General features: G+C 45.1%; 5 protein-coding genes and 2 pseudogenes across 11 annotated transcripts in view; 2 read left to right on the top strand and 5 right to left on the bottom strand.

The window, feature by feature from the left end:
- The window catches only part of NIBAN1 (niban apoptosis regulator 1), a 72172-nt gene extending 57129 nt beyond the window's left edge, over positions 1-15043 (bottom strand). The window contains exon 1 of the mRNA XM_044439199.1: positions 14928-15043. Within this exon, the coding sequence (XP_044295134.1) occupies positions 14928-14982 (55 nt within the window). The 5' untranslated portion in view covers positions 14983-15043. The remainder of the gene's footprint in view (positions 1-14927) is intronic.
- Positions 15044-22711: 7668 nt separating this feature from the next.
- On the top strand, positions 22712-42298 carry RNF2 (ring finger protein 2). 5 transcript variants are annotated; one of them, XM_044439105.1, is made up of 7 exons: positions 22712-22730; positions 31834-31922; positions 32188-32348; positions 33083-33298; positions 34934-35206; positions 35425-35596; positions 37244-42298. In XM_044439105.1, the coding sequence occupies exons 2-7, from the start codon at positions 31836-31838 to the stop codon at positions 37343-37345; spliced, it is 1011 nt and encodes a 336-aa protein (XP_044295040.1). In that variant the 5' UTR covers positions 22712-22730; positions 31834-31835; the 3' UTR covers positions 37346-42298. The 5 variants fall into 5 exon arrangements, 4 of the variants coding, with proteins under 4 accessions (XP_044295040.1, XP_044295037.1, XP_044295039.1 ...); XM_044439102.1 differs by lacking the exon at positions 22712-22730 and adding an exon at positions 22766-22959; XM_044439104.1 differs by lacking the exon at positions 22712-22730 and adding an exon at positions 23492-23898.
- On the bottom strand, positions 38865-39856 carry LOC123027853 (annotated as a pseudogene).
- LOC123027852 lies at positions 39867-41370 on the bottom strand (annotated as a pseudogene).
- An 851-nt stretch (positions 42299-43149) lies between the features above and the next one.
- On the bottom strand, positions 43150-61828 carry TRMT1L (tRNA methyltransferase 1 like). Its single transcript, XM_044439100.1, has 16 exons — positions 61575-61828; positions 57650-57799; positions 57277-57387; positions 56741-56854; positions 56385-56449; positions 54483-54609; positions 53480-53603; positions 52445-52524; positions 51782-52031; positions 49463-49675; positions 48510-48700; positions 47956-48034; positions 45293-45459; positions 44231-44290; positions 43821-43947; positions 43150-43738 (listed from the first exon to the last, which is right to left on the bottom strand). The coding sequence occupies exons 1-16, from the start codon at positions 61708-61710 to the stop codon at positions 43513-43515; spliced, it is 2220 nt and encodes a 739-aa protein (XP_044295035.1). The 5' UTR covers positions 61711-61828; the 3' UTR covers positions 43150-43512.
- Positions 61829-61948: 120 nt separating this feature from the next.
- Positions 61949-94770, top strand: SWT1 (SWT1 RNA endoribonuclease homolog). Of its 3 annotated transcripts, XM_044439282.1 has the most exons (19): positions 61949-62220; positions 65700-65772; positions 66479-66565; positions 69662-69717; positions 72043-72787; positions 73944-74003; positions 74960-75089; positions 75203-75301; positions 76247-76435; positions 79555-79648; positions 80397-80545; positions 81495-81655; positions 82880-83018; positions 83438-83583; positions 85584-85780; positions 86285-86416; positions 90080-90146; positions 91747-91811; positions 93146-94770. In XM_044439282.1, the coding sequence occupies exons 2-19, from the start codon at positions 65716-65718 to the stop codon at positions 93249-93251; spliced, it is 2679 nt and encodes an 892-aa protein (XP_044295217.1). In that variant the 5' UTR covers positions 61949-62220; positions 65700-65715; the 3' UTR covers positions 93252-94770. The 3 variants fall into 3 exon arrangements, 2 of the variants coding, with proteins under 2 accessions (XP_044295217.1, XP_044295218.1); XM_044439283.1 differs by lacking the exon at positions 66479-66565; XR_006415594.1 differs by lacking the exons at positions 90080-90146; positions 91747-91811; positions 93146-94770 and having other exon boundaries at positions 85636-85780; positions 86285-86414.
- A 704-nt stretch (positions 94771-95474) lies between these two features.
- On the bottom strand, positions 95475-115399 carry LOC123027927 (influenza virus NS1A binding protein). Its single transcript, XM_044439284.1, has 15 exons — positions 115226-115399; positions 107237-107476; positions 106069-106197; positions 105042-105211; positions 104882-104957; positions 104240-104413; positions 102847-102972; positions 101422-101529; positions 99736-99862; positions 99256-99480; positions 98988-99109; positions 98546-98672; positions 98262-98393; positions 97699-97872; positions 95475-96660 (listed from the first exon to the last, which is right to left on the bottom strand). The coding sequence occupies exons 3-15, from the start codon at positions 106177-106179 to the stop codon at positions 96407-96409; spliced, it is 1926 nt and encodes a 641-aa protein (XP_044295219.1). The 5' UTR covers positions 106180-106197; positions 107237-107476; positions 115226-115399; the 3' UTR covers positions 95475-96406.
- Positions 115400-142494: the final 27095 nt, after the last annotated feature.

Here is a 142494-nt window from a genome sequence, read left to right as displayed (position 1 = left end):
GGAGTCAAGCCTCCCTCACTCTCCAGCTGCAAAACCATACTCAAATTGCTAACCATATTTAAACTCAGATGGAAACGGTTGTTGCTGAACGTGACTTTTGTTTACTTTCAGGGACCCGGCTGTATCCAGCCACTGCTTGAACTCATTCGAAGCTGCTACACACTGTGCAGCCAGGCAACGAGCAGCAGAAACAAAAACAAAATTTATCGTTGAAAACTCCCTATTTAGGTCGGGGCACTTCTCAGTAATGCATAGGAGAGAGATTTCTCTGAACAGTATGAAGCTGTCTTGTCAGCTGCGGAATCGGTGCCCGTATTACGTTATTGGATCTCAGTGAGCATTGCTCACATCCTGAAGTGCCTCATCTACAAGTCCTGGGGGTAGTTAGCCCCCCCCCAAAAAAAACTTGGAGGAGGAGGAAGGCTGGAGGGGTCAGGAGAGACTTGCACTGGGAAGGGGACCTCTGAGGCCTGCCCCCATTTACCTATCAGTATTAAAGCTCCCAATTAGATGCACAGCTGCAATTAATGGCCCCATGCTGGGCTTTATAGAAGCATGGGGGAAATTACAATGCGTTCTGTAAAGGCTTACAGGTGACTACCCACACATCTTTTCCTTGGGTCAATCACGGGGCAGGTATACCCTAGCCTGATCCCAGCTCTTTAAGCAAAAAACAGTCCCTGAAGCTACTGACTAGATTCTGATCCTTTATGGAGAGGTGCAGCTTCTTCTGAATTTAAGATTCTTCTCCCCCAGATTCCTACTCCTGGGCTTTGGAAACATGGATCAGGTAAGTTTCCAAACATGGCAAAACTGGGCAGGGAATCAGTAAGGGTTTGTCATAGACGGGATGGTACGGCATCCCATTGCAGAGGTTCAACAGCCACATCTGGTCATGCCTCTCCCAGGAACGGGCACAAAGAATATCTCCGGATGCTTGGAAATTCAACCCCAGCATTCCTGATTGTTTGCCATGCTGGCCGAGCTGAACTCCAAAAGAGCTTCCTTCTAGCCTACACTACACTGGGCTGGTTTTATAGCTGCCTAATTGCTTCCAGTGTAATACCAGTTTATAATAAAGTTTATACTAGCCTAATTCTTCCCACAGCAAATGTTATAGTTTAGCAGTGGTGTTGAGGAAGACCCCTTATTCCACTCACAAAACTGCAATTCCCAGGGTTCTATGCGGAGGAGAACTTGCTATTCTGCAAGTTTAGCAAAACGTGCAGAGATGCTGTTGACACACCTCTTTAACAGCCTGTTCTCATGTTTGTTTACTCAGTGAGTGAGCGCTAGATGCGGGCAGAGAAGACCACTTGGACATCTTCTCCCTGGATGTCCATGGAAGAGCAACCAGACCAAAACAGCAAACAAGGCCATGCAATTAAAGTGCATGTCAGATCAGTTGATTACAAAGTAGTTTTTACTGTCTGCTTTAGGGCTGCTTTCATGAGCGTTTTCGGAAACTATTTTTGGGTCTAGATAATCTACGATGCTCACAGGAGAAAGTCGCCTCCATAAAAGCTGGTCTTACTATGAGACAAGGGAGGACGGTAGTCTTGGGTGGTGGATTTTGTGTGGTGGAGCATGAAAGAGACCAGGTTCGCACAATCATGGAGGGAAGGCAAGTATGGTAGCTTATTTTCCTTCCATGCACTTGCTGGTCACGAGCTGCCTAATTAATTTAATTACCCTCACCGGGCACAGACTTTCATGATGCCTGAACCTGGCTGGAGTGGGTGGATGAGATGATTTGTAAACCACCCAGAACACACACCCAATGAGTGAAATTGCATTAATCAGGAGTTCACAACTGGCATGCACAAAAAGAGAAAAAGAAATGTCAGTGACGTATGTGACACGGTGATTATTTTCCCTCCATGATCATGTGAACCCAGCTAGCAGCGGATTAAACCCATAGGGGAAATCCACCAGAAAACTCTTCCTCGGATGCTTCAGTGAAATATGCAGGACCTAGATGAGAAGTATGGAAGGGTTTGTTTGGACTGGATTCACTTCAAATGGGACTTGCAAAGGAAAACGTGCCAGTGGAAGGTGGCTGTGTTGAACTGTAGAAGGCTCCACCATTTTCAGTTCCTGCCACAGGCACCAAAATAACTTTTTCAGCCTCTCCTAAGTAGTGAACGGCATGTTACATTGCACATACAGGCAGCCAAGCTCCAAGCTTCTTTTGGTCTCTGGAAGAAGCAAGGCTGGTTCACCGGAGGAACACCAGTGAAGAAGTTATGTAACTCCTTTGCCGCTTTCCCACTCAGTTCTGCCCATGGCCTCCCATCTATCTTTCTTCCCATGGAGTTCCAGGCCAGGCCCATGGTTACAAGGGCGTCTGAAGCAAGAAGTGCACCTCTGGAAAGTTTGAGCAGAGAAAGGGAGGGTGCAGAAAGGATTAAATAAACCCTTCTCCACTACTGCTCCTCCACACGAAGCGACAACTCCCCAAGCTTGTTTCCCAGTTTAAAAACAAGTATGAATATCACCCACTGTGCTGACTATCTTTAGCATGAGTAACCTTACCAACTCATGCACAAAAACCTTTCACAGTTAAAAAAAAGCAAATGGAGAAACACTTGTTTCCCAGTACTCCAAAAAAAAAAAAAAGCCCTTTCTTTGTAGAAAGCCATGATGTCCAACTTTGAGATCAAGCCAAAGGAAATATATTTTATCTCCATAAATGTGCAGCCAACCCTGGGAAACCTCAGAGGGAATAGACAGAGCAAAAAACACATTTGCCTAACAAATACTTTAAGGTCAGTATGATGCACATACTAATCATGAAGCAGTTCATTATTTTATGGACATCTCAGTGCCGAAGACAATCTGGAGGAAGGGAAAACGCTGCAATTACAGGGCACCGCTGGTATGAGAATCTGCCTGTTAATCCAATTTACGTTGCTTATAAATCCCCAGTACAAGCTGGGAAAACACAGAGGCAATCAGAAACTTTCTGTGCGATGTCAGCAGAGAACTTTTCCGTACGCAACAACATTTGGTCAAGCCCTATTTGCAGGCTGAAACAACACTCAAGGCATAAATTTACTATGACTTCTACTGTTTGTAAGAAATTGATCGGACCATCCTATTACCGAGAGAGTTCCATAACCACTAGCAGACCATTGAGTTAAGTATATTATGAAAACTGTGGGCATCTTCCTCCTCTCACTGGTATCCTTTGTCCTGCCCTACTGATTCACATCCTGTGGCGTTGTGTTCCCTTAAAGCAAGGTAAGTTAAAATTGCCATAATCCCTGGCTGAGAACTGGTTCACATACTGGCAACCTGGACTAGCACAAAGAGAAAAAACTGGGAAGAGGAGCTGCGCGGGAGATAAAGACGATGCTTAAATGTACATGCTTCTTACTTAATTGTATATCCTATTTTGCCATATCAAATAAATTCAAAGCTGCTTGGATGTGTAGGGGTTTATCCATGTCTCCTGCTGTCACAACTTGTGAGTGAATGCTGGCATGTTAGAACATGTGCACAGGGAAATGTGGCGCAAAATATACAGCTCAAGAAGAACTGTGCCCTTTATCATTTGAAGAATACACATCTTCCCAGTATGGCCAGGGCCCTGGCCAATTCTGTGGGTTTTGCATAGAAACAGGTCAGAGCCTTCTTTGCAAAGCAGATTGAAATGGCTGAACTCTGCGCTCTTGCATGCTCCCACCGCTTCCTCAGAAGAGCTTCTCTTGCGCTTCCCTTGCCCAGACCTTCTAGGCATCAACTGGAATGCACACACAATCTGCTTGACCATTGCCAAGATGTGGGCAGGTGAGTCAAGAAACAAGGAAAGGAGCAAGGGCTGTGTCCAGGACACATCATCCTTCTGCCCACTGAGGTTGCTTTGATGAGAGAAAATAGAGCACAAGGGATATGCCTGCAAGGATATCACATGCTACAATCCTTTCTTCTGTACTAGTGGTACGTTGTCATGAAAATTCTGCCATGGAATTTAAGTAGAACTGCCCTTGTGCCACAGAAACTAGTTTTCCATCTCAAACAAACAAACAAACAAAAAGGAAAACTGAAACAATAAAACAGGATTAGTTCAGGGTGACATTGACAATCCCCTGCCCCAACTCCTCAGGCCAAGTCATAAAACAACCTCAGAAGATTAAAACGGCCTTTAGGAGCTACCAGTGTGCTGTAAGGGAACAAATTGCATTGTAGCTCTCTGTGAGAACCCTTGTCTGAGTGCTATGAAGGGACTGAGAATAAGATTCCTCTGGTATATTTAGCAATCCAAGGAAGATAGGAATTTGGCATGTAGGTGCACGCCTTTTGAAAACATTTGGAGGACCAGGGGCTGAGATGGCAGTCAGGTTCAGGACCCGTTCTGCTGAAAACAGAACTCTGATCAGTCAAAGTATCTCACCTCAAGACTGCTTTCCTACAGTACAGAAAGAATGGGGGATTTCTAGGCCTTTGGAGGATGTGGGACAGCAGCTCCCTTCAGCATTGCTATGCTTGCTGGGGCTGATGGGTGTTGCAGTCCAGCATCCTCCAAACACCACATGGTTCCCGCCACTGCTCTGCAGCCTCTACATGGAGGATGTCACAACACGCCTCTGAATGTCAACGCTCAGTGTGAGAGTCAAATTGTTTGTCATTCTCTTACCATGAATGCCAGGTAAATCACGTGTGGGGGTCAGTGAAAAATTCTGCGGGAGCCAGTAAAAAAATTAGGAATGTTGCAATATCCCTATGAACACTGGCTCTTCCCGCACTGGGGAATCCCAACACAGAAACAGATGTGACCATTTTGACCAGATGTGACAGGTAAGAAGAGCTTGCTCTTGAGAAATCTCCGTGTTGGATGACATATTACCCTGTTAGGCCTAATGAAGCTGCACAAGAAACCATTTTCATAGAATAGTAGTGTTGGAAGGGGCCAAGAAGGCCACTGAGTCCAACCTGCTGCTGTTGTAGGTCACCAATTTACACCATCCCACTCAGAGGGCTGTTTTAAAGGTCTGTAAGTGTGGGAGAGCCCACAACCTCTCTAGGCAACTGGTTTCACTGTCGTATTGCTCTGACAACTTTTCCTAATATCTAGCCAGAACCTCAGTTGTCTCAGCTTCACTTGATTAAGTGTCTGTGTCCTACACTCTGGTATCAACGAGATCTTGACCTTCCTCTTTGTGGCAGCCTTTGAGGTACTTATAGAGGGATACCATGCCACCCCCCCCCCCGCCCCAGTCTTCTCTCAAGGCTGAACATGCCCAGTTCTCTCAGTCTCGCCTCACAGGGCAGTGTCTCCAATTCCTGGATCATGTTCATTGCCCTCCTCTGGACCCTTTCTAGTTTTCTGCATCTTTCTTTGATCTTGCTGACCAAATTACACAACCTAGTTTTATTGCATACCTCAGTTTCTCTCTGCTTAGGGGACACTAGACACAGACTGAGGCAGCTTTAAACAAAACCCTCTAGAATGAACAACAGATGCTCTCTGCTAGCCCCCACCAATGGCTATGCTGACTGGGGATCATGTAAGTTGTAGTCCAACACATCTGGGGGGCAGATGGGCTGTTCTATCCATCTGTCCCTTACGCAACTCAGGTGCGGAAAAGGAGGTTCAGAAGATGGCTTGCTTTTGGAACCAATTCCACAAGCTTCTCTTAAAATGAGGAGCTTTCACAGCTGCTGCTTGGGCACAGGATGCTGAGGATTGAATTACCACATCTGCAGCTCACCTGGGAAGGAATCAGGAGCAGCTGGGCCTCTGGCCTTTCATTTTCCCAATATGGCCCCGGAAATATTACTCAGCAGAGCTATCGTCCAACCAATAACGATGTTCTCTAATTAAAGTTGTGCTCTGGAGCACACGTTATGCCAGGAATTGCCAAGCAGTACAAAAGGATTTAGTACACTGAACATGAAAGATAAATAGTTTTAAATTAATGAAGAACAAAGATTCAGCTTTTCTTCCATGCAAATATGGGGATTGTTTTTTTAATTTGGAAGGTCTGTCTCTTTAGCACCAGTATATGCTAGATCAATCAGATCAGCACAGCAAGAATTAATCTGTCATTCTCAAGTTCTTTGGTAAATCTTAACTAATTGGGGAAAACAATATTGATGGGGATTTGACACTTTTTATCCTCTTGGGAAAGGACCCTCTGCTCTGCATACACCGATCTAGTCCACAAAGCAGTTTTATCTGCTGGGCAGCCTATGAAGTTTAATCATGGTGAAGCAACAGTTCTGCCCGGCTTCACTTGTAAGGTGAAGAAAATTGCGTATGAGAGAGAAATGCCACACTCTGATGTTACTTCAGTTTTGTATGTAATCCCCTGGCCATATGTCTGCATATACGACTCATAACTGAGAAGGTCTTGATGCCACCAGACACGGACTATAAGGAATGTATGTTTTATTACTCCATCACTTTTAACACTCCATCAGCGTTTCAAGGGTTGTCTGGCAGCTTTTATTCTCACTGATGGAATCAGATTTTTCTCAGTTTCCCAAACAGGCATTTCTGCTGGACAAGAAGCACTTGTGAAAAAGTGCATTTCCGGAAATGTACCACCACACAAAGAAGTGTGTCCTTATGCTTTCACTTGGTTGGGGGTGGTGTATGCATTTTGAGCTGGTGGGGTGGTTTATTTGTATTTTTCTGTGGCTAAATCAGTGTACAGTTCTAGAAAGTGAAAAACAAAACCCTGGTCTATATGGCTCAATAAGAGGAAGTTCATAGCAGAATCCATGACTGAAACTCATTTGGGTGAGTTGCAAATACCTCTGGAATCTTTTCTAGCGTATTGTAGAATCTGACTACCTATGAGAGGAATCCAGGACCAGTAGCCTCAAATGCCATTTGAAGGCAGGGTGCACTCCTAGCTCTTTCCTCCTGAAGTTACTTGCCAGATGTGCCCGGAACATCTGTCCTTTTCTGCTTGACAGCTTGCACAGGTGTGCTTTTTGCCTGCTGCATTCCAGGCTCCAAAAACTGAGCTGAGCAATCCTATTCCAGAGGTGAACGTGGAAAGTCATCCTGAATTCAGAACATTACTCTGATTGTTCCAGCTACTCCTTAAAGAGGTGGAATCCCTTGCTCCAGAAGGGAAGTCTCAAGATCTGAAGCAAGTCGGGTTTTCATACATCACACTTCCCACAACCCACCTCTAATGGGGGTTGTGTGGCTTGGCAAAATACAGTTCTAGGCTGCTAAGAGGGCTGCTGAGGAAGCCACGGCGTTTTGGCCATCCCTCATCTCAGAGTGAAACCTTTCCTGCAGATCTCTCTACCTATAGGTCTGTGAAGCTACAAAATATAGTCCAAGCCCTCAAACCTACACGTACTGCAAAAATTTAGCATATTAAGCACTCTTGCAGGCTCCGCACAAACATTTCCCTGCTCCCTTGCAGGAGCACAAGACACAAAGTTCAGCCTTTTTCCTTTTGCTTCAAGGAAGCACGTCTCACACTGCAAAACTCTACCCTGTTCTTTTGAAGCCTGTCAGAACTAATTGCCAAAGTGGCTTTTCCTGACATTCAACCTTTTTGTTAATTTTGCCCTGTTCTGTCAGTAGTTCATTGTACCCAAAATACTTCTTTTACTTGTTTGGTGTCACACCCATTAAGCATTATGGGCGCACCTAATTATAGTCTAGAATTAGTTAAGGCAACTTTAATTGCTGTGTTAAATGTTTGACATGAACTAGCCCCTCCATCTGAATTAGTTCTGTATGCTCTGCTGGCTTACATACTTTATAATGATAATTCCTGGTATGACCTCCTATGCTCAGTGCCCAGAAAAAGCACCCTCTGGCCTTAAAGCTCTTTTTAAGGATATGGAGCCAGTGCTCCAGAGAAGCAGTGAGGTTCACTGGTTAGAGCACAGAACTGGGACTCAGGCGATCTGGACTCTCGTCCTCACTCAGCCGTGGAGCAAACTGAGTGACTTTTGGCTAGCCACAGACTTTCAGCCCGACCTACCTCACAGGGTTGTTGTGACAATAAAAGGGAGAGGAGAACCTAGTGAGCCTTTTGAATTCTTGCAAAAAGAAAGGTAGGGTATAAATGTATGATGATGTTGAGGAGGAGGAGGAAAGCTCCCTTATGTTGAGTTAGCCCACGGGAGCCATCTAGCCTCATATGCCATCACAGGCTGGCAGCAATGGCTGCCCGGCCTTTCAGAGATTCCTGGTCTTACCTAGAGACACAGGAGCTCCCGCTGAGGGGTTCATGCATGCAGAACTGTGTGGACCATCTACTCTTACTTGGTGGTGAAAAAAATGCCCTCTGCACGAGCTCTGGGCTATTCTCGGACATTCTCAAACTGTCTGTTCTAGAGCTGAGCCTCCTAAATTCAAACTAGATGTGAGATGCCACAAATAAAGCAATTCTTGGGTAAAGAACTGTGATCTTACAGTCCAGAGTGAGTTAAACTGCTCCCTACACATCGTTTCAATGAACCCTCTCTTAGTGCTTGATGACTGCCATACTGGCTGGGGCACATGGAAGCTGTAGTCTAAACATCAAGTGGATGCTAGGCTGCAGCCCCTGCTATAGTCACTCTGAAAGCCAGTGTGGTGCAGTGGTTAAGAACACCTGACTGGGACTCGGGTGATCTGGGCAACTTTGGGCCAGTAACAGACTCTCAGCCTGGCCTACCTCACAGGGTTGTTGTTGTGGGGATAAGATTGAGAGGAGGAGAGGAATAATGCAAACCTTCTTGTGTTCCATAAAGGAAAAAAGATGGGATATAAATATAATAAGGAAACAGTCACTCCCTTCCAAGTTGTATCAGAAGATGTGCATTCTCTTTAGGGGGCTTCCGATTATGCACGAAGGGTGTGATCCTACAACTGACTAGGGCAAGCAGGGAGTTGTAGGCCATGTTTCTGTCTAAACTCTCCTAGGATTGCTCGCTAAATCGGACTCCAAGCATATCTAAAGAGAGGTTCTAAATCTTCTGTTACAGCTCCTATCCAGCGCATGTCCAGAGGGGGAAAATGCCCAGATGCAGCAGGAAAAAAAATACAGAACCAAGCCAGGAGATGTGCTAAACCTTTAGAATTCTTTCCAGCAGCAGAATTTAGATTCTTTAAGTACAAAGCTCAAGGGTTGTGTCCCTCAAAAGAACAACTGATCCCTCTCCCTCTGCTCTTAACATTTCATATTCAGTTACAATCGATGGTTTTCTGTTTCAGATGCTTAACTTTTTAGCCATTATTCAAGCTCTGGTAATTGCACCTTTGAGTTATTGCAACATGTTTCATGTCAGGCTGCTTTTGAAGAGAGTCCAGAAACTTCAGTTAGTCTGAACCAGGGCAGCTGGATTGTAACCAGGGCAGGCAGAAACAATTGTATTTGTACTGGCTGCCAACCCAGTTTTGGATTTTCAGATTCCAAGTGCTGGTTTTAACCCTGAAAGCCTTAAGAGACTTAGGGCCAGGTTTCCTGAAAGTTCTCTTCTCCTATCTTCCGGCCAGGATCCTAATAAGTTTTCCCAGGCCCTCCCCCATGTCTTTTTGGTGGTGGTGCTTCATTTGTGGAACACCCTCCTCAAAGAGACTCACCTGATGCTTACACTACCATCTTTTCAGTGCCAGAAAAAGATCTTTTTATTCTCCCAAACATGTCAAGGGCTCTTTCTAGAGTTTTTAGATCTTTTTTTTTTTGGGGGGGGGGGGTAGTGTTTTGCATTACTGTTTTAAATGATGCTGGTTTTCTCTTGCTTTTATTAGTGATACGGTGTATCTTTGTTCTTAGGCCTATATAGTTCATTTACTGGGCAGTCGAAATGCACAGTGAACTTGAAATAAAGTGTACAATTAGGCACAGCTTTCTCCAGCAGCAACAGTGCTCGTCTTGTACAGAACAGAGTTAAATGGTTTTCCCCATCCATTTAACACAGAGTATCTCCAGTACTTCTAGCAACTTGAAAATACCCATCGTGACAGGAGGAGCGTACGGGGGAAAGGTCTGCATATTGCAATGTGCAAGAACTGCCAGGAGATCTGAAGCTCCAGGAGATCATCTTTGTGCTGTGGTCACCCAGCGAAGTTCCCTGCACAAAGCACGACAAGGAGGATCAACGCTTCTAACAGGAGGGTGGCAGACTGGAGGGGATCATCACAGCGATGATCTATTTGCAAGACGTAACGGCCCGGGGGACAGCAAGCAGAGAGGATTGCCCGCCTTCAGTCAACTACCCCTCAACCATCTATGGTCAACTTCTGGGTTGATTGACCTCCAAAACAAAAACGGCAACAGGCCAGGTCTGGAGAACACACTCAACAGCCTATGAATGAGCGGCTTCTGCGTGGCTAACCAAAAGCTGAAGCAGCAGCGCACTAGAGGCAATGTACCCAATTACTCCCACTCAAGCCTTGTTTAACCCATGGGCTGTTCCGTCATGCAAACCCGGACACAGTTTCCAAGGGCAGCTCTTCTTCTTCCCCACAGGACTTAATGGCAACCAATCACTTACAAAGAAATGAAGGGTTGAATGGAGGGAAGGGGTTTCATACGAGGTTGAACCTCCTCTTCGTCCCTGGACTGGTTGCAGTGATCTGGTAACTCTCTGCCCGTTCATCTGCATCACTTCATCCCAAGCTCTGTTTCACAGTCACATCACAAGATGCCCAATATCTTGGGAACCGGCTGTTACAACAAAGGTCTGCAGAGAACCACTGATGTCTATTTTAATGTAAGGTTGATCTTTTAAAGTTAGAATCATCTCATAGCAAAAGGGAAGAATAGAGGAAGGAAGGTATATGGGTCGCAACAGTATTACGAGTCAATGTTTACACAAGCCATTTCATCAGTATTTTGGCTCAACGTGTAGGAGACAGAAGTCTTTGCAGAAGGCTTGAGTTGTTCCCAGCATCCTTCCTTTGGAGCAAGTTCAAGGAGCAACTGACCGCAGAACTTGAAGTGAATGAATGGAGAAGAAGCAAAAGCAGGAGTCTTGGGCAAAGATTGAGCAATAAAAGCTGGGTGGAGAAACGCACGGGGACTTGAAGATAATAAGGCATTTCATATGAGATAAATAACCACAAAAACTGCATTTCCACTTGTCTATTTGTAGCAGTGGGCCAAACTATCTACTCTTCTGATGCTGCTTACATAAAAAGGGAACTGCTCTGAAGATTACAGGGTACATCTATATTTGTACAGATATTTGTATATCTGTATTTGTCTCAGAAAGCCAGGCTCTGAGAATTCATTGGAGACTCCATATGGATCATGGGGCCATTATATACAGCCCTTCGTGCCCTCTGTAACCCGTTTCAAATCCTAGCCTTATGCTGCCTACTTCCCCACCCTCTGCAAATTTCAGTAATGCAGCCTATTCATGTGATGAATGATTTCACATTTCGTTTTTCTAAGGTGGGTGTGTGCCATCTGGACCCTGTGACCTGCCCATCTTTCAAGCAGTCCCAGTACTGTGCCACCTGTCCACCCCACCCTATAAAAACAATTCAGGTGTGGGCACCTGCTGGGTATCTGCCCACACCAAAGGCTTATATAAAGAGTGCATTCAACCTCTTTGCAGCACCCCTAATTTCCTTGAACAATCCTTTGCCCTCTTCCTTGTCAAACGGTGTGATGGTTTCCCTGACCAGCCTCCTGCTTCTCCTGCATTTAACAGAAGTGCCATTGCTGGTGATAAATGTTTTTAGCCCCTCAATCTCTTCTTTTTGCCCACTTACATTATTAACTCGCTTCTGTTTTGCCAGAACATATGCTCGTTTTTCATTTCCTCATGTGAGCAAGTATTGTACTTTTAATAGAAGGCTTCTTGTCATCTGTAGCTTCCTGGGGACTCTTCGTTAGCAAGCTGACATCCTCTTGGATTTGTCTGCTCCTTTCCTAATCTGTGCTGTATATTCTAGCTACGCTTCTCCTATTGCGGTTTCCAATAGCTTCCAAACATCCTGAAGAGATTTACTCTTGACTCCCTCACTCAACTTCCTTTTAACTAATCCTTTCAATTTGGAGAAGTTCCCTCTTTGGACATCAAGGGTGACTAAAGTACATGGGCAGTGTTCCACTTCTCGCTCCTCCCTCTCCCTCTCCCTCTCCCTCTCCCTCTCCCTCTCCCTCCCTCCCTCCCTCCCTCCCTCTCTCCCTCTCTCTCTCTCTCTCTCTCTCTCTCTCTCTCTCTCTCTCTCGTTGTGTGTGTGTTTAAATCAATGTTTATGTATTTCATTAGGCTGAATCAAAACCTATCTGAGGAACTGCCTATCTCAGTATGAACTTGCTTGGTTATTAAGATTAGCAGGAGAGGATGTTTTGGTAACAGCCTTGTAGGTAACTTAGCCTGTTCTGGTATTACTTGTAGAAGCTGAGCACACAGGAAATCGCTTTCTCCTGTGTGAAGCTCTGAAGCACATTGGCTGGGTTCAGACAAAACAACCAACCATGGTTTTTCACCATTGTTGGTCTCTCTGAACCCAGTGGGATTTCACTGTAAGTTTGGTCTTTAGAAGCCACTATAGGAAACAAAGGTTTGCTCTGCGGTTTCTCAGTACCACCATGGCTTGTTATGACTTGTTGTTATCTGAACCCAGGATCAAGGTTTCCACAGACCTGGTATGCAGCTACCACAGAGTCCCCTGGAAAGAGTGGCAATCAACACATGTGAAATGCATATATATGAAAATGGACCTCTCTAAAAAAATTATGAAAACTTCAACAAGGCAGACATAAGCAGTCTGTGTATCCATTCGCAAGTCAATCTATAGATATTGAAAAGGGTTGTTAGGTTCTCAATCCATTGCATTACAGGAAGTGATCCCTTCTCCCAAAAATATGCAAATGGCAGAACTGATCTAGGGTGACCAAATGTCTTTTCCGTTTGGTCACTCTTCTCACAGCATCCCAGGCTGACTGGACAGAGATCACAGTAACCTTCCCAAAGTGCTCCCGTCCTGCCAACTGTTTTTCTCTCTTGCCTCCCCATCAGCCCTTGGTCAGGAATGTTGGAAGCTGCAAGCTGAAAACATAGGAAGGGAATCAGGCTGGGCAACGTTGACAAGGCGACCAACATTCCTACAAATGTCTATTCAGATATAAGCCCCACCGAAGGCATTGCAACTTACTCCCAGGTAAACGTATGTGGGATCGCAGCCTAAGGATGCTTCATTTTGCATACCAGGCTGACTCACCTGAAGGCCCAGCAAGAATGCCAGTAGCTCATGAGGCCTCTTCCTGAATCTCTTTGGGCTCGACTCAACATAAGGAGAGATGCGTTACTTGTCACCTCATATCCCCCCTCCTCTTAAAAGTAGTTGTTTTTATGTGATATATGCTCAAGTCAGAGCTTTCTCTACAAACAAAGATGGCAAAATGGGGGCTGTCTTACATTGTGAGAAGGCAAGATTCCCTGGAGAAGACCAACATGGCTAAGGCAAGACAGAGACAGAGGAAAGGGAAGCCCAAATGAGATGGATTGACTCCACTGGGGAAGCCACAGACTTGAGTTTGTGGGAGCCGACCAGAGCGGAAGCACACTTGTCTAGCTTCAGCCTGGTGCACCTCAAAGGGTTGTTGTGAGCAGATCTGTCAGGACTGCAAAAAACTGTGTGCATTTGCACTGTATTACAGGAATGACAGAACGGTCAGAGGACTGCTAGGGTTGCATATGCAGCCGCACTGCTTCTGAGAACTTCTGCAGAGGATGTGATTAATTAATCAACCAAGCATCGTGCTCCTAATCAACTAAGTCTGCACATGGAAAAAAGAAAGCATCCAGCCTGCCAAATCTTCCCCATCTCCTTCGCAGACTCTCAAATTTGCCCTGGTGGCTTGGGGACCATCTGCAGCAGATTTCGGGGTGGGAGAAGGAAGGGCAGGGTTGTCAGCAGCATCTACAGTTTGGGATGCAACCCATTATCTTAGGTTAAGCATCCTCCGCCCCCCCCCGCCCCCCGCAGGAGAGAATGCCTCTTCTGCTTGCCACCTACACTTAAAAATAATTAAATAAATAAATAGGCCGCCTTTTCAGTTGATCAAAATGTAATTCTGGAGGCATCTCAGAGATGAACGGACGGAAGACTGGAGGGGCACCCATATCATTTTGAAATCAATAAAATGATGGTTTCAACTCTCTTTCAATAAGCTGTGCGTTCCAGTGGGAAGGTTCGCGTGCGGTTCCGCCAGTTCTACCCAGCCGCCGCCGCCTGGCCTTGGATCGCGGCCGCCAAGGCCCCGCCGTGCGCTTCCCTTCGGCCAGGCGCACCGAGCCGAGCGGCGCTCCTCTTCCCGCTCGCCCGCTCGCCGCCTCGCTTCCGCGTGCCCGGGGCTTGGAGCACCGCCGTCTGAACGCGACTCGGCACCAGCCCCTGCCTCGGCAGCTCGCAGTCTGCGCGCACATTGCACGGGTCAGCGCAGTCGCGCGGGGAGGGCGCGGGGCCGCGCTCCGGGGAGGAGGGGGCCTCGGGCTCCAGCCCCCGTCGGCGCCCCCGACAGCCGAGGACGCTGGGCGCGCGAGTCCCGACCATCCGGCGGGGGACGAGCCGGGGAAGCCGGCTGTGCCGGACGGGGCTGCGGCCGCCGCGGGCCCGCGCGGATGGTGGTGCCGGGAGCACGCCGAGCGGCGGCGTGGCAGCGGCGCGCTCCCCGCCCAGCCCGCAGGAGCGCCGGATCGCGGCGCCGGAACACGCGCGCCACGCCAAGCCGTTCTCACGGGCCGGGCTGTTCCGAGGGGAAGCTTCCGCGGCGCTTCTTCCCTCTCCCGCCGCCCTGGGCGCACCCAGCGGCTTGCAAGCAGCGCGGCGCGCCCCCGATCCCAGAGTCCGCTACGTCTGCAGGACTGCGCGGCGCGCCACCCCGGCCCCAGCGCAAGCGCGCAAGCCAGCGGCGGGCGGGCGCGTTCCCGGCGCCGGGGAGCCGCGGCGCTCCGCGAGCGCCCCCCGCGCGCGTTGGCCCCTGGCGGCGCGGGAGCCCTACCTCGGATGTAGGTGCACTTGCTCTCGTCCAGCGAGCTGGAGCTGGAGCCTCCCATGGTGGCGCCGTGCGCGGCGAGCTGCTGCCGGAGCGGAGCGGAGCGGGAGGCTGCTGGGCTCGGCGTCTCCCGGGCCGCGCTCGCTCTGCCTCGGGCAGCGCCTCGGCCCTGGCAGCCGCCGCGCCCCCGCCCCGGCGCAGCGCCTCCTCCCGCCCGGCGCGCCGCCCTCGCAGGCGCCGCCCTGCTCCGCGCCTCCTCGCCGGGGCTCGGGGCGGCCGGGGGCCCCTCCGCGCCGCTCGCGGGTGATGCGCTGCAGCCGGGCCTTCGCCTTCGGGCGGGCTGGCCCTCTTCCGACGTGCGCGGAGAGCGCAGGCGGCGTCTGTCCGCCGTAGAGGAGGCGAGGGCACCTGGCAGGGTCTGATGGGCGCTTGCCCCGGGCCCCATACTAATCTGCGTATGGTAACCCTTGGAAAACGGGAAAACTTCCCAAGTTAACAGCAGCTGTAGTTGTCGTGGGGGCCCCGGTGCACGGCTTTCCCCAGGGCCCATCATGCCCTGGCGACTGGGAAGGTGCCCGCTGCCGGGTCAGAGTTCACCTCCGCTCCGTGAGAGCACCTTGCCCCTGAGACGCCTGGTGCCTTGCTCCCCTGGACACATCCGGCTCAAGCCGTGGATGATGGGCATGAGGGGCCGATCCTGGCAGGCCCCACAACTCCCATGAGCCCCGTTGGTTACTCTGCCCCGCACCCCTGAACTGCCCCCTTGCTAAGCAAGATCCAACCGCCAGGCCAGGGGGATTCCGTGCCAACCCTTCATTCCTCGCCTTCAGGACAAGGTGCTTGATGTCGCGTCTCACCTCGCTGCCCCAGCGAGCCAGAACATGTCCTATAAGGCAAGCAGAGCCTTGCAGAGGATTTGGGGCCTGGGGGGAACAGGGATGAGTCCCCTCATACAGTGGCACAGTGTTGTTTCCTTCATGAGTGGCACAGGAATCTGGAATCAGCGGCGCCATTATGGTAGGACTTTCCGGCAGGAGCCCAAGGCCCCGCTCTGCACCACCAGACACACTAGGCCTAGCTTAGCACATTCTGAAGCAAGTGAAGGGACTCGCATTTGCAGTTCCATATCTTGGCTTAGCACCTTGGCTACAACACACCCTGGTTGGCACCCTGTGTCAGATAAATGGTTTTGCTATCATCGCACAAGTGTGCAGGCAGTTTGTCGCATGTGGCCTGGATTCCCTACAGATGCAGCTGCTGATTCTCATCAGCTGAGATTGAGCCTGTAATTGTGATGGTACAAGTTTCTGTTGTTGCTGTTATAGGACCCTCCCACCCTCCAAAAACAGGGGGGAAATCTGGAAAGCCTGCATTCATCCTTAGGGAAACAGCACATGCGGACTTGTGCATCTCTTCAAGCAATGCCAGGTTTTCTCCAGTTAAAGGCTGCATTTTCCCTGCTATATATTATTATTTTTTATTTATTCTTCAATTTATATCCTGCCTTTTTCCTACAAAGGGCTCAAGGCAGCTTACATCATTCTCCTCCTCCATCTTATCCCCACAAACAACAACCCTGTGAGGTAGGTTGGGCTGAGAGTCTGTGACCGGCCCGAAGTCTCCCAGTGGGCTCCATGGCCGAGCGGGGACTCGAACCCAGATCACCTGAGGCCCAGCCCATGCTCTTAACCACTACACCCCACTGGCTCTCAATATTAGAAGAGGCTGCCTAGACACTGAAGTGAAACAACAACATTGACTGAGGAATTGTCACAACATTGTCTAAAGAACCCATAAACAACACTGAATACGGAGTGACAAGCACATGATAAATATAAAAACCCACTATCACAGTTTTTATCACATGGGTGTTACCCTCAGCTTATTAAATCTCATGCATTTCATAATTATATCTATAATAACCTGAATTGCGAATTATGAAAGAGAAACATCCTCTAACATTTTCTCTACCCATCCCACCTCATTTCCATAGAATTCAGACAATCGTTTCTACTGCCTACACACGCAGACTAGTATCCAAAGAAAAGCTGAACTAGTTCCAGATGCCTAAAGATGCTTTAGGCTCATGGTTTTCACAGAGTTGTTCTTTGCAGCTCCAGTCAAGCCACTTTGGAAACTGAAGTACCTTGCAAAATTAGTTTGAGGCATGTCAGAGACATCTGCCACATACATCATCTCCCACCGAAGGTTCTCAAGATTTCAGGGCAGCTCCCTGGACTATAGCCAGGGAGTGTGCAACTGGCTATATTTTTCAACAGTCTTTCTAGTAAATTATGATGCCTTATATGGAGGGCTAGCATAGCACAGAAACCTCTGGAAGAAGGAGAGTGAGAATTTTGGAACGGAGGGATAAAGCAGCTTCACTAAGCTTAGCCTCCTGCACAAGCTTGTGGTGGTGATGCTAAAGTGTTTCTCGAGTGAGTAATTAAAGAATAAAGACAGACACGCTTCAGAGGGTTACAGTGTTACGATCTATGATCCAGAAACGGCTCCATGTTGGGAAAACCTTCAAAACACTGTAATCTATTAACAGAAAGGGCGGGGGGGGGGAGAGAATATTCGTGATTTGTGTTGTACTCCTGCTTGAACTTATCAGTTAAGGGCACAGTCCTGTTATTCCGGCTCTCATTGCAAGGATGTCTCTGGTCTGGAGATCTGCGTGCGTCCAGTGAACAGTGCGAGCTGCCCCGGCGGCATTTGTAACCCTTCAGGTAACTTGCTGCAGAACTGCAAAACTAATCCGTCTCATGTTTTCTCTTCACTTGCATCTTCTGCCTCTGACTTTCGCTAGCATGATTGTCTTCTCCAGGGATTCTTGCCCTTCATGATGTGCCTGAAGTACGACAGCCTTATTTTTGGCATTTTTGTAGGATATGTGGAGAAGATGTGAATTGTGTACGTCACGACGGCATCGCCGTTTGCTTAGAACCAGAATGGGAAAATGTTTTGGCAAGCCTGAGTTTGGAAAAACAACAACAGCAACTCTGAGTACGGGTAGCATTTATTTATTAAATTTATATCCTGCCTTGGTACCTTCAAGGAACTCAAGGTGGCTTGCATAACTTTCCTCCTTTCAATCATGCCCTCACCACCACTGTGAAGTAGGTTGGGCTGAGAGTCCATGACTGGCCCAAAGGAACCCAGTGAGCTCCAGGACTGAACCCAGCTCTCCTACTCCTCAGTCTTGGCCACGGCTCCACACCGGCTCTTGCAGTTTTGCTCCTAAACTCACACAGAGCACCTCTGGGAAAGCATGGGAGCAGCATCTGCCACCATCCTCACCTGTCCCTTTTTGTGTGACTTTGGAGGACGATGGCCTGTAGAGTCCTGAACTTTGGCCTGAAGTTCTAACTGCGTCACTGGACTGCAGAGCTCCGGTAGCGAACATGATGGGCCAGCCTTGGCGATGAAGATTCAGATTCAGGACAGGAGCAGAACCAGGTCATGCAAAGGTCATTTTCCAGTGTCCTGGAAATAGTAAGGTTCACAGTCTTGACTGACTCTTGCAGAATACTATTTATCCTGTGAAAAGACTCACCTGTTGACTTCTACCTGCCTGGTGGCTTCTAGTGGCACAGGAACAGGCCGAACCAGTTCTTCTCCCCCTGGCCAGCTGGCAGTTTTGTGTCACCGGTAGCTGATAAACAAGAGAAGAGGACCTTCATCTCCAGGCTATAGCTTTCTACGCATTTCGTTTATCTTATTTGCATGCTGCCCCATAGCGGAAGTCTCTCAGGGTGGCTCACAGTGCAATACGCAGATAAAAATAAGTAACAATAAACAAACAATAAAATGTAGTATAATTAAAACACAATATAAATACAACCATATAAATAGGAAACAGGAGGAAATAAACACAATATAACCCATGACAAAAACCAATAAAACAATGAACCAGCAGCAAACCAATAATCCAGCCTAAAAACAGATACTAAATAAGAGTCTTGGCTTGGTGCCAAAAGTAAGATTCAGTGGGTGAGGTGCAGCTTAGTCTCATATTGGACAATATTACTTGGAAGCCTAGCCACTTTTGGCCACCTTCCTCCGGCAAAGGGTCCACTGACATGGCAGGTCATTTCAGCTTAAACTTTGTGGCATGGTTGCCTTTTCCCTTCTTTGACAACCAGGGAATACCCCAGTTAATAGATCAGTGTAGATGTGTTTACATTTGGAGTTCCGGGGCCAGGAATCTGGTAGGGTTCTTGGTAGGGATTGTATTCCAGCAATGTACCCAAGTCCCCACGTTTTTTTGGAGAAAAGCAGCTCCATGCCTTTTCTCTATACTTCTGCTCACTGGGGTTTCTGCTCCTCACTTTAGAAACAGTACAGTTTGGGTGTGGCTTTCCTCCCAAACCCTACGTAGCTTGGGACTCGGGCACCTGAAGAATCGCAGTACCCTTTGCTAATTGTTGGAGGCCACCACCTTCCTCCAGTAGGCCTCCATAATCTCAGCTGAGGGAGGTTGTAAATAGCAGGAATTGCTACAGTTCTGACGTGCAGCGTGTCCCCAGGAAAGCACGTCTGGTGGTTCCCGGCATTTTTTTCCAGCCCCAGGTAAACCCCTTTTAATTTCCCCTGCCTCTGAGTATGGATCCATAAAAGCCCCAAACTGCTGCTTTATCTTGATATTTTATTATTGCTGTTTCTAATTTATGGCACCCGGCAAATGTGGTTGTCATTTGCATCGAGTGGTGGAATATAACTGTATCAAATTCACCTGCAAAACATACTTTGCTAAATCCCTTGCCACACCTTGTTGCATTCCCTTGGCACATCTCACTGAAGCCCCCTAAGGTGTCTGCAAAACCCCCGAAAAACCTTACAGGTGTGCCTTTCGTGGAAAATCGCCACAAGGTGGCAGCCTAGAGTAACACAAGAACTTTCTGGGAAAATCTGAAGCAATGCAAAAGAGGATGGATTTTAATCATTTTAATAACAGCTTTTCAGGTGTGTCTATGCCATACAAATTACAATTGTGAGAAAGTTTGACATCTTTTCCTAATTTCTTTTCCCAATTTTCCTAATTTCATCTAGGGGGTATCCAGTGGCAAAGGAAACAAGAAATGAGTCTCTTTAACTGCAGTGTTGGTTAGGGATATTTAGAAGTTGTAAATTTGCCTGCAAAGCAAACCTGCTAAAAGTTATGCTATACAATGGTCTAGTAAGTGTTCAACAGTATATTTTGTACATTTGTGTAAGATGCCAGCAATATGAGAAGAGATAAACAAGGGGTAAGACTACATACCCTCTTGTGAAAAAGGATGCATGTATCTTTGGATATTAATTTCCAACGTATTTCAACAAATCCTTTCTATGTTAGCTGTACACTTCTCAGCATTGTCACTATTGAACATATTATTAAGAGATTTTATTAAATATTGTACAGTTGAACAAAGAATAGGATGTCTAGCCTATAAATTTCCTGAATGCTGCAGCCTTTCACTTGCAAATATTGTGATCACTTTATGTTCTGATTGCCCCTCTTTCTTTTACTTCTAACAGGGCTACAGAACTGCTACAATAATTTTTGAAGCTACCATCTCTATACATTCCCTGAGAGTAAGCCCTGAAGAGACATACAGAGGGTTGCACTATAAATCTTGCAAGCCTAAACTGTATACAATACTCTTATTCGAGCTCAAACATAAACAGAACTTAGGATAGAATATAAAAGATGCCAGCAAAGATGTCGACATGTTTTGCATAGTTTTATTCATGCATTTAACTCAAGAGCAAACTAGACATAACGTAGGGTTGAGAAGGAGAGGGATGGAGCTTGATTGTTGTTGTTATGAGGATTTTTAACCAAAAACAATCTGTACCAATAAAATCAAGTACCCTGCCCTTTCTGCTTTTATACTGAAAAAGGCACCCTCCTATAACTGCTTCTATTGCTTAAAGATTAATATCATTTAATGTCTTTCCTTCCACCCCCCAGGTGCAAGAGAAACATTACTGGAGTTTCTTTTCTTTTCTGTACAACTTGGAACAAATAAGAATTATAATTATGTTCCAACAATCTCTCTTGTTCTCAGAGCACCAGGATGAAATCTAAGTAATTTGACCATTTTTTCCTATCCTTGTAGAATCTAAAAATTAAGTTCAAAAGCATGCAAACTTTAAACAACTAGTTTATCACAGAAGAAATGAGTAATTTTGCAGAGACAATCAACAAGACTGGCCAGCTGTAGTAGGGTTCAACACTTTTTGAATGTTGAGAAATAGGCAGTGTGGTGTGAACAGTTCTGAAATTGGACCTGTGAAAATTGGAGCTTTGGCTGGGTTTTCCAGGACAGCTGGCTTTTCTTTATCTACCTCACAAAACTAGACCAACGGAATACTTTGATGTACCTGGCAGATGGAACTTGTGTAGACTTTGCACTCCATTAGCTAGTCATTTGAATCCTCTTTCTAAAGCAAAGGACTAGGAAAAAAGCTATTTTGTGGGAGTTTTTATGGGATGGGCCACCTTTGTGGTTATGCAATGAGTTGGGCTGCACAGACAGCATGATGCTAGGAGGAAGCCTCCGAACAAATTGAACGAACAAACAAACAAACAATGCCAATTCATGGGCTGTTTAAGTCAGGAATTGGCAGCCCACGCTGGAGCACAGTTCCATACTGCCATCTGCAGCTGGGTTGTTCGATGCAATGTGCAAACCCAGAACTTTGTCTTGTTGAGGGACAAGCAATCCAGAGTTTTAATCCAGTGATAACCCGTGGGTTTCTGGGTTGCTGATGAAAGGAAATGCAATGCAGAAGTGATGATTGGGTGGGAGACCATTTGCTCTTTTGTGGCCCCCACAACCTATGCTTTAAGCAATCCATGGACAGTCATTATGTGTGAACCAGGTCAGTAAGTCTTTAGAGGCTAGTGTACAGGGGACCACAAGCTCTCAGCAAATTACAGGTCTGGAACAGGTGCCACTTATTTTAATATTTGTGCACTCATAAAATATAGAAATGCCTGATTTTTAAACTATGAGAAATGAATAGTAAGTAGGTGGTAAATAAAAGCCAAGGTCTAGGAGGTAGAGAGAATCACGCACCAGATTTGAAAAGTATCTGCATTGAAACTGAAGGAATCAAACATTCAGATGCACGTGAAGGGAAAAGACAAAACAGTTTTGCATGCTGTGCATTCAGGCAAGAGGTTGCTAATGGTGCCCTATGCCAGAGGGAAGGTGGATAATTCAGCATCTTGCATCACTTGCGCAAGAAGAAACCCCTGAAGAAGTTCTGGGCAGGGGGAAGGAAGCCAAGCAAGCAACCTGGCGCACGAAGCGGGAGGGGAAAGCAACCCGGGGCTGACCGAGAAGATCGGGGTTGCTGCAAAGCACGTGGATCCGTAGCGTTGGTTAAAAAGTGGAGGCCCAATTTGGCAAGAAGGGGAAGGAGCTAATTCTGCAAAAGGCTTCTAGAACAGGATTCCTTCGTGGAGGGCGCACGTGAAAAACTCGCCCGGCTTTTGATCCCTTACGGGTAGAGGCAGAAAGGCAGGGTTTTCTGCTTTTAGTCTTTCGATTCCTTTCTGCGAAACCGATCCACTGCAAAACGCGAACGCTGCGACAGCGCGCAGGCGGGCGGCGACGGTAAGCCTCGCGGGGCAGAGCCCGGGGCGTCGCGCTCCGCCGGGGGAGCCGAGAGGCGGCGGTGTCGCAGCACGTGCGGGAGGGGCAGCGCCGGGGCGGGGCCGGGGCGTGGCCTCCGGCGCCGCCCAATCCGCCCGCTCGGCTGGCGGCCCGGCCTCGGCCGCCGCGAAGAATGGCCCTCTCCTCTCCTCCCAAGGTGCTTTGCGGCGGCGGCGGCGGCTGTCTGCGGCTCGCTCGCCATCTTGTGTCGCTGCGGGGAAGGCGCTGAGGCAGCCGCGGACGGCCACCCGCCTCAGCCCTGGCTGCGGGAAGAGGCGGCGGCGGCGCGGGAGCCGACGGCGGGGGGAGCGACCCCGACGCGCACGAAGGCCGGGCGGGCGGGCGCGAGCGGGCGAGCGGGCGAGAGGGAGCCAGCCACGGCGCCGGTGAGTGGGAGGGCGGCCGGCCGGCTGGCCGGCGGGGCAGCGGGTCCCTGGGGCTCCCTGCGCGGCGGGGGTCGCCGCGCGCCGGCCCCTGCCCGGCGCTACAGTCGCCTCCGCCGCCTGCGCTGCCTGGCACGCCAGCGGTGCGGTTTGCTTCCGAGGAGACCCGGGCTGCAGCGGCGCCCCGTTCCCACGACCGCGTCTTCCGCCCCTCCGGCGCCCCCCGGGAAGCGGGCGCCCCCATCGCTCCCGCGCCCCCGCCCGCCCGCCCGCCGCAGCTGTCACCTGCCCCCTTCAGGCGGGGACGGCCCCGCCGCGTCCGCGCGTGACCCGGGTCTTCGCGGGCGCGTTCAGACGCCTCCGGGGCGAGACCCGCGCGAGCGCTTCGGCCCTGCCGCTGCGCCGGGGTTGCGTGCGGGTGGGCCGCGGGGGCTCCGGCAGGAAGGGGGCTTGCGCGCCGTCCTCGCGAGGCGCTCCCCATCCCGCTGGGGGCTGCAGGGACGCCCCCCGGGGATGGAAGCGCCCCGGGCGCAGCTCACTTGCGCCTTTGTTGAGCAACTTCGCCGAAGCGCAACTCGAGCGCGTCGCCTTCGCCTTGCCCGCGAGGGGAGCGCGGCGGCCGGACTCCTGCAACGTCAGGGGACACCCTGGTGTGGTCTGAGCCCTCCCGGAGATGCGGGCTCCCCCGGCCAGACCTCCGAGGAGCCGAGGATGCGCTGCAGTTGCTGCTGGTCTCGACGTGAAGGGACTCAAGCTGGGGTGCTTTAGGCGTCGCAAACAAATCAGGCTGCTTTGTGAGGATGTGTGTCGTGTCTGATACTAAAATGAACTGATGTGCAGTCAAACAGATATCTGTGATGGGATTTCCTGTAGTCTCTTGTAAAACTGTCTGAAGTTCGAAGCAGTGGTTGGTCAGAAGACTTGTCAAACAGTGGTCGAAAAGTATGAACTTTTCTGTATTTATTTTTTTGTCCTCCAGTAAATGACAAAACCATTCTGAAACAATGACACCATACTTTTAAGAAGTAATGAATTATTATAGTCTTTGACATTTGGGTAAGGTTTCTAGGAATTGGGAGGGTTAACCTAATAATTCTTTTTTTGGCTTTTATCCTGGAACAGCTATTATATCGTAGAACAACTATTTATTTATTTATTTGAAGTGGTTTTGTCCCGCAGTTCAGCGGAAGAACTCCAAGGGCAGCAACAGGCACAGTAAAGGGAAGCAATAGCAGCAATTTCAGCTGTTAAAGGTACTAAGTAGGCAGCAGGTCAGTTCTTCAGGTATTGTCAGCCTGATGGAATATTTTATGGTATTCCCCTGTAATCAAATCATGCTGGTCAGTTGATAGTCTGACCAGTCAATTGACTAGCATGCTAACCCTGACTAAAACCTGTGCCAGGGGGGGAATCAGGTGGGGTGCAGGTATTTCTCCCATTCTAAAGGCAGGATTCAACCCTCCTTGCCCATTAGGAAGATCTAAACCTGTACGATGGGAAACAAGCAGAATTATTAATTTCTGAAAAGGATTGGTCATGGGAGGGTGTTCCACTGGCTTGGCTCACTGTGGAAACCAGTGTTTCTGCAATAGCTTTGAGAAGAATTAGCTTCCTGTTACTGTAGTGGTGAGTCCTGCTAGCATGAAATAAGCAGTGGGGAAGCAGGATACAGCCCAAAGAGGACCTAAAATGAGACTTTTAAAGTGCCATCAGATTGCCTTTACGTGACAAGTTTTCCACGGCATTGTCATCATGTAATCTTCCTGTGCTTTTACCCCACTTTCCCCAACTTTTCCCATTCGGCCAAAATCCAACCTGTTGATTTTTCCAAAGTACACAAAAGTAGGGCTTACATCAACAGGTGTGTTATCAAACATCTACGCTGCTCATGCTTGGTATCACAACTTTTTTGGTGGTTTGCCGGGTTCTGTTTATGATGCATCCTGAGATGTTACTGAGGGCTGTATTCCAGGAATACACAGCCGGAATTTTTCTGTGCAGCTCTGTCATTTCATTTCTGGTACCTGTCCTCAAGTGCTCTAGTGGCTGATTATGCATTCCAAATTGCACTGTGCTTTCATGGAACCATGAGGATTTGGGGCCGGGGGGGGGGGGGGCATGCAAAATGGAAGACAGTTGCTTTGTCTTCTCTTGCTTCGGCTATATTTATAACTGTTCCTGTGTTTAGTTGCCTTTTCTATTTTACATTATTTCTAAAGAGATACTTAGGTGATTTTATTTTACCTGCTTGGTGAACAGATAAGCATCCCATCATTTTGTCATTTCAGATTGCGATACATGTCACCATTTAATTCAAATGAAATGCTTCCTTGCTCCCCCTGGGAACAGTTCTGCAAAAAAGGGGAAATCTTTGTGGCTGGATGTTCTACTATATATGTGTCTCTTCATGGTGATTCCAGAGGGATGGCTCCTAGCACCACCAGTCAGAAGAGCATTGTGCAGCTGTTCTGCCTTGTGGAAAGGAAAATGAAAATGCTGTCTGGAAACTTGCTCCTCCTTTAACATTCTGTTGATGGGGGGGGCAATTGCATGATTAAAAACTTGGTCTGGAAGTATCTTCTGTAAAAGGAGTAAAGAAAGCAGCTGCATTTTGGAGTGAGAGGAAAGGGTTGAACTACTGCTTTTGTGCACTTCCAGTATAGTACTTTAAAAACATGTATGGATTCACTGCACATATCTGCTAAGAAATAATGAAGTGGGAGGAGGAAATTGCTGGTGGAAGGGAGGGAAAAAGGTAGCATTTGCTGCAGCCCATCTTGTTAAATCCACATATGTGGATGGGAGATTGTAAGATACGCTCCCCCAAAAACACCTCACACACTAAAAACCAACAATGCCTTCTACTGTGCAGATGGCCCAGTATAATTCCAGATTTTTTGAAAAAGGAAACCAGCCGTCTTGACCATCAGGAAGGCTTCTGTCTGGAACTGACATAAGACCTCATTCTCATGTAAAAACAACCCAGCATGTGGATTGTAATTGAATCATGACTTGTCACCATCATTTTTATTATTTTTATTTGTGTGCCTCCTAGTAGCCAATGTTCTCTGTGTGATATGCAACGATTGATATAGAATAAAATGCAATATAAAATATAAATAACAGTAAAGACATCATAGGATTTCACTAGACATGTAAAGCCAAAGCCAAAAACCTTAACAGCTAAGACAGATTCATAGAATGATCTCCTAACACAGCTGACAGTACCTGGGGATTTGGGGAGCTCATTCTGTAATTTGGGAGCAATCACAAAGAAGACACTCCTCATTGTCACAAACTGAGCCTCCCTTGGAGGGAGGTTTTCAGAGGAGGATGTTAGATGTTGAGCATAGTGTCTGGGAAGATTCTGGCTGAGAGAGGTGTTCAAATATTGTGCCCCTAAGCAGAACACTGATGGAAAGTGAAAGGAGCATGATTGATTGATTGACTGATTGATACTACATTTTTATACCTCCAAGTAGCCTGAAGGCTCTCTTTCTTATTTTAAGTTGGATATACTTTCATCCTTCTGTATCTTTACTCCCAATGATGTTAACATAAAATATCAAGATCGATACCTGTGCGACGTACAATGGAAATGTGTTTGCTGCATGGTCTTCTAGAAGAGAAATGGAATGTGGAGAAGAAACAGTCCCAGCAAATGCTACAGCACTGCTGCCTCGGTCCCCAGTGCCATTCTGTACCATGGGGGACGGGCCTGCATTGGACCCTCTGAGGCCAATCAGAGAGACAGTCAGTGCACCCAGTCCCTCGAGCCATGCAGTGCCAGCCATAAGGACTAAAAGCAGCTTTCCTGATCAGTAGTGACACGCTCCTGAACTCCAGGAACAGCTGATTGGGGGGGGGGGCTGTTTGTTGCCTTGATGTTTAACTTGCAAATTTTATAGAGGGGTTTGCTCAGTTCTGGAAGCAACATCCTCGGCTATATCAGCCTTCAGCCAATCTGGCAGGGCTCTTACCGTCTCAGGCTGTCCTAATGTCCCACCCCTGAGTATGGCAGAGAACAGTGATAACATGGCTGGTTACTTTTTGCAGTGTCCACAACACCACACGGTTTGATTCTCCCTCATTCCATTACATGGGCGTAGGACATGCTCCGTCCTTTTGCCCGGTTATCAAGTAAACAGGCACTGGATGACAGTCTTAGATGCGTTGCTTTACTCCGTCTTTAGCTTCAGAATTCCCTGGGAGGCGAGGTGGAGGTGATTTGCCCAAGGCCACCTACTGGGGTTTCTATCCAAGCAATCAACTGAAGGTTGGCTTCCCGCGTCCCCATTCAGTGCCTCGGCCTGTGCGCCATATTGGCTTCTTGACCTTGCTCAAAGGAGCATGTTTTGAAACCATACTGAAAGCAAATGTAGGTAGGTTATAACACCACAGAACTCCACTTTGAAGCATTAGAAGGCTGGTTTGCTGTTTGAAAATGTTATGTCTCATATCCCAAATACTTCAGAGTTGATCAGTTTGTATTGGATCGTGAAAAGTGTGACATGCCTCTTTGGATGCTGTGGCCAAAATGGGTGTTATGGGGAAAAGGGTATTGAAAGCATACAAGATTATTTTTGGCTGAGTGCTAGCCAGATATTTGTTGAACAAACTTCACAGGAATGTCCCATGTGGATTATGTTGGGTTTTTTAAATAGTGAGCCTGATTTAGTTTTCCTTAATGGAATGCTTCCACACTATCTAGAAAGTTATTTTTATGTATGTGCATTGTCAAAGGAATCTTGTTGCCAGGGTATGAAAAAGTGCAGCCAAAAGAGGAGGAGGAGGAGGAGGAGAATTACTTGCTTTTTGTACTGCTTACTTGTAGGATTGTCTGTTACTTACGAGTCTGCTGATTCAGCCCTGTGCAGGGTGGATAAAACTTAGTGTTTTTAAAAAGGATAAAAAAGAGGCTTTAAAAAATGTAAATTGTTTATTTCCTTTAAAACATAATGCATAGAATACAAGTTCCTTAAATAAAAGTTGCAGATTTGCAACATTGTTCAGGAAATATATAAAGACGCTTCAGTTGGAAAACCTTGGTTTGAATCCATCTTTTTCTTGCTGATTTAAATAATTGATTTAAGCAGTCCTGATTAAATGGCTGTTTCTGCACATGGCAGCCTCTTGCCTTGCTCTTTCCCCCAGCCTCTCTGCCCTGTGCCCTGCCCACCTTAATTCAGGCTCCTTCTGCAGCCATGGTGTGAGCAGCCACCATCCTCCATGAGAGCCAATTTGTGCTATCGTTCCATAACAGTTTAGCAAATCCCCAAATGTGCTTCTGTGCCCTAAAAGTTTGCAAATCCCTGATAGATTTATCTCTTGCCATTCTTCAACTATGGAGAACTTGAGGTGGGCACATGAGGCTTCCAGGTGGTCTCTCAATCAAGCACTGGCCTGCTCAGCTTGCGCAAGCAATTGCACCATATACTGGCAGACCATGCCCTGTGACATCATGCGCATCCCTCCTAGGTTCTTGCCCCTAGAATCATTTTACACACTCTTACACTGCCTTGAGTACCTCTCATTCGCTTTCCCTTAATTGCTGGTAACAGGAGGTTCCTCATCCTTTAATCACCTGTGGGTACTGAAAGCACGTGCACCCAGGCAGTACCTGTCGAAAGAAGGAAGCCTTTGTGATGGCAGCTTCATGTTAAAAGGGTACCCCTAAACTGCTGGGAGGCATTGGCAGATTAAGCACTGGCCGTATTGCAGTGGGATCCGTTGGTGCGCAGGCATAATAGCAAGCATTTTTAATATAGGTTAATAAAAGTCGAAAGATGGCATTTGTTTTGTACAATGCAATTTAAGGCACGTTTAATGTTTATCATTTTAGTTGTCATCTTATAAACAAGTGCTTCATCATGAAAATGCTAGTCTGCTGGAGCAGAGGAAAATGTGAAGCTTTAGTGACTTACTAGTTTTTGCTGACAAATATCTTTTGATGGTTTAATGGAACTTAGGAACATGTTCTTAATTTTCTGCCTTGCTTGGTTTGCTTTTGAACATTAAAGTTCTGCCATAGCTATTTGTCATAACATCAGAAGCATATGCATTGGTATTCCAAGTATTTCCCCTATATAACCAGTGGTTGGCATTGATAGAAAATAGCAGCTAAGAAAGAATGAAATGAAATTTGAGAAACAAGCCATATGCAATACTACTGGTTAGCATGCCTAGCAATTGCATTTGTCTACCTTTTGGTAGAAGAGTAGAAACTGTAGTTTTGGCAGTTTTACAGAGACAAAGAATTCAGTATTTATCTTAGAACATCTTTGGTTCCTCTAGGATAATTCCTGCTAACTTGTATACTTATGAGCACAGTCAACATATTTTGGCTGGTCTTTTAATCATTGTGTTGGTTATCTATTGCATTATTGTGTATTTTTAGATATTTGTGTTTTATTGCATTTGTTTCAAATTTATGATGCCAAGAGAATTGATTTTATAGCTGTCTCATAAATATAACAGATTCTGGATTGGATCAAAGGCATATATAGGCCAGCATTATCTTTTTGCAGTGGTCAGCCAGGTTTATGAAGCACACAAACAGAATATGCATGAAATAGTACTCCTCTACTTGTATTCCTCAGCAATTGGGATTGCACGCATTCTGCCCCCGATACTGGAGGTAATATATAGACGGTATAACTTGTAGCCTTATCCTCCATGAATGTGAGTAATTTCCTTTTAAAGGCATCTGTGCTGGTGGCCATCAGTGTATCTGTTGTTGTTACATTTATAGCCCATCTTTTTTCTTCTTGCAAGGAAGCCAAAGGAAATTGGCTTCTCTGCACAACAACCCTGTGCAGTAGATTAGGCTGAGAGTCCATGTCTGGCTCAAAGTCACCCAGTGAGCCCCATGAGTCCAAATCTCTGAAGTCCCAGTCCTGCACTCTTAATCTATAGACCAAGCTGGCTCTCCATTTAGTAGCAGTTTTTAACTATGTACTACCTTCTTGTATCTGCCCTGACTTCATGTTTGATGAATGATGGCCATGCACGGTTCTGTGAATGCACACATGTGGCAAGAGGCCTTCTTACAGGCCTAGCTTGATCCATGTCGCTTTGACTCTGAAGTTGTGTCTGCTGTCTCTGACCATGCCAGGGGTCATAATCCCTCTCCTTCCCCAGCTCCTCTGGAACATTGCAAAGGCTGTTTCGCTCATGCCAGGCTGGGAAGCGGTGGGGACATTCCTCTGCTTCTCATGTGCACCTTGGCAGAATGTACGTGGCACTGGTGGTGGCGGGGAAGGGGGAGGTCTGCCTGCCTTTTCCAATGTAAAAGGAATGACCCCTTCAAAGTTCTCTGGTGTGTGGAGAACTTGGAGGAGGGTGGGGTGCCTTGCGTTGTCAGGTGGCTTCCAGGAGGATATTCACGGTTACTAACTCCACTTTGGCAGCAATGGAACGCTGAGAATATAACTGTCATTCGTGTACTGCTAGTCTGAGCAGTTTGGCAGCCTTATTAGAAGCAATGTTCTCTACAGACTGGTGTGAGCAAACAGCTTTCCCACTGGAAATAGCATTGCAATTAGCAGGAAGATGCCAAGTTCCAGGGACACAGCAAAGAAATGTGCTGTCCCCTAGGGAAAGGGCAGTATTAGAGCTTTTATTAGCTGGTTGGACACCAAATCAATGTTTCTTACTCCTAGCAATCCAAAGATGCTTGCTTATTTACCTAATTTCATTTCTGTGCCACCCCACAGCCGAAACCCTCTGAGTGGTTTACACAGTCCATAAAAACAGATAAAAGGACAATAACAATATAGCAAAACCAGAAATAATATTAAAAAGTTAAAACAGCTGAAACAGAGAATAGCAAGGAATAACAAAAGCAATGGAGGAGGTTCTGATTAGCTGGCTAGAATGCTATTGATTGGATTGTCAAATCTAAAAATGATTTTCAGTGAAAAGATGGTTGAAAAATCTTCTTGGGTTGACTGCATATGGCACGGATCTAGGGGTCAAATGCTACGCAAGGGATTAAATTGACTATGTTCTATATGACAGAATCAGTTCAGAATGCTAAGAAATGTAGCTTCCATCCCATTGTCCAAACACAGATGCAGCTGGATGTTGATTCAGCATTTACCTGCACATACTACAGGCATGAGTGGTTGTCGCACAGAGTAGTTGTCGCAGTTGTCTCCCCTCTGCGGGGCGGGTTTCAGTAATGAAATTAGATGGCACACCTGTACAAATGGTTGCATGTGAATGATGTTGCATGTGGGTGACCTCTTTCCCGTCAAGGTGCTAAAAACGTGGGAAATGTTACACAGATATGAAGTCTTTGCCAAAGGGAAGAGCTTTCTCTTCTGCATCTTTCTGTAGCTGGGAATTCTGGGTGTCTCTCTTCATCTCCCTGCTCTGCTCTGCTCTGCTCTGCTCTGCTCTGCTCTGCTCTCCTCTCCTCTCCTCTCCTCTCCTCTCCTCTCCTCTCCACTCCACAGCTTGAATCTCTCTTCTTCAGGGAAGAATAGCTCTGGTCAGCACACTAGGCCAAAAGAAGAGAGAGAAGGGTGGGGGGAGGGCTAAAGGGAAGCCGCTTTAGCTCCTGGTTCCAGCTGTGACCCAGTATCCTTTTGTTCCATTATATCAGAGGCTCCACAGGTTTCTGGAGTCGCTAGAGCTGAATGACTGCTAGAAACTTGGAGACAGCCCTCCACACACGTCTCCTGCCGCCCCTCAGTGGATAGCCTTGTGCTATAGCAAATTCCCATGCGAAACCAAGGAAAGGACACACGGCACAACTGGAAACAATCTTAAAGTTGCATCCAAGCGGCCAGACTTCTCTTACATTCTGAATCCATCTGGGAAAATGGCCTATTTCAATGCTTGATTTTGATATTTGTATTCTTCTTCTTTTAGCCATGTCGCAGGCTGTGCAGACAAATGGAACCCAACCTTTGAGCAAAACATGGGAGCTCAGCTTGTATGAACTTCAAAGAACACCTCAGGTAGTATCGGGTTGCTTCTCACTTCCTTGTGCATGTTGTGGAGGACATAAGCTTTATTATGAAATTGACACCTCCTCACCCACTCTGGAGAGCAGTTAATTTTTAATTTGCCATCTGGAATGTTGCAGCAAAAATTGTATCTGCCAGAAATAAGTAATTCGATTAATATCTTGGAGGGTTCTTTTTGTCTGTCTTGCTTTTGGTGGTAATAATTTCAACCTGACACAGAAATAATTACCCAATAACACTGTTTCTTGATCATTAGGAAGCAATAACAGATGGCTTGGAGATTGTGGTGTCACCTCGAAGCCTCCACAGTGAGTTGATGTGTCCTATTTGTTTGGATATGTTGAAAAACACCATGACTACTAAGGAATGTCTGCATCGTTTTTGTGCTGATTGTATCATCACAGCCCTCAGAAGTGGGTAAGTTAAGAAGGATGTATGTACAAAAGTTCTTTATCACAGCTGTTTATTGCATCTAAGCAGGACCTTGGGATTCTGGTAACACTGTAAGGGATCTCTAAAACTATTTTTCCTTTACATTTTTCACATCCCCTCTGAAGTTTCTTTTCCGGATCCACAAAGCTAGCCAGGGCCTAGGCACTTTAAAAGAGTACAGTTGTTGTAGTTTTATCTCATCTTCCTTCCATGGAGTTCAGGGTGTGTGTGTGTCCGTCCATCCATCCGTGTGTGCATGTGCAGGCACCCACAACTGTGAGGTAAGTTAGTGTGAGTGATAGTGCCTGGTCCATGGTTGCGCAGGTTTTTATAGCTGAGCAGGGAGTTGAACTTAGTTCTTCCTTGTTCAAGTCAAATGGCCTTGTTGGGACATGGTTTCGAAGTAACCACTTGCTTTCTTTAGCCCGGGGAATGGGAATGTGTGCGTTTCTTTCCAAAGCAGCGAAGGGCAATTGGGGTGGGCCGAGCAACGATGTGTCACTCACGGGATGTCAGCCTGCTGCCTAGTGTGACACAGGCCAGGGGCCTGGATTCTGAGATGTGCATGATAAGCCTGTGACTGCAGCCCACCTAACAAGCCTTGGGCAGGGCACAATCCACAGAGAATGTTTCAAGAGAAAGGTCAGGCAGCAAGCTCACACAAACCACGGTATGAAAGACATACTCCCAGCACTGGTTTTCTTCTTTTCCCTGGTCAGGAACAAAGAATGCCCCACTTGTCGTAAAAAACTCGTCTCCAAACGGTCACTGAGACCAGACCCGAACTTCGATGCCCTCATCAGTAAAATCTATCCGAGTCGTGATGAATATGAAGCTCATCAGGAGAGAGTCCTAGCGAGGATCAGCAAGCACAACAACCAGCAAGCTCTGAGCCACAGCATTGAGGAGGGCTTGAAAATCCAGGCCCTGAACAGGTAAGAGGCTCAGGATAGTTAAGAGCTGGGAACAGGAAAGAACCATTGCTTAGTGGCATTTATATGCGGGAAGACCCATGTGAATCTGCAGGGCTAATTTGGATAGCAGAATTGGGAGAGAGGCACTGGATACCATTGCTGCTGGTGAGGGGAGTTGATACGTGGCTGGCCAGACCTGTTGTCTGTCTCTGCAAGTCAGCTTCACATTACTAATGGTTCAGTATGCCAGTGTCACTTTTGCTGTTGCAGCTAATGCATGCTAATACTGGCTAGGAAACTGTGTTTCAAATTGCATGTTTTTACAGTATGGACAGAGCTTGCCTTGCAAAATTCTGCCTGGTCGTATTGGAGATAGGAAAGTTAGAAGCATTTGAACGCCAGCACAGAAAGGCCTGTGCCTGTTTTGTGGAATGCAAGTCCTTGGCTGCATGTACAGTGGGCACAGCTGATGCAGCTTCCCTGCGACTCTGTTCATTTTATATGAAGAGTTGTTGCCACTTGCTGCCATAAAACCATGATGATTCATACCCCAAGGAGTGGGAGAGGAGGACTAGATGTTCCTTTTTCATGTTAAGAACTCTCTCTGCAGCTTCTGAACGATGGATGCATGTGTGTGCGTCCTCTCCACCTTTCCACTAAATTAAACAGTAGAAAGTAATGGTCTTTCTACTAAATTAAATATCTTATTTATTTATTTATTTATTTACTTACTTACTTACTTACTTACTTACTTACTTACTGAATTTATTGGAGAGCCTCCCACTAGCCTCATGCTCTCTGGGTGACCATTAATAATAAACAGGAAGATGCTGTATCCTCGTTATCACAGTTGACCTTTCCTGTACCTTAGCCAGGTGTTCTAATCTCTTCTTCAAATGGGGCAAAATCTAAATATAGTTGTACTTGTTGCGAGCTGGGCTTCCTTCCTTCCCAGCAGTCAGCAGCCACAAGCCATTTCATGACGAAACTTTTTATTTTTTCTACATACAAATCATCCAGCTATGTCTCTGAGTGGTTAGGTGACCCCAGTCCTAGTGATCACTCCCGAAAATTCCTCTTGCGAGTGCACTTGTTTCCAGCCCTCGGGGAAGAGCGCTGTGAGAGCAAGCACGTCTCTGTTCTACATGCTTCATGTTCGTTTGTGTGTCTCACTTCTGCCGCCCCCTAGCCACGGGACACCGGCTTGGGAGGGAGCAGGCAATCCCTGTTTGAGGACGCTCCGCCCTCTTTGCTTCCTTTACCCCGGTACTTTATGGTTTGCAGATATAACGTTCACATCATTCCAGCTGCATCTGAAACTTAGGGACCCATGTAAGAAAATGTCATGCTTTCCCTTTAATATGGGGTCATTTTGCTAATTCTTGTTAGAACTGACTTGAAAATAGTAGTTCAAACAAGAGTGCAGGACAATCAGCTGCTTTTTAGGTGTTTTGGATGGTGGTTTTGGATCCACTGTGTTGGTTAGCTGTATGTTCTTGGAGTCTTATTAAAATGTGTGTCAGATACCGTATACTTTGGGTATTTGTGTTAGTGCAGAATGTGAAGATGGACTGAACTGGTGTATCTACTAGGACTCTGACAACACCAGGCTGAAGAGTTGCACGGTTTTCTGAACATGTTGTGTGTGCTTACTAGGTTACAAAGGGGCAAGAAGCAACAGATTGAGAATGGCAGTGGGGCAGAGGACAACGGAGACAGCTCACACTGTAGCAATGCTTCAACTCACAGCAACCAGGAAGCTGGCCCAAGTAACAAAAGGACCAAAACGTCAGATGATTCTGGGCTAGAACTGGACAATAACAATACCACAGTTGCTATAGACCCAGTACTGGATGGTGCGAGCGAAATAGAACTCGTTTTCAGACCCCATCCCACGCTAATGGAGAACGATGACAGCGCACAGACGAGGTGAGCAGAGCTCTTGTTCTTATTTCGGAAGCTAGCATGCTAGGCTTTTTGGCATGTTTTTGTTCTCTGCGAGGATTTATCCGAAATGAACCCTGGAAGGGCAGGGTCACTGCCTTGCACATGTGGCTTCACCTGTTTTGCTTGTGAACCTTTAACAGTCGTCACAATTTCTGCTGCTCTGTAAGCAACCACATGGATTGTGCTTGCTCCTGGTGCAGGTACATAAAGACTTCTGGCAATGCCACCGTGGATCACTTGTCCAAGTACCTAGCTGTGAGACTGGCCTTGGAAGAGCTACGGAGCAAAGGAGAATCGAACCAGATGAATCTGGAAACAGCCAGTGAGAAGCAGTACACGATTTATATTGCGACAGCCAATGGCCAGTTCACTGTGAGTAGCTGGTTGAGTTGGAATATAATGGGGAAGCTCCAATACAGTTTAGAGATACCCAGTTTGGGTCCAGCTGAGGAATCTTCCACTTGTACATTTAAGTACAAGGGGGCGGGGGGAGAAGTAGTTTCACCTTCAAAGTCTTGCGCATCACCCCTAATAAGTCTTCCCACCCCCGGTGCTGTTTTGAACGCCTGAAGCATGACAGAAATGCAAGCAATCTGTGCTAAAAGGCCAGATTCCTTTTTTTTTTTAATCTGGAATCCTGATCTCCGTTTTATATAAGAAGAAAAATCTGGTGCTTTTTCTAGGGATAAAGTTGACCCTGTAGCCTTTTCCTTCTATAAAGTCTCAGAATCCAATGGGATATGGCTGCTGCTTCCAGCATCGGTGAAGTGTCTGCTTGCCTACATGTTGTCTCTACCTCCTGTTTCTACAGTCTGTTTAGTTCAACACTGTAGAGATGATAAGTTTTGAAAACTGTTGATACTGACTCGTACTGTCTTTCTGTTTTTGCATACAGCAAATATAGCAGGCCTAGGAGCTGTAGCTTCCCAAGTGTACCTGTATGACATATTTCTTTGTCACGTTAACATATGTTTAGTGTGTACTTACACTTTGAAGCAGTCCTCACTCCTGGTAACAAGCATAATCTACTTATTAGAACTATAAGTATCCATACTGCAGGACTTGAGACTTTGGGTATAAGGCTTCGATGTAGGGGACGTATGAAAATTGGAAGCACAGCAGGTGCACAGCTCGCTGAAAAGAATCAGATGCCCTGTTTGGATCTATGGAAACTGGGCTGCTGAAACCTGTGTCCACTTTTCAGTCTTGATTTTGTCCCCCTCTTTTACCACTGTGGGAAGTTTTAAAAATGTAGTTGGCTAACCTTCCCTTGCTGAAGTCACCCTTCCCACAAAAAGGATGCCATTGGAAGTTTCCTGCCAGAGGAGCCCAAGAAAGGAGACTAAATTAGGGAGAAACATTTGGCAGAATAGGTTCTGATAGTAACTGCGACCATCCTTTTCCAGTTAATAACCTCAACATCAAACAGACTTGCACCGCCTTTGCTAGAGACCAGCCCTCCCCAACCCTGTGCCTTCCGGACACAGTCGGACTGCGACCCCAGAATTCCCAGTCGATGGCCCTGCTGGATGGGAATTCTGGGAATTACGGTTCAAATTCCTCTGAAAGCCACCAGGTTGGCAGTCAGAAGACATGTGTTGCCTTGGGCTGGTGCTTTGCAAGGAGAGGTTTCATGCTTTGCTAGAATTATGTGTAACGGTATTTAACGGAGTGCTTTAAACAGTCTTCTACAACTGATCAGATCTGCCACTGCTGAAGCAGTGTGCCACATACTCTGCTCACAAGAATAGCTTTGTAGCAGACGTTTGTGTGGGAAATGCAGTGAAGCATCTTTGCTCTCTGTGCAGCTGCTTCTTGCTTTGAAATTGGCAGTAGAGTTGACATCTGGCTTATATTAGACTATTTATAGACTGCTGTGTCTAAACATTTGTCTCTATTGCTGTTTACAGACAGTTCTGTGCCAGGGTTGGGTTATTTCTCTAGCCATGGATTCTGTTCATTTTCATACAGCAAAAACACTGTTTCTGACTTTGGCACTAATTCTGAATTTGTCTCTAGGTGTTAAATGGCTCCTTTTCCTTGGAGCTGGTCAGTGAAAAGTACTGGAAAGTGAATAAACCCATGGAGCTCTACTATGCACCAACAAAGGAGCACAAATAAGCCCGACAAAGACTTTGAGCTGGAACTGTAATTACTTTTATAGCTTTCATTTACTTTTAAAAAAAGTGAAGCACCATGCACAACTGCTGAGAGATTTGAATTCCTTGATGAATATTGATATTAGCTAGTCGACATTATTTTGTGTGATATTTAACTTCCTTTCCTCTGGAGGGCTGAATGATCTGTACATTCCACTGGAGCTCTCAAACGTGCTTCTGACTTGGTGGCTCTTATTTCATGCGCGTGATACTAGAAGCAGGGAAGGTTTCATGGCAGACTTATACCAGCACCTTAATGAGGGGACAAGAGAGGTGGCCACAGCCAAGAGAACTCCCTTGTGTTACAGCAGCGTGAGACCGCGCGTGGTCGAAGTGGGCTAGCTGGTAGCTGACTGCTTGCGATGCTAGAGAACTGCTGGCACCAGGGGTCGGGGGGCTGCGCGCAGAACTAACTTGGCTCTTATGCATTGTCCAGGGAACAGAGTCCTTCGGTTTTGTAAATAAAACAGCCAGTCCACATGGATCACTGAGTTTGTTCCCATAGGTGTCAGTTTTGGGAACGAGTGCAATTCTTTCTCATACTTACATTAACTGGGGTATTCTCAGATAGTAAGTAAGAAGGTGAAACCCATTTCAGATCATATTGAAAAGAACATTGACCAAGGTGAATATTGGTGTCAGTGTACTGCTGTTTAAAGGATGAAAGGGAATTTACCCAAGGGAGGGGCTCCAAGGAAGAGAATGGACATGTCTGAGGATAGCTTGCAATTAATGAAGGATTTCTGAAAAGCCATTGGGTGCAGGGAAGCATGCGTATCGGTAGCATCTTAAAAAACAGTGCTCCCCGTGGCTGCATCCATCCATCCATCCGTGAATGAAAAGAAGGGAAAAGCGGTGCTTCTGGGCACGAGATCAGGCCTGCATGTTTTGAAATTGGCAGTGTTTTATGCGGAATCTTAACGAAAAGTACTTGTCTCTGTACAAGTGTCCCCACCCCATTTTTTTGCACAGTGAATTATGATGGTGAAGTTTCTTCAGAAACCTTCTCAGTTTGTCTTGGCCATATTAATAGTTGATACTTAGGGTCATTGGTCTCAACGGGATCGGGCCTCTGCAGTGTTTCAGGCCATCCATTTCCTGTGTTCTTCATCTGGTGTGTCTGCCAGGAAAAGGAGGACTTTCCCCCCTGCAGTTTTCCCTCCCACTTGCCTCTTGTGTTTTGGGGGTCTTATTATTTATTACATTTCTGTACTGCCTGTAGCTGAAGCTCTCTGGGCGGTTCACAAAAAAAAAATATATAGAAACAATAAAATACCCTACATAACAATACTTAAAACATTTAAAAATTAAAATAGCATTAAAATAGATTGAGATACACTAAAATAAAAAGACCCGGCCAAGAAAAGGGGGAAAGGCACCTGGATTAAACCATGAGGGAAATCTTTAGATGAATTAATATTTTCATCCCCAAGTGCCACACCCTTTTTGATTCAGAAAACTCCGATTATTTCAAGACCTTTTTATAGAGACACGGATTGATTCGAGGCCGGACTCTGAGCTGTCCTGAGAGTTCCAGAATCTTTTAGCATCTTGACTGCAACCGTGGTGTAGCCAGTGTTTCCCTTCGGCCTGAATGCAATTGCTTTGAGGACTTCCCCAAATTCTCCTTTTCTGAGCGTTTTGCTGAGCACCATGTTTTTTCCAAGGAAACTCCTGCTTTGGGTCCTCTGTTGTTTTAAAGGTGTCTTCTGATAATTGGTTCTCAGAGATGATTGATGGACAGTAGAAGATGAGTTACTGATCAGGTGGGACTGGGCTGGACACCAGACAGTTATTTCCGCTGAAGCAGTAGGCTGCTTCAGAGCATTCTTGTGATAGCAATGGATGGCATAAGAAGAAAGGAGCACTGAAATAATGAAGGACAGCAGAATGTCCCCAGCATTCACAGTTTTGCACATGGCATTACACAATGGCACTCTGATATTTTTCTTTCAGTAACAGCTTTTTCCTGGAAAGAAGTGACAAACTCCATGTCCCGCCTTAATTCCATATCCAAGAATGCCTTTCTGGTATCCACCAGTGATATTAGTCCTTGTGCAATCTTGATGGCGTATTCTTTTATCTCTGCTTTCTGCAGCATCAGATTCCATCTGGACATGTCCTGATGCTAGGACGGGAGGCTATTCCTTTGTAGTTACTCCTTCCCTGTCAGCATTCCAGTGCCACCATTCTCTTCAGACTCTGAGTGAGTCTTGCTTATGGCACAGGGGTCTGGGCAGTCATCACTGTTAGATCATCAGTGATCATTAGAGATCATCACTGGTAGATCAAGAACTCCATCGAGCACGATTGTAAGATGGGTGTGAGCGTCTTTCCTTCTCCACTCATTGGCTAGTACAGGGTACTGTGTTTCTCTGCGGTTAGGTCTCCATATTACAGAAGAATCATTCACAGAGGCGTCTGTACGTGCCTTCATGATCCTGAGCGATCCGCACAGCACAGCAGCTAACATTTGTGGATAGTCAGCTGTACATGATGTAGACACCAAAAAACCCCACACTGTTGCTGGTGCAGATTCTTCCTCTTCGTAAAAAATTGGCGGTGTTCCTGTTTACTGTGCATGGGTATGTCCCATTTGAAAACGGGATGCTGATGGGAAGAATGCCAACGTTGAAGTTGGGCCCCTGGTATTCTGTGTCATTCACAATAACATCCAGCAGGAAGGAATGGCTTTCCATAAGTGAAATGCTACCATTTGGAATGAACTAGATCTCATGGATGTCATGCTCCTCTCAAAATACTTCCTTTATCCACGGATTGGACGAAGTTGAGATGCCAGTGTACTTCTTTCTACTTTCTACAGGGGAAATAGGGGTAGTGTCTTAATCACGGCTCAACAGCGTTGCTAAAACAGTCCCCTCTTTCCTACTGGATTCCACCACAGCATCTCTTGTGCTGGTACCATTCAGTAAGAGGAGGGGCGTGTCATCTTCATCAAGTATATTAACAAATAGGGCACCTCCCTGGATGTCTCTATTGAGCCGTCTTTCCCCATGCACTTCACACTTTCTGCCTGATCCAGAGACTGCATCACTCTAATACCTGAGGTATCTTTTTTGTAATGAAATGGCAGACCTTCATCTACTATCAGGTGGTAGGAGACACTTGTGGAGGGAGAGTCTTCAAGCTAAGCGTCTTCCCTTCAGTAGGAGGGAGTTGCTACAAGGTATGAGGCATGGGTGGCCAGATAACAGATAATGCACCAGGACCCAGCCGACAAGGCAAGATGGTGCAAAGGCAGAGGCTAATTACTAGTCCAAATCACAAGTCCCAAGTTGCAGCAGCAAACAGGCCAGGGTGAAAAACCAGGAGTCAGTTGTAGTGCCGTCCAGGAAACCCGAGCACGGCCAAGACAAGACAGAGGTCAGGAGCCAGGAAGACGGTATGAAGGAGCAAGGACCTCGGAACAGGAAAAGCAGCAGGGTCCAGGGTCAGCCATTTGTTGACAGACGGGAGAAGGGCAGCGGCCGGTGCTTGTGGGTGATGTCAGCTATGGCAGATGAGAGCCATAGTTGACAAAGCAGGGACTAGGTGCGTGCATGGCATGGTTGTACGCCATGGACTTGACCAGTGGAATGAACTTCTCCCAGTTGTCTTGGTGGAAACACAGGAAGCATCACAGATACGGCCGTGGTTTTCATGCTCTCTCGTCCATCAGCCTGGGTGGTATACTGAGGACAGCCTTGGGATCTCCTGGAGCCCTAGGAAAGTGGCTCAGAAGTGGGATGTGACCCGTGCGCCAAGGACAAAATCATTGCATCTGGAAGACCGTGTGGGCAGAGAACATGCTCCAGCAAGAGCTGGGCGGTCTGCTGCACACTACCGGTAGCTTCTGGATAGGCACAACATGTGCTTCTAGTCAACCTGTCTGCCATTACTAAAATGGCTGTATGGCCCTGGGATGAAAGCAGATCTACAGTGAAGTTCATGGAGATGACTGACCAAGAATGTGCAGGTGGTGCTCATGAAGGCCCTGGCAGCAGAGTCTGGGACTAATCCTGCAACTACTGGGGTGGTTGTTCTGATGCTTGGCCAGCAGGAGGAGCCCTGAAGCTGCCCAAATCCGCATGGTCACAAACTCGGTACCTAATGGTACCTTTCACCCTGCGGATGAGCCACCTGGAGCATCTCCAAGCACACTTTCTGCCCGAGAGGAGTACATCCCCAGTGGGAAAAGTGATGCTGCTTCCTGCCTATCACCACTTTCAAGCCAGGGATGGTGGAAGGCTCAGTTTTGTAAGGAGCAAGGTGGGGAGGAAAGTGTTTAAACATCTTTTTCATCCTGTCCTTAGTAAGGTTAACCATCTAGAAGCGATGTACATGACTGCCATATTTTCCTTTAGAAACTGGTCATTACAGAGTGTTGCAAGAAATGTAAGCTTTTCACTCTTGATGACTATTTCAGTCCTACAGGAAGATAAAACTATTGTATAAATACTCCTGTTTTTATAGTTGTTTACTATCAAACATTCCTAAATTATGCTAGCAGTTTGTGCCATGAGACTCCACAATGACTAAAAGCCTGGGGTGGGGTGGGGTGGAGCTGGGCCATGCCTGTTTAGTTTTGTTCAGTATTTTGGTGTAATGTACAATTTATGTAGCTTGCTTGTGCATGTCCACTAAATATAACTGGGTTTCTTTTTATGTGAACTGTTTTTGTATGGGCAAACATCAGCTGCAGCAAGATCAATTTTGAATTGCGATTTACCCAAGGTAATGTTTAGCCCTATAAACAGATAAAAGTGTCTGTGAAATTCTGAAAGTGTATCTATTTAGAGGGAAGGGGTGTGGTTCCCAACTTAGTGTGGGAGAATGTGAATTTTTACTTATGTTACAGTGAATTCACTAAGTATTTATATTTACTGAAGTACATAAAGTAGCTGTTTTAAACAAATGACAAATTGCACTTTGACTTTTTAGCACTGTGATTAGATTTAAGAAGTCGCACATGCTTGTTTTAATGCTGCCACGTTTTCACAAGCAGGGCATTTTGGAATTGGAACACAGCCCTACTCAAAGACTGGGACCCTTCAGCCCACATCTCGAGAGAGAGAGAGAGAGAGATTGATTGATTGATTGATTGTAGGGTATGATCACATATTAGGTGGAACTTCCTCCCTGATTAGCTAAGAGTGGATTTAGATCAACATCCTCTTGCAGTGGAATTTCACTGATCCAACTCTAAATTATTTAGAGCAGGTGACTGTTCCCTCATTGAGCCGTCATTCCAATACGACTGTAATTTGGGACAAAGATTGTTTTCTGCCCCTGTGACACATAGGTAGTAAGTAGCTTCACAGATTCTCTCACACAGAAGCAGCCAATGTATGTGTAAGTGTGTGCACAGGGTCTATGTACGTTCACGTGAGAGAATAGTGCAGGGCTGACAAGATACTAAAGTGTCTCAGAAGTTGCTCCCATTGAGAAAAGTAACCTCAATAGCTAATTACCACACTCAAAGTGTTCAGAAGCGACAGTATATGTTACTGATATCGAACTAAATGTAATCTTATTATATATTTATTTAGATGACAATTTGCGAACGGCACTAGAACACTAAAAATTAGAAGGAAATCCAGTTCAGCATCGGTGCATTTATCCCCAGCATCTACCATGTTAGGAACACCTCTACTTTGTAGGAAAGCAACTAGTTTAGGTGCGCTGAATTACCTGCTTAAGATTCTTAAAGTAGTGCTCAAAGACAGCCTTTAAGCCAGAGCTGAACCACAATAAACTGAGCCACAGTAAAAGAGAACACTTTTATTGGTAGGTGCCAGCAGTGCTTAAACACACTTGGAATCCTCGCAACTCCCCACTATATTATCCTCTTAACATAATATTATACATCTGAACAGGGAATTACAAGAATGGGGAAACTTGGGATGGGTGCCTGAGGCAAAAGCAAGCATTGGATAAAAATAAGCTGCGGCGGTTCCGAACTGTGATGGTAACTGGAACATACACAAAACTGTTCACCTCTCTTTCTCGGAAGATCCCCTGGAACACTGAGCAGCCACACACACAATTACCGATGGTGAGAGACTTGGCTCAGCTCTACCTTTGAACACGGATGCTCAATTAAAAAAGCCCTTTGCCAGAAGTGTCGTTTCACACGCTTTCTTCGGCAAAGTCTCCTTCAGCTCCTGCCTGGGAATCCTCAGAAACTTGCAGAGAGCCTTCAGCTTGCCCTCCCATGTAGGTGGGAGTGCTGTATTTTACAAGAATAGATTTAAACTGCACCAGAGGAGCGTTGGTGCGAACACCCATGGGGTCAAAATGAGTTCGGCTTACTCGATAGCCAGCTTGGGAAAGATAGTGCAAGAACTTATTTAACCTGGGGAGAAAATGTTAAAAGTGTTAAGTACCTGTCTTTTCTCCCACTGCTTCATCATTGGTTCTAAATAACAGGTACTTACTTTGGCATATTCATTCCCTTAATGCTGTGTCTGTGGATATTGTAATAAAAGGCAGGATGTTCCGCAGTACTCTCCGGCTTCCGGCGCTTTGCTCCGTTTTGGCTTATTTCATTGCTTTTTCTTTTCCCTAGAACATGAGAGGGGCTTTAAAGTTCAGGTAAGATTTGTTTTTATCTAGGTCCACCCCAAAGCAAAAGAACAACGTAACTATATAAAAATAAGCTTATACCAATAACCCAAGACAAGCCTTCCAAATCCAGATAATCTGAACAGTGTGACCCAGAGCTTTATGTTATTGTGGAAAACGTTCACATTCCATCACCGGGTCTGCTTTCTCAGACTTGGTGCAGCTTCTTCTAAGTGAAATTCTCCTTGGCTATGCGTACAGTACTAACTTGACAGGTACCTACCATGTACAACATAGTAATCTGCTGCAGCATCTGGTGTCTTAATAAACACACCACATTCCTCTAAAATACAAGAAAATTGGAATTACATTTTGGTCATTGTAGGAAAATAAGTTTAGAAGAAAAATTTAAGTAAATGGGATAACATTTATAGCAATAGGGTTAGGAAGGAGAGCTACGTGACTGTTTCAGCTTGTCAGGACACTGAAGCACATGCTGAACCCTTAGGCCTCGGGAATGGCCTTTTACGGCACTCACACACTTGGTTGCCGTTTGGTTGTCTGGTTATATACCGTATGTTCACACATTGCATGTCACTTGTCATCAAGCAGTCTGATGCTGTGAATTCGTGTCTGTTTGGCTGATATAGTTTATCAGATCCTGCAGCTGGGAACACTTGCTATTTTAGATATCAGGAACCATCTCTACCCACATATACAGGAAACCTCTCACATTCCTAAGTCTTTGAAGTACCCAATCCGGGCAAACCCACTCATGAACCAGGCTGTGCTTTTTGCTTACAAAGTTCTGTGGCAATGCATGATGGAACATTATCCTACAAAATTCTGAAAGGGTAGATTCTTTCTGACACAAACAGTTCGACAAGATGAGGTTTATAGAAATGGTTCTCTGATGTATCAGATTGCTTGCAAACTTGCCTTATTATTCAATAATATGGTGCTTCATGCCTATGATACCTTCCACAGAAGACAAAAGTTGCTCAAGGGAAAGGTTGGCTATCAGGCAGAATAAAGGACTGGTGGACAGGAAATGTCTCACTGCTATAGGAGACAGGCCAACGTTTCTTTCTGCCAAAGGCAGGCCAATGCTTTTTCATCATAGCTAAAGCCCATTTGGACAAGATTAGATATGAAGAATGACTGCATATGTGAAAATCATAAGTATCCTACAGATTAGCAATATTCTTCCATAACAGGTTAGTGAGTTTAAAAGCAATCCCTCCTTGGGTTTCCATACTAAGCTGACTTCCATTACAGCTTGAAATTCTCTTGCTGCTTCCTTTTAACCAACAAAATTTTGTAACACTTGTAGCTGTCATCTCACCTTGTTTGTTCTGGCTGCTAGGCCCATGGATTGAAAACTGCTTCAGTGTTGTGCACTCCGCTTCACAGATTAGTGTTTTTAGAAGCGTCTGGATGTCTTCTAAACCATACTGGACTGCTTCAAACAACATTCTTCTGAGAAACCCAGTGTTGAAGAGGGATCCTGACCTGGAAGATAACAGAACTGCACCATCTACAGAAATATGATTTTAAAGTTTGATTTAGTTCTGAGAAATAAGAACCTGCTAGGTGTGTGTGTGTGTGTGTGTGTGTGTGTTGGGGGGGGGTTAAAGCAGCTGACACAGCATTTGGAAAGGATCAGCCTGTTCCGAAGTAATTAAACAATTGTTTAAAAAAATACAAAAAACTACATGGTTGTTCCAGTGATTAGTAATGAAATAAAACAAGCCCACTGCTTCTGATCATTTTGGTATGACAAGCACACAGTGTACACACAATTGGTATAGATCCAGCACTGGCCCACAGTAAGTCACAGTCTGCAAACCTGAAGCTTACCTCAGGAACAAGGATTCCCTTCGTCCTCTGATGATTTGAATCTCAAGAGATCTTACTTGCTAAACGGAATGCCTGTATACATCAGGCATAGCTTCGCTTACCAAATCTTCTCAGAAGATAGAGACCTCCTTAGGAAAACTGCATTATACCCCTGCCCCCATTTCAAGATGATGTTGCATTAAAAAGCCCCAAATGCTTTAGCCAGAAAAGTGATATTTTTGATATTTTTTCACTTGCACCAACCATGCTAGTTTATATACATAGTGCTTATTCTGTGTCTTAACTCCCACACATTTACCCGGAGGATACCCATGTGCAATCGAATTAAAGATCTTGTTGAAAACAGTCAGTGACTGATCTCAAAAAGACTTGGAGCATAAAAATCATTAATAATTTAGCATTATTAATACTGCACTCCAAAAGTACAGCCTAGCACAACAGCTGTTTGTCTCGTGGCCTCCTGGAATGATTTGTCTTAAGTGACTAAAGATGCAGTCTTTAGTCTGCCACTTTGGGACATGCAAGCTTCTGACAATAGAGGCTTCTGTGCATCCAATGCAGGGTTCAGGGCACCAAAGCGCCCATCGTTGCTGCCCTGTACCTTGGTCCCCATGTTTCATCTCCACAGCTTTGTTTAGCCAGCTAGATGAAGTCCGGAGGAAGGGAGGCTGGGGTGCTGTTTGGATATGAGCCATCAGCCCTGGCTGCCTCCACTCCACAATGCCTTCAAGCCCTCTGAGGTTGCCTTCTAGGCTCAGAAAGGCAGCTAGCCTGGTTTGTCCTGTGCTAGCCACAAGGGGGTGGGGCAGACAATGATGGAAGGCCACAGGGTTGTATCCTGAGCTGCTAGATGTTGTATGGACAGCTGCAAGATAAATGGAAGGTGGTCCAAATTTGGTGCTCTCCCACTGTTTTTGATGACAGCATGATCTTTCCATGCTGGCTGTGGCCCTGAAGTTGGAAATAGGGTTTCAGATCCAGAAGCAAGGGGGCACCGCTGTCCTCGGAGAAACCCTTTCATCACCATGATGAAAAAAACAGAGACTTCGATACGTAAGCTTTTGGAAGGGGAGGGAAGCACAGAAGTAACTCTTGTCCCCGTGTGCTTCCCACCTTCCACGGGATCCCTGCAATTCTCTGAGTTTGAAAGGTCGTGGGGCTTTTACACTGGGCAGTCTCCCAAATGTGAGATTGTAAACTGAGAAAATGATGGAGTTGGCTATACCCCAATAAGCTAACAGGTTTTTTTTGCATGACGGCACTCCTGGCTCGAAAGAGAATTAACCTTGAGGACTGATTTACTTCAGAGGACCATTGTAAGATAAATGCATTTTTAATGGAAAACTGCACAACTAACCCCCTCACTGTTGAACAATCAATCATATGTTTGTGTTATTTAACAAACCTGGGAAACATTTCAGCTAGCTCTGAGGGCCACGCTAATCCCATTTTGTTGGGATTGTGGAGGACAGCAGAATCCATCCCTCCAGAATGTGTGGACCACTTCCCACGCTTGGCCCGGTCCTGCAAAGCAAGCTGAGCCCAGAGGAAGTCTGAATGCTCACGGACCTCTGGACAACCAACCACCATCCGCATCACACTGGAGACATTCAGAAAGAAACTGGACAGCCCTCCGAGTGGGATGGTGTAACGTGGTGTCCTGCAACAGCAGGGGGGGGGGGGTGGACGGATAGCCTTCATGGTCCCTTCCAACTCCACTATTCTATGATCGGGAGTGGCTGCAGGATGTGAAAGAAGGAAGCGTGAGCCACCATTCCTGGCAGCCAACCTTCTTCCCCACTTGCTGCCGCCGGTGGCAGCAGCGGGCATGAATGAATGGGGCTGTTTGCCCAGTCCGTGGGGCTCAGTTCCTGGGGACCACCCGGCGAAGGCTGGACATGCTCACCGGGAATTCAGACTCTTGCCCACTGCAAAGCAGGCTGGAACCCAGGAAGCCAGAAACAGGGAACCTGATGGATTTTCTGCACAAAATCAATGCCTCGCGCATCCCTACTGGAATGGGCTCCACTCCAGGCTGAGGTCAAGGCAGAAAAGTGGTTGTCGGAAAGCAGTTCCCGCCTACGTCGCCAGTGCGAGTGCCTGCTTAGCGATGAGCCTGCCTGTTGGAGAGGGAAGAAACAGACGTACCACAGAGGACCAAGTTCATTCGCTGTCTTGCCTGTCATGCGGCTGTAACAGTCACACGGGAGCTGCCGATAGGGGTTCTCTGTTGACAAAGCCGGGCAAGAATTTATTTTCCAAGAGAATACCTCAGCCTAGTGTGCATCTGTTAAAGCATGAATGTAATACAAACCTGAAACTCAATAGGGTATGCTCATGAAAAACAAAGCTAGGCATATCACATAAACATCGTCAAAATGTTTGAACGTTATTGAAAATTATTATTGAACATCTTTTAAATAAAAGATTTACGACTAGATTATTGTTAACTATACTGCCCCAAAATTCTGTGGTATAAGCGGTTAAAGGAACAATTTTCTATGTGTTCCAAAAGAAAAAGGTTTATAGTTTTGTATTGGTTGGGACATGCTTTGAGCTGAAGGCCTTTTTTCTCTCAAAACTTGTCTAAAATTGTGATTTAAGTGGATAAAAAGTTATATTTTTGAGCAGACAGCATACAAGGACTGCAGCATTCTCATCAACTGAACCTTGCGGATCCCCATGTGAAGTTCTAAAGTTACCTTCTATCATGTTGCCCTCTTTCTTGAATACCCTCTCTTCACACCACTGACAGTGGATTAGGTACCGAATTTTCTTGACCGTATCGTCTGCTGGAGAAGGTCCCCTCAACACCCTCACCTGCACTAGGACAAAATGTTCCAGAGCCACTGCAAGCAAAACTTCAATGCCTTTGTTGCATCGAGCGGCAGCCCTGCAAAAAGGACGCACGGTCATTAGCAGAAAACAATGAACTCCTCCTGCATTCCCAGCTTCACCCACAAGTTTAGCTGTAACTTCCTCTGATTTCTGAATGCCTGTAACAGACTGTCAAGTCTTGCAATTCCAGCATGCTAATCCCACAAATTTCTGGGCATGGCTTTCCAGCCTTAGCATCTTCCTTGAAATCTAACACACTTTGCTATCATAACACCACTGGATTAATTCTCAAGGATAATACCAATTGCCAGTCTAGCTCCAACATTCATAACCAGTTCCAGTTCCGGCTTAGCCATGGAATGACTCTTCTGGTTTCTCTACTTTACATTTCCTGAAGTTTTTCTTTATAGTTGACAGGACACAGGCGATTTAAATGAGGTAACCTCAGAAGCAGAAATCTCCCCCTACCTGCTGCGTTTCCATCCCCTACTTCTGCACAAGCTGCAGCCGCAAAAGCTGCATGCAAACGGTTTATTTTCATCACTGTGAATTCTTATTCTTTCTGCCCACTCAGTGCCTTGCTCTTAGCACATGGCTGGTGGTCTGCATTCTGCTCTGGTAGGTCAAAAGTTTGCAGGTCACCTTTGAACCGATTTTTGCCTGTGCCATTTTGACACTTCAGGTTCTGATTTCTGAAGCTCTTTGGAGAGCAAAATTCAATGAACCACATTCCCACAGTCCCCAGCTGAATTTCAGTTGGCAACGAAGGAAAAGGCTTGCAAGCTGATCATATAAAATTTGAGACAAATGTGCGTACCTCGCCACAGCGGCAATTACCATCCGGGCAGCCAGTTCCCTGAAGTACTCCGTCCTGACAATGTTGCATCCGTAGTGACGCTGGGCAACGTGCTGGGCCTTCGAATAGAGAGAGCTGATATCTGTAGAGGTCACTGACACAATTCCGAGGTTTCGTACATTTCTGAAAGCCGCGTCTAGATAATTCACTGATGATCCAAATGGGTCCAAGTGTCTGTTAGGCAGTATGGCAGAGAGAACAGTGGGGGATTTATGGCACAATCCTAACCTTGTTTACCCAGAAATAGTTTGCACTGAGCTCAGCAGGATTAATTTCCAAGGAAGTCTGCTTACATTTGCAACATCAGTTGCTGTCTTTTAATGTTTCTGATCAAAAAAAGTCATGTCCATACTTCAGAAATAAAACCATGTGGTCGTATTAACTACATCTCAGCACTTTAGAAAGTTTCACAAAATATCCAGGTTCAGGCAAGGCTAGAAATATTCCAAAACAGCAGGTGAAATTCACTCTAATTTCATTTATGAATGGAAACACTGCTCAAAGGTACAAAATGTCTGGTTAAACTCAAGCCAGATATTCTGGGGAAGGATGGAGAATAAAAAGATTCAAAGGTTAGAGACAGAACTTCAGTGCTAAGAGGATGGAATGTGGTTCTCACTCTTGCCTCGCTCACCTAACTTTAGAAGAAGAGTGGGCAAGTTTTTGGCTGTGGGGGCTGGGAGCTGCGTGTAGACCCGTGTTCATTCTTCTCCTGACAGGTTTCAGCTGCCTGTCAGCTGAGATCAGGGTATGGGATCACGGGGGGCGGGGGGGGGGGAGAGAGTTTAAATCCTGCTTCTCCCAAGAGCAATCCTGATCCTGAGTGGTGGTAAGGGGTCAGGTAGAAAATTTTTATTTATTTATTTAGACAGCTTATATGCCACCCCCTTCGCATAAGCTTCGGGGCAGCCTACAATCATTAAAATCCCACATATAAATACAAAAAAATAAATAAAAATTGCACCTTTGCCCTTGCTTGATACTCAAGATGGTGGGGTTCTCATGCCCACTGCTGTTTGTTACAAGGGCGAATGCGTTTAACTTGAGAAATGTTCAGAATAACAACAGCTCTCCTACACAAAGTTTCTTTGGTGAGGTAGGCCATTTTTTTGTAGTGTTTCTATGCTGGTACACAAGCATGGTTCTAACCCTGACCCTGACCCGGTAACTGCCTTGGAAAAGGCTGAAAACCTTATGAACATGAGGTTGGGGAAAAACATTCTGCCAGCAGCTCCCAGACAGAAATCAGGAATGATTTGTGGGATTTGCAAGCTCACAATGAATCCCAACTGCAAGTCAACACTCACACCCTTAAACAAAGGAATCGTCCCTTCTTCATACCCAGAGGACAGCCATTCTGTACTGCAAACCAGAGTGAACAAAAGGCATCTTGGGATCTATTGGAAGATCTCTGGCTGATTCGTCATTAAACAGCCAGGTTGTCTAACTCCTGCTATTTTAGCACTAGGAATTAAAAAGTGGCTTTGTCTATCCAAATGATGCTCTCCTGAAATGAATAAACTCGAAGTAACAATGCACGGACTTTTGCGTGACTGTGAAGTCAGCTCAGTTCTGCTAATGAACATTCCCTGGCTTAGAAATGTGCTCGGAGGCATTCCTTTAGTGAATTCCAAACATTTTTCTTTTCCAGCTGGCTCTGATTGGTATATCTTGGGAATTCAGTAACAAAATAGATTCAGCAAAACTGAAGTCTGCTCAGCCCTGGTATAAACTAACCCTTCTCCAGCCCAGGACACTTTTAAGAGCCCCCACCCCCACCCTGGCCACACACACCTTGTTTTGACACCTCACACAGGTGAAAGAGAAGAGAAATGAATGTATATTAAGCAATCAATTTCACATATTTTCTCTTAGCAGAATCTTTGCTTGAGTTACGTGGGGATTCCACCAGGCATTATTCCCAGCTTTAAAAGTTTCAGTAGCATGTATGTTGCTCTCACTTTTTAAATATTATAAGAACTTATACACTTTGGTTTAAAGTGTACCATATGCACCAGAAGCATCTCAAAGTCCTGCTAAGGTGCACTAACATGCTGCTGAATGCTCTACAGTGGAGATTAGCTCATTAGGTTAATTAATCATGTAGCACATTTCATCAGTGGAGGGCAAATAGGATATGCCGGACAAAAGATTGGTTGGTTTACCCTGCAAATCTTGGGCACTCCCATTTTAGATGTTCCGCGTTTTGAGCTATCCCCCAGTGCTGCTTCAGGGCTGGGTGGGGGGAGAGTGCTGATTCAAGCAAGGGATGCCACTTACATGAAATCAAACGCCCGCAAGTGCATGATGACGTTGGCGTCCATTTGAGTCACCTCGATCGTGGGCACGTTCGCTTCCCCTTCTTCCACGGCTTCCTCACAGTCCTCCTCCTCCTTGATGTTCATCACCACTTTCATCTTGTTTAAATGACAATTCTCCTGTATCATTGTCACGGAATTTTGATTGTAGTCATTAATGGTGACCTTCACGGAACTTCCGAGATGCTTTGCCCACTGCAGCCCCATTATACCTGGAAGGAAAGACACGTGCTCCGTCAGAAGTGGGCTGGTCTGGCAGGTCTTGCTGCTCCAGAGAAAGCAGCTCAGGTTCAGAACATTCGTCTCTTATGCAAAGATTGCCAATTCCTCTCAGAAATGGTCAGATACCGATCCACACTATGAACATCACACGAACAGGAATTTCAGAAATTCCACACTGAGTAGGTGTGTGTTTCTAAGAGGAACATCCTTCTTCCCCGTACCTGGAATACCAGAGCAACAAACAGGACAGCAATCCAATCCTAAGCACGTTTACGCAGAAACAGATCCCACGGACCTCAGTGGACCTGCTCCGTAGTAAATGTGCTTAGAATTGTGGCCGAGGTGCACCTTTTCCCTTTCCAAGTTATGTGAAGGGTGTCAAAGCACCAAACAGCGAGATTACCAGTGGCTCCAAATGCATCCAGGCATTTCAAAGGCTTCCGTTCCTCAGCCAGGACAGCTAAAGCACAGACTATAAGTTGCCTAAAAGGAGAAGCAAAAAATACTTTACTTAAAATAAATGCAAACTTCACATTCTTGCAAGTTTCAATTTAAGGGCAGCTTCGACCAAACAAACAAACTACAGATTAAGGGGGGCTTTTTTCCTGTGATTAAAATGTGCCTTATTTAGGTGTACCTGGAAGTTGCCGAGTTCTAACACTTTTGGTAGGGCTTAAAAGTTCCCAGTGTCAAGCTACAGTGAGCAGTAGTTTCTGATGGGTGAGCCCACTTCCACAGTGTGGTCCATCTGACCGGGATTTATTTTTATATTGCTTCAAATCCTAGGTCAGCAGTGGGTTTGCTGACTGGGCTTGACTACTAGCTTAATGTTAACTTTTATCATAAAACTACAGTGGTACCTTGGCTCACGTACTTAATCCATTCCAGGACTCTGGTCGTGAGCCAAATTGGTCATGAGCCAAGTCAAATTTCCCTGTAAGGGTCGATGTAAATAAGGTTCATCTGTTCTGCAACTATTTTTTTTTTACTCACAAAAATTTGAAGCAAAGTGACAAAGAACAGCAAAGATCACAGCCATCTCCCCTCCAGCGATTGTGCAGCGGGGGGGGGGGGGGGCCGGGGGGGTTTGGGGGGGCCCTGGGGGGGGGAGGCAGGCGTGGGAGCATGGGGTGGGGAGGTGGGCGGGGAGGCGGGCACGGGCGCGCTCAGGCGGGGAACACGGGCACAATCGTGGCCATCTCCCCCCCGCAGCACGAACACGGCCATCTCCCCACCCCCCAGCACAACCACGATTGCATCTGTGCAGGGAAGGCGGGTGCGCTCGCGATCGTCACCCAATGCGGAGTTCGCGTCCTGCAGCAAAATTTTTATGAAAGTTCTGTTCGCAACCCGATTTGGTTGTGAACTGAGGCGTTCGTGAGCCGAGGTACCACTGTATATGTAAAACCCCTCTCCAAACAATGCCATAAATTCTTACCTGTTGAGTTTCATTTTGGGATTAAAATAGGAATCTGTTTTCTGAGGTGTAGAATAGTTAGGGAGGACTTGTACATCTGTATCTGCCTCTTTCAGTACTTCATACGTAGACTTCGGAGCCGGGGCTAAAAGTGATTTTCAGAGTGAAAGGATTAGGGAGACTACTGCCCAGTTCAGATGATCTCTCAAGGCTTTATAAACTATGGATGAGATCCTGGCTTATTATCCCAGCATGTTAACTGACTTTAAATCAAGCTACTCAATTTGGACATAACAGGGAACTCTGGCTTAGTTCAAGTCAGGAACAAAGCTAGGAAGTGGCATGTGAAGGGAGGGACTGAGGGATTACTTGGCTCTGATGCTTGTCTGAACTGGACCTATGGGCATTTGCATCTTCTATGAAGTTCAAGAATCATCAAGATCATTAGATCTACAGTAAACACAGAACATTTCACAGAAGGTCTCTGAGAGTTGTGTTTGGATTCAATCACATTATTTTATCCTTCCTTATCTGAAAAAGGAAGCCAGATCTAATCGTATAGCAAAATGCTGCCACTGAACTTTCAGAAACTGGTCACCTTTGAAAATATGGTTTGATAATCCAAATTTCTGAGTCCCAAAAGGACAAAAAATGCAGTGATACTCCAGGGATCTTTGTATTCAAGTAAAAAGATCCCTTCTACGACCTTTCTTTCTCCAGGTCAGCTAAATTTACATGTTCTGCCTTATATGCAGGAGTTTATCATAATGCTAATATGGCAGAATTTATGATGCACCATTTTAATAATACAATTTATTGTGTTTAGACAAATAAACTCATATTGAAATATATAGAAAAATGCCTTTAAATGGTATGACAGATGATGGGAAGTCCTTGCGGACTGGAAGGAATATGAATTCACACACAGTTCCATTCATTCTACTGTTCATCACAAACTCTACCCATCCAGTGATCAGAATAAAACATCATCTGGCAGAAGCAACAGGAATATTCACAAACGTACCTGGAATAAACCTTGATTCTGTTTCCCCTTTATTGACATGGCGCTTAATATGCCCAATCATATCAGTCCTTCGAGTAATTGTTGCTGAACAGATAATGCAGTGATAATGAGCCCCCATCTTTATGACCTAGAACACAAATTGCCCACAGATTTAAAATTTAGCAGAGAAGACTTCTGATATGATTATACCACATCTTGTAATATAACAAAAATAGTAAGGATCCAAATAAAAAAGGTATCATTGAGGCTACCGAGAAAATCAAATTTTGATCCTTGAGTTTAGCAATAGAACTTACTGAAAGTTACCCTCTGATCACTTGCATCAGTGCTTAAGGGGGGGCTTATTGACCCCCAAAGACCTACAAGACTTTCATTAATACCAGTGTAACAACTCCACAAGTACTCACTTCCACTATTGTCTCTACCTTTCCCTCCAAGCCATTAATAAAAATGTTGACAAGTACCAGACCAAGCAGCATCCCTCCCTCCAATTCAAGCAAGAACACAGGTTCTGGGTATGCTTCTGTAGCCAAGTGCATGTACACCCAGCAGGATGCGGCTGAGCCCGACTAGCTTGCTCAAACAGAATACCATGGGGCACTTTCTCAAATGTGTATTTTGCTGTTGTGTCAAATACTAAGTTTTAGATACTTCATTTTGTTTAGGAGGCACATTGACCGTTTCAGCCTCAGAACCAAAAATGTGGTCTGTCTGGTGTGCTATTCCTCAGGCCCCGTGAGCTCTCGATGCATCTTTGTGTCATCTGTGGTCCAGATCCCACTCCCACAGAAGAAAATGGAGCAGAATTGGCTACATATGATCTTCCTGTCAGCCTTATCAGATGCTGTGCTTTATTTTATTCAACGCTGTGTTTTATTTTGTCTTATTGTTAAGCTATCCTGAGATGACGGCCAGGGATGGTCTAGAAAAGTTTTAAATAAATAAATAAATTACCCAAACGCAGCTGTGCAGAGTAAAAGGAGGCGCCGTGCCATCTACGCTTATCCGCCAATTAGCCTTTTCAGTCCTCTGTTAATGCCTCACTTTCCACCTAATTCTGAATTAGTATTACACCATATCCAAAATACATATGTTCGGTCAAGGCAGGAATATAATCTAAAGTCCAAAGCCCTCAAGACGCTCAGAGGGTAGCAACTAAGGGGGTGGCTCCCCATCTTTGGAACAACCTCACTCTGCAGCCTCCCTGATGCCAAATGCGCCATCTTTTCGGTACCAGGTCAAGACAGTCCTCTGTGCAGAGGCCTTTGAAGATCTCCTTGCTCATCCAGGGGTATGAGGGGATTTATCCTAACACCTTTATTCCTGCTGGATCTTTATATTGTATTTCAATGTATTTTAAGCTACCTTAAATTAATTTCAAATTCTTTAAACATTGTTGTTTTATGTTATTTGTATTGAATTGTTTTATACATTGCTGTAAACTGCCTAGAGAGCTTTGACTACAAAGTGGCATAAAATGACATAAATAAATAATATGAGTGACATGAAAGATATGTAATTAATTTGCAAAAGGCAGGTAAGTGAGTTGATTCATAGTACCCTATTAAGGTTGGCTTATTTTGAAGTGCTCTCTTATAACATTAAAATACTGCCAAATGATAAGGGGCCATGCTGTCACCCCACCAGGTCAAAGAAAATACAACATTTAAGCATGAATATTATATTCGTGGCTACATATTCAGTGAGTCCTCCATCTCCTCTATTAACCTGATGGTGAAAAGGGGATTGAAAAGGAGGTCTGAAAGGAGCATCCACCATGTCAGGTAACCAGAGAGCGCAAGCTCAACAACTAAAGATGAAAACATCGCACACAGAAGACTAAACTAGCTCAGAACTATTTCTGCTTCTGAAAAAAAGGATTTCTGTGACTGAACATGTTACCTGATCTCCAGCAACGTTTGGTTTCACAGGGTGACAAGGTAAGTGGCAGATGCACATCCTGTAGCCTGGAATGAAGAAAGGTCCTTGATCATCTGACCGTCTGATGCAGACACAGCACAGATGTGCCCAAAACAGCACACGCTCTTCTTGAGGGACCATTATTTTAAGCTCTCCACCGCTGCTTCTGTATCAAGTGTTTTAGCTACATGGAATGACTTTATTACTTGAGCTAAAACCTTAAAATTGCCATAATTTATAATTAGGTTCTTCCATGATTATGGCTTTTGTCTGGCAACTTGAAGCACTAGGCAAGGAAAACTACTGGCATCAGCAATGGGGTGGGTAGCCATCTTTACCTTCGAATTCAACTGAAACTTTCCAGTGCAGATTCTGAAGGTGGCGATGGAGCTTATGTCCGTAACAAGCTTTGAACTTCTCTTCAGGACACAGTGGACAAGACTTCTTGCCATCTTTTAAAGAAACATAGATCAAACGGAGGAGATATGTGATAGCACAGCCTCTTGTTTTCAAATCACATCAGGAGACTATCTGAAGCTTCAAAGACAATATTCTTAGCCTTTCAAAGAAGTTCTTCAAGAACTGCAAGTTTAAAGCTAGGTGTGTGGACCCCACAGGGAGTTACATTTGCCTTTCCCACTTTTTCATTGAATCCTTTTATTCACCAGCCTCTACACCATCTGCCATGGCTCAAGCACATACATCTCTAATTACAGCTCAAAACATATTGCCAAGGCATGGGTCTTCCCCAGCACCCAGGCAGAGATCAACAATATGCATTTCTCTCCCGCCAGGCAACCAGGTTCTTCACTGTAGTTGTCAGATCACAAGCACTTCTAACACCACAACTCCACTCTTGTGTGAATTTAAATACCTGCCACTTGTTGGTCTGTATTCTGGGTACCTGCTGGGATCAGGCAACCTTCCTTCAGATCAGCCAGTTTCTCTAAATCAGCAAGTGTCCTCTGAATTGAAATATGTTTCTCTAGAACAAAACAATGCATTATTTAAGTAGATTTCAATTTATAAATTCAATTAATGTTCCAGTTGTTTGTTGTTTTGTAGAGTTCTATAGGTAATCGTTAATATTCTCCTCCTAAACAATTCTGCATCACCACATCCATCCCCTAACGAATCCCTATCTCGAGAATCTACGTAAGAAGGAGTAACTTGCATCCTTCCAAGCACTTGCTCAAATCTGAAAGAATGCATGTGTAGTCACACATTTCTGCCTTATGTTGACAAACCTCTTGGGGATTCAGATGATGCATCCAACAGGACACTGTTCGGCTCTTGTATACACTCTTGCTTCATTTCTTCCTTTTTGGTTTTTACTTCTTCTATTATTTCCACATCTGGTCTGGGGACTTCTTTTTTCCCAGAGCCATCCATGCTATCTGGAGAAAGAGGAAAAACCAGAGTAGCAGGCTGAAATGTATGGTTATTGTGATACAGAATGAAAACGCAGGGTAAGAACTAGGGGTTCCTCTCAGACATATCAAAGGTAAGGCAATCAGTGGGTCGGGCAAGTCAAGGAGGCCCAGCTGAAAAGGTTCTCAGTACCAACGTTCAGTGTGGTGTCGTGGTTAGGAGTGTGGGACCGGGACCCAGGAGATCTGGGTTCTAGTTCCCAGGCTCAGCCATGCCGCCACCTGGGTGACTTTGGGCCAGCTGCAGACTCTCAGCCCAGCCTACCTCACAGGGTTGTTATTGTGAGGATAAGATTGAGAGGCGGAGAATTGTATAAGCTGCCTTGGAAGGAAAAAGGCAAGATATAAATGTAATAAATAAATGTTTGCTTTTGACCTATTGCTGATGATACTTACTAGATTTGTTTGTATGTGAGATTTATTCCCCAAGCATGGGCATACATGGCTTTCTTTATTACTGAGATATTTATCAAGAAAAGTTTGGTCCAACAGTTGGACAGAACATATTAGATAGAAGCAGGAACTATGTGCATGTAAGTGTAAATGTACTAACAATTTCAGAGAGCATTATTATTTTTAAAGGTAAAATAATGACGTTAAGTCCAGTCATGCCTGACTCTAGGGGGCGATGCTCATCTCTGTTTCCTGGCTGAGGGAGCCAGCGCTTGTCCGCAGGTCTCGGTGGTCATGTGGCTGGCATGACTAAACACTGAAGTGCACGGAACGCTGTTACCTTCCCACGGAAGTGGTACCTGTTTATCTGCTTGCATTTGCATGCTTTCGAACTGCAAGGTTGGTAGGAGCTGGGACGGAGCAATGGGAACTCATCCCGTTGTGCACATTCAAACCGGCGACCTTTTGATCAACCAGCCCAGCAGCACAGCGGTTTAAACCACTGCGCCACCTGCATCCCTATTATTAATTTTACACAGCACTTATGTTCTGCGAGGAATTAAGGTTTGGTGCTGCTCCTGGCCAGCCTAGTGAGACAGTCTGGCCTCCTGGCAGTGTTGCTCTCAGCATTTGTGATGCTCTCAAAACCTCTCACCACATTAATGTGTGTATCCAGAAGGAGATTCCAAAATAGATTAATTGTAATACTTGTAAGTCTTCTAATCTTCCCTTATTCATCACATTGAATCCTAACAGCAAAAGCACTATCAAATTCAGTTTCAGAAATGGGCCTAAAGAAGAAGCAACCCTAAACTTCTTCATCCAAATTACATCCCAGAAGGAATATATACTCAAGTTTATCTAGAATAAGTTAATTGCTGACACATCTGCACTACTGCCGCCAGTTCAATCAACGTGATTAACAAGAGAAAAAAAAGTCTCATTTGTTGCTGCTGTTTGTGACACCTGTTTACATCTGAAAAAAATGTCTGTGTTATTGAAAATATTTTATATGGTCTATCTTTCCCTCCTAATACATGTGTCCATGCACGATATTCCCCACTAGTGTGTGATTTCTTGGACCAGTGATATCCGGCATTCTTCAGTAAATTTCCCCCCCAATATACGTGCCAAAATTTCATCCTCTTGGCCAGTTGCACAGCCAGGTAAGGCCAAAAAGAATGTTTACTGCAATCGCCTTCTGTAAGGGCTCATTTAAAATGAACACATTGTTCACCAAAGGGCAGGCATTTTGCACAGGCTCAAGGAAACTGACCTCACATTGATTTGTCTGTCTGCTCTCCCATTGGGCGAACAGGGAAATTCTCTTTGCCAAGAAAAAAATATTCTCCATGTGCTTGAGTCACTTTGCTGATACATCTTTAAATCAAACCTGCTGCTCTCCCAAGTAAAGAGGCATCTACTGTGCACAAGACCAGAAGCAGTTGGTCTGTAGGCTTGTACATGGCTATTTCATCTGCAGGGTAAAGAGGTAGGAGCTAACTTTGCTGCATAAGAAATAAGAGAATTTTTGAGAAGGCAAGTACAGTGGTACCTCGGCTCACAAACGCCTGGGTTCACGACCAAATCGGGTTGTGAACAAAAATTTCATGAAAATTTCGACGTGGGTCGTGAACTCCGCATTGGGTGGTGACCGCAATTGCGACCATCTCCCCTCCGGCCCCCGAGTGAGGAGATGGCCACGACTGCAGTTGCGTTCGTGCAGGGAAGACGTGCGTGATCACTCCTGCAGGAAAGATGCGCGTGATCTCGGCCATCCCCCCCTGCCCCCAGCACTCATGGGGAGATAGCCACGATCGTGCTGGGGGCGGGGGGGGGGGGGGGGGGGGGGGGTCCCCCCCCCCCCCCCCCCCCCCCCGGCTCCCGGGGGGAGACGGCCGCGGTCGGGGGGGGGGGGGGGGGGGGGGGGAGATGGCCGAGATCACACCTGTCTCTCCCTCCCCCAGTGTTCCCTGTTCGCACCCGTCTCTCTCCCCCTCAGTGTGCCCGCGGTCGCGCCCATCTCCCCCACCCCATGTGCCGGGATGACGGGCGCAATTGTGGTTGTGCTGGGGGGGCGGGGAGATGGCTGCGCTTGTGCTTGGGGTGGAGGGGGGGGAGATGGCCCCAATCTTTGTTGTTCTTTGTCACTTTGCTCCACATTTTTCTGATTTAAAAATGGTTACAGAACGGATTAACCTTATTTACAATGAACCTTATGGGGGAATTTGACTTGGCTCACGACCAATTTGGGTCATGACCAGAGTCCTGGAACAGATTAAGTTCGTGAGCCAAGGTACCACTGTACCTTTTTCTCAGCAGAGAAGGCATCAGTAAAGGTAACTCTCAAAACCTGCATTTGGAATGTTTCCTATACAGAAGTCAGGAATGCCTCACATATTTTGGGCACATCCAGAGAAGGGAAGACTCACTGGAAAAGTCAATCACGCTAGTGGAAGGCAGAAAATGAAAATCAACTAGGAGATGGATCAAGTCCATAAAGGAACTTGAGTTTGCAAGAGCAGAGCAGATCTGTAAAGAGCAGGGCATTCAAAGGGACTCCATATGTTGATGGCCCGTAACAGCAGCTAATAATTCATCACAAGAAGAGATTAAAAAGCAGAACATATTGGACTTCCCTTAATTTTTGTGCTTATTTTGTCAGGGTTTCTGGAAGACTCTGTAGTCTCCACTCGCTCAAGAAATTCACTGGGTGACGTTCAGCTGGCCACAGGCTTTCAGCCTAGCCTACCTCACAGGACTGTTCTGAGAATAAAAATGGAAAGAGGCGAGCTTTGGGCTCCTTGCAAAAAGACAAATGCCAGGGCATAAACGCAATGCAATGCAATGCTAATAGAAAAATTATGCCTTCATTCCTATATTCCTTTTTTGGTGCTTGATTCAATCGATCCCCTCAGGGCTACCACTGCCGCCCCTGCGATTAGCCCATCCTCTGCGAGAATGCAAAGGTGCAGCCGCTGCATTCAGTCGCTCCGCACGCACGGAGCGGCCCTGCCCGCGAGCGAGGCTGCCCGTCGCGCCCCTGCGGCAGTCCCCGAGCCCGGCACGACCGACTTGCCTCCGCCCGGGCTGGAGGCGCCACGATTTTATTACCCCTCCAGGGAGGTGGTCCCTAAACGGAGCAACCCTAAAACGTAACCGTCCCGATTTTAACTCCAAGCACACGCACCACAGACTCGCACCCACCGCTAGAGGAAGAGGCGCACGCAACCCCGACCCAGACACGCAACGTCTGAACGCGCCCCCTGGCCGGGAAAGGTTGCTCTGAAGCGGACCCGCGCGCAGCCGAGGCAACCCCCCCCCCACCGGGCCCCTTCCCCCTCCTTACTGAGCTCCGCTTCTTCCTCCTCTTCCTCCTCCTCCTCCTCCTCTTCTTCCTCCCCCTCCCCGTCTTCCAAGGGTCCCCCCTCCGGGGAGGGAGGCGGCGGGGGCGATATCAGCACCGCCGCTTCCTCGGCCGCCATCTTCCCGCAGCAGCGGAGGCGAGCGACGCCGGCCCCTTCTCCGGTCTCGCCCCCAGGAAGAGCGCCGCCGCCTCGAGGGGCCCTTCCCGCCCTTTCCAGGCTGGAGCGGGCGCAGCAGTCCAACCCCGCGGCGAGGCGCCTCCGCGCGGCCGAAAAACTACGCTACCCAGGATGCAGCGCGACACGGCGCGGGCGGAAGCCGGAAGTGAGGTCAACGGCAAACGTTACTAGAGTTAGAAAGGGCCTTTTGAAGGAGGGGGTCTGGCTGTACGGGCGCCGCGCTCGTGGGTGGTCGACCGCCGGGTCTGGACAGGCCGCTCCGTGGCCTCGGAGATGCTCCGCTCGGCTGCCCGAAGGAAGAGAGCGGGGCGCGGAGGTCCCTGCCGTTAAGACATGCTCAGGAGCACTCTTGCCTTGCGTCCCTGGCCGCTCGTTTGCATCTTTTCCGGGGCCGGCGGCCCTTCCGTCGCCTGAAGTTCGCTCCGCGCCGCTCGACGCGTCTCCTCAGGAGTAAGTCCCACGGCATTCAACGGGGCGGGGGGTTGCCGCGGGTTGAACCCGGTCTGGGGGCGCAGTCGGGAGCGGGGGGTGTGCATTTGCGTATTTAAAGTTCCTGTGTCTGGGGGCGGCAGCACAGCGAAATCAGTACATAAATAAATATGGCGCCGCTTCACTAAACCCCAAGCAAAAACACGAATTGACATTTAAAATAATGGGGAAACAAGTGGGGGGAAAGTATGCATTTAAAGGCACGCAGAGCCGGCCCGGGCCTGCGGGGCTGGCCAGCAAGGAGGAGCACCCGCTCCCCAAGGAAGGGCAAGGCCAGAGTCGGGCTGGCCCTGGGGCGAAGCGTGTGTTGCGGGCAGAGCTCGGGAAAGGGGCCGCGATCTCTGTGTTGGGAGGGAGGAACAGGCAGCGGTCTGGCCCAGTGGTCAGCAAGGGTGGTGGATGATAGGGCTTGTAGTCCTGCGCATCTGGAAGGCACGGGTGTGGGGAAGCTACACCCAAGGGGAGCCGCAGGGCATTCAGGGGCTCTCGCTGCAAGAAACCCTTGGGGATTGTGCGGGGAATCTCTTGTGGGGGATGCAGCAGTGGGGAGAAGCGGGCAGGCTGCAATGCCCCGCACGGATCTTTACAACGCTTCTGTGGGTTTGTTAGCTTATTTGCCTAAAACGTGTGTGCTGCCCAATTGTGCCGCAGCACCTCTGGGTGGCTCACAATTGTAAGATAAAAGCACACTTAAAATGCAATATTAATAAAATACAAATCAGAAGGTTGAGTGACATCAACTCTTAAAGGTATTTTTTTTTAAAAGGAAGGTCATCACCTGGCACCGAAAAGAGTATAAGGAAGGTGCCAGGTGACTCTCTTCGGGGAGAGCATTCCAATTTTGGGGAGCAGCTGCAGAAAAGCCCCTGCTCCTAGCAGCCACTCCTCTCAGCGTCCTAAGGGATGGAAAAGAAAAGAAAAAGCCCAAGAAAGCTGCACTCCTCAGCAGATCAACAGTGGGCTGGGCTTGGGGTTCAGGAGGTTTGACCAGCTCCTGGAGGTGGCCAGCGTGACTGAACACTTTGCAGGAAAGAAGGAGGTGGGTGCCAGGAAGATTTGACCGGCTGGGACCTGCACGGCGCGGTCAGTGACTTGGCCTCATGGCTTGTTGTGCTCTTTCGAGATGTCCGTGGAACGTTGTGGGAACATCTCACAAGCAGGTTCCAACAGTCTGGCTGGACTCTGAGCATGTGTGAAAGGACACTGATTCAAAGATGGGCAAGTATGTTCAGCTTTGGGGTTGGCCAGCATTTCCAACGGGCCCTACTTTATTTAAAGTTGTGAGGTTTGTGGCTTTTCCTACCACACTGGAGGACGAGGCGGGAGCCAGTGTGGTGGTCAAAGTGTTGAACTGGGCCCTGGGAGATCCAGGTCCTATTCCCCACTCAGCCATAAAGCTCACCGGGTGACTTTGGGCCAGTTACTCACTGTCAGCCTACCCTAACACATGGAGTTGTCGTGAGCATAAAATGGAATGGAGGAGGCTTATGCAAGCTGGCTTGGGTTCCTTACAAGAGGAAAAAGGACGGGGAATGAATACAATGTAATGTTCTAATATATTGAAATGAATGCAGTGATCTGGAAAGTGGTATAAAAATGTAACATTGTCCTTCCACCAACTTTCCTTTATTCAGTCTTCGAAGTCTGAGTTTACAGACAGGGGCAGTACTCCTTAATCCATGTAATGACTTGGGATTGCTGTCAGTATTTGCTGGTTTCTTTTGGAATGGTCACAGTTTCTGTTCAGGGGCAGTGCTAGGTATGGAAAAGATCTGGAGCTCAGGCCTACAGGACCAAAACAGCACAAATTTGCTTATACTAATATACAAATGCTCTGAAGTCATTCTCTCTCTCTGTCTTTGTGCGTGTGCATGAATTTTGAAGGAACATGGTCTCCCAAGGCACTTCTATTTGTAAAAAGAGTTGCATGAACAGTGAAGAGGAAAGTATTTCATTTCTGGAAAAAAATGGGGCGGCGGGGGGGGGGGGGCGGGCCGGCCAATTCAAGATGAAGCACTTGTGGGCAAGCAATTGGCTAATCCGGGCAACTGGCTTCAGCAGAGATGGAAATGTGTTGCCGCTGCATCATGCATTGCTGATGGTGTTACAATCAGGTGTGTGTTCCAGCATTTCCTGGACGGTGTAACACTGTGCAATACTAGGTAGAACAACATCAGAGTCCGTTGTGACTGGTCTGCTTTCGCCGTAAGAGAAGGCATGGAATACTGGGAAAGAACCCGGTGGAGGAGGTCCCTTGGTGGCATGGAGTGGAAGTGGCTGCAGAGGAAGGTGCTGTGGGGAGAAGCTATCAAAGGGTAATCTGGACTAGGCGAGAAGAGAAGGAAGCCAAGCCAAGCCAATGGGGAAGTAAAATTAGTTGAACCCGGGCAAGAGAAATGCTAGGCTGGGGTACATCTTTTCTGACAGTGGCTTAGTGCGATCCAACTAGTATCAGAAAACTGACACCATTCATTACCTTGTAACCAAAAAAACCAATTTGAGGTTGGGTGGTGTTTTTTTTCAGGTTTGCTTGTTGTTATGATGGTTAATAGGTTAAAGCAATTAACAGAATGATAATCTAGACGGATATTAGTCATATAGATTAGATGTTAATTGCCCGTCTTTCACCTCCACATTCATAGCTCAGAACTCTCTGCATTATAGCACCTAAAAGTTTTTATTATTCAGCTTGGCTGGCTGGGTAGACTTTTGTTGCACTCCTCAAGTTTCAGAAGGTACTTAATTTTGTTCCAGCTTTTATACCCATGTATCTGGGCATAATCTGTTTATGACAACTTCTGGTAGACAAGTAAAGGATTGTACTGACAGCTTCTCACCTACATGCTCCCTTCCTCACACGCTAAGGGCATAATCCAATGAGGCTGTCCGCAGCGTAGGGACATCCTTTCAAGGATAGAGGGAGCCAGGCGCTCCCACCCAAAAAGGAACTTAGGCAGTTAAGTTTCGGCCATCTGTGTCTTCTGCCTCTGTGTGTGAGGACAACCTGAAGTGCCAGTGTGTATGATGTAGTCTGGCAGACGCTCACTCCTCTTGCTGGATCCAAGGTTGGTCTTACAACTGTGCAGTCACAACTGATGCAGAAAGAACCATGCCAGCTGTGAAAGCAGGGGAAGAGTGCTCCACCTTCGGAGTCCTAACTCTGACATGAGAGTTCGTTTCTGAGGTTGGAGCTCGGACTCCAGATTTTCCTGTGTCTGGCCAGACAGCATTTACCAAGCATGGGAGTGTGCCTTAAATATATCGTAGCATGGCTGTTCTTTTATGAAATGTAAAACTAAAATCAAGATCTGCTTCAGGAAACTAGAAGTCATACTGGATCCAACTAGTCATTATTTAAATAGTAATTCCATAGAAAAATTTATAAGTACATTGGGAATAGGATTCTAATGTTTTTCCTCTGCTGTGTTTTCTTTTATTAGGTATTGACATGCCAACATGTCCAAAAAACACAAAAAGGTATCCAGAGAAAAGGATGAGAGTTCTGATAAGAAGGTAAGGAAAGTGTGGCTGTAAACATGTGGAGAACAGTGCTGCAAACACATTAGTAGTTACATAATGGGCATGTTCACATGTTATGACTCACCCTGCCAATAAGCCAAGCTGAGTTGGCATGTGAGCAGTCCACAGTGCATTCAATGGATGAGTGGTCTTAGACTTGGACCTCATATCAGGACTGATTTGTCTGCCTTCTCCCCACTATGATTGCATGCCCTTTTCTCTCCCTTTTTGGCTCCTTTCCCCTTTTTTTCAAAAATTCCAAAAAGCGATCTCCAGTTGGCAACTAGTGGTAGGCTCTCTAAAGTGCCCAAACAGCACAGCATTACTTGATCGCTCCTTTTAAAAAAGTGCTTCAAATACAAGCATTTTTTAAATACTTAATTGCGTACATGCTTTCACACATCCAAAATGGTCTGCCTCACCTGAGCAACACCTTGAGGGGTATCAGCAGTCAAAAAGCAAAAGGCACTCCTCATGGGTATTGACCCAGGCTACCAAGAGGTGATTTTCCACCTTTGTCTGTCTTGACAGTTGTCAAAAGGTGAACTGTCATAGCAAAGGAAAGTTGTGAGTGATCTTTGCTCATGAAATATGTGCCCTGTAACTCACCCCCTTTGCTGCAAGATCTTCAAGGTTTTGTTCTGTTTTTGTCCCTGGCTTCTCTAAGGGTGCTTTCACTTTTCCACTCTTTCTTTTCTAGGTGTTTGGAAAGGTGCAAGACACTCCTTTTCTACATGACCATGGAGATTTGACAGCTGACTGTCAAAACTCTGGTACAGTTGAAAAGGTGTTTTTCTATTCTTTTTAACAAGGCTCTCCATGTTGTTGTTTGTTTGTTTTTGACATGGCCATGTGAGGGTGTGGATGGGACATGCTAGTTTGTTGTTCGCAAACAAGCCACTCTCTGGGAAATGGTCCAGGTTTGCACAATGCCTCATTTTGGCTCCTTGGCACACTGTAAGTTGTGTTGTTTGAATCTGGTGAATCTGAAACATAGAAACAGAGCGAGTCAGAAGGGGCCTCCTGGGCCATCTAGTCTGATCCAGCCGGCTCTACTCCAGCTGGCTCGGCTCACGACATGCCCACCATGTGGACGTCCAGCCTGTCCTTGAACACCCTCACCGATAGGGCTGCAACAACATCCCGTGGAAGCCCATTCCACACTCTCGGGGTCCAAACTGTCAGGAAGTGCTTCCTGGCATCTAAATGGAACCTTGGTTCCCTGAGCTTTGCTCCGTTGGAGCACGCCCTGCCTTCCTCTGTGGGGGAGAACAGATCTCTACCCACCTCCATGTGACATCCCCTCACATACCTGTATAGTACCAACAGGTCCCCTCTGAGTCTTCCCTTCTCAAGGCTGAAGTGACCCAGTTCCCTCAGTCTCCCCATCCCCTGCAAACCGGCTACCAACCTTGTGGCCCTACGCTGCACTGACTCCAACCTGGCTATATCCTTTCTGTAATGAGGGGCCCAGAACTGAGCACAATACTCCAGTTGCAGGCGCACCAGAGTTGTGTAGAGTGGCAGTAATACCTCTCTCAGTCTAGAAGCCACACTTCTGGCTATGCAACCAAGGGTGGCGTTTGCCTTCTTGACCACCACATCACACTGCTGACTCTTGTTCAGCCTGCAGTCAACCAGCACCCCGAGGTCCCTTTCACAAGTGCTGCTCTCCAGCCACTTGTCCCCTAACCTGTACTTATGACACCTATTCCTATGCCACAAGTGTAAGACCTTGCACTTATCTACATTGAACGCCATACTGTTGTCTCCTACCCACTTCCATAGTCTGTCCAGATTCTTTTGGGAGTACCTGCTCCTCAGTTGTGGCCACTGCCCCAGTTTTAGTATCGTCTGCGAATATTATCAGCAGACTGTTCACCCCTTCTTCCATGTCATTTATGAAAAGATTAAACAGGATCGGCCCCAGGACAGAGCCCTGGGGGACCCCGCTTGTCACTGGCTGCCATCCCGACTATTCCCCACTAATGGTTACCCTCTGCTTTTGGTCAGTCAACCATGCCCTAATCCACCGGACAGTGCTTTGGTGTATCCCAAAACTCCTCAATTTCTCCACCAGGATATCATGGGGCACTTTGTCAAAGGCCTTACTGAAATCCAGGTAAACCACATCCACTGCATCCCCTTCATCTAGCCATCTCGAAACCTTGTCATAGAATTCCACAAGGTTTGTCTGGCAAGACCTGTTTTTGCAAAAACAGTGTTGTGTGGCTGCCAGCCTCCCTTCCCTATCTAGCTTCATTAGATCTCTTGCTATTATGAGCCTTTCCATTATTTTTCCTACAATGGACGTAAGGCTAAAAGGTCTGTAATTCCTCATGTCCCTTCTACTACCCCTTTGAAAATTGGGACCACTGACGCCAGAAGTTCCTCTGGAACTTCACCCCTTCTCCACAAGGCCTCAACAATGGAGCCCTGCCAACTCTCTAAGTACTCTCTGGTGTAATCCGCCAGGGCCCAATGCCTTTGTAATGTCCAATGCCCTGAGGAGCCCCTCAACTTCTAGGGGGGGTGACTCTAATCTGTGCCCCTAAGTCCCCGGCCTCATCTAATCTCCTATGCGGATCTCCCCTGTCCAGCTTTGGGGAGAACACAGAGGCCAAATAGTCATTTAGCATCTGTGCCTGTTCCCTCATATCAGTCACTGGATCTCCTTCCTCCTTATTTAGTGGTCCCACCACTTGTCTCCCCTTCCTCTTCCTATTTACATGCTGAAGGAAGCCCTTTTTGTTGCTCTTGATATTCTTGGCAAGTCTCAGCTCGTATTCAGCCTTAGCCTTGCGAAGAATCCTTCTGCAATGGGCCTCCCGGTATTCCCTTTTGTCTATTTGCCCCAGTACCCATTTCCTACAGAGATTCCTCTTTCATCTAATCCCTCTAACCACCTCCTTTCGCATCCATGGTGGCGCTCTCCTTCGCCTCTCTGCCTTACTAACTAGAGGTATCGTCAAGGCTTGCACTTCCAAAACCTCCCTTTTGACTAGGATGAATGATATGAATGTCCAAGCATTAACAGTATTCTTTGTATAGTGCATTTCATGTATTAAAACACATCTTATACATCATCTTAATAATCCCATATATCAATTAAAGCTGAAGTCCTGGGGATTAAGCATATGTACAGTAGCTACTGTGAGAATATCAGTCCATACCGGTTAGTAGGTTCTGTGCTAGCTAACATTTGAGAACCATCCTCAAAATCAGTCTCATGTAAGATACACATGAGATTTGCCAAGGATGCCACAGTGACTGCTCTTGTTCCCTTTGCCTGCCTTTTTATTCCATACTCAGCTCAAAGCAGAGGGCAGATGCATGCGTGGATTTCTTCTCTTTTGCTCTTACAGGCTTGCCAGTCTCATTCACAGTGGAGCAAATACTTCCAATTCTAATGTTTCAGACTGCTAGTCTGAACTGCAAGAAACTGATGAGCAGAAACAGTAGGGAAAGCTACTGTGTAGAGGCTGGAGAATTGGATTTTCTCCTCTTTAGGGCTTTTAGATTAAAATAAGACTATGGAAATATGTGGTCCTTTAACAGTGCAAAGGTTGCATATGGTTAGCTGAAGAGTCTTTCTTAAATGTTTCATGTACTTTTTCAGCTAGACCTTTTGCTTCCTTATTCAGAAATAAGCCTCACTAAATGTCCACAGGACTGCGATCTTAATTCATAGAACAGTTAAAAGTTAAGAAGGGTTGTAAATGGAACAGAGCAGATTTGGGACAACCAACAAAGTCCCCCCCCCCCCCCGGCCCTCTCTCTTTTGCTGTAGCGTGGAACTTGTTATGAAAGGAAGGAGGAATACTGCTCTGGGTCATATTGGAGGGCTAGGAATCATAGATTTCAATTTTTATTATTCTTTCAGAAAAATGAAACGGCAGAAATTGAAAGCAAGCTTGTGAAAGAGCAGCCAAGTCAAAGGTAAATCGCTCTTTTCCATTAAGGGCAGTCACTTAAAAATATTTATTCTTATTCTAGCAAAATAATGGTTCTTCCTTGAGAATTCAGAAACCTAAATTGCCTATGTTTGGAGAAAAACAGCATTGCATGAGTTCCATTTATTACTCTGGGGCTTCAGATTGGAGCATATGTCCGACTTAATGAATTACATTATCACACAGTTATACATAAATAATGTTTACAATATCCTCAAAATTTAAAAAATGTTAAAAGAAAGGCATCAGTCACCCTAGAGAGCGAGAGAAATCCTCTTTTTGTGTGGAATTCATGAAGAAAGTGGTATCATGACCATCTGTAGTTCTAAAGCTTTTGATTCCTGAAAGAACTGTGAAAATGAAACTGCAGCACTTTCTAATTATTAAGTAATTATTGTATTACATTTCTATATTGCCCATAGACAAAGCTGTCTCGGTGGTTCACAACATTTTAAGTCACCCGTCCAGATTTCAACCAGACCTGATCTACCTGCTGCTGAGATTCGGCAGGGTTATGCACTTCAATGTACCAGACAGTTGATACTGGAAGAATCTTTGGGCCATAGGCCCAGTGATGCTTACACAGAACAAGCAGTGGAAATTAGCATGTTTTCTTTCTGTAGCCTCCAAGGTCTGAGGGTCTTGTGCCCTTTGTGGATGACTGTTTTACCAAAGTGTTGGAGAGATGGGGTTGAGGGTGACACTTCCTCTAGGCCTGTAGGAAAGGCCTGGGCAAGATGGCAGTCGAGCCCACAACATGCCTAAGAGTGGATACCAGGCTGACATCAAGACGCTTTTCAATTTTGGGGTTAGAAGCAATCGCACACACAACTGTGAGGTAACCCTGAAGAACTGGAACGAATTTTGGCATACAGTGGGCAGGTGGTAATTTCTCTCTCTTGATTTCTGTGAGCTACGTTGTGAGATAGTCATTGCTGAGAAAGCGGAACAAAAACCCAGCAAATCAATAAATAGTCTAGCACTGCCTTTCACCTTCCATTGTTCCTTTTTCCAGTTGCCATTTTCAGCATTCAATAGGCCCTGTGCCATGCTGAGCTCTTGGGTAGTTGTTCGACGTCGTGTTTTGCAATATCACTTTAATTTTAATGTACAAGTGTGTATATTTCTCTCCTCCTAGGAAGTCTCTCAGTTAGGCAAAAGGCTGTACTTTGTTTGGGTGGTCCTGTTTTGCTCACAGATTGATAGGCCTTGGTCACCCAAGCTTCGTACTGGGGGAATGTGGATAATGTCTTCAGGAATGGTGTGAGAGATTTCAGCATATCCCATGTATATGCACATGATTTTATGATTCAGTGATCTAATTGTAGTTTTTTTGCGGGGGGGGGGTTCAAAGGTATTTCAGAGTTTGAGATAATTAAAGTAGCTAGTGAATATGATAAATCATGATAAATCACCTCTCCTTCTCCCTCTGTGTGTGTTTGTGTGTGTGTGTGTGTTCTTTAGCAAATATCAATTGAATATTTATTTATTTTATTACTCCGGGGCTTCAGATTGGAGCATATGTCCAATATGCTTGCTTATTGCCCATTGCTTAGGCTCCACTCAGAAGAATGTCGTTTAATTCAATGGGACTTACTGCCTGGTAAGGGTATCTAGGTTTCAAACCTACAGATTCCTGGCCATGGAAAGATATTATCACAGATATTCTGAATGATTTGGTGAACAGTAAAAGAGGTACTTCTTTGTTTCTAATTGAGCAGTATAGAAATGCTTTTAAATAAATTTCCAGGATCTGACCATCCCATTTCGGTAATACCTTTTTTTTTACTAGTTTTCCTTACTGACAATCTCCATGTACTTTTGCCCTATAGAAAACTGGGGGCAGTTGAAGTACAGGCAACTTGTTTTCACTGGCAAAATTGTAAATGTTCTCCATTCATTAGATTTGTAACTATGTTGCTTTGTTGCTATTTCAGCAAGGAAAATGAGAGAGATTTGCATCTGACTGTGCATTGCTTTATGCATTGCGGTGCTCACATTGGTCACATTAAGTTATAAGTGCGTTGCCCATGTGCCTTATGGAGGGGGATGCAGATTCCTATGTGGAACTGTGAGCTGCTGTTGTCATACAGAGCTGAATGTGACCAACATCTCTATTTAAAATGACCAAAAATATTGAAAACATTCTAGCTTCTGTCAGTTTTTCTAGGTACACCATTCATAAGCTTGAGAGAACACTAGAACTTTTCTCCAGCTTTTTCTGCTTGAACATAACCTTCAGTTTGTTGGACTCTAATCTCCACTATCACAAATTTCTTTGTGATAATTTCTCATTGTGATGCATCTGCAGGTTGGCTGGCAACACTGAACACATGAAGACAAAAAGCTGTCTGGATCTCAGAGATACTAAAGGCCTCCAAGAAGACATTTCAACAGATAGACGAAAGGCTTGTAGTGCTTTGGTGCCCCCTGTGGTGCATGGGAAGGTCATAATGCATTTTAAAAATAAGGCTCAACCTGTTGGGAAGAGAAGCCACATGGATTCTGCAGTGGCATTTTCTAGCAAGGAATGCTCTGACAAAAATATGTGTGTTGACCCTGATACTGAAAGAAGAAAAGTGGAGTCACTGCAGTTGAAGATCCTGAACAACCGGAGGAAAAACAAAATGAAGACCAAAGTGAAGCATAGTGGACTAAAAGAAGTAATTAAGAAAAGTTTGCTGGAGAAGCTCAAGGAAACTACTCTACCTGTGAACTCTTCTTCCCACCATAAGGAGAAGACTTTGAAATCATGTGAATTGCGTAGAAAACAGGGCATTTCAGAGGAGCCATATTCCAGCTTTTCAGCCTTTAATTTCTCAAGTCTGAAATCACCCACACAGGCCTTTAGAAACACTTCTGAAAGGACCAAGCATATTTCACCAGAATTACCTAGCAAAAACGACAAAGAGATGCAAGCCCCCCCCTTGACTGAACCATCCAAGTGTTGGAAGTATAAACAGAAAAGACCATTGCCTACAGAGTCCACCAAGGATATTGGTAATCCAAGGATCCTGGGAAATAAAAGTAAACCTGTGGCATTTCATACGACTCAGGTAAAATGAAAATCTTCTCATGGGTAGTAGTTCTTTGCTGAGCTCTAAGGAAGGCGGTTTCTAACCAAGGTTCAGTTTGGATGCCAGGAAGTACTTCCTGATGGTTAGGACCCCTAAGGTATGGAATGGGCTTCCACAGGAGGTGGGTGAGGCCCCATTGGTGAATGGTAGGCATGTCGTGAGCAGAACCAGCAGGAGCTGGGGGTCAGACTAGATGGTCCAGGAGATCCCTTTCTGACTTGCTCTGTTTCTATGTTTCTAATTGCTGTAAGAATAAAATGGATAGGAGGCAGAGAGCACCTGGGTTCCTTACTGGGAAAAAGGATGGGTCTCCATTTCTATGTTTCCCTTTTTCACAGTCGCATTTTCTATAGCGATGTGTTTTCTATTGTTTTAATAATTAATGTTTTATATAGTAGTTTTATATTTATTGTATTTTTATATCTTGTCAGCTGTCCTGAGTGCTTGAAGCAATAGGACGGGGTATAAATGTATGTAATAAATAATAATAAAAATAAATAAATAATGACCATTGTTTATGCAGGAAGGGTAGCAAATGACATAGTTGAGTGGTGGAGGAGCTGTTGCTTATTTGATGCCATCGGTGTTTTGCTAACATCACATCGTGAGTAAAGGAGGCAAATCTCCTCTCTGCCCTGCAGAGGTCTACACTCTACATTTTACAGTGCAGCAGTGGCACCTGAGCAAGGCCTTTATGTGTACTTAGCTGTGCTCAGAGCTGGGAATGTGGCTAGAATGAAGCCAAAGGTTTCTCAGAAGAGTTAGATTTTGGGGGAGAGTTTTTCAGGGGTAAAGAGAGGTGGCACTCTAATGCCTGTTCTGGGGAAGATTTCTAGGCTGAAGGGGTGCCAAGAGGGAATGCCCACTGTCATTCAGTTGAAACTGTAAAGTAAAACCAAACCCACAATTGTCTAGCCCTCATGGAATTTTGCCCCGTTTTCCCTAGAACGGGAGTGTGTACATGCTAGGGCCTCATTTAGGTGAATGAGCTCCTTGTACTTGTCTTCCCTGCTCCTCTGAAATCGCTCCAAGGTTCCAGTAAAATGCCACCTCTGCAATCAGTCAAACTGTTCATCAGCAAATATTTGGTACACCAGAGTTTTTGTGGGTTTTAGGGTTTGTTTGCTTTTTACAGAGCGCTGAAGCTTCATGTTCTTCCTGTGAAGCCATTGAAGATGCTGATGAGGACCAAGAGGTTAGTGGTTAAGTAACTTTATTCTCAGGACACAGCACTATTTGTGAATGGTTACCCTTAGCTCATCCCTTTAAACAACTTCCTTTTCCATTCTTATTGACCCAGTAGGTTTTCAAAAACCATATGCATCCTTTACGTTAATAGCAAACTCATTCCCTGACAGGGGGTGCTGGAGTACGCCAAAAAGGTGTTGTCCATGAACAGCAAGGAGGAATTACCAGGCTTGGGGGAACTTGGGGCTTGCAAAGGTATAGGAAACTTTTACAAAAAAAGAGGCCTCTCTTTTTTTAAGCCTAGTGAAGACAAAGTACACCTGATCACCATGGAAGGCTTACTCAGCCTTCCCAAGCTGGTATCTTAAGATGCTTCGGAATGTAGCTTGCACAATTCTTCATCATTAGGAATGCTGGCATAGGTTATTGGGAGCTGAACTCCAAAACAGCTGGCAGGCACCAGGGTGGGGAAGGATGCCTTACTGACTGTTGGAAAACTAAGAGAGAAAGATCAGGACTGAGGGCAAGGCTGGCTGGCTAGAACAATGCACTGGAGCATTCCCTGTTGCAATGTTTTGTTGCAGGTCCTACTTCCAAATAAACCTAAGAGCAGAACCATGTAGGTAGCACTGGAGCCAAAATTTGCGGTTATTTCTATAGATCAGGGCTGGACAAATTTCCGCCGTGTCTCCTCTGTCAAAGCCATTCCTCTGAGGCAGAAGTGAAGACCAGGGAGTAGGTAGGCAGTGAAAAGCAGGGAATAGTGGCCAGGAAGTGCTGCAGCCCACAAGAGGGTGGGTACGACTACGTTTATGTTCCCCAGTATCCAAAGATGTGCTGGCATTCTTTGTCCCTGAGGAGGAACAGCCGGGGAGCATTGATGGGGTTTGACCCTAAGTAGGTGCCCGCGGATGCCAACTACTGACTCCACCCCGATTTCATATGAATATTGCCTTTCCATAGATGCAGATTGTGGAAGATTTGCACGCAGCTCGCATTGACAATAAGATGGCGTTGCCAGTGGTGCAGACCTGTGGGGAATTGACCAGCATGGAGATAGACCTGCGAGATGATGAATCAAATATGTCTTTCAGTAAGCTGAACTGTAATCAAGCGTTCTGTGTTGTCCACTCTTTAATAAGGTGATGGAAGGAAGGAAGTCCCAGGGGGCAGCCAAATAATTGACTTCCTCTCTCTTTGTAACAGGATCTCTTTCTGGCCTGAATACTTTGATTGTGGTTGACACTAATATAATGATCCGCCATCTAGAATACATTAAGTTTTTGAAGAACAGGGTTATTCCAGGTATGTGTGGATTTAGCCCTATGGGAAGTGTTTGAAACGTGTGGATCTAAAAGGTCCTGCCCAAAGCCAGGGCTGTTTGCATACCAGGGCTGAGCCTCAAGTTCCTGTTTCACTCATCCAGCAGGCGGCCTTGGTTTGGCTTTGCTGATCATAGCTGGGAAGCGTCAGTAGGCGACCTTCTAGCCTCTTTCGTCAGCTTTATTTAAGATAAGGAACAGGCCAGTAAAGGGCCAACCTGACCTTCTGCCTCCCATTCCTTGCAAGTTCCATGCATATTTAATCTCCTGTTTAACTGAGAGACAATGCACTAGTTTGTTTTCAGCCAAAAGCAACTCAATTAATCCTGCGTTAATTGACCTGGTCTACTTGTAATGATAATGCAGAGTATGGATTGTTATGAAATAATGGGTTGCATGTAAATCCAGAGATGTGGGTGAACTGTGGGTTCTTAACCACAAACAACCCACAAAGATAACCTATGGTTTTTTCTTAGGCTGTTCACTGTAGGTTGTTTATTAGCTATTATTATATATGCAAACCTACCTAGATTCAAGTACTCCACACCCACTTCCCAAGTAGGGAAGCCAGTCATGTGTTAGCTCTACCCGTTGTGTCATATTTCCATACATGTAACTATGAAAACGCAAGATCCTTGTCCAGGGAAGTCAAATATTGTACAATGCATAAAGCATCCATTGTATGTTGGATTCAGTTGCTGCTAACACTTCCCATAATGGCCCATTCCCAGATCCTAGGGCTGGACGCTGACAGAATGGTAGACTTCCAGTGGGAATTCTGAGTGATCTAGCCACAACTAAATTTCCAAAATTAGTATAGCTCATGGTCACCGGCAGTGGACCCAATATTGAGCTGAAATGATCTGAATACAATTAAAAACAGTGCAATTCATCATCATGACAAAATTGCACCTTTCTTCCTGTTTAGGTATTGGCAGATTTGTACTTGTAATTCCCTGGGTGGTGTTGCAAGAACTGGACAACTTAAAGAAAGGGAAAATATTGGCAAATGTGGGGCAGAGAGCAATCCCAGCAGTGAACTTCATCTATGTTTGCCTGAAAAACCAAGATCCAAAGTTGTGGGGGCAATCCATGCAACTTGCTTCTGAGAAAACAGGTAAGCCGTGGCAGAACTGCTGGGTTCAAGCAGAATCCATTCAGTGGGCTTGTTATCAGATCCCCCCAAGAGAAAGAAGGAAAAGTGAACTTTCAGCAGGGAGGGCAGGAAAAGATACTCATAGGAGGACTGAGGGGGGCCAAACCCCACACTGAGCCTGATCCTTCACACGGCAGCCAACCCACCGTGATCCACACAATCAAAGGCTTTTGCATAGTCAATGAAGCAGAAGTAGATGTTTTTCTGGAACTCCCTAGCTTTCTCCATGATCCAGCGTATGTTGGCAATTTGATCTCTAGTTCCTCTGCCTTTTCAAAATCTTGGCTGTACTTCCGGTAGTTCTCGGTCCACATACTGCTGGAGCCTAGCTTGTAGGATTTTGAGCATAACTTTGCTAGCATGTGAAATGAGTGCAATGGTGCGGTAGTTTGAACATTCTTTGGCATTGCCCTTCTTTGGGATCGGAATGTAAACTGACCTTTTCCAATCCTGCGGCCACTGTTGAGTTTTCCAAATTTGCTGGCATATTGAGTGTAGCACTTTTACTGCATCGTCTTTTACGAGTTTGAATAGCTCAACTGGAATACTGTCACCTCCTCTAGCTCTGTTTTTGGTCAGACTTCCTAAGGCCCATTTGACTTCACATTCCAGGATGTCTGGCTCGAGGTCAGTGACCACCCCATCGTGGTTATCGGGGACGTTAAACTCTTCCTTGTATAGTTCTTCTATGTAATCTTGCCACCTCTTCTTAATCTCTTCTGCCTCTGTTAGGTCCCTGCCATTTTGGTCCTTTATCATGCCCATCTTTGCATGAAACATTCTCTTCATATCTCCAATTTTCTTGAAGAGATCTCTGGTCCTCCCTATTCTATTGTTTTCCTCCATTTCTTTGCACTGTTCATTGAAGAAGGCATTCTTATCTCTTCTAGCTATTCTCTGGAATTGTGCATTCAGTTGGGTGTATCTTTCTCTTTCTCCCTTGCCTTTCGCTTCCCTTCTTTCCTCAGCTATTTGTAAAGCTTCCTCAGACAGTCATTTTGCTTTCTTGCATTTCTTTTTCTTTGTGATGGCTTTAGTTGCTACCTCTTGTACAATGTTGCGAACCTCCGTCCATAGTTCTTCAGGCACTCTGTCTATCAGATTTAATTCCTTAAATCTACTTGTCACCTCTACTGTATATTCATGAGGGATATGATTTAGGTCATACCTGAGTGGCCTAGTGCTTTTCCCTACTTTCTTCAATTTAAGCCTATATTTTGCAACGAGAAACTCACGATCTGAGCCACAGTCAGCTCCTGGTCTAGATTTTACTGACTGTATAGAGCTTCTCCATCTTTGGCTACTGAGCACATAGTCAATCTGATTTCTGTGTTGACTGTCTGGTGATGTCCATGTGTAGAGTCTTTTCTTGGGTTGTTGGAAAAGAGTGTTTGCTATGACCATCGTATTCTCTTGACAAAATTCTACCAGCCTGTGCCCTGCTTCATTTTGTACTCCAAGGCCAAACTTGCCTGTTATTCCAGTTATCTTTTGGCTTCCTACTTTAGCATTCCAATCCCCCATGATGATAAGGCATCATTTTTTGGTGTTAATTCTAGAAAGTGTTGTAGGCCTTCATAGAACCGGTCAACTTCAGCCTCTTCAGCATCAGTGGTTGGGGCATAGACTTGGACTGCTGTGATGTTGAATGGTTTGCCTTGGATTCGAACTGAGATCATTCTGTCATTTTGGAGATTGTATCCCAGTACTGCTTTTCCTACTCTTTTATTGACTATGAAGGCTATTCCATTTCTTCTGAGGGATTCGTGCCCGCAGTAGTATACCTGATGGTCATCTGAATTAAATTCACCCATTCCTAAGATGTCGATGTTCAGTCTTGTCATCTCTTGTTTGACCACATCCAGCTTGCCTTGATCCATGGATCTTACATTCCAGGTTCCTATGGAGTATAGATCTTTGCAGCATCGGACTTTCCTTTCACCACCAGATGCATCAGCAACTGAGTGTCCTTTCGGCTTTGACCCGGTCGCTTCATTCTTTCTGGCACTACTAGTACTAGCTCTCTGTTCTTCCCCTGTAGCATATTGGACACCTTCCAACCTGAGGGGCTCATCTCCCGGTGCCATATCTTTTTGCCTTTTGGTACTGTCCATGGGGTTTTCATGGCAAAGATACTGGACTAGGTTGCCATTTCCTTCTCCAGTGGATCACGTTTTGTCAGAGCAATCTGCTATGACCTGTCCGTCTTGGGTGGCCCTGCACAGCATAGCTCATAGCTTCATTGAGCTATGCAAGCTCCTTTGCCACGACAAGGCAGTGATCCATGAAGGGGTTAAATCTGTTACTCTGCTTCAAATATTTGCCATAGCAATGCTTCTGTTACATTTGTACCTAGAAGCTTTAACTTAGGGGTGTGTGCACCCTCTCCATTTCCCTTACTGTGCAGGGAGGGTCCTGAGCAGAGCAGGGCGAGCCTTTACTTTTCGCCTTGGTGTGTGGGATCTGCCTAACCCTGTGAGAGAGAACCTAGAGACCATGTACACTCTATGTTTCCAGACCCACTTAAACATGCTAGAAAGCAAGCAACAGCCACCACTGGTTTTCTTGTAGTCTCGAAGAAGAAGATCTAAATATGGCTACGTCGACATCAAGTGATTTTTGGACATGTGGAAGGAAAGGCTTTGAATTTAAAGAAATTCCAACCCAATTAAGAGAAAGTTGCAATCCAAGCAGATGTTTGTTGATGTTACAATATTTTAGGGGGGTTCTTGATCAGCTGATCAGCATCCCAGAGCGCACACACAGTGTGCAAGGAGCAACTCCCCCTCCTGTTACAAACACGGCTTTTTATAGGTCGCATTGGTTCTGTCTGATCTCTGCTTGGACCACAAGTAAAGCAGGAAGGAAGGAACTCGGTATCACAAACAGTTACCATGTGGCAACTTGCATTGTGTCTTAGGTCTGGAGATTTCAGAGTACTCGGTGTGAGAGCACTTTCCTCCGGAAATGTCATCTACAGAATTCACTGAGAGAATCTTGGCCTCGTCCCTGCTTCTTTATAACGGTTAAGCAACTTTTCTTCCACACTGTCATGCTTTCCCCTTTTACTCCGTTTACAGATGGTTTCAGCGTTAGGAACAACGATGATCGTGTTTTGCAGTGTTGCCTGCAGTACCAGAGCCTTTTTCCTCAGGCCGAAGTTGTGCTGCTGACGTAGGTTTTGACTTAATTGCATGTTCACTTTCCAAACGGGGATTCAAATTTAAGTGATAAAATAATAAGCCAACAACTGGCTCAGAGTTGTTTTTAAGGAGGGAGTGCTCAGTGGACCTTCTTAAATACAAGACTTTTTTAAAAGGCATTTCTGCCTGTTTAGATTGGTAGCCCAGGGCAGGACTTCCTCAGGCTTGGTGCTGCTGTCTGCACCATGCAGTTCAGAAAGCTGATCCTGCTTAACTTAAATGATGCTCCTTTTCCACACGGATTCAAGATGTTGGCAGCATCTTGGATGGCTGGTGCAGTATGGAAGAGCAGCAACAACTTTTTTGATGAGTGTAGGCAAGCATCGAGAGTAAAAACGTTCAGAGTAGGGCCTGGTGGTTTGTTATGCCTGCTGATGTCAGAATTCTGTGACTTCTTTCTGTAAGTTCTATCAGGTATATAACCAAAAATCAGTTTTTTTGCAATAACGGTAGCCCATGCTAGTTTGGTGGGGCAATTTTGTTTTTCCAGTGGCTTCCACTGGATTCCATAAATCCGTTCATCAGATGCTAGATAAAAGCCAGCATTAATCCTACTTAGAGTAGACCCATGGAAGGGAACAATCCCATTCATTTTCATGGGCTGGCTCAGTATTGGACTTACATTGAGTTTTACCCACTAGCTCCCTTTTGCTACAGAGAAAAATAACAATTCTTTGCCACTTCAGGAATGAAAAATTAAAGCAACTTTCTTTCCACAGGGATGATAAAAACTTGTGCAACAAAGCCCTGGTGAGCGAAGTAAGGGCATTTAGTAAAGCAGACTTTGTGACTGCACTCCAGAAACTTACTGGGGAGGCTGTAGCTGTGAACCAAGACAATTCCTGCAGCTGGATGAAATCAAACAAAGGTTAGCTTCTCCTGGATTTCTGTAATGGCTGGAAAAGTTGAATGACAGTGCAGCTCTGTCCATATGTATTCTGAATAAGCCCCGTTGAGTTTAACAGGTTCAGTAAGTTAATTGAGTTCAATGTGGCTTACACTCAGGTGTATTTCAGCCCAAAACCGACCAATTCTAGTTTGCAAAACTTTTTATTCGGTGACTTCCCTCTGGGGAATCTGAATTACAGGATGAAAGCTTCCAGTTATCTTCACTAATAAACATAATGCAAATATTCTTCTGATGTATACTAAGCAACTAAAATTGGTATATGGAAACCTGGCAAAATGTTCGTTTTCCTTCCGAATGATTTTAGTAAGATTAAAGGAGGATATGATGGCAGATCTCCGTAGTAGAGATCACTGCAAGCAATGGGAGTGGGGGACGCCCTTCACTAAGCTGCTGAAAAGAAGGACGGCATAGCAGTGGAGAAAAACGTGGTTTAGGTTTTGGTCTTGGTGAAACTTTTCAGGGAAATCGGGAAATCTTCAGAGGGGATTTTTGGTAGGAAGAAGGATCTCAGATACTGTTTAAAAGTTCTGGTACTGAGGAGGTTGGCCTCAGTGCTTTCTACAAGACAGGGCTCTACTAATGTGGTAGTAATTTTAAGTATGTGATTGCAGTTGCAGCTGATCCCCTCTCTTGGAACAGAGCCTGCTCTCCCTGGGAATTGGGTGGGTGGTCCCGCCTTTCTGTACAGCTAATGGCTTTAAAGCTGCTTTTTGGAGTCGTCCCCAGCCAGTTCAGATCCTATTGCACTCACAGTAGCCGACATCAGTAGCCTTTAGAGATTTTCATAAAGCTTTGCATACCACGATTTTTCCTAAACCAGGAAATAGAACCTTTGAAGCAAGTAAATAGCAATGTAATTTTAGACAAAGGCTATTTGTTGTTCATTTTCTTACCTGATCTTTCTTAGCTTCTGCTAAACAAGAAGTTAACAAGGACTCCAAGAAGATGGAAAATTCCACAGAACCTCTGTCCCAAATTATTCTAGAGTCTCAAAAATGTTTGGGGGAAGTTTTGTCTTCTATACTAGTAACAGAATTGAAGATTGCGTATGGCGACCTGTGGACAGAGGTGATTGTAATAGTGACAGAAGTTCTATTTCAGTTTGACATATCTAGTTCTTCTGATTGCCCAGAAAAAAAATGGGAGAAAGTTATCACAGTACATGCCTGTGTGTGCATGTCATAGAGGTTTGTGCACAGCCAGCCAGCAGTGGAACAAGCTCTCGTGGTGCCTGAGGCAGAAAAAAGGCACTGCCATGACCCCGCAGCCTCTGCAACTTTAATTAAAGTGAGGGACAAGTCAGAGAGACAACCACTGCTTTTTTTTTTTCTTGCTCTGAGAAACTGCAATTCACCACCCCCTTGCTTTACCACCTGAGGCAGAAGATGCACCCTGCCTCGACGGGGGACCAGCCCCGCAGCCAGCCCCACAAGGTTTGCTGCCTGAAGCAAGGACAAGGGAGCACTCCCACCGCTGCTACGCGTGCAGAAGGCAGCCGCACGTGTGGTTGAAATCCGCTTCTGCACTGGTGAGGGGATGGTGCTCCCACTCGCGGCCAAGGGCCTCATGCTGGCTGATGGGGCACCGAGCAGGCGGCATGAAGCTCTCGCACTGCTGCGCCTTGTGCTTCACTGCCCCTTCCAGCAAAGCCACGGAGCCGCACTAGCAGGAGTGACGGCGCAGCAATGCCCGTGCACCCGAGTTCTTCCTAGAGTGGGCCAGTTCAGGAGAAATGGCTTGGGGTGGCTGGAAGCACTTACAACCAAGGTTCCCCAGATGCTGAATTCTGCACCTGTTGCAACATTGTGGGGGGGGGGGGGTTTCCCCTGTGATTGCCATGTTAGGGGAATAACAAGCAGACAACTCTATGGTCTGATGCTTAACTTCAGAGCAGTAATTTCATAATACTGCACAATACAATGTCAAGCATTCTTTTCTTTTTCTTTTTTTACTTTCTCAGGGAATCCATGGGATTATGTGAGGCTACAAATTAGCTACCCCCCCCAAAAAAAAACCAAACAAACAAACCTGAAATGGTTTCTGGGTCCCACTGATGTCATTTGTATTTGTAGACGAAGAAAATATTTGGTTAGGCAGGAGCCTGAAAGGGCCCTGCCAGTAAGCTGACCTCAATAGAGATTTGTAGGGTTTGCATACACAATTTTTGCGGGGAGGGTGGGTGAGAAAATATCCTAGTCACAAGGTCTGTCGCACAATTCTGGCTTCAGGGAATAGAAATTTGACTGCCACAGAGGAGAGATGCAAGTGTAACCTTCTTTTCCCCCCACCCAGGTAGTATATCATAAACCCCCGTGGACACTCGCAAATGTGTTGGAGTGCTACAAAAAACACTGGGTGGCTGTTTTTGGGATGGTTATTTCAAGAAGCTTTTTATCAACCGTTGAATATTTATATACACATCTCTGCAAAGGTCAGAAACATTTTTATTCACTCTTGAAGTTACTTTTACATTTGAAAACTGAAAACTTGCACCAAGCATGATTGTCGTAGTTACAAAGGAGTACATAAGTATATGCATACTTATATATGTGTTTATGTGTATATACATGATGGGGCTATGAATGTCTCAGGATCCCCAACATTCCCCAGAGAATAAATTCATTCGCTTGTGAAAACCTTGCATGCTTTGGATGTTCCATATTGGCTTATAAATACTGTAAGAGCCGATTAAGAGGCCTGTGATACATGTTTGGGACATGTTTGTGCTGCTCTTCCTCTTTTTTATTTTTATTTTTATTAGAACATTTCTATACCGCCCCTTGCCGAAGCCTCTTGAGTTGCTCATATGTGTGCTGCTGTTCCATCTTGACCTCTCTTGCCTTTTCTCAGCTAAAATAATTCAGCAGTCCACAATGAAGGTGGTACTTCAGGAATCCAAGATGCTGCTGGAGACGTTCCGCTCAAGATCAAACTATGACGGTGTGCTTTTACAGGCCTTATCTCAAATAGATAGACTGCTGCAGACTTTGGAGAAGGTTAGAGCTGCCAAACTTTGACAGATACAGTTCTTTTCATGTGCATGCAGAGAGATCCTGGTTGCAGCGTTGCTCATGCTAATGTGTCGTCATTCTAGGTGAAAAGCTACTTGTATTTGAAACTGTGTTCTTAGTAGACAACATTGCACTGCACTGCCCATCTCATCAGTGCCGCCGAGGGCCAGCATCAATTCCAGATCTGATTCCTGAACAAAATTTTCTTGTTTTAGTTTGGCCCACCTTTCGCTAGCAGGAAAACAGAGTTTGAGAAAGCAGCAGGCAGTTGTAGAATTGAATATTTTAAGCTGTTAAGTTGGCCCCTGCCTGGGAGATACTGTCTTGGGAGCTCTGAGGAAGGGATCACTTCTTCCTTCTGTTTCCGTGCTCAGTGTTGATTACATTGTTTTCGCTGTCAGGCACATGCAAGGGAATGTGGGGCAATGCTTTTCAGATTCCCCAGATGCCACCTTGAAGGGCTTGCCTCACCTGGTCCCCACACTTATCATGTTGGTCAAACGGAATAAATACACATTTGAAAGGGGGCAGATTTGTATTTTCAAAAGAGCACACCCACAATCCACACTTCTTCCCATGGAAATAAAGTGTAAAAGTATCTTGTCTAAGTGCAAATGCGAAGTTTTGGCATTTGCAGCCATTCTTAGACATGACCTCCTGCAATTGTGGTGTATCTTCATGATACAAATAGTAGGGAAATCCATATACTTCCCAGTTGCAATCCACCAACATCTGGGCGGGCGGGGGGAACGGACACATTCCCTACTCCTGAGAAAGGGGGATCAGCTAGCTGTGACCTCCTCTTGGCTACAGGCACCTGCTATTTGTAAGCAACTCTGGCTTTGCTATCCCCAAACCAGCTGGAGGGGACACACCCAAAGCTGAAGCAGGCCACATCTATCCCACTGCTGCCACTGACACATGATGTGCTTTCACACTTTTATTTATTTATTTTGATCCAGCTGTGTTAGGTTTGCCTGCAGTCTTGTTTCGTTGCTAGTTCTAGATCTCTCTAATCCTTGCCAGAGCTGTTTTTCTTTTCTACAGCTCTGTGTGCAGCGGAAATTTTATTTAAAACCATCTTGAATTATTTTTTTCTGATGGCTGTTTTCCGAGCTAGTGGTGATAACCCAGAATTAAGAGGGTGCTTGGGTGTGCATCTTATTTAAAAATGCATTTTAAACATCTGCCATTTGCCTGCCTGTGTGTTTGTGCACGTGTGTGTGTTTTGGCACCAGGCAAAGACACTTGTATTCACTGAGGCATTTTTGATCAGTTATTTTTGATATTTAAGTGTGAAGTTGTTTACCCTGCTCTTTTGTCTGCTTATTTTATTGGACTTTATTTTATTGTTAATGTTCATGGTTTCACTGTACCTTTTAAGGTGCAATGATTTTAAATTGGATTGTAAATGGTCTTGGGATTAATACTGGTTCAGGATGGTATGTGAAGGCCTTAAATTCGTTAAGAAAGCTGGGGTGCCACCCTCTTGGCTGCCTTCAGCTTTCCAGCTGCTCCTCCATTGCAAATTAGCTGGGTTGCCCATTTCACCAGTGTAACCAGGGAGGGGGGTGCTTCAGGGAATGGGGGAGAGAGGTGGACGCATTGCCAAGATATATGGGGTGTCCTGGGGCACCAGCCTCCTCCCTCCCTTCCTATGTTCCTTCTCCAAGCTGTTGCTTGGGAGATGAAGCAAGCACCAGTCTTTCCGAGCTGGCTGCGAGAGGCGGGAGGGCACCTGGGCCCAGAATCCCCGGCTCTGAGGTTGGCGCATTTTCCATCCTCAGAACTGAAAAAAAAAAAATCTGTGGCCATTTGGGTGTTATCTAGGGGCCATTTTGTGGGGTGGGGGAGTTTAGCTTTGGACCTTGCCCTTTAAAAAAAATTCTTTTTTTTTTTAATGTGGCATTCCTTTATCTGGTGATCTGGGGCTTTAATGTAGCCGTCCCAATACATTTACTGTTTGATTGCTATATTTTCATAAGATTCAGTCAGATACTGGACCAAATTCTTCAGATACCTTCAAATCTACTTCAGGAAGTGCTGCTTGTGAAAAAATGGAAGATGTGCCGTTGGCCACTCAGGCAGAGGATAAGTCACCCAAGCCTTTAACGCAGGCAGACAGGCATCAGGAAATCTGGTCCGTCCTTGAAAGCATCTGGAACACGATGAACCGGTTCAGGTACTAAATGCTGGGCGATGTTTTGTTTCTCCAAGGCAGCCTTTTCCTGCCTTCTACACATTGCTCAGAAGGCTTGCTTACTAGTGGGGAACAACTTGTACCCCTTTTGCCATATCTCTCCAGTGCTGAATGTGAATTGTAAGCTCTTCAGGGCAGGGGCCTTCGTCTGTTTGATTCAGTGAAGAGCCTTATGCTTTTCATGTCTAGGATTACCACCAAAAGACTGGGGGCTGCCTACTCAAGTCTACGGCATTTTAAAAACAGAGAACTGAGCCATTGGACCAGATGTCTTTCTAGCTACTGGGTCAAAGGTTTTGTTCACTGTGTCCCATTGTTTGGCCCAACTTTGCACAGTGGAAAGAGTCGCCTCTCGCGTCAGTATTTCCTGTGTGCCTTTTGCACCCAAGAAAAGTGTGTTGGGTGGCTCTGTTATGCAACTGCTTTGGCTAACGGATGTGAAGCTCTTTGTCCCTTGAAAGTGAGTCCTCTTCTCCCTTCTTGTAGCCTTGAAGTTTTCCAGAAGTTGGACCTCAATACAGTAACAACTCCGCAGGATATGGCTGCCTTCAAAGAAGCTTTCTTAGGCCTTCAGAAATTAATGGTAGCTGTAAATGAAATCCTTGCAGCAATTCGGCAGTAAGTTTACATGAGCTAACTAAAGGGGGCAATTCAGGCTGAATTTGGTGTTTTCTCAGCTGTCTGGGGGTACCTGTGTGGTGGATCACGCTTGATGAGATGTGTTCATTCCCATCCAAGGCAGGAGCCGCTGGTTTTTTGTGGAATAACCACTCTGATTGCAGGGGCCTTCTCCATTTTGCTGTCCCATCGGGGCTTTCCCGAAAGTGAAGCTGGCCTGTCCTGTAGTGCTCCTAACATTGCGCAAGGCAACACCGATATGCCCGAGACAAGTGACTGGGCCTGCATATCATCAACAGTCACAGCGGCCACATTTCATGGAGAACTGATCTGTGCCCTCCCCGGCATTTCTGGGCATTGAGTGAACAAGCCTGGATCGGACTGGCCGCATTCTGCAGCGGGGCATTCAGCAGTCGAGGAGAGAAAGCAGCCCAGTGAACACAAATGCGGCGTTTCCCACTTGCTGCTTTTTTTTCTCCCTCTGGAATGTGGAGCAAAGCTCATACACTCCAGGTTTGTGAGTGCTCCCCAGAACTTAAGAATTAAACAACCGGAACCCTCAGTGTAGATGTTGGCTTCTAGTGAAGAAAGCAGTGGGAACAATTCAGGAGTGCCGTTTATGCATGCCATTCGCAGAGGTCTCGTCACCGCTCTTCTGGTGCAAGACAGCTGCCAAATTCTGGTGTCGAAATCAGAGTAGCAGTTGTGGTGTTACTCAGGGAAATCCAGGGTTGTCTTACCTGTTGTTGTGGTTACCCTTTTCTCTAACCCCATTGCATTTCCTCCAAAGAATTCTACCCCTCTGCCAAATCCAGCCATCAGCTTGCAGGCAGGAAAGGTTGTTACTTGAGGCGATAAAAGAGAGAGGACACTGAACGTGAACAAATGTAGCTAGTAAGAATGTTCATTGTTTGGAGAAAACTGGTTGAATTGAAGGCCATAACCACCCAATGACAACAGTTTAGGGTTCTAGAGTAACTCTAATCTAAACTTTTAGAAATCCCAACCATATAAACTTAAGATGATTGGCAGGGTAACCCCAATCCTTTTTTACATGCATATCTTTTTATTAGGTTTATTGCAATCCAGAAACTTCCTTTTTTCAACCCTGTGAACTATGTAGTAGTATGCAACTAGAAAAATGAAAATGAAATGCCCAGCTCATAACCTTGATTGCGGTGCTGTGAATTTATGGACATGTTTTAAGACCTGTTGAAACAGTCCTTCTGCAGAATGCAGTCATTTGCCAACCACCAGCCAGACATGTCTTATTATATGAAAGCCCTCTTTAATGCCAAGCTGTCATCACCAGTCTTCTTGTAGGTGGGCCTGCCTCCATTCAGCTTTGAAAAGATCTGGTGTGTTTGGGTTGGGTGTCTGCCACATCTGGTGGGAGACATCTAATAAGTGAGCAAGCCAGTCTGGTACCTCTCACTCCCCGGTGCTGGCGACAAACCGAAGAAGGCCGCGTCACCTTCATGTTCTTCGTGGAAGCTGCCGAGCAGCATTCCTCTGGCAGTCTCGGAAACACAGGGGTGTGCAGGGTGGACCCACAGTCTGATCTGGTGGATGGGTCTGCTGGTGGTCTTGACCTGTGTGGTTTCATGTGCCTGGGTACCTTCCCCGCTGGGAGGCAAGAGAGCAGAGTGTCTGCCAAGGAGCAGAGGCTGAGTGTAGCTGTGAGGGAACTTCTGGGAGAGGAGCTGATTTCTTGGTGGGATCGTAATGGGGCAAGCTGGAGAAGGGTGAGGGTGGGTAAGGTAGCCAAGTTGTGGAAGGAACACTGAGTCCCAGCTCAGCCATGACACTCGTTGGGCGACTTCGGCCTGTTGCTCACTCTCAGCCTAACCTACCTCACAGAGTTGTTGTGAGAATTAAATGGAAAGGAGGAGGGCTCTCTCAGCTGCCTTGGGGTTCTTGCAAGAGGAAAAGGGCAGGATATAATTGTAGCATACTGTCATAACCGGTTTCTAGTCTTACTTGATGTTAGCAGGTGGGCCTGTTAACACACGACATGTTGTGCTGTTTATAGTTCTACTTAAACCAAAGCTACGGAAGGCTATAAATAATTCTGTGGCTGTTGTATAATTCAAAATACAGCTCCTTGTCACACCAGTAAAACTGGCCCAGTAGCATAATAGATTCTGAAAGACTGAGCAAAGACATCTGAGATAGCAGTGCTTCTTTGATAAGGTGTTTTGTGCGTCCCTTCAGAGAGGGTGCCACGAATCTTTGGACTAGGGATGGGGAGTGTGTAGATTGTGGACTCCATCCCTCACCACTGGTTGCGTCAGGTGGGGGGCACGGAAGCTGCAGTCTAACAGCATCTGGGCCACCACCCGATCTTCAACATTCAAAACCATACCCAGATGTCAGGAAATGATTCACTTCAAAGAAAACCCCAAGCCATTGCTTCTCTGTGTGCTTTTACAATAACAGGTTGGTTTACTTTTTGTGTCGATAGCATTCTGGTGTCTAAAAAGAAGAGACAATCAGAAATCATGGACTGAGATGGCTATTCAGCTGTTTTCACCCATGAGAAATAATCGGTGTGTCCAGTGGACATCATGGTGCAGAAATACCCGCAGCCTTCTAAAGACTGCCTAGGGGAGAGCAGAGATGGCATGAAGGAACATGGCAGCATGTTTTCTAGTGACCGCCTGTGCAGTCCACACCTTAATCAGACTAAAGCGGCCCTGATATTCAACTGTACATGTTAGGCAGAGGGGGCACAGGATAATTTGTACAGCAGAGTATGCCGTAAGGAAAACAACTGAGCCAAGTACCGCTAATAGAGTCATTCTGCAGATGGTCTAACTAAGAGAACACACATTTTGCCTTTAGTTCCTTATGCTAATCCCCCAAATGTTTGCACACAGATTTACAAATTGTTATGAATTGTTTTAAAATCATACTGTACTGTGAGCCAGATTAGTCTTTGGTTTTTTGAGGGGGTGGGAGAGGTGCTCTTTTTTGTAATTTGTAGCTTGCTGTAATTGGAATGTTAGAATTTGCCTTTCCCCCAACCCGAGAATTCTTCATTTGGTGTCACATTAAGCAACCCAGGGAAATGGCAGGTGGGCAGGGATACCCTCGCAGCAGTCCAGGATTCTAAAGGAAACAGAACACCAGGCTTATCATTCCGTGCAAACTGGGCCAGTGTGTAGAGTCCTCCCAATCCAGGATGGTTTGCATAAAGCATGATTTAGGGCTGCTTCCCCAGCCTTCCATCTTGCCAAGTGACAAACTGACCTAACTGTTTTTCTTTGCACATGTTATTTGGGATCAGGATTTAGTTTAGAAGCTAAACCATTGTTTAGAAGCTAAACCATTAGCAAACTTAATGAGCTATAGTTTGTGCTGGCAAGGTTAAGCCTGTTTGTACCAGGTCTTTTAAAATATGGGCTTTGGTGGAGGGTTTTTGGTGGAGCTTTGCAAACATGGGTGTTGGTATTCAGTGGAAGTTCATTTTATTCAAACAGCATATGGAATATGCCCACTCGTTCCCAGGAGGACCCAAATGGTCGTCTTTGGCATTAGGAACCTCATTCCTGATAAACAGTGGCAAACACTCTAACCAGGGATCTGAATATTTTGTTTCAGTGAGACATCCATGTGAAAAATCCTTCAATGAATTTTCTGTTTATCTGTTTTCTTTTCCAGAGTTTTAATCACAAATAGCAGCTTTCAAGATGTTTTACCCCTCTATAGCTTCTTAACTAATCATGAGGTGGGTTAACTTATCTTTTAAAATATTCAATTGGGTTGTGGAAGTCCTATATGACAATGAAATTTGGTATACACATAGCCCAAAACAGGCTGATTTCTAAGTAATTGCAAAAAGTGAAAGTTTATATATCTCTCTAGAAAAGGGACATACCTTCCTTAAAAAAGTTACATGTACCACCAAAACGACTAGCATGTGTTCGAACTAGTTGGAAAATGGAACAGTATATTTTTACCTTACAGCAGTAACATAGCAAACCAGCCTGTACATGAAGCCAACACAAATGAGGAAGGAGGATTAGAGGGGAAGCCAAGAAAAGTATCGCTTCCTGGATTAACATTGATTAACTGGTCACAGCTAGGGTAGAGCTCACTGAAAGCAGCCAGCGCATTTGTAGGAGAATGCAACAGCAATCATCAGTACGGCTGGCAAGTTCTTGGTTGGTGCGCAAATTACATCAGCTTATATGACAAATGATGCAGTTCAGCCAAGAACCTTACCGACCTTTCACGCAGCTTCTCTCCAAAGCACCCAGACTGCTATGGGACGCCAAAAAGGGCAAGCTGAGCTTGTTTGGATATTTTCTTTAACCCTCTGGATGGTCTGTAGTACACAGGCCAGTGATGTGGTTCAGAAAATTGTCCTGATGGCTTTTATTTTTGGTGGAACGCCCATACCACGTATGTTTACATTTATCCACAGTTGTCTAGGCTGTGCTCTTGCAATCGACCCCGATACCTGTGCTAAATTTTACGCAATGAACTCCTGTAAGTTCTTCTTCCAAGACGCATCCTTGTGCTCAGCTCGCCCATGAGGGGGCTGAAAAATAAGGCATGGGTAGCCCTATCCTGTATTCAATGGAGTTGGCTCCTGGCTGGGTCTGGACCAGACTTGTTTGGGGGTGTTTGCCTGCTAGTGCTAACATTCTGGACTGGAAGCTGAAGGAAGGTGGGAACCATGATTCCTGTTTGCTTCACCTAAGAATGTAAGAACCTAAAAGAGCAGTGCCAACCCACAGTGACAAGGCTGGCTCCCCATGGGATCTCACAACCGGCCATAAATGCGATAGCCCCTGCATTGTGTTTGAATGCAAGGTAGATGTTTGGTTTCCTTAATCTCCCACTAAGCAATTAGTTCAGTTCAAATATTTTGTGGCTCACGGGAAAACATCTGATTTCTCTAATTTGAACATAAAATTGACTTTTTTAGTTCTGTTTGCTACATATGAAATATTTTGTAAGTTTATTGGGGGAGGATGTGTTTTGGGGTGTTGACAAACATGCTGGATCAGATTTTCTGTTTTTTTCCAGAAAACACCATTTTACTGGCAGAGTTGCCATTTTTATTGTTGTTGAAAACAAAACCCTTCCATGGAAATTCAGGGGGTTCTGTTGCTTGCTCCAGCTTTAAAGTATGAACAAATTATTCTGTACACTTTAAAGAAATTTACTAGGTCATTGCCTCTTAAGCATAAAAAAAAGAAAGAAACTGAAGCAGGCTTGAGTTCTTTGACCAAAAGGAATAATTTCTGGTAATCAGTGTCAACAATTGAGAGTTCTTGAGCCTTTCCTACATGTTCTAATGTGCTTATTTTCCTTCGCAGATAAATAATAGTATAAAATTTTCTGCTGAAGAACTCCAAAACTGCGTTTCCCAGGAGGTGTACCGGTAAGCCATTAAAAAAAAATAAAAATCAGGGATTGGTAGCTACAATCCTTTCTCGCTCGCCCCTTTGATGTTGGAAAAGATACTGCATGTGACAACTTCTCCTGTCCTTGAGAGGTCTGAAAGGAGCCAGTCTTTGCACCCCCATGGAAGGCATTTTCCGACTCGAATGAATGTGCAAACGCTCCCATCGCATTGGTACATTCTTTCAAGACCTGCCCATCCATGGTGCTGCATAGCATATGTTCAACCTTGCTTTTTATCCTGTCATCAAGCAGTGAATTGATGTTACAACATTTGAAAAAGGCTATAATTAAGCAAGGAAGACACGACCAGTTAATTGATCCTTACCTGTGCACACACGTACCCTGATAGTGTTTCAAAGAGGCAGGCTATTAGGCTGTGTCGTCAAATGATCTGAGCATTTAACAAGTTCAGAGTTGGCATAGAGGTCTGTCAGTAGCCAGTTTTTCGGAGCAGCTGCTCTGGAACAGAGACTCTGCAGAAACATGGAGAAGGGGGCTCAGCTGCTACTTTCAGGTCTCTAGCGTCCGCAAGAAGTGACATGACTAGTACCAGGAAGAAGGGCCAGCAAGGGACTCTGCCCAGCTGAATTAGGGAACTATGCGTCCATGTTCTGTGCTCTAGTTAACTATCTAGAGGTAGTGGTATTGTAGGCACTGATGGAGCTGTAAAACACACAGCAACATTCCCTGCAGGCCTACCTCTGTTGCCAACTTTATCACTGATTTTGTTACCAACTTCATTGGCCAACCTGAGAGAAATGCCAAGAGTGATCCAAGGCATATTAAATGCAACCTGATGCTTTTGAGTAACATTGCTTTGTAACAGGAGTTTGTTGCTCTGAAGGAAAAAAGTCAATTGGGTATTCAGTCCTTCTTTCGTAAGAATTAAGTTCTCATCATCCCATGCACAATTCCAAAAGCAGTTGGCTACCATAGGAACCGAATACAGGAGTGGGTGGGCTTTTGTTGTGATCCAAGAAGGGCCTTGCATTCCTTTCTTTCTTAGCAGATGGCTGACAGACTCTGTTTTATGGGCCTGCCTTGGAAGGGAGTTCAGAGCCTGGGAGCAGCATTTCAGAAAACCTTTGCCCATGTCTGCACCAATTGCTTCTTGAGTGCAAGAAGATCTCAGTATCTGGGCAGGTTCATAATGGCAAAGGAATCAGACCTCAAAACAAACTAGGATCCCGTGCAACTGTTGCAACAGGGGGCTGCCTGTGGTTTGGAAAATGAAAGAGAAACAACTTAACAGCATTGGAAATTTTTTATTAATTTGGTTATTTTCTCCTGCCTGGTCCCTTCCCACCCCAGGAGTCAGTTATCAATTGGATGCGGCCAGCTCGTTCAACTGGAACACACCGTTAAACAGTGCTATGAATCAGTCTGCGCGGAAATCTCGTCCAGGGGCTGGTTTTGATTCTGCCATCAACCGAAGCTTTTAAAGGGATTTTCTTTTCAGCTGGGCACAGGAATTCCACAGTTGAGCCCAAGTTGGCCACCGCTGTCCTGAAACTTAAGATTTTGTGCTCGCACATGCTCTCTCTCTCTTTCAATGAGTGTTTGCAGGTCAAACTACACATTACATTGAATGTACCCTGTGTGTGTGTGTGAGAGTGTGCGCGCGTGCATAATTAGCAGCTGCCTGGCAGGGGATGGGTGATCTGCGATTGGGAGCTGAGAAAGAAATTTAGAACCTCTCTAGAGCGGCTCTTTGTGCCAATGTCCGTGGTCCTTTAGCAGTAGTTGTTGGGACCACTTTAGTCAGGTGCATCAGGTGAAGAACGAAAGCCCTGACCCAGTTCCTGTCACTGGTGGCAACCCCGTGGCCTTTCAGAGGTTTTGGTCCACAGCTCCCATTATCCTTTACCATAGGCTGTGGTGGCTGGGGCTGATGGGTGTGGCAAGGCCAAGGCATCAGGAGAGCTACACGCTGGCTACCCCTGCTTGAGCTGCCGCTTGCAGACAAAAGGCGAACCTACACACAGAATGCAATCTGTGCATTCCCTAAAATCAGTTACAGGAAAGAGATTCAGCATAGCAGCAAGGATGCCTATGCCGGCCGAGTGCCTAGCAACCGTGTCGCAGGCCACCAGTCTTAATTTCTGCCTTGACAATCCCCCCCACCCCCCACTGCACAGGTATGCAAGGTACCAATCTGCAATAAGGAAGAGGCCTCCGTGACCTCACTTAACCCTTTCCATGCTCCCTCTCTGACACAGCACTGTCACCCTGCCAAAAATCCCCTTCTCATTTTAACACTGCCTGCGCAGCAAAATAGGCAGGGCGGAGGCAGGGCTTGCAGGCAGGCATCTGAGCCCCCAGACAAGGCGCCAGGCCTTCTGCGGGCAAGAACCGTATGAAGATGGCGGGGGGAGGCCATTTTGGCCCCATCGGTGTAGCACTGTGCTGAGGAGGGGGGCACAAAAACCACCACCACCACCACCCTGGGATCCCCAGTGCTTGGTTCCAGCCCCACTATGGGCGTGAAGCATTTGGAAGGGAAAGCGGCATTTTGCATGGGAGCAGTTGCTGTCTGGGCAAGCAACAGTGGCAAGCAGAGCAGGGAGGTCCTAAGAAACAAAACTGGCGGTAAACAGATTTGAGATGGAAATGCAGCCTCTGTAAGCCAAAGGCTAACTTTCGGAGTCCTGCATCTGTTCAACATCGGCAGAGGCGGTAGTGCTCTTAATGCAAAGCTAGAAAAGGAACACCAGATAAGCTTATGATTGTCTATGCGTACTTGTTGTTTCAACGATCATATTTGCGATCTGACTCTGCCAGATGCATGACAGGGCCTGAGATTTGCAGTGGCCAAAGCTGAGGAGCAGCTTTGTTGAAGTCAATACGAACTGTAAGGATTTGATTGTTTTAAAACGTTTAAGACTATTTCATTTTTAGTTGAATTTTTAAAATAAATATGTACTGACTTCATATAATTTTAGTGTTTGGATGGATTCTGTCTGATGTTTTAAAAGGGATGCTCAGGGGTTTCATTTTAGTAGACGCCTGCTTTCATTTTCTTGAGAAGTGTTCGTGTGAATGCATTTTTTATTTCTGATTTCTGCAACCAGAATGATTGAAACAAAGATCAACAGAGATAGCACTTCTGGTAGAAAATCTGAAGGTCAACTCATAAGAATGCTTCTTCTCCACCTCCTCAGTTTTACCCTGGCCTAGCCATAACAAACACCCCTTTAAGATTCAACATCACTTTAATTCAGTGTACTGGACCTTCTCTATGTTGGTGTAACCATGGAACTCTTGGAATTTGGGTCAGGGGGGCTTCCCAGAAGCAGAATTCTCCCCATGGTAGCACTGGGGAAGAGAATAATCCAGAAGTATCAGGGATTCCATAATTTCATAGAGAGATTAATTGTGTATAGGCACTTACTTGCAATAACCTTTTTCTTTTGGCAGTTGGAAGTTGGTTTAGTATCATGGCTTATTCCAGAGCTACTGACCATAGTTTCCTAGTATGTGTAACACTATGGTTAGAAAATTCTTGTTTGGCTGGGCATAAAATGCTCTATTATCTCAGCCAATTACATCTCCCAGTGAGACTTGTAGAATGATAGACATCAGAACATTACCAAAGAACTACCCATGACCATCAGGATAAAACAAAAACACTGAACAACTATTTTTAAAGAAATGAAGCAAAGCTTGTTTTATTGCATGTTTTCAGCTTGCAGTAGAAAGATACAAACTTGTACAATAATTTTCAGATGGGTAACCTTATTAGCTAACACACCACATGATTTGTGCAGCTTTGCTTGTTACAACTGCTTAATCTAAGAACCATACAGAAAAGCACCCTTTACATTAGTTAAATTTCAGCGCCAGACTTTTCTGCAGTCATATTACAGCCGTGTTTAGAAACTCCACTCAGATACAACAAAAAAAATCAATCTTGCATATTAGAGTTCATATTACATTGTAGCAGGAGAAAATAAAAGCTCTCACAGTGGAAAACAACACATCTCACTCCAGTCTTATGAACACTGAGATTGTCTTTTTGCTTCAACACTTATCTTATGCCACTACAGAATGAGAACTCCTGACTTTATTTATATATAAAAAGTTATAAAAGGCAGTCAAATTGGCAGGTGTGTCAGCTTTTTTTTTAAATAAAGCCATCTATCTATTTAAATAAGGCTTATTAGATCATTCCAGTTACTTAAGATAAAAAACCCAAACAAGGCCTAAAAAGCAATTTGCTCACATTGAAAAAGACCACTACATTTTCCTGCACCAGAAATGAACTCTAAGGTTAAAAGTATCTGTGTGTGCAAATTGGCAAAACAAACGTGGGGGAAGCTCTTGAAATGATATGCCATCAGCTTCATTATTTCTCAGAATAACTTCCAAAGTCTAAAGTAACATTCTAATACACAAAACAACCTTCATGTGTTCCAAATAAAAATATGTACAGCATATTAATAGTATGCAATATGCAAAAGCTTTGTGTTGCTGATGGCAACTTTTAACACCCCCCACCCTCTATTCACATGTGTACCTCTACTAAAACAATTACATCACTAAGCCTGTTAGTTTTAAGGAGACTTGTGGTAGTCAGGATTTGTAGACTTTTGTGTAGGGGCTCCATTCGTTTGTCTCTGGATTGTAGACTTCGACGGTGTTCAGGAACTCGTTGCCGTCGAATCCGCCCACGGCATAGATTGCGTTGCCCACTGCTGCATAACCGGCGTTGCTTCTTGGAATGGTCATGCTGCCCATCAGCTTCCACTCGTTCCTGGCAGGATCGTACATCTCCACACAGCTCACTGCATGTGAACCATCGAAGCCGCCACCAACAAAGAGTTTCCCTGGGAAGTGAATGCAAGCCAGTCCTTAAAGAGTCCTAATGTCAAAAGCAGCTTTTCATCTACAGAACCTATTCTAGAGTTAAAAGCAGTTGGGCACTGAGCAAAATGAGCTATATTAAATGTTCTTTGAACAAGGTGCTTCTATGCTTTCTAATCACCAGACATTCCCTACTGCAGAACCTTTTTGGGGATACGAGCAGCTCTTCACAGCTATGCATCATCTCTCCCTGCAGTTCATGTTCAAAGAAGCAGCTGGGCCTGCAAGCCAATCGCACATTGTTATTTATTCCACTGGGCTCTACAAGTGCTCCAAATGCCCAATTTAAGTCAAACTAAGGCATCTGCCAGTAGGAGTCAGTAGCGGCTCTCAATGTCCCTTTACACCCTGGAGAACTGAGTAACTGGGTGAGATTCCTCCTCCCTCCCCCCTTGTGTACATTTGTATGCCTCCCAGAATGTGTGAGGAAATTAAACCTTGCATCGGATTCTCTACTAGTGTGCAGGGCAGCATAGAGGAAACATCTAATTCCAGTTAGAAGCAAATTGTATTAAAAGCCTTGCTTTATTCTTTTAACTTTACCCTTTCAATTCTGTTTCTGTAGATAGCTGCTTTAAAGAACAGACACATGTGTGCTGGGCACCTCATCCTTGCGACATATGGTCAGATTCTGCTCATCTGCTATATCACACTGTGAAAGGGCACAGGGGGGAATTCTCAACCTTTGGCTGCCCTGAAGCACAGCACCTAGTGGACAGCAGACAAGAGAACTGCTGTCTTCTTCACAGACCACCCAAAAGGTTCTAGGAACCACACTGCAATGTGTGTGTGTGTGTGTGTGCATTTTATGGTTAATCGTTCAAAGCCGTCATGAACAGCAAAATCAGATGCTTTTTCAAATTTGGAAAACTCTAAAGCAGTTTGTTGTATGATGTAGCTGCTGCAGGAAAAAAAATGAAAATGCAGTGGGAGGCTCACACGCAGAAGACGTCTGTACTGCAGACAAAGACTGCAAGATTTGTCTACTTGACTGAGCTTACCGTCAAGCACAGCAACACCAGCTCCACGCCTAGCCACATTCATCGGTGCAATTAACGTCCAGGTATTGTTTTCTGCATTGTAACGCTCCACACTATTAAGGCAGTTCCAAGACTCAGCTCCTCCAATGATATATAAATATCCTCCAAGCTCACACACAGCAGACTGATGTCTACCTACAGGTCAAAGGCCAGCAGAAGCTTAGAAATCAGATACAAAAGAGGCAATGCTCAAAACTGTCCCAAAAGCAACAAAAGTTACCTTTTGTAGCTGGCAGAAATGTTTAAAGTTTAACAACTCTACCTAGACTAAGAAAGCCTCGGCCTAAAAGGATGGGTGATTCTACAAGCTGTGACTCTCACTCATACATCCTGCAAAACTCAAGCCTAATATAACTTTTCCCATCACATTTCAAAAGTGGTAATAGTATACCATGACCTCTTCCAATGGCAGACTATAGCATAAGCTGCAAAGAGTATTAGTTCCCGGACCAAGACATTTTGACCCATCACAGACCTTGAGTCTTTACATAATGCCACACAAACTCAATGCAACATGGACTTACGGATATTAAGTGAAGCACAATTTGTCCAAGATTTTGTTATAGGATCGAAAACATCACAGTTTTTCAAACCCTTCTGGCCGTAAGGATCTGAGCCACCAATAATATACAGCTTTCCGTTTAGAGCACACACACCTGTTTAGGCACAGGAAAAAAAAATCAACTTTGTTTCAACACTTTGTTTCAATACTTAAGTATTAATACTTTGTTTCAATACTTCAATACAATACTTTCTCTTTCAATACTTAAAAAAGATATAACCTCCCTAAGGCATTATGAGTATTTACCTGCATTGCAACGGTTCGTTCTCAGTTCTGGAACAGGAGTCCAATCATCTATCTCTGGATCATACATTTCCCCGCAGCTCAAGTCATCTGAATGACCATTTGACCCTCCAACAACATAGAGCTGCCCCTAAATTGGACAAATGGTAAGTATTGTAACAACATTCATTAACTTATATTGATTTAATATGTATACCTAGAGCTTGTGAATTACCAGGGAGTTTTTAATCACAACCATGAAAGTATCCACTAAAAAAGGAGAGTTTTTTTTCTAATCTCAAAAATCATGGAAAATGTAACATTCCCCTCTTCCCAAAGTGTTTGTAAATATTAGATAATTACGTTTTCATTCTTGTTGCAAACTAATCTATAATAATGCAGCTGCTATGAATGGGTGTTGGCAGTAATCCAGGAAGGGAACATGGCTCCCCTACTCCACACATACCATAAGAACTGCCATCTGAAACCGTGCTCTTGGCGTCCTCATTGGTGCCACAAAAGTCCAGCAATCCTTTCGGGGATCGTAGCATTCCACAGTGCGCAAGCATTCTTCTCTGTTATAGCCACCTAGTAGTAATACAAAGTGTGAAAGCTCTGTTTTGAAATTTTTGAATCTCTTTGTTGAAGTTCACTTAAGGTGCACATATGATGATAGTTTGTGCAATCATGAAAGACTGCAACCTGTGTGTTTAACATACTGCCACTGCTCTTACCTGCGGCAATAAGCTGGTTGTTAAATTCTGCTGTTCCCAATCCAGATCGTGCGTAGTGCATGGGAGACATGGGCTTTTCCACAAGATCACCTGGTTGAATCTCAAAACTCAAGCTTTTCATCAATCGTGGAGTACTGGTTGGAGAACTTTGGGGACTGTTACGCCCATGAAGGAAAATAACACAAAATACACCATCCAGAACAGCAAGACACAGGTAAGTATTATCTGGAAAAACAGAAAAATGTATTCAGTTCCAAAATATGACTTTTGTTTCTTTCCACTAAAACTACACCTTTACGTTGCAGGTGAGCTGGAATTCCAGGAACCTTCTCCCAACTATTTGAAGGAAAAATGCTAGTCTGCTTATGTACTATACACATCTGGCAAAGACATACTACTGCTTTCTCCTCCCACTACTTTCATGTTTAACATGGATGTATAATGATCTATGAATATGGCCACATGCAAAATTCAGCTTACTTGAAGTCTTCTCTGAAGCAATAATTTTCCACTCGTGTTTTGGACTCTGCACTGCTGCATTTGGAGAAAGACTTCCAGAAGAACTGCTACTTAACTGCTTGAGATCATTCTCACGGGGTGGCTTTTTCTGTAAAATTAAAAGGCAGCTACAGAAACCTAGCCAGTGAGCACAAGTTGATCTGCCTTTGTTTCAGATCTATTTCTCCTTCTTCAAACAAACAAACCAACCAACCTCTGCATGGCCTCATTTATAAGCAAATCTAAACGGGCAATTTAATGAAATAATGTTTTGGCAGCACGACGGAGCACCTAACGCACCACTTACTCACAAAACCCATCTTGTCTTCAGTGTTACCTCAACACACAGCTCGCTGCCTAGCTTCCAAATGAAGAACGTAAGAACAGCTCTGCTGGATCAGAGAAAAGACCGATCAGTCCAGCCTTCTGTTCCCAAAATGGCTGTTCATAAGCCCCAGTGAGGAATGCACACACAGACACGAGTGTAGTTGCCCTCTCCCACTCATGTTGGCCAGCAGCTGGTATTACAAGACACACCAGCTGTTAACCGCCCCAATGAGTCTGCCATTGCTCAGCCTCAAGTAAGAGAGGCCTTCTAGCAGAGAAGAATGCTTATCCTCACTTTGTTCCAAACTAATGTTGCTGGTATTTGTAATGACACATTCAACTTACAGCTATAAAGTTTTAGATCCCATAAACTTCTTCTGATGTTAAATACAGCAAACAAACTTACTGAATGGCAATTAAAACCTCCATAATTCCATCTTCATCCCATTCTTGTAAATTCAGACACCAGAACGAAAATCAACTAAATACAATTTGATCCTACACTTGTTTCTAGTTCAACCAGACAAAACAAAACATCACAGCAGAGGCAAGGGTTAAATCCAGGAAGTGAACAGGATTTTTGTAATGTTAGCAAGGCACTGCAGTGCCCTGTACGCCCACCTTCCCACTGCTTCCTGGCATGAATTGAAGATTATGAGATATATAATTCTCCTTGCAATGTCAAATTGCTTCCACTCAGTTCAACTTGTACCTTACACCAAGCTTCCAGAAGGAAACTCTTTCGAGTAAATTCATGTTCCCAGTCCAAGTCGCATATTAAAGAAAGCAAGAAAAAGAAAAAAAAAAACCAATTCGACACCGTATAATGAAGCTCTGCATACAGACAATTCTCTAGTACTCCTTATCTGTCTCAGTTCTCTTTCAGTTTAATTCACACACTAGGGGTGGGGACTTGTTACTCATGGCCATACTTCCACGATGCTATTTAGTACACACGCACACACTACCTTCAACATTCTAGCAGCTCACTCAAAACTCCATTATTCCTGTGCTTAGTATGTTTAACATGGCACACATTTGTGTTACAGTTACAGCTCAAAAGAACTTGATGAACCAAGACCACACAAGCCATCTAACGAAGTCATTTTCCTATCTTTTAAACCAGGAACAGACAACCTGGTGCATCCTAGATGTTCCAGCTATAGCAGCTATAATTTCTAACTAACCACTAGGGTACTTGCACTCCAAGACGCATCGCCCAGCCCACTTCCAAACAACTGAAAATGGTTTCCTTTCACTGAAGTACACAACATGTTAGTTGTGCTAAACTACACTGGCCAGTTGTACCTGAGATTACCTCAGACCATGTGCAATTTGTACCTGCACAAACTGAATGTGGTCATCATCACTGCCATACACCTCAGCCTGTCCATCTAGTGGATTTCCATCAAGCAGCTTGTGATCAGCTGAGTAGTACAACGTTTGAACCTGCAAAACAACAGAACAGCCATGTGGCTATAGTTTCCATTGCTATTTAATTTTTGGTGTATTGCACATGAACTCCATAAGGTTTCCAGTATAGTTCAGATTATCTTCTCTCCATCTAGCAGAATGGCAAAAATTTTTAAAAAGCAAGTTGCTTTCATGATGACAGATCTTCAAACACTGGATGATGAATTCTTGCTCTCACCGATCAAAGGGAATCTTCGTTTCCTTGACTTCTATTTTCACTGTACCATAATATTAAGATGTTTGACAAGTGTACTGTACATTATCTTGCAGAATAAATTGAACAAATTTAACAATCTCAAGAATGAACTTTTGCTGTTTCTGATGAACAAATGTATTTGCAAAATACAACATTTTTCCTTGTCCAATTAAGAATATGAAAATCATGCAGGTAAACCAAGCACAACTGGATTATAAATCGGGTCATATTAAATATAATGGAATTACTTTTCAACTTTGGATGATCAGTTGCCAATTATTAGATGTCGTATGAAATGCATCAGAAGTGCAAGGAAAATTTGACCATTTAACTGGACTTCTAAAGAAAGGTATAAAAGGGCAAGAGTAAAGTAAGCACAACTATTCTCCGTATCAACTTCGCCCATGATAGCAAGCTTGACCAGATATAAATGTGTACCTCCAATTTCAATTGTCAAGCTACTGGCACTTCAGATTTAGACCAAACTAACTGCTGAAGTTGTGTTTATGAATAAGGCTACCTAATTACACAAAATTTTTCAAACATTAAGATATCCTGTAAAGAATTAAACACCATTAAACATCATCATCGTTCTCTGCCCACAGCGGATTTTCTTAGGAGAACTGGGGCAGGACTGCTGCTTCTTTACGTGTCATTACACTTGAGGTATCTTCTATGGTTCTTCAGCGTTGGGTATCCTAGTTTTGTTAATAAACCTATGGGGAGATAAATCAATGGGGAGGAACAACCATTAGAACCTTTTACCTATTTTTTCTCTTTAAGCAAATCCCTGTAAAAGGAACATATTAAGAACATTCAGGAGTGAGCTCTAAGACCACCTCCCCATTTTAAAAGTGAAATCACATGCTACTTAGGAAGTTAAAGAGTAAGAAAAAACAACAAAAACAGAAGACCAGATTGAACAGTTTATGCAGCTCACCTGGAACCCCCCTAGTTTCTCAGCTTAGGGATACCTACAGTAAAATTTAAATTTTTCATAGTTTTTTTTAAAGAAAAAAAAGAAAGGGGAACATCCTTAATTTCAGAAAAAATAATAGTGTTTGAAGACCAGAAAATCTCATTTTCTTAAAACTAACCTCTTCCATCAGATCTTCCAGACTGTCTCCATTCTCCCAGATACTGCGCTGGACCCAGTTGATTACCTTTGTGTATAGTTTGCCATTGCTGGGTAAGCTAACATTTTCTTCAAGCATGACCTCCAGCTGGAATTAAAGACAAGGTATAGTGGCCACACTTAAAAATATATGAGTCATTCACAGTATTCTAAGTACAATCCCAGGCATCTCGAATAATGACACAGAACATAGAAGGGGTGATCTATCAAGGTTTGCTCATGTTCTCTAGAAGAGAACTTTGCAGAGAGGGGTAAGCTTAATTCTCATTAAGTTCGGTGGGGTAAACCAAAATTGCTACAATCTGTGGACGCTGCTGAAAAAAGAGCTTAGATTTATTCCACTCCAGGGGCTGAAGTCCATTTGGCATCACAACTATGTTTAGTTCATCCTCCCGTAGAGCGGCTGAGTATATCCTGCATCCCCTTTCCCAGGTGATGAATGGCTTCACTTAAGGAAATGTGCTGAGAGGCCATCCTTCACTCTGGGAGATGAAATGCATGCATAGCCACAGGTGTGCAACACCCAAGAGATCCTTGCAATATCTCCAGAACTTTGGAGGAACTACACTAAATTAAGCTATTCAATATGTACGCAAAACCACGTTAACCAATGCAATTGAGTTTAACTTTCCGACAGGTTGGCACAAAAACACCTAAAACAGCACACAGCTGTTGGGTAAATTCTCTCCCTACTAGAATGACTAGGGCAGATGAAATACTATGCATGTTAAGGGTCAAAGTGTCCCCACTAAATGGTTTACAAGTTATTTCTCATGTCTACATATGCTTAGCCCATGAATGTACATTTCATGTGACAAAGCTACATGGAGGGCAAAAACAATTTTTTATCTATTATGGAAATGGATGTATTACTCACTTTCCTTTATATCACCAGAAATGATTAACAGAAGCCAGTAATTTACCAAAATGCCAGCTGCAAATCTTTTTTTATTTTATAAGTTATTAAAGCCTTTTGTGTTACCCCAGCAAAAAAAAAAAAAAAGTTATCATTATGCACAGAAACAAAAGGTCTATTGTTACTGCTAATTTACAATTCAAAATTACTGCACTTCTGCTTCTGCAACTGATGATTTTTACTGTAAAAAACTCTGGGACCAGTTAGATTCCACAATCTGTTTTTGTATTTTATATTGTGGAGTATTATTGTCACTAATGACTTTTGTTTAATTATGTATTTTATTTATATGCTTTCTTTTTGGTGTATCTGACAGTGATTCCAGATCAATACATTAATGTTTTGTATGTAAATGACAAAGGGTTCCTATTTCCAGGTAGATTTAAATGTGACATTTAATTTTATTTCAAAATTAAAAATATTAGGGGAAATGGCATACCTTTAAACGTGGCAATTTAAAAAATTCCTCCTGGTCAGCAATCTGTAACAAGTGCTCTTGAATGTAGCCATCAATCTTGTTCAGCAAACGGGAATCACCCATACTGCTTGCAAAGTTTCGATAGGAGATACAGCTTTCAACATTCATTCTGGAGAGCAGATAATCTCCACAAACCTTTTCAAAAAGATATACAATGAATCATACTTTTTTTACTAAAGGCTCTATGGATCCTTTCCTTTTCTTTTAATTTCTTGCCTATAATCTTGTTTCTGCTGCTTTCAACTTCTATTACAGTTGTTCCAACTACTATGAGAAGTCTCAAAGCACCAGGGTCCCTTATGTTAGGGTTTTGGTTTTATAAATGTGTAGCTCTACCAGGGAACCCATTTAGTTGTATTTGTTCATAGATGAGAAGGATGCTTTCATACAAATCCTGTATATACTTGAAAATGTCCCCCTTGCCCCATATACTGTTTTGCCACTATTAGTTACATGAATAGAAATAGCTCCGAAATGAAAACAAGGAATGTTTAAGTGCCTGTTAAGGCACTTTAGGAACGCATTAAAATATAACTTTTCCTCAAACTAAGTAAGGTTTAAGGCAGCCACCACACTGTATTTTGTAGTGTCCAAAAGTTATACCTGCTTGACTCTTTCCATCTTCAGCTTCTTTGCTGCAGAATATACATCTTTGACCAGTTCTTTATCTGCCTTCAACCTATTGAAGTTATAGTTATTTTAGGATTTATTCTTGAAAGAACATAAAATAACATGTAGTTTGCATGTAAATAGTACCACTTACTGAGCAGTATAGGCATAATTTAACAAGACTTCAACAGCTTCTGGATTAAGATCTTCAAACTTTACATGGGAAACTCCATGAGAATCGCTGTCATTGTTGAAGATTTCAAACAGGTAAGGACTGCAGCAAGCTAGCACTGCTCTGTGTGCCAACATCTCATGTCCACACACCTTAATTAAAACAAGACCAGTCACTAGTGTTAAGCCGTTAATACATACTCTTTGAAGTATTCACAAAAGACTATAAAGCCGTAAAATTAACAATGTTGGTTTTTAAATTAATTAATCTCTTTAGTTCATGATTCAGTCATAGCTAAGCACTTTTAAGGCTCATTGATCCGAGGTGAGTTATGCATATCTTTGCTACAGATTTCAGTGCTCAACTGATCATGGTCATGATTTAGGGCACAATCCAACTGAGGCCCCCAGACTGAAGAAATTATGGATATCCTATGGAGAGTGGAAGGAGCAGTGGAGGCAATTTTCACCTTCCACTTCTCCTGCTCTGCATTTTTGCTGGATGGCCATTTTCAGTTGTCTAATTATGGCATAGACACTATCCTTTGCATCCTGGTTGTTCTGGCCTCCACCCCCCCCCCCAAACACAATTGCCCACTTTAGCCTCACTTTAAGGTCAATTTTCTGCCTTGAGCAAATACTTGCCATGGTTCTTTATGCACCAACTGCAAGGGGGCATGCGAGGAGGAGCAGAGTTCCAGTACCCAGCTCCATGGCTCAAACACTTTCTCTGCCTTAGAGCTGGAAATATGAAAAATCCCATGGCCCTCCAAATAACATCTAGGGATCTCAGGATCGCTCGTTAAAACAAGGCTTTCAGAACTGCTCACCTACTGACTGATATGGTGAGCTTTCAGAATATAAGAGTGGGCCATTTTAAGAACTTCCTATTATTCACCTTTGAAGTTTAAATTACCAGCATAAATAAAAGCCCTGCATTAAAAAAAATCTCCAAGAAACCCAAATCTGCCAAGCACAGCAGACAATGACAACTTATATTGTTAAGTTACCTGAAGTCTAACATCACAAAACTGTCCACTTTTGCGCAAAGCATTTAGCTTTGCAACAGATGACTCAATGAAGTTTTCATCTTCAAACATCAAATAGCCGTTAGGAATCATTTTGCTAGGTTTTTTTGCCTGAAAGAAAGAGGCATTTGTAGCATTCAATATAGTCCAATACAATGTTACTTCCTTAACCTTAAGACTTGTTAAAGCGGCAATACTAGGTATGCTGCTTTGGAATCAGTCCCAAAGAAAGTAAGGGGACAAGCACAAGATTACCCATTCCATTTATTTTTTTGTCTTTGTATGTATCCAGTAGTATCCACTGTATCCAGTTAATGCTAGATAATGATACCAGAAAATAAAAATGCAGAAAATTCTCTTTAGTTCAGTACAAGATAGTTGAGTAGTAGAAACATTTATTACTACTACTACTCTAAATATGTCCTGCATAGTTTTATGGAAAATGCACTAATGACTTCTTTTAAAGTCATAACACTTACTGTTTTCACTTGCCAGAAAATTGACCAGATTTTAGTGTGAGAATACAAGGCATAATCTTTACAGGTAAGAACCCAGTGCTGGCACATTGCCAAAGAGTACCTTCTTCAAGAGCTGGGAGATCTGAGTATGTTTCTGACATCTCCCTCCAGCAGCTACTTATGCTTGAGTGCAGGTTACTCAAGGAAATACAGAGGGCAAACACAGTATATTCCAAGTTTCTACTGGCCTACATGATGTATACACATTGGTGTGCACATGAAAAACTTGGCACTACAGTCTTTCCACAGCATAGCACATAACCATTTTGAATTGTCCTTGCTTTCAAGAACAGAAAGCAAGAAATACAAGCCACAAGAACAACTCCCCTTAGCAAGGAGGAATGAGAGGTGAGGACCTGCCCTTTTATATATTAATCAGTCCTTTTATAGCATTTCACAGCTGAAACTCTGCATCTGTTTTCTAATTAAACTGCTTACATCAATTGTAGATATACTTGATTAGGGTGAGCTAGCTACTTGTTAACTGCCGCTCAAGTATTTGCCAGCTTGCATGACTGCGTCACAATGTAGACCAAGTTTATTTGCTTAAGTACAGTACAAGTAACTTGTATTTGCAGAGTACTTCACAAGAAGTGGCATTATAGGGCCCATATTATTGCACAAATGCTTACCAAATAGATTTATGCTGTAATTTTATGACTAGGAGACTGCAAATAATCCAAGTTCTGTTGTGTGTTAATATGGAACACTTCAATTTATATTCCTTCTTCAGTGAACAGCAGCTTGAAGAAATGCAAGCAACTGTGTCTTCTAAACTGTTGACTCCAAAACTACCAGGCTTTAAAACGATGTAATTAAGTCCTTAAAAGCTATAGGCATGAATTTCTTCTGTGGTAGTCATGCATCATACTCTGCAAAAGAAAACATATTGAATTGATGGATCTAGTATTGGTGCATATCCATTCAAAACTTGTATATACCTCAGTATTGAACTTTTGCACAAGGAAAATAGTATGGAAACTGAAAATAACATTTTCCTTTTAATACTATAAGATTTTAATGGACTGACATGCCTTTTCATCCAACAACACTTTTTACATAATATTTCATAATATACTTTTCAAAGCATAACATAATCCATATTCTGCAGATCCATATTCCAAATATTTAGCTACAGTCTATGGCAGTTCAATTACACCTAAAAATCACTGCACCTGACCAAAAAATTTGGACAGACTGAACAGAAGTTACATAACCACACTTACTGTACTGAACCATAGCTAATAACAAATTGTTCTTAAAAACTAAACTAAAACATCTTACATAAGCCACTAACAACGATGGGTGCAGATATAATTGTTTAATGATTACTCATCAGAAAGTTATTAACAAAGTCAGCAAAACATAATTTGTTCTTTATTAGACACTGAATTGTAAACATTAATTCCACTGTAATATAGATTCTCTTCTACTCTCAGAATCTTTCCCTCAAACTTCAATTAATCAATTAAAATTTACTGTCTTCTACAATTTTGGGCAATAGTTCCCCTCCTACCAAGATAACGATGACTGCAAACATTTTGAACCAAACTGCTTTTGATACAGTTTGCAATCAGTCTCCATGTTGAGAGACACAGAACTCTGGGGCTTTCCCAGTCCTGAAGAGAATAAAAGGGGATGGCATCCGTAGTCATCCAGCCCATGGAAATCACAGAGGGGGCCAGTTCATCCCTCCAATGAGAAATGGTTTTTCCTAGTGTAGAAGATCCGAACTGGTAGATGGATGGAAAGTACAATACTGTTTCTCATGCACTACTTGGCAGCTTTTGTTACCAATCCACTATGGCAGGCTCAAGAAGGCAAGCTGGTACTCTCAGGATGGTCTGGACTACAACTCTTATAACTTCTCACTACTAACTATGCTGACTGGGGCTGATGGAAGTTGCAATTCAAAACATCTGAATTGTGGTATCCTTCTGGGCCATGTTGCTCAGATGAAATTGGGGGAGGGGGAATAGAGCAGATCCAGTCCTTTCTGGTGACCAGATCTTGAAAGATGGTGCTGGGATTCTCCTTTTCTACTCTATGGTCTTTGGCATATGAAATGCCTCAAGGAATCTTCCACAGTTTTCAGTATCTGCATGAAACTGCTGAGGGATCTCTCTCATTTCCATTTGCTGATCCTGAAGAAGCAGTGGAATTCCTGAACTGAGGTCTTGAATAAGAGATTGGATGGATGGATGAGCCCAATCTGACATGTGGTTGAGAGAAGACAGTGCAGATGGATTATTCTTGGATGCAGATATTCAAAGTGTTTTCAATGGGTAGTAAACCTGACTCCTGCATTGTACTTGGATAGTAACAACAACAGCTTGGAATGGCCCTTTTAGTTTCACCTTGGACATATATCCCATTTTCTAGAAAAAACAGGCCTGGCTTAGTTTATCCATTCTTGAATCACAGTACAGGCTCAATTTAATATGCTCCACATGCGGTTGTCCTTGAAGGAATTTTTGAAGCATCAACTGGTTTAGAATATGGCTGCCAGGATTTAACTGGAGTTAATAGAGTGGATTATATTGCAACCAGCTTTTACCAGCTGTACCAATTAACAATTTGCTTCCAGTATCTATTAAAAGGTGCTGACTCTGCATGGCACTGCCCTTGATTGTATGGGACCAGGAATAAATCAAGAATCACCTCTCTCTACTTAACCCTGCCTGGAAGCTCCGGTTCAAGGTAGAGACCTCTCCCCAAGTTGATTCCCACTGTCAGATGTGTAGCAGATGGGCACCATAAAAAACTTCTTACAGAGGCACACATGACTCTGTTACTGCTTTTTTAAAGGCAAGCAGCAAAAACAGCTTCATTTCTGAGTGCCCCCACAGCATCTATAACTTTTAATGAGGCACTACTACTGCTTTTAGCCCTTCCAGTTTTGTTGCTTGTTATGGTTATCCAGAGATGATTTAACCATGATAATGTCCAGTCCCTGAGAGTAGGGGAAAGAGCAGAAACAGTAATGTTTGGGAAAAAAGGATTAGGAGTGCAGAAACTGCATATGAAAGCGTATGGATAGCTTCCATATCCAATATAATCTATCACTGTTTCTAATCAAGAAAACATTTTTGAAATCTGCTTCTTTGTTCATTGCTCAACCAGTGTCAAATAGTATTTGCTTTGTTGTAGACTGGCCCTCTACCTGTATTGAACCACAAATCCCATCATCCATTTGCAAATCTGGTGGTCACTGTGGCTGGAGATGATGGAGGTTATAGTCAGACACATCTGGCAGGTACCAGATTGGCAGAGTCTATGTACCAGAGAAGAATACAGTACTGATATACCACTCATATCATTTATATATGATGCTGTTTAGTGTACATCTTACTTTACATTTTGCGTTACATTTAGATTATGATCCAATAGCAAACAGCAAAAGTCAGTATGGAGTGACAGGATCTGCAGCATTTTATGTTTTCTCTTTATCTTGGACTTGGAATTGTTTCTATTTTCTGGAATTTCAAAAATGTCTTTCTGAAATATAATCAGCAGCTTACAGATGGTCTTTGCCAACAATTCCATTAAGTTATCATGCTTTACTTAATCAAAATCTTTCTGTTAGTCATTAAAACAAACATATACATCCTCATTATTTAATCCACTGCACCAAATGTGCCAGTTCTAGTTTAATCTTATCTAACAAGTTTCTTTATTTGTATTTCGTAAACAATTTTTAAAAGGTACCCAACATGCATTTTATTGTCCCAGCAGTTAAGTACTGGATCTGATTTTTGGGGGGGGGGTGTGAAATCACATATATTGTAATCAATAGAGAGAAATTTTACCAGATTTGTACAAACTAAAAAACTATACTATCTACTTCCCTTACATCATTTACCTTTCAGAAAGAAGATACTCAACTGTTGACACTAATAAATTTTGGGAACCCAAAGGATTGTACATGGCTTGCAGATAAGCACTCACCCACAATCTTGAAACGCCCATCCTTGTGCAGTACTGTATCTGCACTGGCATCCATTCATAGCTACCAATGAACTTATGAAATGAAAGTATTCCATGGAAAAATAAACAGTAGGAAATTTTCCACTTTGAAAAATTTTCTGCCTCATATCTTTAGAAACATGCTTTAGTTAGATCACATTTGGAGTACTCTAATGGGCTATATATTGGACTGCCACTGAAAAGTCTTCAGAAACTTCAAGTGGTCCAGAATGCTGAGGCCAGGTGGCTGACTGAAGCTGGCTATGGGGAGCAAATGACTTGTTACAACTACTAGTCTATTTCTGGGCAAAATCCAGTGTGCTACCTATAGCCCAGAAAACCCTATGCAAAATTCTAGGGACCAGGCTATTTAAAGGACTCCACTGTTCTATATGAATCTGTTTGTTTAATTTCTTCTGGGGAGGCCCTTCTCAGAGGTGTGGGAGAGTGGGCCTCCTCAGTGGCTGCTCCCAGGCACCAAACGTTCCTGCTGAAGGAAGCTGGATTGGATCCTTCTCTGTTTTTCCACAACCAGACAAAACTTCAGGCAGACCATTGATATACAAGCTGGTCTGATGCTGAATGAGTCTGGACCTGTTTGATGTGTTTCAATCTCACATGTTTTTGTTTCAATCTCAATTTTATTATTGTTCTCTACCTTGTGGAGAAACAGGATATAAATTTAGTTCTAAAAGAAAATCTGTTACAGTGTTCGATTCTTAAAGGCAGCTTAGAAATTATTTTAGATAGATGGACATTAGTGGAAAGCTCAATCAGCAGTGGGATTCAAAGTGGTATAGATTTGCTCCCCACTGCATCAATGTTATCCAACAATAGATGAAATGAAATGGAATTTTACTATGCAATTTTGATTTTCATTGTTTTAAACTTTATATTTTATTCACAAAATTTGTACCATCATTCAGTTGCCTTATTTTTCTCTAGAAGTCCACTTGAATTATCAACCTTGATTCTGAAGAAAGTCTGATCATCAGTGCAGTATTTCCTGTGCTCTATAAAATGAACTGCTTACTTTAACTCAGCCTTTTCAAGGTAAACTAAAAAAGGCCAAGGGGGGAAAATCCTAAAAATACTTCTCTACCGTCTCCTCAGGCCACATAAAAAGCTAATAATAAAAAGCTGCAGAATCCTATTTGAAATCCTAAGCAAGCTGTCACATTTGTCGGTCCTTATATACTCCCTTTGTTGATTTTCTCATTTGTCATTTTCAAATCAAATCATTTCCAAAGTAGCAAACAAAGTCCAAATCTCTCCTTGGAATACCATTCACCCTTTTCTCTTATTACTAAGGACCATCCACTTCCATCTCATAGCCGCTACTCTTGCATTTTACAGACTTTATTCCATTTTGCTAAATCAAAAAGTCTAAAGATTCATTACTCTTGAGATTTCCTTCAGGCAAAGATTATGTTAATGGAGACAAAGAAGAATCTTATATAAATTAAAAACATGTATAGGTTTTAAAAAATTAAATCTCTTGTGTTGTATATCTTATAAGACATCATTGTGGTATAAATAAAAAGAGCAGAACCAGATAACCATTAGCAAAAGCCACACTGAGTTTCAAACTGGTATCAACCATCTTCACAATCTGAATAAGTGGAATTAATCTAAGTGCAAAAGCCAAAGGCAAGTGCTAAAAATGCATCATGGAAAAATATTCCCTATTTTAACAACGCCACCACTATCCATCTAGAAGCTAGGAAAAACAGCAGCACAAGGTTCACAGCATGGATTAAATTCAGTTCTATTACTCATCTACTAGAACACATCTATATGGCTTTTTATCTGAAGAAATGTTTATCATGTATGACAACTTATCTGGCAGAATTGATGCATGACAGAAATCCTCAATTAGAGCTCCCTATTTTTATCCCCTCTGAAGCAGATTTTGATGAAAGGAATAGCATAGGTGGAAGTTAGCCTTTTTCTAACTCTCCTGAAGCTGCAGTCAATATACAAAGAGTAGCAGTAATGGAGGTGGAGGGAAATGCAGGCACAGATGCTATATTTGTATTTCCTCCTTAGAGGGAAATGGTGCATGAGGATTATGTGCAAATCAATGTCAGAGCCCCTCACAGCTACTTTAAAGGAAAAGCAAAATTATCAACATCACTGATCTCCCACATCACTTGCAATTTCAGCCCCAGAAAATGTTATCCATCTTATCCTTGAGTATCATTGAACATACAATCCTTCAGGAATAAAAAGCACATTGCATACAAACCAGTATTACAGATCTTCAGCAACATCCAGTGCTACACTGTTGCATCAAAAACATGTCTTGTGGCACCTTAAAGACTAACAAATGTGTTCCAACATAAGCTGCCCACCTCACCTGATGTAATGGGCAGTGCCCACAAAAGTTTATGCCAAAATAAATTGTTCCACAATACTCCAGCTGCTATTAAAGGCTGCAATTTTGAACAAAGCAGAAGAGGTCAGTGCTTCCAATTTTCCCTACTCTGTTTTCCCACTCAAAATCCATCCTAGTGAGGTTCCAGTTGTATGATTAGCTTATGACCAAAAACCAAGAATTTCAAAGAGCAGAGAAGCAGCTGGGGCAGGACATTTTTTGCGTGTGTGTAGGATAATGCCTGCTATGATGATTTAAGAGTCAAGCACCTTTATCTCCTTTCCATCCCTACTCAACCTAGGGCTTCAGTACACACACTTAGTTATCAGAGTTTCCCCCCACATTTAACAGTAATTGTACTATGGATTCCAGCTTGACTCTATTAGGAGCAAATGCTACATGAACCCTAACTCTCACCTGAACGCCAAAAGTATTCACTAAGAACAGCTGTAAAGAAATTAAGGTTAAATACTGTCCAAAAACATTTGATAAACTGGCTGGGAAATACAGTTTGTGTGTAGGATTTATACAGATTTTTGTACTGAAGAAACCAAATACTGAAACATGTGAAAGACTGACCCCTTTAAGAAGAGTTTTGGCCTTGCCTACTTCCCTCTTTCCTAACTATACAACACAACACACACACACACACACACATTTGATTATACATTATAACTACCTCTGGATTGGCTAAGGTGCTTTCTTATTCACCCAATCATACTTTCAACTACAGCAAGCATACTGGAGCAGCAGCTTTTCAATCCCATGAGCTTGGCAACAGGATGTAGCAACGTGGAAAAGGAACAAAGGCAATGCAGAAAAATATGCTAACCTCTCATATACACTGAAGAATTCACACTTTGTAATTATTTTCCTTGCTTCTTAATAATCCTGACACAATGTTAACACAATTATCTTTTCTCTTTTTGCTTTTAAAGAAGATGCATCCTTATGCCATGTTTTGCAGGCAGAGAAACAAATAAATGAACATGCCCAGGCTTCCCAAAAGCTTTACAAAGTTGACCTTTCCAGGAAATGGCCATCATGAAGAACATGGCTTAGAGTGCAACAACTGTACTTCCAAGTCTTTAAAAGTCTTGGGAAGAGCCAGGGCTCCTTCCCTCCATTCCAGAACAATACTGTCTTATATAACAAACAGATGTATTGAAAAACGCAGGGAATTAAGCCATCTTTGTTTTAATCTGGACCTCTCATTTGAAAGCATATGCAGTAGATGACTGCGCAGAAGTTATCAGGCTGCTCTTTACTGCCCCGATTACCAGACTATGCAGCTTTTTAAGAGGCAGGTCTTGGAGAGGTAGAAATTTAAGTTCCTTGAAACTAAGTTCAAAATCACAACGCAATTATAGAACTCACATCAAGAAAGCTTTATTAAGCCTTAATGCACAGGGCTTGGCATGTCTCATTGTGTCACCCTTTCCTTCCCACCAACAAGAAGCACGACAGAGCTACTTCCTAGTGAGACACCACAGAAAAACGTTGTTTCCCATGAAGAGCATAACGCCCACCCCTGAAACAATCCGCATTAAACATTGGGAGTGCTTGCACAATAAAGGCCACTTCCTCTTTATTTTTTTCCTTAAGTCAGAAGATAATCTCAAAAAGAAGCAAAATCATCTGGCTCAGGGCAAGGGCAGATAGGTAGCCAAATTCAGGATAAAATTTTTCTTCTTTAAAAATAAATAAATAAATAAATAAATAAAAATGCAACGAAGATTCTTCATTAGTTCCCAACGCGCCCGTTCGGCCAACGCACTAAAGCAGCGATCCCCAACCTGGCGCCCTACACAAGCACGCGTTGGATGGCCAGGCCCATAATCCCTAGCCAGCATCTCCAACGGCCATGCTGACTGGGGAGATGGGTTCTGTAGTCTCACACCTCGCCAAGGCACCGTGCTGAGGTGGCTGCAATGTGCACGGGCCACTCCCGCACGAGGTGCGCCCTCCGCCCTCCAAGTAGCGCCCTCTTACCTACCTCCCGCGCCTTGCAAGGGCTCTCCAGACGCGAACCGACAAGCACGCTCAGCATCCTCTCCGCTCTTCTCCCCGTTCCCGCCCCGACGCGGCATGGCCGCCGCTTAATCCCTTGCTGCTCCCACCTCCCCATCGCAGGCTCGCGGGCCGGCCGGACGGACAGACATGCCGGGTCCCCGCGCCCCACGCCGCCGGATCGCCTGCCTGCGCCCGCCCTCCCAGGAAGCCCCCCGGCCGCCTGCGCGCCCGCCAGCCGCCCCGCGGATCGCCCGAGCCCCCTCACCTGGCGCCTCTCCACGCCGACGAGGCCGCTCATATTGGGAACGTCCGGGCTGAGGGGGAGAAAAGGCGCCTTCCGCGTCGGGGGTGCGGGGAGCGCCGTGGTCCGCGGGGAAGCTCCCGAACCACCGGGGCGCGGGGCGGCCTGAGGCGACGGAGGAGCGAAGGCGGCGAGCCGACGGGGCGGACGCGACGGGAGCGGCGCCACGCGAGGCCGACTGCGCGGTTTCGCCGACCGACGCCGCGGCTGCCGGGCGGGCGGGCGCGAGAACCAACGGGCTGCGAGGAGGGCGCGAGGGACCACTGGCCGTGACGAGACAAAAAGAGCGAGCGCGCGGCAGGGCGCGAGGGGGGAAGGGCGCCGGCGCGCGCGCGCGAGGGGCGGGGCAGCGGCCAGCCAACCAGGGCGCCCCGCTCGAGCGCCGCCGACCCGCCTTCTGCGGGCACTGCGGCCAGAGCGGGGGAAACGGATGGGGAACGCCCCCTCGCGCCGGACGCATCACACCCCGTACTCCTCCGCGCCGGACATCTGAGGCGGCTCGGATAGTGGACGGGCGGGACGGCGGGCAAGAGCGCGCGAGGAAGACGGGGCGTGGCGACGCATGCTGCGCTGCGCACCGCTCCGCGAGACGCTCGCGGGGAGAGGGAGGAAAAGGAGTCCCTTCGGCCTCCCTCCGCCTCTCTTGCTGCAAAGTGGGTCAGGAGAAGATAATAGAGGGCGGAGGAGCGGCGCGGCTCGGCTGACTCCAGCCGCTTAGCACGGGGTGTTCTCGTTAATTGAATTAAATTCTCCGCGAGTAAATAGCGAAGCAGCTTGCACGCTTCCTTTTTGCAGGGAAAAGGCGGGTGCGCGCGCGTGGAGGGGAATATTGCTGCTACCTGTTGTGTGTGTGTGTGTTGAATTGCAACGATGGAACACCGTATTTGCCCGAATCCCTCTTCTTAGTAACGAGAAGCGGGGAAATGGGGGGCTACCACTATTTTTGCAATAGTCAGAGGCTGTGCAGGTCGAGTTGAAGTCGCGTTGCTTTCAGTGCGACTGTTTTCCGCGCCAGGCTGCAGTCCGACGCGCTGTTAAGCGAGGGCGATTCCGCGGCACTTAACTTCCAAGTTCCTCTGTGTAGCATCTGCATAAGAGGGACTTTCGCTCGCCCCAGGGCTCAGGGTGCTTTGCAAAGCCTGTCCCACCGTTAACCTTCAAAGCAACCTTACCGAGCTGGCCTGGGAGACAGACCCCAAGGGCGAATTCAGCTCTAGCCAAAGCAGGGATTGCAATTTGCACGAGCCAGGTCCCAATCCCACGCTGCCCGCGGCACCAGTGTAGGCCTTCTGGTCCTATAAACCGGATCAAACGGGTTAGGGGGAGCGCGCTTGGGAAGGGGCGTTTCATTGCTATCTATTGGACTTGGTTGCCTCTGAGTAAACAAGATTAGCAACACGCTGCACATTCAATTCTGCGGCTTCCTCTCTCCCCTTCCTGCAGGAGGAAGGCAGCAACCTGTCAAAGAAGAACCATTAACTTGCCGGGTTTTGCCCTTGCGGATCTTAATTGCAACAGCATAAGGTCCGCTCCATTCCCTGCACCAGGAGCAACTCCCTGAACAAGATTTTGATTTAGAGTTCTCGTTTTGCAAACAAGAGAGAGACATGCCTGGAGCCGGTTTTTTTCCTGTTTCGCTCTCGAGCGGAAATGACTGTGAAGCCCTCTCTCTATAGCTTAAAACTTGCAGAAATGACGAGGTTTTTGAAAAGCACGGACTGTTTCATCTTTAATGCCTTCTGGCTGAGCTTGCAGGATCGTTTTCACTGTGGAAAGAAAGTGTGTGTTTGCTTACCTTGCCATAAACTGCCCTGCAAGAGACAACACTCGCATTTATCATACATGAAAGCAAGAGCAAAAATAGGGAGTAAAGTTTTATCTTTTTCCAGAGTTTAAAAAATATGCAGTGGGCAAATTGCAGGACTTTAAACAAGGCACCGCTTTCAAAATAACCACATTAGCACGCCCACAATAAAGATAAAGCTTGCTTTTATTGTTTTTCCCCATCACATGTTTTCCATGCCCTCTTCTTCCCAATGCTTAGATCATACTGGCCACACTTCAGTTAGTGTGTTTATCTCCCTTTTTGCCGCATTTCTCTTAATTTGTTGTGCTTTTCAAGTTCCCAAGAGATTCTTCAACACCTTGAAATCAAACAAGGACTGAGCACTGGGAATTCAAAGCTAACGGGGACAAATGCTGAGAACGAAATTGGTTAGCAAATTTGGAATGGGGCTTGCAGAATCAGCTACACAAGAAGGCTTTGGAGAATTCATGGCGCTTCTTGGGCTATCCTGGTGGTTTAATCTATCTCCAGTCTTAGAGGCAGTGTGCCTGGGTACATCAATTGCTGGGGAACATGGGTAGGAGAAATCTGTTACACCCATGGGCTGCGTGTGGATTCTGGCTGACTGCCCCCTGTGTACACAGTGCTGGACTGATCCAGCAGGACAGTTCTTACGTTTTTACTCTCCTTGCATTAAAAAAAATAAAAATGGCACCTGCAAAAGTGCAGTTGGGTTTGCATTTATTTATTTATGGGCCCCCCCCAAAATTGTACATTAATTAAAAGTAGTCTCCGGGTTCTTCACAGGGGCAGGGTTACAGCTGTCCAGGCAGTGGAGTCCCCTGAGTCAAGTTCCTTTCCTGTTTCAAGGTGCAAGGAAAGGAAAAGGCAAGGCTGCACTTTGACTAATTTGTGCACAGTTGTGGGTGCCACCCCTGCGAATAAGGGAAGAGGAGAAAGCAGCAAAAATTGGGTGCACCAAAACGGGGGGGGGGCAATATCACGTAGCAATGCAATCCTCTTGATTTTAGTTGTTGACTGCACCATTCTCGGCACTCTCCGCCATCTCAGCCTTTCTGCAAGCCTCCAGCTACTTCAGAAAGGAGAGGAACTGGGTGAGTTCGCACAACATTGCGACCCACTTGAGAATAATCTGCAGTGTTGGTGCCCAAGCTTACCATGGGTTGGTCTCCCCTTTCTTGTCCCTGAACTTCCAGCCCGTGCGTGTCCCAGGGTCCTGTGCAGCAAAACCGGTCTTGTCCTGCGACTCGGCTCCGATCAAAACCCTTTTCTTCATTTACTTCTTTTTGTCCTCTTTTTTGAAACCTAGAACACATTTGACCTTTCTTTTGGACAGGGAACTATATGCAGATCTGTAACTGTATGGTTCTGGAAAAGGGGCCAAAAGCACACATTTGTGGCAGGGGATGTGAATCCAGTGCACCCCTCCCCCCCCAAACAACAACAACAACAACAAAACCTGCTTGAGTATTTGAACTCTGCAAGAACAGTGGAGTTTTTGTGGGTTTTTTAAAGTTCTTGCCAAAAATTTATTTGCTAGCTTCCACAAGCAAATAAATTGTATCCGCAGTGCAGTTGGTTGGCTACATTTGAACAACAATCATGGGTACAACAACTCCTAAGACAAGCTAGGGGTTGTTAGGGTGGCTTGTTGCCCTTAAACAAGCACACCAAGGAGAGAATAGTTCAAATTCACAAGCCACAGCAATTGATTAATTTAATTTCTATAGCACCTAACAGCTGGAGTGCTTTCAGCAGTGGATCATCAATAATGGATTGTTGTGGGTGCCAAAACAGTCAGCTTCAGCCGTAACAAATGCAAACCTAAGTATACCAACTCGGAAACTGGTCACATTGAACATATTAACAGTTCCAGATAAAACCATGGGACGGGTTAGGCTTTAAAAGTCACATTATTTTTGAACTACGGTGCCATGTGATTATGTAACAGAGCCAGTTCTTAGAATTTGCAGGCTACAGATAACAGAGGTCTGTTTACAGTAGATTATGGCAAGTATTTTGATGGTAATCGGCCAATACAGGAGGTCTGCTGACCGAAGATGAAAAACAAACAAAACCAAAAACAGTTTAAGGCACAGGAAAAAAGTCCTACGATTCCCTGCATCCCCCAATTCCTACAATTTGGAAAGCTGCAGGACGTTTTCCTGTCTAAGCCTATACAGTGGTACCTTGGCTCAAGAACTTAACCCGTTCCAGGACTCTGGTCATGACCCAAATTGGTTGTGAGCCAAATTAAATTTCCCCATAAGGTTCAATGTAAATAAGGTTAATCTGTTCTCTATTTTTTTTATCAGAAAAATGTGAAGCAAAGTGACAAAGAACAACAACGAGCGTGGCCATCTCCCCCCCAGCACAACTGCGATCCTGACACGCTGTGGGGGGGGGGAGGTGCACAATCGCAGGCGCGCTGGGGGGGGAGATGGAGGTGATCATATGGGGGGGGAAGATGGCCGAGATCGTAGTTGCACTCCTGCTGGAAAGAGGGGCGCAATCACAGGCACACTCGTGCAGGAAAGACGGGCGCGATCTCGGCCATCTCCCCCCCCCCCCCCCGCCCACAGCATGATCGCGGCCATCTCCCCACCTGCACCTGAGCACAACCGCAATCGCGCCTGTCTTGTCTGCACGAGAGGTTCTGTGATCGTGGCCATCTCCCCACTCGGGGGGCGGGGGAGATGGCTGCGATCATGGTTGCCACCCAATGCGGAGTTCACGACCTGAGTTAAAATTTTTATGAAATTTCTGTTTGCGACCCAATTTGGTCATGAACTGAAGCGTTCGTGAGCCGAGGTACCGCTGTATTATTCACTTTAACCAAATGTTCAAGAGCAGCCGTGATCCGTATGTGTGCATCTTCATACCTTTAAGTGGTGTTTCAGTCCTGCTTCTCCTGCGATGTGGCAAAGCTGTTCAGGAGAGAGCTGGGAATGAGGTCAGGCTAGTCTATCCATTGCCATAATTTTGTTTTTGAGAGGACTACAGTCCCTCTCCGGTCGTCCAGTCCTGGCCAGAAGCAGCGAGAAAAACCCATTCATCTCCCTCTGTCTGATGCACCACAGAACCATCGGCACCTTTCCCCACACTGCTGAGCCAGCAGGGAGACGGGTAGGTAGATGGCGGGGCAGAGCTAAACAGACGATGGCCTTCTTTCCTATTTCTTCTCATGAATCCCACCTCAAGTGCTGGGATGCTTCTTTTCCAGCCTATTTATTTTTTTCAACTAAGAAAAACAATATGATTAACACAAGAACAACAATTTTAACTAAACATCACCAATCAAACAACACGTCGACATCAGTGCTTCCTCCACCAGGACCAACAACTCGGAATTACTTATGTAGAATCATTTATTCATTCATCTTGCCCCGCTTCCCTTCCAGAACTGCACTGACCCTTGTGGTGGGTCACACTCCTTTCCTTTTATTAAAATGTATTCAACAAAAGGTTTTCAAATATTTTCACATTTCTTTTCACTTGTCAAGCCTTTTTTCCATTCAATATCACAAGTTAACATATCATTAATAGCTAAATTCCAGACTTATTTATACCAGTCAGCTATATGATATTCACCTTTTATTTTCCAGTTCCTTGCTATTATTAATCTTACTGCTGTTGATAAATTTATCATCACATTTCTGCTAAGCCCTGTGCTCTAGGAGCTCCATGCAACCTATATGAGATTATCCTGTTGCCTTTATAACATGCCAGTCAGGTAGGTTAGATCAAAGGATGGTCCAAGCCCATAGAGCGAATGCAACAGCCCACTGGGAATTCATCTGCAGTGTCTGTGGTCCATGTTCCAAGCTTCATCGCAGTACAGATCACAGACTTAGACTCCTGCCCATGTTTGGTGCAGGGTGAATTAGCCTGTAAGGGTCTTCAAGTCCACCAAGGCCTTCTTTTGTGTGCCCTGATGGCTTCCGGCCTTTCCTAGTTGGTGGTAAACCATGCTCTGCCCTTTTGGCCAGTGTGGTGTAGTGGTTAAGAGAATGGGACTTGGACTCAGACGACCTGGGTTCGAGTCCCCACTCAGCCATGGAGCCAACTGGGTGACTTTGGGCCAGTCACAGACTCTCAGCCCAACCTACCTCACAGGGTTGCTGTTGTGGGGATAAGATGGAGGAGGAGATGTAAGCTGCCTTGAATCCTTTGTAGGAAAAAAGGCAGGATATAAATCAATCAATCAATCAATCAATCAATCAATGAACTCTAGTTTGGGCTTGCCCTGCAAAGCACCTGCGCACCGGGTGGTTTTCAGGGAAAGCAACATTTACTGGTTCAGATGAAAGGCAGGCTGTGTTCCAAACCAGAGGGAGTTGTGGCACATTAAAGTAGAACCGTTGGATTACCCAAATATCCTTAAAGACGTGTTTACATACCACCAGACCGTAGTTTCGTAAAATACTTGAAGGAAAGGTTATGATAATTTTACTCATTTACTTAATTTCCAAAGCTTGATCGTTTTGTTAGGCTCTGTACACATTTCCTGGTATTTGGCATTTGTCAATATATGCATTTATAAATATATCTTATTTTAAGCCTGTTCTTCCCAAAATGACAACAGCTGTGCACCAGAGTCTCCATGAGGGTAAACGGAGCTACGTGAGTAATCTTGAGGTTCCTCACAAGAGGAAAAAAGGCAGGATAGAAATACTTTGCAACAATGACGACGACAACAGGGCATAATTAACAACTTCTGATGGTAGCGGAAGTACAAAATAACTTTAGGGATGAAAAAAAATCCTTATGGGGCAGGATGGGAGGGGATTGTTCTAAGATGGCCCAGTGGGAACGGGAAAATCTAGTGCCTGGAGTGGGGGGGGGGGGGAGGGGGAAAGGGGGGGGGGGGGGGGGGGGGGGGGGGCAGGGTGACTGGGCGTGAGGAATGGGATGCAGTGGCTGTAAAAGGAAGATGGAGGTGGGGAAAATCCATAGGGAATTCCAAGATTTTAATGTAGCTGTGATGACCCCTATGTGGCCACCCCATTCTTCAAAAACAACGAACCAACCCTCCCACTCACCCAGTGACGAATGAACTCAGAATGCTAATTGGCTGAGGGCAGATGGAGAACTGAATGACCGGAGCCCGGAACTGAAGCGCACCATGCTGCAGCTTCTTGTTGCAGCGCCCCGCTTGTACAGAATAACATTCTAATGTTCCCAACCGTGTCAGTGGGGATTGTGCAAGAGAACTGTCTACTGGACAATGCTTCTTAAGCCATCGTTTTTAATCTTCCCAAGAGTCCTAAAATCGTCCGGTGGATCAGGTCATCTTGACACCTTGCGCAAACCTTGGAAGGAGGATTTAGACTAATGGGATGGTGAGCAGACCTGAGAGGGGGAGACAAAGCAAAGTGCCTCTGTGAGTCTAGGAAGGATCAGATTCAAAGCATTTTCTCTGCGTGTGACGTGCGCTTTGAAACATCACGGCTGTTTCACCTGGAACATCAAAGGGAAAACATTGGCACACCTGATTCTGAAGAGGAATTTTACACTCTTGCTCATTTGGAGTTGATGAAGGCACGGCACAGCCAAAGCTTGGCACATCTCTCTCCCATTATGTGAGTGGGAGACTAGAACATGCGCTGAAGTTCTCTCCCGCTGGGATCACAGGCGGGGAAGCTGAATTTTGCTTTGTTAATGTTGGGCCAGCTTTGCGAGTCCCTGGAAAGTGGATCCAATAGACAGCACTAAAAATATAACACACTGAGAATACACAGCAGTCCAACCACAAAGGTGTCTGTTGTGTCTGTCTGTCTGTCTCAGGGGCACATCCTGATGTATATGATAAGCCTTTGACCTCAGAGGTGTATGCTTTTCCCATGGCCAGAGCAATTCTGGCTGCAATTCTGTGCTGTCTTGGTGCCTTGCCCTGTGCATTTCACCTAGACGGCTGGTTTTGGCCATCGGGGGGAAGTGCCAGCGAAGGGGAGGGAATGAGACTGGGCTAGGGGCCAAAAGGAATCCACACAGGTAGACAGCCCTTCCCACTTCTCCTGCCTGCCTTTCTTCCTCTCCAAAGTGCCTCCATGCTCCCGGAGACACACCTGGTGGTGTTCTTTCCACATTCTGGCTCTCATCCAGAATGGATCACTGAGGACGGAGGAACCTGGATCTGGGACTCTAAAGATTTCTGTGGCTTCCCAGATGATGTCCAGCAGCTGTAGGGTTGCTTTTCCTCCATGGGATGGAAGCAAACCAGGTGCACATGATGGAGCGCCATATTAACACTGCAATGCTCTTCTCCATGGCCAAGTTGCTTTTGTCATGTTTTCTCAGAAGTCTTCAGCACAGGTTTTTGTAATGTTAGTTAAAAGTTTCCTGGTTTCTGGTCCAGCCTGCTGTATTGCTTCTGGCCAAGCTCAGTGTGGTGAGATTACTGATGAATAGGCCATTGGGTTGTTTCCCTTTAACGGCCACATAATGCCAATCCTCACTCTGGGCTAGGGGTGGCAAGAGTTTCACGACTGATTCCTCCATTATTTTTCCTATATGTTTCACGGATCAATACGTTGCTAATTCTGCTTTGTAACAAATGAGCAGAAAAATAATAGAAAGACGTCAGTAATGAAAACACCTCTTATGATCACTAGGGCTGGTCCCCCAAGAGCTTTCTTGCCTTCCAGGAGATGAGCTCATCCTGAGAAGATGCATTTTCTTCTATCAGCTCAGCCTCACCCCCAAGGATCCTACAAGTTCTCTGTAAACTTAGCTAGGGGTTCAGAACATCTATGGCCCATCCTTTCTCCATGAAACTCATGTGTTTTTGTGCTGTCTGTTCTTGCCACATCCCTTCAACCTTAGTTTGAAGGGTAGCATTATTTATTTACTTATGAAATTTGTATGCCGTCCAATTACTAACGTCTCTGGACGGCTAGCAGCATAAATAAATTGACGACCCACTCTGGCTGCAAATACAATAATAAAATTCAACGTTAAAACATATTAAAATATTGATTAAATAAAAAGGTCTTAGCCTGGCGCTGAAAAGCATATAATGACAGCACCAGGTGGAGCTCTCTGGGGAGCGCATTCCATAGCATCTCAGGATACAGAGTGAACTTCCGGGAGGAGCATGGGTTTGCGTTAGTTTAAGTCGAACACTTTTCCAGACAAGTTTTTGAAGTTCACCTAGCAACAGTTTATTAGAGGTTCACAACAACTACCACCGAGTTGTCCCTGCAGCATTGACAGCTTTGAAAATACAACACAGACCTTTATTAACTGGGCTGGAAGGACCCAAAACTCAGCGAAGTTGGACAGTCTCGCACATTTCCATCCTACATGATATCCCACATAAATTCCAAAGTATAGCTAGCTCCAAACAAAGAATGGAAATATTTCTCCTTTCTTGCTCTAGCACGGCAGAGTATTCTTTCAACTAGTAAAAATTTCCATGAGAGCAGTCCACAGGAAGTAAATGATGACTCAGAGCAACACTTGAACCACCATGGAAAATAGAGAAGTAATGTCTCCGGAAGGTATGAAAATAAATCCATTCATGTTTCAGCTAGCATTTTGAAATAGACGTGTTCCTTTTCAGAAAGTGCCACTGGAATTGCATCATTCTGCCTTGACAGCCCACTGGAGTAATCTGCAACAAGTTTTAACAACTATCCTTAAAATCTTTTAAATTCAGATGCTTGCCATGGTGCTGGGAGGCTGGAGTGATTCATGAAGATAAAGCAGCATGGTATGCAGCTGAAATTTATAAATGAAAGCCCTCTGTCATGCTTGCATTCCTGGGAAGGATCATGGAAGCCACACACCTTCCTATGGGTGCTGTTATCCCAAATGTGTCCACTGAGGTTGGTTGTCTGCCTACTGATCAAGGGAAGCAACTCTGTATACACTCAGAGGCACTACCATTCTTTCTCAGAGCAAGCGTAGGGTTAGAAGTGGAGCTGAAAGGGGGCTCCTGAAAAACCAGAGGACTGTACCAGCATGTTCTAGGGAAGACTAAGGCTTAAAGAGCTTAAATCAATCAATAAATAACATTTTAAAAACAATGACATGAATAAATGATGCTCAGGGCTGAAGCAAATTTTAAATTGAGGACCTCCCAACTGTTAAATTACTCTATCTTTCACCAGCTGTATTTTTCTTCCATCTGCCCTAAATTCTTGCAGAGTTTTCCATGAAGCTTCTATTTTGCCCATTGTATTTTGGAAGACCTGCCTTTGGATGTATCCACAAGGATGCCTCATTAGCACAAACTGTCATGTCATTTCATTTCTGTCCATGTTATTTTTAGTTTGGAATTGCACAGGTATGTTGCCACGGACGTCTCTTTTTGCATAAGCTGATGTTGCCAAGTTTGCTAAGTCTTGAAGAGCCCTGGCAAAAGAAACTGGCCAGCAGAAGAGGAATGGCAGCTTTAGGGTAGGGATGACATGCGATTCAAGTTGCTCTTAAGTTTTAAAGTGGCGCTTTAGTGAAGTCTTAAGAGAGATGCAATTTTAGTGCACATCCGCCTGCTCAGAGCTTCTGATGATAGTTTGGAGCCAAAACAAACAAACCACCCCTCCATAAAGAATCCTAGACTTGAATCCAGGTGTTTGGGTACAATTGGTTTTTCAAATTCAGGATCTGAATATTTACCTCACTTTTGCCCCTATTTGCAGTGCTATGAACGGACATTTACAAAATAATGCAAACAAGCAAAACATATAGGTCTCTGCCCCCAAGCTGCTTACACTCTAGAAATGTTGACTATGGGAACATAATGTGGGTAGGAGAAGCAGAGATAGCGAGGGATGGATGTGAAGGAAGTGCTGGGCCTTCATACAGCGATAAATGTGCCACCAGATCCCTGTTAAAATGGTGGAGGGCGTGCGTGGGAGAGCATGGCGCCTCCAAATGAGTTTTAAGCTGCTTTTAAAGCTGGGGTGGGGGTGGGGGGGCTTCCCACATGGCATGGAGGGTTAAATCCCTTTAAATGCAGCTCACCCCTGCTTTGTACAGAATGAGCAGGGCTGAGTTTGGCTTTCCATTCCATGCCAGTGTGGTGTCGTGGTTAAGAGCACGGGACTGGGACTCAGAAGATCTGGGTTCGAGTCCCCGCTCAGCCATGGAGCCTCTGGATGACTTTGGGCCAGTCACAGACTCTCAGCCCTACCTACCTCACAGGGTTGTTGTTGTGGGGATGAGCTTGAGAGCAGGAGGGAGGGGGATGATGTAAACTGCTTTGAGTTCTTTGTAAGAAGAAAAGCAGGAGATAAATAAATAAATAAACAAATATCAAGTTGCACCCTTAGGGTTTGTTTTAGTTGGATTTAAGCTGTTAAGAAAAATGCTTCATGGGAGGGTTTGCAAGAAGAGACGCAGATGTGCCGGATGTGCTCCTGCCGAAGGCTTTCCTTGTTTCCGTGCCCCATCCACAGAATTTGATGAGGGCAGTGGAGGGATTCTTGGCCTTCTGGCCCACCAACCGGTGGAATGAAAGCTTCTTGAAAAGCTTCTCCAAAATGACTTTCTGTCCTCCTGCTAGCTGTGCCATCACTTCTTGTCCTCATGTTAGACATTCTTCTGTGTCCTCGTTAGGGGGAAAAAGCTCAGAATCGCCACACCATAATAATAGCACTGAAGTCCTCCATCTGGAAGCACCTCATGCTGATGTTCCAGGGCAGAGCTCCGGGCAAGCATGTTTCCTGAGAGCAGGAGAACTTTGGGCAGCAGGTTCCAGTTTTATGTGGGTTTACAAATGTGACAGGACATTAAATGGTTTGTATTATTCCATCAGGCTTCTGTCCCATACAGTGTGCTGGTTTTTAGCATGAAATGTTTTCATGGCTGCAATCCTACACTCAGCCAGCGACAAGTTTTGCTGAGCTCAGTGGGAATAAACAGGTATTGGGTCGCACTGTTTTTCTCTGGCTCATAACAGCAAACCATCCTGATGTCAGATTTTATAGCGATCATCTCACACTTTTATAGATGGGAATTCAGCTTCACATGACTTACGTGGATGATTCATCAGCACTTCATAGTGCAATTTACTGGAAGTAGAAAGCAAGCTCTGCCTGTTTTTGTTGTACAAATTCCAGTCAAGGCCACTCAACAACTCTGGGCATTTGCAAATGTGTAGAGTTGTGACTAATTAGTAGGACAATACAATGTTATATTAACTATGACTCGTCTACAAAGACACTACATTAGTGGAACAGAACAACTACACTCTGGAGTTATTACAGCTAGCTGCACATAAGAAAGCGCTTTCATTTCAGCAAGAGAAAGAGGGCTGTTTATGCAACCAAATAATTTTCAAATAATTAAAGCTTTTCCTGGGCTTTACCTTTTCAGACTACTGACAAAAATATGGGAGAAAGAGTCAGTGTTCTGTGTAGTTGGCTTGAATTTGCCGGCCACCATACAACCTTTGGCCTTTATAACTGAGAATGTAACCCTGAGCTCCCCAGAAAACAGGTGGCATATAAATGATTTAAATAAATAGAAGCAACTCCCAATGAATGGGGTTTCTTACCAAGCAATCGCATAAAGGACTGCAGTCTGAATGACCTGATTCCATAACCTCTGTTGAAATCCAGACCCATTAACTGATAAGGTTCTCAGACAGGAGATTGCCTTTATCAACATGCTGGGAACAGAAGATACCCACTCTCCTATTACATCTGAGATAAGATGAGATGAGTGTCTTGGGCCTTCAGAGCCATCTCATAAAAGTTTTCAGCAGAACTAGGAAACAGAGAGATCAGTCTGAGCAGGGGAGGTAAGACGACAGTACTAGATCCTCTCGTGTGTGATGCACAAAGGCAGAATGACATGCCCTGCCCCATTTTAAGGGCGTGCAGAAACGGACAAGGGAAGCGGGAGAATTGCGCTCCTTCTGGAAGCTGTTACCCCAGTTGATGGCTTTACACAATGCCAGTCTTGTCGGGACTTCCAAGGTCTCAGTTTAGAGTCTCAACACCCCTTACACCAGCGACAGACACTTCTCAAGATACGCCACAGGAAATGTCTCATTAATGAGCTACTTCCTGTTATGGAACTTTGGAACAGCCCTTACCTAAATCCAGAACTGGGATGGACGTAGCCAGGCGCATCTCCCAAACTCTGGGATGGACAATTCCAACTCTGGGTCCCTGTTGCTGGAACACTTCCACTGGAGGCTAGAATGCAGCGGGCAAAATATACTGCTCTGTTGCCCAGGAAAGATCTGAAACCTGGTTCCTGATGTGTAGGGATGCTAGACCTGACCACCTCAGAGGTTTCAGCCTTCCTGCCAATCAGTAAGGTATATTGCATGGCATTCCTTACTCTCTTTTGTGCTAGAAGAATTCTTTAAGGTGTAGGCACTCATGCTATCTAAGACACAGCCCTAGGTAGCCCACTAAAGTCAGCCTGGCTCTGTTTGCATCTACATATGAATACAGGAGAGACTGTGGTATAGTGGTTAGAGTGTTGCACTGGGACTCAGGCATTTTGGGTTCTAGCCCCTGCTAAGTCATGGAACTCACTGGGATGCTTTGGGCCAGTCAAACATTCTCAGCAAACCTTCCACACAGGGTTGTTGTTGTGAGGATAAAATGGAACAGAGGAGAACCTTGTAAGACACCTGATTTATTTATTTAAAACATTTTTATGCCACCCCCATCGCAACAAAGCTCGGGGCGGCTCACAACAAGAGCACCTTGAGTTTCTTGCAAGAGGAAGAAAGTAATCTAATAATCTTGTAATATTATAATAACATGCATCCAGCAGAAGAAGATGAAAGTGGAGTTAGTACCAACTCAGATGGCAGGTGGGTGGAGAGAGAGTATTTTTAATGCAGCTTGGTGTGTGTGTGTGTGTGTGTGTGAAACCCCCCCTTGCAAGTAGAAACCTAATTCATGGGGCATGTTCTAACCCAGCCGACATTTCTCTCACCGTGCCAGTTTTCTTTTGCCAGAGTCTTATTTGTCTGTGTTTAATATGACTTCCTTCCAAAGGAAAGCAAGCCTGCGGATGGACGGTGACCTGGAACATCCTGCTGCTCAGAGAAGTGGGGTGAATGCTAGTTGCTATGTTTGCCTTTAAACTGCAGTGCCGGCCAGTCTTCAAAGGCTGCCCCATGAGGGACACATTGCAGTAGTCTAACCTGAAGGTGACCACAGCGTGGATAACTATAGCTGGGTTGCCTCTCTCCGGGGAGGAAGTGGTGGTGGTGTACCAGCCATACATGGGGAAAGCGGCCATGTGCCCTAAAGTCAGTGGGTCAGTGTCCACCCTGGACTGCAAAGGAGTGTCACTCTTTCTAGAACAGGTTATTTATTATTATTATTATAATAACATTTCTATGCCGCCCCTTGCCGAAGCCTCGGGGCGGCTTACAACACAATAAAATACATTGAAATACAATAGAACATAATAAATTACCATTAAATACAAAAATACAAAAAATACACTGAGTTACAAACATAATAATATAAAATTAAAATTATCAGTATAAAATAAGTAAATAAATAATATAGGAGGAGAAAAGAGAAGGAAGAAGAAGTTGCCCTGGCCAGATCATATGTTTTAACAATTAAAATGATGTTTAAATAAAAAGGTCTTTACCTGGCGCTGAAAAACCAGTAACGACGGTGCCAGGCGGACCTCTTTGGGGAGTGAATTCCATAGGTTGGGCACCACCGCAGAGAAAGCCCTCCTCCGAGTACCTACCCTCCTAATTTCCTTCACGGAGGGTTCCCGGAGAAGGGACTCTCCCGCAGATCTCAAGGGGCGGTCGGGCATATACGGACGTAAGCGCTCGTTCAGGTAGCCAGGACCCAAGCCGTTTAGGGCTTTATAGATCATCACCAACACCTTGAATTGGGCCCGGAATTGAGTACCACCTTCCCAGAGAGGCAAACAGCTTGCCAGCATTACCTCTGCTTTGCTGTGCTTACGCATCAGGAGATTTTGGCCCCCATCCAGGCCATTATTGTCTCCGGGCAATGATTCAACACTTCTGCTGTATCACCTGAATCCGAAAGGAGAGAAAGAGCTGAGTGTCACCTATGGATTGATGACACACAAACCCTGGATGACCTCACTCGTGCATCGGTTAAGATCCAACATGTGGAACGCGCCCGACATGCATGTATTGATGAAGTCACCACAAACAGCACTGAAAGGAAGAGGGTGGGGGAAGAGCTGACTTAGTCATTCAGGGAAACCTAAAGCTGGAGGAGTATTGTTTAAACATTCCTCTGCTGTTTATTCCCCCACCTTACCTCCAGCAATGCTGTTTTTTCTGCCAGGTTCCTGACAGTCTCTTTCTCTTGGGCCATCCTGCATGTTGGTAGTATGAAGCACATCTGAATGGTGTTACAACAATGCAATTGTGCCATATGGAGTGGCATACCTGGACAGAATTGGATACACCTGGACAGTATTTATCGACAGACTACAAATCTTGCTTGTGTATACCAATGCACAACAAGACAACACATGCCCTTGTTGCAGGACCATGCAACGGGACAGAGAAGGAATGGTAAGCTCCACAAAGCGAAGCCGCACAAAGTCATTGGGAAAGCCTGAGGTGCAACATTTTAGTGTGCGAGGAAGGGAGTGTGCATCCAAGTATTTTGTTTATGTTTTGCATTTTGGTCAGCTGCAAGGTCGACGGCAGCACAGGGATGATTGTGGCGATGAGCAAAGTTTGCAGGGATGAATGAGACCTGCAAGAAAATGCTGCCGCTCTGAAAAGGTGAATGGAAATGAAAGTATGGTGTATGTTTCGATGGTGTGGGCCACCCTGAGCAAAACAATTTCTTGGCCATATAGTTTGCAGGGCAAACAAGAACCTCGTGGCAGGCCCTGATGCCAACTCTGTTCCTGTATCTGCCTTGGTAACACTACTGCAGGCCCTAAAGATGACACGCACAACATTAGTTCGATTGGATACTTCAATCGGTCCAGAATAGAGCTGCCAGGTGATTAATGGGGACCGGCAGATACTCCCGTATCATGCCGGTCCTATATCAATTACACTGGCTGCCAATTGAAGTCTGGGCCCAATTTAAGGTTTTAGTAGTAACCTATAAGGCCCTAAATGGCTTGGGTCCTGGATACTTGAAGGAGCACCTTCTTCTCTATGTGCCTGCCTGCCCCTTGAGACCTGAGAAAGAGGTCCTTCTCCGGGAGCCCTCTTTGAAGGAAATCAGGAGGGTAGCTACCTGGAGAAGGGCCTTTTTGGAGGTGGCACCCCAACTTTGGAACATGCCCCCCAGGGAGGTTTGCCTGGCGCTGTCACTTTATTCTTTTTGGTGTCGGGCAAAGACCTTTTTATTTCCCCAATATTTTAACAGTTAATTGGTTTTATCTCTGTTTTTATCATTTATGGTCAGATGCAGTGTGTTGTGTGCTGTTTGTTGTATGTGGTTGTTTTATTTTTTGTAAGCCATCCAGAGACTTTAGTATAGGACGGCATGTAAAAACTTTAAATAAATAAAATAAACAAACAAACAAACATCAGGGGCTCACAAGTAGGAAGATGTAGAAACTCCGAATGTGATAAGTACCATCACCTGCTACATAGGAGCAACAGGCCAATCTGCAGAAGAATATTTAGATACAAATCTCTTAGGTAAGGACAAAAACTAGCCTAAAGCCATCAAGAAAAGGCCACAGTCTGCCGCTTGCTCAGGCAGCGATCCAAGCTGCACCAGGAAGTGCTTAGGACCAGTCTTTACTGGGGAGAACTTATGGGCTCTTTGGCACTGAAGAACCATGCCCTGCTTCCGCCATTCTGGGGCCTTCTCACAGAGCTATCAGTGCACATGGTATAGGTACAGGGGTACCTTGGCTCACGAACGTAATCCGTTCCAGGACTCTGGTCGTGACCCAAATTGGTCGTGAGCCAAGTCAAATTTCCCCATAAGGTTCAATGTAAATAAGGTTCATCCGTTCTGTAACCATCTTCTAAATCAGAAAAATGTGAAGCAAAGTGACAACAACAAAGATCGCAGCCATCTCCCCCTCGCACCTCAAGCACAAGTGCGGCCATCTCCCCGCCCCTCCAGCATGACCGCGATCGCGCCCATCCTCCCTGCGGGCGCCCTTCATACCAGCACGCACCTGTCATACCGGCACGTGCCTGGCATCCCGGCATGCTGGGGGAGGGAGAGATGGCTGCAAACGGTGTGCTGGGGGTGGGGAGTTGGCTGCGATTGCAGCTCCGTTCGTGCAGGGAAGGCCTGCCTGATCAGAAGCGGCTCCTGCAGGAAAGATGGGCGGAATCTCGGCCAGCTCCCTGAGGCTCTGCTTTGCTGCTCCCGTCTTTCCTGCAGCCGCGCGCCTCTGATCTTGCTTGCCTTCCCTGCACGAAAGCAACTGCGATTGCGGCCATCTCCCCACCCGGGGGGGGGGGGGGGGGGTGAGATGGCTGCGAACTCAGTCGCCACCCAAAGCGGTGTCCACGACCCAAGTCAACATTTTTCAGAAATTTTTGTTCATGACTTGATTTGTTCGTGAACCAAGGCGTTTGTGAGCCAAGGTACCACCGTATATGTGGAATCTAGAAGTAAAACTTGCAGTAGGAGAGGGTTTGAAGGAGGAACAGGAATGGAGGAGAAGACGACAGATGTTAGAGCAGCAAGGAGAGATGGTTTCTTAATAAAGCACACTGTAGATATAAATTTAACGATTTAAGCAGTGTCACATGAAACACATGCCAGGAAGTACCTAGAAACACTTGACAGAAAATCATGGCACCAACTGGACAGTGCCATGGTGTAATGTTTCTCTGGGACTCTGTGGGCTTCACTGTGTCTGTTTTCTTTTGCCGTATACTGGACTAGTTAAAGAATCCATGTGTGGCCAGATATTGAAGCTTTATTTCCTGGTCTTCGGTACCTTTCTGACTCCTTGTCCACACAAATTGGATGTCCCTCTTTTCCAGACGATAATGTGTTGAGGTAACCAAGGGTGGTGATTATCCTCATTCCACTCAAAGTCCAGTGTCCAAGTCAGTCTAGGGACATTAGCTAGCCATGTCTGCAAAGCTAGACAAGGGTGGAAAACCTGAGAGACTGGGGCAGGGTGTGGGGAGTCCTCAGAGCAAAAACAGCTAAGCCACAACTTTGTGGTCTCCAGAATGACTGTACCAAGAAGTGTTCATATGGATTGGAAGAGAAGGCATGAAGTGAGTCATTCTCCATCATGTCTGGATTCAGCTCCAGCTGAGGCATTCCTACATCCTGCTACCAAGAGCCATTGGTGAAGCCGCCAGAGGTGGGACGGGAGGGAGGGAGAGAGAGAGAGAGAACCAGTAGCAGCCCTTCCACTTGCTCATTGACTTTCTGTGATGCACTGTGAAGAACTTTGGAGACCAGCAAGTCCAGGCAACCTAACCATACCTGAAAGATCTATTCCAATATTTTTCCATCATCCAAGCAAAGTTTCCCAGGCTGAAGCATCACTCATTGGAGGAGGGAAATGGGACCAGGGTAGGGGAAATTCATAAGGACTGGAAACATTTTGGTTGCATATAGACATGGTAGAATGGATGAGGGTAAAAATGGACCAGTGGAAGATCACAGGGACCCCAATTAGAAGTGTTGGAAGTGGACTGTAGTCTAAATAATAGGCAAGTACAGTGGTCCTCACTGGATATATGATATTGATGGTCTTTTGGTGGTATATGATAGGGCTTTGCCCTGGAAATCAGGATAAGGCAATCTAAATAAACATTGGAATAGTTCAGGAGTTTAATCAATACTGTTTGAAAACCATTAAAATGAGATGGGATTGAGAGGGGCCAATCAGCAGGGTGCCGTCCGATGGTCCATAAAAACATGGCAGTTCTCACTATGGAGCGCGAGGGCAAATAGGAATAGTCTGTTGACATCCAGGTAGCCCAATCCCAGAAAGTGAGGCTAGGACCTGCGAGGGGCTGCTCCAGCCCCCAGCACCAGGACTGTAGTTATGGTCATAGGAAGCAAGAACCAGTTCTAGTAAGAAAAGTCGGGATAAGCGTTTGTTGTCATATGGGAGGAAGCAGTTCTAGAAGCCCTGCAAGAAGCAGCTGCTACTCTATTTTATGTTCATTGAGTGCTGTTGAGAGGAAGGCTTCCTTGTGCATAGGTTTGCAAAGTCATGACACAAAACCAGAGACAAGGTTAAAGAAGAAAAGAGAGAAAGGAACAATCTACAAGGAAACCGTGCTAGAAAGTCTGTTACACCCACATCGTCTGTCTTCAATGACACCAAATTGGCAAGGGGTCTTCACAGTAGAAGCCTGTCTTTCACTCTATGCCACACACTTATGCTCTTCTTCTCAGTGTTAACTTTATGGAAAATAAAATTTCTGATGCCGTGCATGGCTGCCCTTCTCGGTGTGCAGCAAGGTTTCCTGCCCTTTCCACTTTGTTTAGAAACAGTAGTGACCATATTTTCTGGCAAGCAGTTGGGGTTCTTCGAAGCACATTGAGAGAAGGCCTCCAGCTGCTGCCATCTTGATTTCCCATGAACGCTGCTGTGCCGCAAGAGGGGTCCAGAGGTGTTCATGGGAAATCAAGACAGCAGGCGGCTGCAGAACAATGTTTTCCTTGCAGTGTTCCCACCCACCACGAAAAAGTGCTGGAAAGGGAAGACGGCGGGTTCAAAGGTGAGCAGTCATCCAGGCTGGTTACTTGCACTTTGTGACTAGCCATGCCTCCCATGGCAGCCATTTTGTGATGGTGCCCAGGACTGTTTCCTAAATTGCCAACTATGCCCATGGACTTAAAAAACTTGCCTCCCCTTGCACAAAAAGATAGAACGTAACTTTATTTTTTCCTTGAAGTGAAATGACAGGGCACTGTTTTATATTTTGATTGAAATAGGGCAGGGTGTCTGGCTATCCCTGACATGTCTCTTTGAAGCAGAACAATTCTTTGGAAGAGATGCATGAAAGAAACCTAAAGGCATATCTTCTATTCAGGGCATCTATCAAACGTCAGCACTCAGAGCGGTTACCTTCAACTTCCTCCTCCCACTTACTCACCCACGCAAGACTAACCAAATATTTATCCAGCAACAGTATTAAATATATTTAAGAAACATGCTGTGAAAGCATCTGCCCAGATAGAGAAACAGGAATTAAACCAAATCTGTTCATTGAACTCCCCCTCAATAGCTTTAAAAACAACCACACTTTTGCCCACGTACTATTGTCCCAAACCCAAATATAAATGCGGAGCATGAATGAATGCACTTTATTTTTAATTCTGTAAGCCTCTTTTCAAAGAAAGGAACATCTTGCACTTTTATGGATGGCCACCCTTCCGCCTGAGACAGGTTTTGAACTGTCTTCAACCAATCAATCATCTGGTCTGTTTGAATATTAACCACTAACACAAAGAAGTGGAATTCATTGGACGGGTTGCGGTTGTTTTCAAGGGACAATACCTATGCAAAACTCAACCCAAGCTAATTCCGTAGACTGGAGGTTTAATATTCACGCTAGTTGGGACTGCAACAAAATGTCGCAGTGCATCCTTCCTCCTGGACCAGGTGGGCATGGTTGGGAAGCTGTTCAGGGTACATATCCCACCAGGCCCTAACAATGAGGGAGAGGATGAGGAACGGGCAGCTGGTGACATCAGTGGTGAGAAGACTAAGACCAGCTGAGCTTGCCTTGGCCACTGGCTTTCTTTTCCGACTGGCCCTCGGCATTTTGTGATCACTGACCACATTCCGTCCTCACTCAGCCTTTTGGGAGACATTTCTCCCTTAGCCTTTTCCTTTCAAGTTTCATTTCATTTTATTCTGTTTGCTGATGCTTCTGTCCTGTTTCTCAGTTGTCCCATTTTGGTTCCATTGCTGCTGGCACTGTGTAGGGGTTGTGGGCCCTACTTTGCTCATCCAAAGCCACAGAGCTTTTCCTTGAGGAGTGTTCTTTAATGACCAAAAAGCACAAAGCACCCAGGATGAATCCCTGAGCATGCATGGAGTAGTTTGTTGAACCCAATCCTGCACTCTCTTCTTGATAAACATGCCTGGACACCAACCCTTCAGAGGGACCGTCTGAAAACAAGCACGCTTACATCCATATATGCCCAACTGCCCCTTGAGATCTGCGGGAGAGGCCCTTCTCCGGGAACCCTCCGTGAAAGAAATTAGGAGGGTGAGTACTCGAAGGAGGGCTTTCTCTGCGGTGGCGCCCAATCTATGGAATGCGCTCCCCAGAGAGGTCTGCCTGGCGCTGTCATTATTTGTTTTTCGGCGCCAGGTGAAGAACTTTTTATTTAAACGTCATTTTAATTGTTAACAATATTTACTTATTTATCTGGCCAGGGCGACTTCTTTTCTTTTATAACTTTTCTAACTTCTTTTATATCGTTTATATTTTTTATTTATTTTATATTATTAATTTTAATTTTATATTGTTATTTTTGTATTGTATTGTATTTTATTGTGTTGTAAGCCGCCCCGAGGCTTCGGCAAGGGGTGGCATAGAAATGTTCTAACAACAACAACAACAACAACAACAACAACATCTTCTCTCTGTACACCAGTCCTCTAATTGGGCCGCCCTCCCCTCTGAAGATGCATTATGGGGTCAAGAGCTGGACTGCCTGGTCTGTGTCTGAGAAGATTTCCTGCTCTGAGTCTCCTCTCACCAGCTTTACATCTCGCTTCTTCACTGAGACTGCCTCCCCACCTGAGGAGCCTGGCCTTGAAATAAGCATCTATCATCTCAGCGTGGCCCATATTCCCCTTCCCCTTCCCCTGGAGATCACCCAGCAGCCCTTGAGAATGTGAGCCTGGAGCAGCCATATTTCTCACTCCCAACATGTTAGTAGGGCAGGTGAAATGAACGCCCTTGATGTCTGTAGCTACTGCATCGACTCATTGAATTATTTGCATTGCACACCGTTCAATATTGAAGTTGTCAAGGCTCCAAGACTTTTTAAACAGGAACTGACAGAACTCTGCAGCAGCAATGAGCTGGTGGCAAAGCAGGCGCAAAGCAGTTTGTAGCAACGTTGGCCTGCTGGCATTCCACAAAGGGCACAGCCCGGGCGAGCAGTTTCCAAGCAGAGGAACATGTCCAGAGAATGGCATTGCTCTTTTGGACTATGTACCCAAAACTAATGACTGACAAGACTTTCCTCAAAAGTAATGACTGCCAAAGATTGTGTGGGGCTAACAGAAAACAGGGCTTCCACTACAGGTGGTATAGAAATGTAAGATGATGACAACGACGGCGACAACAACAGGAGAACCAACTGAGAGTGGCAACAGTATCAGCTATTGGCTGGGTTCAGACAGTATGACAAGCCACAGTGGCATTTTACCGTTGCTGGTCTGGTGTGTTATCTGAACCCAGTTGTGGTATTTCTCCATGGTAAGTTTGGTCTTTAGAACCACACTAAGAAAGTATGGTTTGTTCGATGGTTTTTCTGTACCACCATGGCTCTTTGTGTTGTCTTGACCCAGGATCATGGTTTCCACAGTCTTGGTATGCAACTACCACAGAGTTCTCTGGAAGGAGTGACACCTGTAGGAGCTGCTCCAGCCTCTATGTGTGGACCAATGAGGAAGAGGGCCAGGCATACTCATAAGGAGAGTTCCTGGAGGTGAATACCAGATTGGGTTCAATGAACCGATCTCTGCGTGCACAGAGATTCTGGGTGTTGGTGCATCTGGAAAATGCTTTGGTCAATAAAGAACGTTTTGCAAGAAAGGCCTGTAGCTATGAATGTGTGGAAGGAGGATCCCCAGATCACCACACACAAGTGGGGAAGAAATGCTTGGGAAATAACCATAATGGTCGTAGAACATATGACAGGCTAGTTAAATGGTACAGCACTTCCACCTATCTTCTAGCTCCGTTGTTGATTACTTTCCTGAATATGTGCCTTCCTTTATCTTGTCCTCACTGATCCAAGCAATGCAACTTGGATGAGGGGCAGTGAAGGGCAGTGAAATGAGGGGAAAAAATCAATTGAATTAAAGGATTTATAACAATCAATATGTAAACAGACTTCAGTTCACAGTAAATTAAAAAGACAGATAATTATGCATCTGCAAGATGCATCTGCAAGAGAGTCTTATCTAGGACTATCGGTTTATGAATTTAATAGCTAAATAAATAAGTACTACAAATTCACTGTAGTGTGTAAATTACCCCAGTACTTAAATAATGTTATCATAATTGTTCATGTGCATGAAACCAACAAATCGCCTTCTGCATGTTGCTCAGGAATATCTTGACTTGTCCGCCTCTGTTCCTGCCTTACTTTTCCCTCTTGTTCTTTAGCCAGTGCTCTTTCTGTGCCATCTCCATTTGATTTCTTGGAACTGACACTGGAGTGGCTATACCTTTATCTCACCTGTAAATTAGGTGTCTCACCTTGGCTCCTCCACTTGAAAAGTTTCAGCCCACCTTGCTGCTCAGTTTCATAGGCTGGCATGTGTATATTTTCTTCATCAAATGTACGTCCACATAGTTAGAATTCCCTTTTGTAGAACAAAAAGGTAGCCTATGACAATTCAATGAAAACTTTAAAACTACCTTTTGCTACCAAACCAAGTGGGGTTAATCCTACCATTTTCTCACTGCTGAGTAAAAGAAAAGCTTAGGTTGGACTACATGATCCAACATCTTAGACTTTTAGCTGGGACTGATGTGAGTCGGAATCTAAAACATCTGAAGGTTACCAGGAGTTTTAGCCAACAAATAGGTCTGAGATACATGCAATTAGTAATGGGGTAATGAAGCTACTTCTTCAACAGGGGAAAGAGAGCTATCCCAGTTGGAACCCAGAAGTTGGACACTCACAGACTCTGTAATGTATTGGATATTATTCCAAAGGCTCCTACTTTCAACAGAACACCCAAAAATGCAGAAAACATTGCAAACGGTAATAAAAAAGCCATGTTCTGGAGAGAAAGGAAAGGTAATTTTGCCAAACGCGAGTTGTTGCTTTAGTATACTGCAGATTCCCTAGCAGCTGAATGCAGCTTCTTAGGTCACTGAGTACGGCTTGTCATGGTTTTCCAGATAAAAGTATGTGCCTGTAATTGAACAAATTGCTCCTACATGCACTTAGCTGAATGACTCATAAAGCTATTCAAATACACACCTGTGGGAACAAGAACCCTGCCCATGGCACTGCATAATTTGCACACTCTAAAAGGACGCTTTACAATGTGGGCACAGTTCGTGTTACTTAGGATTCCAGCTTACAGCAGCGGTACCTGCCACACCTAAGTCATTTTCTCATAAAGAGTTTGGCCTGTTACACATGTGGATTAAGCCAGGGCCGTGGGGTGTGCCCACTGGAGATACATTAATTGGAGAAAGATGTGATGAGTCAGTCACAAGGAGCATTCTTCCCTTCTGGAGAGAAACAGTAAACACTGAGTTGGATTAATTAAAGGGGCTCCAATGAGTAACAAAGCAACTTTCTCTTGCCTTGAGTGGCAGGCAAGAATATGAGGGCTATCACGAGTCCTGAGCTCTTTCAGGACAGCCAGACTCCTGACTGGCCTGGAGCTTTGTTGGAAGAGCTTTGGCCCCTTTCCATGAGGCTGTCCTGTTTCTTGGCATATCAAAGCAGGAGAATGTCATTTGGTTTTGCCTAGAAAAATGCCAGGTCCTTTGCTTGCTTTGTGATGCTGTGAGAAACATGGTTGCGAAGGAACTGCCTTTCACTGGCAAGCAAAACAACTCTCTCCTTGAACCAGTACCACCAAAGTGAAATGAAAACATGTGTATTTTGTCCCTGTTGAGTCATTCTGGTGTGGAGACATGTATTCTTTAAAAGAATGAAGGAGATGAAGAAAAAGCTTTCCCACCAGCAGCAGGGTCTACCATTTAATTAAGCTTTTGAACTTGTTTGTTGGTGGGCTTCATCTCTTTTTGCTTATGTGCTTTCCAGTGTCCAGATAAAGCCACCAGGTGAGGCCATGCAGAAAGCTGGGCTGTGATGGCCCACAATGCTTCCAACACCCGGCCTGGGTTCCCCTAGGAACTGGAGTCGGGTGACATTACGGAGGTGCTGAGTCAGTGTTTGGAAATGGGCTCTCTGTCAAATGGACTGGATGAGGGCCAAGAAACACACGCTCCGTCCTGACAGGCACGATAAGCTATGGGTGAAGCTTTGGTATAGATCTCCTTGGAGCCCTTGGGATGGTATTCAGGACATTCTGGGCAAGATTTCACTCCTTCACAACAGGCCTTACGAACCATGCCAAAGTACATCATGTGAGGATCTCCCAAAACTCGGCTGCAAGTGTCAGCCTTTCAGTTGTAACCTCCAAATGGTTTTCTCTAGGACTTGGAGTGACGGATGTTCTTGGCACTGAACACCCCCTGCCCAATGTTCCTCAGCAGGCTCTTCATGGGCAGGTGATGAAGGTTGGTGGGCAACCTCGACAGCCCAGTGGAATGTGCCCGTGGGTCTTTCCCTTTGAACCAGACACGGGCTGCTTGGCCCTTTAAAGAGAGGACACCCTCAGTAAAGCACCACTCATGACCAGATGGGCACCACACAGCTTTGTGAGCCAAGATATTGAAATAGTTCTGCAGTCACCCCAGTCAGTTTTGCAGGAATTGGCGCTCCTAAGTGTTCATTCCCTCATCCAATTACACAGTTATCTAGCCTTGCTTGTTCTGTTTCTCGACTTCAGCAGTGCCTTCTCATGCTGGAAGTCTCTCCCCCAGTTTCTCTCACACGGTGCGTTGCAGCCAGCATCTCCCATCAACTGCCGGTGCCTTCCTTCATGTGTTGCTGCTCGGTTCCTTCCCAGCCTGGCTAAGCTCTGTAAAAGCAATCTACAGTCCCTCGCAGATTTTCGTCCCCATTAGCACCATGAAATCATCTAGGTTACACTAGCCTAGGTTGACCTTACTGGTTATTAAAATTAAGCTGGTGAGAGCAACAAAATCTTCAGTGACTAAATACAGATTAATTTTTAGAGCCAAACCCATCATTTTGTTTGCACGTTATTACTGTCCTTTACTGGAGGGCATGGCGGGAGCCAAATGTGATGTGCGTCAAAAGACTGCAGCACCACGCTCTATAAAAAGACTCTGATCACAGAATTGTTTCTAAGTCGCTTAGAATTTCTGCAATTTAACCAGTCATATTCCTCAATTCCACAGGGACCGAAATGAGGTCTCCTTGCCCCATCATCTGCTGCTGAGCTGTGCATCTATGGATGCTGGCCCTAAGAGTCAGCCCCAAGAGACCCAGCGTGGCCTAATGGTTAAGAGCACAGGGCTGGGACTCAGGTGATCTGGGTTCGAGTCCCCACTCAGCCATGGAGCCAACGGAGTGACTTCGGGCCAGTCACAGCCTCTCAGCCCAGCCTGCCTCACAGGGTTGTTGTCGTGGGGATCAGACTGAGAACAGGAGGAGGAGAATGATGTAAGTGACTTCGAGCTCATGGTAAGAAAAAAGTGGGATATAAAATCAAATAAATAAACTCTAGCTGCACCCTGATTCTAGCTGTTCCTGTTTTCACATGGCAGGAGATAAGCAGAATAATTGTGTGGTCACTGGGTCTCGGGGGGTGGGGGAGCACCATGCATGGAAGGCTGCTTCGGGGGCTGATGTGTTTTGCCCTTCAGACCTATAGCGAGCCTAAATATTCTGTAGGAGGGGAACATAGGGGGCAGTGCAACTGGGTTGCAGACCTTTTAAATGCAAAATTGGAAATGGCTATGTAATTATTTGGTTGTTAAAAATAGAGGAAAAGTCCCCACTTCTCCCTCCCATGGTTCTGGGCCCATCGCTCTGCTCCAGTCCAGTCCAATCCATGGTACCTACATTTAGTTAAGAGAGCAGAGCCAGTGTGGCAGGTGTGTTGGACTGGGGACCCGAAAGATCAGGGCTCTAGTCCCCTCTCCACCATGAAGCTAACTGGGTGACTTTGGGCCAGTCAGTCCCTCTCAGCCCAGCCCACCTCACAGGGCTGTTGTGAGGATAAAATGGAGCTATATGAACAGCTGCTCCAGGCTCCTCACAAGAGGAAAAAAAGGTGGGATTTAAATGCAATACAACAACAACAACAACAGAGCAAGTCCTTCCAGAAAGTACCAGGGAAGAAAGTTTAAAAAACACTGACTAAATATTATAAGAGTGGAAACAGGATGAGTAGGAAAGACTCATACAATCCCGAAATAGTAAGCCAGGGATGGAGCAGCAAAATATTTATACAAGGCAATTACTACTGTGCACACAGTCATTTGAATGTCTGCCTCATCCTTTGGTACAGGAAATGTTCTCCTCTGTTTATTTTTAGCCTCAAAGAAGTATTCAGTGTTCAGCATCATGAATATCTTAGCACACACCGCTTGGCTCAGTCCTATCCTGAAACAGATCAATGGCTTTCTGGAATCTCCATCTTGAGGTCCCTCCCAGACGGTAGTCCAATGAGCAATCCCCTGAAAGAGAAGCCATCTTGGCACTACAAATTCTATCAA

This window comes from Varanus komodoensis, unplaced genomic scaffold (assembly GCF_004798865.1).
Source record: "Varanus komodoensis strain SLA01 unplaced genomic scaffold, ASM479886v1 scaffold34_1, whole genome shotgun sequence".
NCBI classification, from domain to species: Eukaryota; Metazoa; Chordata; class Lepidosauria; order Squamata; family Varanidae; genus Varanus; species Varanus komodoensis.
The sequence above is the reverse complement of the archived record's forward strand: the minus strand, read 5'-3'. Positions and strand labels throughout refer to the sequence as shown.

Coding starts and splice junctions, on each gene's coding strand:
- RNF2 (XM_044439101.1), top strand. CDS start 31,797: ATGCTTGATTTTGATATTTGTATTCTTCTTCTTTTAGCCATGTCGCAG. Junction 32,349..33,082: donor ATCACAGCCCTCAGAAGTGG/GTAAGTTAAGAA, acceptor TTCCCTGGTCAG/GAACAAAGAATGCCCCACTT. Junction 33,299..34,933: donor AAAATCCAGGCCCTGAACAG/GTAAGAGGCTCA, acceptor TGTGCTTACTAG/GTTACAAAGGGGCAAGAAGC.
- TRMT1L (XM_044439100.1), bottom strand. CDS start 61,710: ATGGCGGCCGAGGAAGCGGCGGTGCTGATATCGCCCCCGCCGCCTCCC. Junction 57,800..61,574: donor GGAGGAAGAAGCGGAGCTCA/GTAAGGAGGGGG, acceptor CTCTTTCTCCAG/ATAGCATGGATGGCTCTGGG. Junction 52,032..52,444: donor GGATGCATTTGGAGCCACTG/GTAATCTCGCTG, acceptor CTTTCCTTCCAG/GTATAATGGGGCTGCAGTGG.
- SWT1 (XM_044439282.1), top strand. CDS start 65,716: ATGTCCAAAAAACACAAAAAGGTATCCAGAGAAAAGGATGAGAGTTCT. Junction 74,004..74,959: donor ATGCTGATGAGGACCAAGAG/GTTAGTGGTTAA, acceptor GCCTTTCCATAG/ATGCAGATTGTGGAAGATTT. Junction 75,090..75,202: donor TGAATCAAATATGTCTTTCA/GTAAGCTGAACT, acceptor TCTTTGTAACAG/GATCTCTTTCTGGCCTGAAT.
- LOC123027927 (XM_044439284.1), bottom strand. CDS start 106,179: ATGATTCCTAACGGCTATTTGATGTTTGAAGATGAAAACTTCATTGAG. Junction 104,958..105,041: donor AATTATGCCTATACTGCTCA/GTAAGTGGTACT, acceptor TAACTTCAATAG/GTTGAAGGCAGATAAAGAAC. Junction 99,863..101,421: donor ACCACATTCAGTTTGTGCAG/GTACAAATTGCA, acceptor TTAATTTTACAG/AAAAAGCCACCCCGTGAGAA.